Source organism: Puma concolor, chromosome B1 (assembly GCF_028749965.1).
Source record: "Puma concolor isolate L17-30 chromosome B1, mPumCon1.1.hap2, whole genome shotgun sequence".
In the NCBI taxonomy this organism is placed as follows: domain Eukaryota; kingdom Metazoa; phylum Chordata; class Mammalia; order Carnivora; family Felidae; genus Puma; species Puma concolor.
The window spans coordinates 93130560-93274738 of NC_141670.1; the positions used below are offsets into that span (position 1 = coordinate 93130560).

The window sequence follows — 144179 nt, forward strand, 5'->3', positions numbered from 1 at the left end:
AACCATTCAATGGTTTTGCGGAATTTATTAAAATTAAAAAAAAAACAAAACCTTTGCGAATGTTGTAACACATAGTATGGGACTGAATGTAATCAACTGTAGCATATTATAAACTTTTCCACAACTAGTTCTCTACTTTGACTCTAAGAAAAATTACTGCTACTATTTTCCTCATTGGAATTTGTGCTTTATATTTGAAAAGAATTCAAAAGAACAGTTACAAAGAAAAAAATATACTACTTGATGTAAGGTGTAACACTAGTTGCAATTTAGCATATTGCTTTTGAAAATAATAGGGTCAATCACTTCTTTTCAGTTTGTATGATAAAAATTGCACACCACCCAAATTAGGGCTAATGCATCACATATTCAGTGTAGCATTTGTTTCAATAGGCCATTTACTCAAATTTCAGTGGCCACTTTTAAAAATCAGAGTCTGTAATTTCTTAATCAAATACTATTGAATAAAGTTATTTGTGAATTTTTCACAGCTGTGAAATATCAAATATGACCAGAACTCCACAGTTAAAAATAAACAAAATTTATGAAATTAGTTTGATACTTAAGAACTCACATGCTGTATATATATTTTTATATGACTTATTTTTCCAAAGCAAAGCAAACTGAGACAACATACATAAAGAGGAATTATGGAATTGAAGCGATTGACAATTAAAATTAGGTTTCTATGGTTTCAAATGGCATGATTAATTCTAGAGAAATCTATGTTGAAAATAAAGAAGACCAGTCATGAGATGACTTTGACCTATTAACATAAGTTCCTGTGAATACAGTTTAAGTTATTTATAAATAAGAAAATCACAGAGCTCTTTCATATGTTTATATAAAGCGTTACCCTTAATTCACTCATAGGAAAGAAAAAAAGAAACTTACTATTACCCTAGAACTGTGAAAGGTACTTAGAATAAAGAATTGTATAAAAACTGGTTTCCTCATCTTAAAGTAACTGAGGATCCTGTGCAGCAGGCAGGTATTACAAGGTAGCCTTTGTACCTCTGAATCTGTCACTACCACACCCCGTCCTTCTCACTTCTATCCAGCCACTGATAGCCTGCCTTTATTTTTCAGATGCACAAAAGACTTTCCATCTCAGGTGCTTGTGCTGAAGTTTCTATCTGCCTGGGGTGCCCGATGTGACCAGCTATTTCCCAAACTAAGGTCTTAGGAATTCACTAATAGTTGCCAACTCTGTATGCTTATCTCCTGTCTTTTTGCCTAAAATTTTACGTGGAGGAAAAGATGATGCTTATTCCAAGCCAAGTATAATAAAAACTGTATGCTTTCTTAATTTCCTGTCTATTAGGGCATATATATTCCCCAGTTGTAATACAATGTAGGCAAAAATCTGTTGGACACTACACTGGGAAATCTGTTGTTTCTCTAAAAACATACAACAAATGTAACTACTCCTTCTTTCTTTCTGCTTTGAAAAGAGGTGGGATAGATGGAAATGAAGAAGCTATTGGGTAACCATGAGGCAGCAAGCAGGAGGAAGAAAGCAACAAGCTAACAATAAGTATGTTGCTGGTTGCATAACTGAACACTTAAACCACTGTAGCAAAGGACTACTTCTAGATTTCTCAATGGGAAAAAAAAAACTACCTATTTTTTTAATAAATTTGTTTTATTTTTTAAAGTGTATTTATTTATTTTGAGAGAGAGAGAGAGAGAGAGAGAGAGAGAGAGAGAGAGAGCCAGCCCAGGCAGGAGAGGGGGAGAGAGAGAGAGAAAGAGAGAGAGAGAGAGAGAGAGAGAGAGAGAGAGAGAATCCTAAGCAGGCTCCACACTATGTTTAACTGACTGAGCCACCCAGGTGCCCTTATAAATTTTTTTTAATTTTTTTTTTTTTTTTTTTTTTGAGAGAGAGAGCAGGGGAGGCGCAGAGAGAGAGGAGGAGAGAAAATCCCAAGCAGGCTCTACACTGACAGCACTGAGCCTGATGTGGGGCTCTACCTCACAAACCATGAGATCATGACCTGAGCCAAAATCAAGAGTGGGACACTTAACTGCCTCAGCCACCCAGGCACCGCAAAACTATCTATTTATTTTTATGCTACTATAGTTAAATGCCATTACTGACTGGTACAAAGCCCCAGTTCAAGTTCTCTGTTCAAACCATAGAGGATGTTCTCTAAAATTCCTTCCCCAACTAGTTATGTTTAAGTACCTGAACTTTTTTATTTACTTCCAAGCGTGTATAATAACATGTGATTTTCTCATTTATTTTATGTGTTCACTTGTTTGTTGTCTCTCTCCAACTCTGGATGGAATGGAATCTCCACGAAGGCAGGGACTTTGTCTTTTTGTGTACCTTTGTATTGTCAGCACTTGAACCTATTGGAGAGACAACACGGGGCAGGTGAAAACTGCCCGAATCTAGGAGACAGAGGAGAAATTGTGCACGTGCATGGAAAGGAGAAATATTCTAGGCAAGACAAACTAATTTGGGAAAAGACAAGGAAACTTGAAGTGGCAAGCAGTTCTTCCTGGGTGGAAGAGTGTGATTGAAAATAGTACAAGATGAGGTTGTAAAAGATGTCACGTGGGCAGATTATCCCTCACCTGCTCTAACATGGGGACTCTCTGATGGAATTGAGTCAACAAGGAATGCGATAGTTATGCCTTTCCAACAGGTGAGTTTGATGCCTTGTGTCTTAGGGAAGAAATGACGTTGCTACCAGTAAAAAAAAAAAAAAAAAAAGAAAAAATTCTGCCACAGTGAGTTATGCAAAGAAGCTTCAATCAGGTTGAATATACTGGGATGGAAGAGGACAGGCGTATTAAGGAGACTTGGAGCTAGAACCTATGTTTTGGTGATGAATTATAAGAAAAAGTTAGTTTCGTATCGGTATTTCAGAAGAAGGAACACATTAGGTATAACAATAAAATTGGTTTTATTCATCTTGATTTTGAAGTGCCTGTAGAACAGTAAGGTGCCAGGATGTAATGATAATCAATAGGCGGTAATTAACCTGGATTGGAACTAAGATAAACCATCATGTCTGAAGATGCATACAGGTATGAGTTTAAAAATGTGGACGTGGAGAGATACCTTTCAGGCAGAGCATGTAGAAAGAGACGATGGAAAGGCCAGAGGAGAACTTTGGAGAAAACCAATATTGGATGGAAAGGAGGAAGAAAAATGAGAGAAGTTATAGTTAAAAAAAAAAAAAAAAAAACCTAAGAAAATCAGAAAAGAGTAATTCTTCAGAATGCAATTAAAAGGACAGGTCGGTCGGGACGCCTGGGTGGCGCAGTCGGTTAAGCGTCCGACTTCAGCCAGGTCACGATCTTGCAGTCCGTGAGTTCGAGCCCCGTGTCGGGCTCTGGGCTGATGGCTCAGAGCCTGGAGCCTGTTTCCGATTCTGTGTCTCCCTCTCTCTCTGCCCCTCGCCCGTTCATGCTCTGTCTCTCTCTGTCCCAAAAATAAATAAACGTTGAAAAAAAAAATTAAAAAAAAGGACAGGTCGGCATCTGGTGAAAAAATATTTGAATCTCTCCTCTTGGAGCACTAGAAAACTCTCTGTTACATTTAAAGTTTTTCTGCCGATATGAGTATACATGCACAACTCTCTGCTCTTGTCAAAAGAGGAACAGAAAAAGAGGAAGGATCTCCATTAGTTGGACATCTCCTGACTGTGGTAAATGTGATAGGAGAACCAAATTCAATTTAATTTAGGAAATCGTGAAATGTGCTGCTTCTGGCACACACATGTTCTGCAGCATAGTATGCCTACGGGGTACAAATCAACAACACGACTAAAGATGACTACCTCGTGCACAATAAATAGAATACATCTTGTCAGTGGATATAATTCCATCAGGAGCAAACCATCCATCCTTAACTTACCAGTTCCAGTTATTTTTAAAATCCGAAATGACAACTGGTAATAAATGTTACTGAGTCGGGAACAGTAGCACTCACTATTCTCTCAATGAGAGAAAAGACTCCTCTATTTAATGAGGGATATTTCTGACTTACACTTACATGGTAACAGCTGAATGTGTGCCTCCATGTTACACGGCAACTCATGCACAAACGCTGATTTAGTTTTGTCATCTTTTTTTTTTTTTTTTTGTCCTTAAATTCTCTTAGCTACTAACTGTTTCTGCATTTATTCCCAGAACAGAATTCTCCAACATTTCTGAAAAGGGGTTTCTTGTTTTTGTATGTCTCTGGAATAACTGTGTTCTTTGGTATGTTTGAATTTTTGCCGAAAGTAAACTGCATTGAGAAAACTGCACGTCATGGGGTCGCTCACAAACAAAGTGCCCCTGAATGATCAGCACCTAAAGCAAGACCTGGAATTGTACCAGATCCTAATCCTTCCTTATGCCTGTTCAGATATTACTGAACAAACTATAACCATTACCCTGAATTCTAACATCATATATTATTTGGTCTTTTCTTGCACCCTATCTACACAGAATTTTACAACGTGTACTCTTTTGTGTCATATTTTATTAGCATAACATTATGTTTGTGACATGTATCACATTATTATATGTAATTATAGATTATTCATTCTCATTGCTATATAATATTTCATTGTATACCTATAACTAAAATTTATTTAGCCATCTATTTTTGTTAGCCATTTGAATAGTTTTAGTTTGCTTTCTGTTTTCTTTTATGAGAGTTACCTGTTTGTTTCTTTTTTTTTCCCCAGGTTTTGTTTTTTGTGTTAATTGTGTATTTGTATGTCTGAGTATATGTTTACTACAGATAGAGCGGGATCTTAAAATATGTTTATGTTCTTTAGCAAATATTGCCCATATTTCCATACTGTAAGAGAGTCCCCATTGCCCTGACTCTTGCCCCCAAATTTGTATTATCTGTTTTTCATTTTAGCCATTGCAGTGAATGTGTAATGTATCCCATTGTGGTCTTGATTTGCATTTGTCTGATGACCAACACAGCACCATTTGTATGTTCACTGCATTTTGGTTATTTGGATTTTTTCTTTTGTTAAATATCTGTTGAAATCTTTTACCCATATTTCCACTGGATTTATGTGTTTTCACTATAACTTTGTAAGAGTTCTTAACTTATTTAAAAGTCTTTTATTTGAATACATGTACTGTAAAATCTTCTCCGTTGTATGGGTTGTTTTTTCACTCTGTGTCGAGTGTCAATTGAAGGTAGACGTTCTTATTTTTAATGCAGTCCAAATTATTTTCACTTCTCATTAGGTCTGTTTAAAAAATCCTATCTACTTCAAAGTCACAAAGATACTGCATGATATTTTCTTCTACAATATGACATCAATCTACAATTGATTTTTATGTATGATGCAAAGGAAGGGTATGTAGGCATGTGTGTGGTATATATGTGTATGTATATATATATATATGTGTGTGTGTGTGTGTGTGTGTGTATTAGTTGTGCAACATAAATGGGTGAAATTCTAAAGCTGTGGATTATACAATTCTTTACTCTTAAATGTTAACCTTAACCCTCTGAAACTTTCTTACAATTTTAACAAGGAAAAAAAAATGTTGCAGTGAAAGCAGACCTTGCTATCCTAAAACCTACTACAGAGAGTTAATTACAATAGGACACAGCAAATCACAAACTAAATCTGTATCTTCATCAGAAAGATCCAGGAAAGGTATACTCACAGAGAAGAGTGGGCCCTGGATGAAAGGAGACAGAAAGACTGGAAGGCAGAGTAGAGAGCTATATAATAGAGATATATTTACATATATTTCACAGGAAATCCAGCATACTATATAATGTAAACATTTTAATATGTTTCCCCTACAAAAATCTTTGGTAATTTTCTAATAATATTCACTAAATGAAGAATATTAATTTTATCAATCTGCATTTGGCAGCTCTATTTCTTTCTTAAATCTTCGTACATATTCAGGTTGGCCTTGTATTATATATTCCATCATGTTTCATATTTGTTAGCCAAGAACATGTAGCCTAATGCAATGTCTGATAATAAAAAAAAAAGAGAGATGAAATGACAAATATAATACCAGATTTGCATAAAAGATTTCAGTAGTCTTCCTTATTAAACACATAATTTGGTCTACAATTCATTAGATGGCCCAGGATATTTTTATAGCAAGTAATGAAATATCAAAGTTGTATTGTTGAAATTCTGTGAGTCAAATGACATTGATGGCCTAAGTTATCTGTAATATACAAATACATAAAAGTCAAATAGATTCTCAAAAAAAAAAAAAAAATCTGCCTCTGAACAACCTGAGTTAACTATTAAAGGAATCAATGAATTTATCATTATCAGAGGTTTCTTTTGGCATTTTAAGTCCGTAGATCAATTACCATTGATATTTAACTCGCTTTGATGGGAAAATAAAGTCAGCATTTGTAGCCCATATAATTTAATAAAAATTTCATTGGGGTACTCGTGTTTTGCTTCATTTCAGATTTGATTTCAGACTTGAAGAATGGTTTGTCTACTATGGAGCTCACAGCAAACCTCAAACCAGAGAATATGCTCAAAAAACATATTCCATAGTTATTAGGAAATAATGCTACTGAGCACACTATCCTTGACTATACAGAAGATAGATTCTTCCTAGTGGCTGTATGCTTACATGTATATTGTAAACAAAATGATATGTTCATTCGTTTATATAGTTTAGAGAACTTTTTGCTCATTAAAGCTTCCTACTCTAAAGCAGTGGTGGTTTCTTGATAACGGCATTTTCCTGACTATGGCAGTGACAGAATTGACACACCTGCTGATCACGGACAAGACGGTGTTTCTCTTACAAACTTGCTCTTGCAATGTCATATTAAAAGGGGTTCCTAAATTCTCACCCAAAGATCTCTTTTCCTTAACTCTACTTAGGATTATGTGAGACACTTAACAATCTGTAATAAATTCCCTCCTGCTTAAAATAGCTAGAGAGGATTTCTTTCTTTCTAATGTACTTTGACCAATAGTATGTGGTACAAAAATTAAGTGTGATGTAAATTGGTTAACACAGTGACTGGGATATAGTTAATGTACAACAAATGTCAGTATCATGATTATTGAGGAGTCCTTAAATATGTATGAGTTATAAGGTATAGCTAACTAGTTGTAGATTAAACAAGCTTTTGAGCAAAGTTTAAAGGCAAAGAGAATTCCTGGGAATTTTAAGATACCTTTGGCTATCTTTTACAATCTTTCTTATTGTCAATTGCAATTTACTTTACAATAACCTGGGGATGTTTACCTTATTCTTATCTTCATAGATGAAAATTTTGATGCCATTCTGCCTCAGTTACAGTTCAGAGACTCTGTAAACCTCATTTGTGATTGCCTTTAAACAGAGTCTGGAACGTAAGATATCCTTGAAGACCAAATGAAGGAATACAACTCCTCTTTGATGTCCTCTAAGCTTATCTAAGTATTTATTTCTAGGAAAAAAGGATATTATTCTGCTCCATCTGAAATGAAGAGAAGGTGAAACCTTCAGACCAGATGAAGACAATTTGGACAAGCTTAGCCAGTTTGCATCATAGTATTTTTCATGATCATGGAATACTCGTGCAAGCAAAGGAACATTTGGATATGATGTTCTGAACTGCCAAAACTGCCTCACCCATCAATGAATCCCATGATCTTAGCCCAGGGCTGGTAGGGCAGCTCACTTGAAAATTATCCTTGTCACCATTAACACCATAGCAACCAAAAAAAATCTACCAATTACTGCCACTTTATAGTTTGTCCATGTAACAGCGTTTGGGGAAAGATATTACAAACTCAAATTTACCCAAGTAGGCTCTGAGAATCATTGAAATTACCCATTATTACACCAATAGAAAGTGGCAGAACCAAACATTGAACAGAGATTTTTCTAAAAGATCTCAGTGAGTGAATGAAAGAAACATCCTTCAGTATGAAATATCGTTCTCCCTCCCCCCGTGGCAATTCAGAGACGTTGCTACTACTTGCCTTCCCCAACTATCATTTTTATCAACTGAACACAATGCGGATTTACTGACCCCTCTACTCCTACAATTAAAGATATTGTGTCTCTTCAAGCTTCTCCTCTGCTTTAAAGAAAAAAAAAAACAAAAAACAACAACAAAAAAAACAGACCTACAGGAATTCCTTCTTGAAGCCATTTTTTTCTCTATGATTAAATGAAATAATTGTATTTATTAAAAAAATGACATTGTATTAAATAAATAAATGTCAAAAAATAAGATAAAACTGGGGCACTTGGGTGGCTCACTCAGTTGGATGGCTGACTACAGCTCAGGTCATGATCTCGTGGTCTGTGAGTTCGAGCCCCGCATTGGGCTCTGGGCTGATGGCTCAGAGCCTGGAGCCTGCTTCCGATTCTGTGTCTCCCTCTCTCTCTGCCCCTTCCCTGCTTGCTCTCTCTATGTCTCTCTAAAATAATAATAATAATAATAATAATAAACAATAAACAATTTAAAAAAAGATAAAACTAAAATGATAAAACAGATTCCATAAGAAAAAATGGCAAATATTTCATATATTTTGTTTTTGTAAACACTAAAATAAAACAAAAAAATAAAAATAGATAATGGACATTCTTTGAAAACTATTATATGTACAGTTGACAATTGACTTTTAAATAACGTGGAGGTAGAGGGACCGAACTCCTACACAATTGAAAATCCACATGCAACTTTTGACTCCCTAAAAACTTAACTACTAATAGCCTACTGTTGGCCAGAAACCTTACTGATAACACAAAAAGTTGATTAACACGTATTTTGTATGTTTTATGTTTTATATACTGCATTCGTATAATGAAGTAAGCTGGAGACCAAGAAATGTTAAGAAAATCATAAAGAATAAAAAACACATTTACAGTACTATGCTGTGTTTATTTTTAAAAATCCACGTATAAGTGGACCTGCTGTTCAAACCCAAGTTGTTCAGGGTCAACTGTAAATATAATTGTGTCTGTAAAATTAAAGGAAACAGTTATTCAAAGAACTCATATCATTTCGCTAAAGGCAATTAAGTCACACCATGGAGATACAGTTTCAAAGAGTTGGAAACCTATCCAGATATTCCTTCTGTTGCCAAAATAAACTTTCTCTGCTTTTATAACATTCTATGAAAAAAGTCACGTTACTTCTCAGATTAATGCAGATCATCACCTGAATTGAACTGCTTCATTCATAAAGGCTTTTAACTCAGAATAAATATTTAAAGTATACTAAATATTGGACAAAGTGCTAAACTCCTAGGATGATAAAAATTAATTCTTTATAGTTCCTGATATTGATATCATTACTGCTAAGCCAAACGCTGGAAATAGAAAAATCTTTCCCAAATAGTTTTGATGAACATGGTTAAGAAAACTCAAAATGCCTTTTATTTCAATGTTCTAAAAAGTCTAGGCTGTACTTCAATGACAATGTACAGATAAGATGGAAACTTATATATACAGCAATAATAATAATAACTATTCATAAACAATTTAAAATCTATGGCTGTTATATTAAACTGGTCACTTTTTCAACATATTGCTTTAATGTATAAACATTACATTAACAAAATTGGAGCACTTGGGTGGCTCAGTCGGGTGAGCACCTGATCTGATTTCGGCTTAGATCATGATCCAAGGATGGTAGGATTGAGCCCCACGTTGGGCTCCACGCTCAGCATGAAGCCTGCTTAAGATTCACGGGGCGCCTGGGTGGCGCAGTCGGTTAAGCGTCCGACTTCAGCCAGGTCACGATCTCGCGGTCCGTGAGTTCGAGCCCCGCGTCAGGCTCTGGGCTGATGGCTCAGAGCCTGGAGCCTGTTTCCGATTCTGTGTCTCCCTCTCTCTCTGCCCCTTTCCCGTTCATGCTCTGTCTCTCTCTGTCCCAAAAATAAATAAACGTTGAAAAAAAAAATTAAAAAAAAAAAAAAGATTCTCTCTCTCTCTCTCTCTCTCTCTCTCTCTCTCTCTCTCTCTCCCCCCCCCTGCCCCTTTCCCCCACTTGTGCTCTCTCTCTCAAATAATTTAATTAATTAATTAAAGTGGTCTTTACCATAATACAATATTTATAAAGAGCATACATACAGCTTATTACTAATAAGTGATAAAAGAGATAAACTAGTCACACATAGTATACTTTCCTTTGTTTTCTGTAATCTCTAAAACTAATCTCTATAAATAAATCATCCCCAATAAACTCTACATAGACTTACTCCATAATTTCTCACTTCATAACATATCTTTTTTTTTAAATGTTTATTTATTTTGAGAGAGAGACAGAGAGCGGGCAGGGGAGGGACAGAGAAAGAGGGAGAAACAGAATCTGAAGCAGGCTCCAGGCTATGAGCTGTCAGCACAGAGCCCAACATGGGGCCCAAACCCACGAACTGTGAGATCATGACCTGAGCCAAAATTGGATGCTTAACCAACTGAGCCACCCAGGTGCCCCACTTCATAACATATCTTACTTAGACAATGCTTGTAAATTGTCTTCCTCATTCTTAAGCATTTTGCATGTGACTCTCAGATATATCAAGATTATAAACAACATAATGGAAAAAGTCATTCTTTGATTTATTTTCAAGTTACTTCTAGGAGAAGTGGAACAGAATCAAGTAAAAGAAGGGTAGACATTTATCTAGAGCAAAGATGTCACAGAATAATCAGCATTTGAATGATTAAGGAGTGAAGAATGAATTGGGGTTCCTTAGAAAAAGTGACTGAGACTGTTCCACACAAAATGAATATCAAATGCCCAGGGCAAAGAGATTGAGGGAGGTTTGTTCAACTAAGAAATACAACTCAGGGTTCCTAGACTGAAAAATGTGACGCAAACTTAGGGAAAAGAAAGGTTGACTCACTGGTCAGAATATGCACTGAAGTTGTTTATGTTTTATCCAGTAAGTCAATGGTGTTAAAATATTTTAGAGGTAAAAATATTTTGAAATATTCTTTGGTATCTTAAACATAAAATAGACAAAAGGGAACTGCCAATAGTTTCTGGATAACTTGCTGTAGCTTTTTTTTTTTTTTTAATGTTTATTTATTTTTGAGAGAGACAGAGACAGAATGTGTTTGTGGGTTAGGGGCAGAGAGAGAAGGAGACACAGAAGCAGAAGCAGGCTCCAGGTATACCTCAGAGATACTGTGGGTTCAGTTCCAGACCATAGCAATAAAACCAATACTGAAATAAATCAGGTCGAGTGAATTTTTTTGTTTTCCCAGTTTATATAAAAAGTTATGTTTGCACTGTATTATAATCGATTAAGTGTATGATAGCTTTATGTCTAAACAGGTACCTACCTTAATTTAAGAATACTTTATCACTAAAAAATTACTCTCATCTGGGCTTTCAGCAAGCCACAATCTTTCTGTTGGTGGAGGGTCTTGCTTCGATGTTGATGGCTGCTGACTGAACAGGATGGTGCTTGCTGAAAGGTTGGCAATTCTGAAAATGTGGCAATTTCTGAAAATAAGACAACAGTGAGGTTTGCTGCATCTACTGATTCTTCCTTTCATGAATGATTTCTATTTGATAGCATTTTACCTGCAGAAACTTCTTCAAAATTGCAGTCAGTCCTCTCAAAGCTTGCTGTTGCTTTATCAGTGAAGTTTATACAGTATTCTAAATCCTTTGCTGTCGTTTCGACAACGTTCACATCATCTTCACCACTAGTGGTTTCCGTCAAGGAACCACTTTCTGATTCTAGTGCTTCTGCTATTTCCACGACACCTGCTCTTACTTTTCCCACCGAAGTCTCGAACTCCTCAACGTCATCTATGAGGGCTAGAATCCACTTCTTTCAAACTGTTGATATTGATATTTTGACCTCTTCCCATGAATCATTAGTGTTCCTTGTGGCATCTAGAATCCCTGTTTGAAGACTTTTTCGATTTACTTCATCCAGATCCATCAAAGGAATTGCTATCTCTGGCAGTTATGTCCTAATGAAATATATTTCTTAAATCATAAGACTTGAGAGTAGAAATTACTCCTTCGTCCATGAGCTATAGAATAGACGTTGTGTTGCATGAATCTTGTTATATACCTCTCCATCAGAGCTCTTGGATAATCAGACCCATTGTCAATGAGCAGTCATATTTTGAAAGGAATCTTTTTTTTTTTTCTGAGCAGTAGATTTCAACAGGGACTGAAAATATTCCATAAACCATCTTATAAAAAGATGTGCTGTCATCCAGGCTTTGTTATTCCATTGACAGAGCACAGGCAGAGTAGGTTTAGCATAATTCTGAAGGGCACTAGGATTTCCAGAATGATAAATGAGCATTGGCTTCCATTTAAGACACCATCTGCATTAACCCCTCGCAAGAGACTCACCTTATCCTTTAATGCTTTGAAACCAGGTATTGACTTCTCCCTTCTAGCTATGAAGGCCAAGGTGGTATCTTCTTCCAATAGAAGGATGTTTCATCTACACAGAAAATGTGTTGTTTAACTAGTCATCCTTCTTATTTATCTTATCTAGATCTTCTAGACAACTTGCTGTAGCTTCTCTATCAGCTGCTTACCTCGCACTTTTATGCTGTGGAGATAGCTTCTTTTCTTACACCTCATAAACCAATCTCTACTAGCTTCTACTGTTCTTCTGCAGCTTCCTCACCCCTCTCAGCCTTCATAGAGTTAAAAGAGTTAGGGCCTTGCTCTGGATTAGGCTTTGGTTAGAAGAAATGTTGTGGCTGGTTTGATCTTCTATTCAGACCGCTGAAACTTTCTCCATAATCAGCAATAAGGCTGTTTTGCTTTCTTATCATTCACGCGTTCATTGGAGAAGCACTTTTAATTTCCTTCAGGAACCTTTTCTTTGTATTCACATTCTGGGTAACCGTTTGGCACAGGAGGCTTAGCTTTTGGCCCATCTCCGCTTTCAATAGGCCTTCTCACTAAACTTAATCATTTTAGCTATGGTTTAACGTGAAAACCATGTGACTCTTCCTTTCACTTGAACACTCAGCGACTATTATAGGGTTAATAATTGGCCTAATTTCAGTATTTCAGGGAATAGGGAGAGGGAGGGGGTGGGGGAATTACCAGTGGGTAGGTCAGTGAGAACACATGTTTATTGACTCAATTTTCTGTTTTATCTGGGTACTGTCAATAGTGCCTCAAAATCGTAGCCTCAAAAATTACTGATCACACACACAGAAAAATCACTGATTACATATCACCGTGACAAATATAATAATAACAAAAATGTTTGGAGGGCACCTGGGTGGCTCAGTCAGTTAAGCGTCTGGCTCTTGATTTTTGCTCAGGTCATGATCTCGCAGTTCAAGAGATGGCGCCCTGCATTGGGCGCTGTGCTGACAGTAACAGAGCCTACTTGAGGTTCTCTTTCTTCCTCTCTCTCTCTCTCTCTGCCCCATCCTCATGCACTCTCTCTCCCAAAATAAATAGAAACTATAAAAAATTTGGAAATATTGGGAGAATTACTAAAATGTGACACAAAGACATGAAGTGAATAAAGGCCATAAGAAAAATGGGACCCCGAGACTTGATGGAGTCCTTTGCCACAAATCTTCAATTTATAAAAAATTTACTTATCTGTGAAGGGCAATAAAGCAACTTATGCCTGTCATTCCTTTAGTAAGAGGAGGTCTTGGCTCATTTAAGTTGGAAGTGAATCCAGAAAATCTGTTAAGTGTGAACAGAAGAGCTGAAAAGCAAGGATTCTCAGAGACTAAATAGTGTTTGGCTCTAGCTTTGGAGAGTACCTTGATCACTTTTGTGGCAGAGGTAAATCAGCAGTACCAGGACAAATTCTGTAGGGTCCACAGTGAGGCTTTAATTTTCTGGTGTGTTGAGTCTGAGAAATCGGCGTGAGAAACATGAGGGTTTGAGGTGCAGGGACATCTGAGTGGTTGAGCTAGGATATACAGAGAGAAAGTGAGAAACCACACATATATTAATCCAGATGTTGTGTAAGTGTGTATTTTTAAGTTAGGGTAGCTTGGACATGTTTACATACTGAGGGACAAACCTGAAATGTTACTGGAGAGGAGGAAAGAAAGGAAGAGATAATTGATGGAGCAAGATATCCAAAGAGCAAGCAAGAAGAAATGGGATTAAAATCGCAAGGGAATGGATCAACCTTAAATTTAAGACTTAGTCTTGTTTCTCACTTGGATCCTTGAATACACCCATGCATAGACCTTTCAGTTACCTGAGCCAAAGTACTCTTTTCCTCTTAAGCCAGTGTAGGTTGACATTCTGTCGCTTACAAGTCTTGACAAAGACAAACAGTGACAAAAATTTTCCTTTTAAGACGTAAAGATGGATGCAGATGATGTTGAGACTATGAGACGTTTAGAAGAAGTTACAGGATCCTTTCTGAAGGCCAAACTATTTCTCTAAATTGGGAGGCAAGCTCACCCCTGAAACGTATGGGTGAGACAGGCTTAGGGTTCAGGCTTGAGTAGAGTAGTGATGGGTTAACATTGAGCAGGGAAGGAATAGAAAATAGGATGAAATGAGATGGCATTGCAAAGCTTCGACTGTGTGATGCCTGATTCGCGGAAATTTAACTAACTATAGAAGGTATTGTCAGATTATCCAATTTGCTAAGAACCATTTTTCAGAAAAAAACCCACATTTTTATCAAATGTTATGTTAATTCTGATATCCCTTGGTTTTTGAATTGGAAATCTAGGTATCCTTACCCTATATCAACTATTCAAACTTGAAAATGTAGTTACATGATCTGGTATTCCTGATAATTGCACACATCAAACATTAACTAGACAAATCATATTAGAAAGGCTTCCCATTAGAAAGGCTTAAAAAAACTATCATTTCCTCCAATGCTTATATTAATTCCCCTCTCTCCGTTAAAGTGTGTTTTCGATTCCTTTTAATTAAGAATAAGTAATGAATACAATTTATCAGTGTCTTAAAAAGTTCCTTATGAGCCTTGATTTCATGCAAATCAATTACAAATAATTTGTTTTTAAACAAAAAACACTGTTTTTCACAGCATTTCTGAAGGATGATATACTTTTAGATCATCAGGTAAAATGTTTATTGCATTTTATATATTGTATAACATGCAGGTCTGTATTTATATGTGTGTGCATACATACGCACATACTTGGCTAAAAAGCATTAAACATGATTTTTTTAAGTTGTAAGACTCTTGTGAGACTTTTAACATGGCAAGGTGAATTATAAATCTTTCAGCATGCAATGTCTACTTGAAAATTCCTGGGGCTCCTGGGTGGCTCAGTGGGTTAAGCATCTGACTTTTGATTTTGGCTCAGGTCATGACCTTACAGGTTTGTAAGTTCAAGCCCCACATCCGGTTCCATGCTGACAGTGCAGGGCTTGCTTGGAATCTCTCTGCCATCATAAAAAATGAAAACCAAGATTCCTATACTTTTCCCTTTTCCCCCACTTTCAATGAAGCGAAACTGAAGTTCATGTAACACGTTTTGGGAAATTTTAGACAAGGAGATCTCTAAATCCCATTTCACTGCAGCATATTCTATGGAACTTTATTCTATACTATTTTGTTCATGTCCAGTATTGTGACCATGAAGTTCCTACCTCATTTTACACACACACACACACACACACACACACACACACACACACACACATGCATACAGAGTCTGTATGAATTGTAATTTAAAGATGTAGCAAAAGCATACAACCTACAATTTAAATCTGCTCATCTTTTTCCTCATTTCTAATACGTGTAATACACGCTTTGTTTAAACCACAAGGATATGTGGTTTAAATGTGAGAGAAATATATATATCTTGGTTTATATTTAAAATTTGGCACGTATCTATTTGGGGCATTTCTAATGAAACATAATATGCTTAATTGCCTCATTTTTTTTTTTTTCAACGTTTATTTATTTTTTGGGACAGAGAGAGACAGAGCATGAATGGGGGAGGGGCAGAGAGAGAGGGAGACACAGAATCGGAAACAGGCTCCAGGCTCTGAGCCATCAGCCCAGAGCCTGACGCGGGGCTCGAACTCACGGACCGCGAGATCGTGACCTGGCTGAAGTCGGACGCTTAACCGACTGCGCCACCCAGGCGCCCCTTAATTGCCTCATTTTATTTTTTCTTCTTTCCATATTATGTTTTAAAATTTTTTAAAATGTTTATTATTTTTGAGAGAGAAAGAGCAAGCAGGGGAGAGGCAGAAAGGGAGGGAGATACAGAATCTAAAGCAGGCTCTAGGCTCTGAGTTGCTAGCACAGAGCCCGATGCAGGGCTTGAACTCACAGACCATGAGATCATGACCTGATCTGAAGTCAGACACTTAACCAACTCAGCCACCCAGGTGCCCCATTCTTTCCATATCATTTAAGGTAGCTGATAGCAGGGGTCCATATGTCAGAAGTTACTTTTAAGTTTCAACACTCACTAGCCTTATAATTAAGAAATAATCAAGTTTACATGCTTCTCATAGTTTCATCATCTGTAAATTGATTAAAAATATCACTTTTTCATATAAATGTTGTGATGAATAGCACAGTACTTGTCACAGATGGAATATTTAAGAAATACTAGTTTTCATTATAACTTTAAAGGCATCATAGTTTTGACTTTAATGTGAGCCCTATAAGTTGACCTTGGTTTGTGCAACAATTTGGAATTGTAAAAAAATTCATGGTAGCGATAGTTTATCACCTTCATCAAGAAAAGATTATTTGTAACACCCACCAATATAACTTAGAATATAACTATTCTCCATCACTAATAACTAGAACCATTTTAGTAGGTCCTTCACGGGATTGACAGAGTTTTTTAGTTTGTTTTTTTTATGCTAACCCAGAACTTCCACTGAGCAAAAGGAGTTTCACATGAATTTATGGAATGAGTATGCCCCCCACCCTGATCATAAAAGATTCTCTCTAGGAAATGAAGATTGTTTTCTTCTTTAAAAAAAAATAGTGTTTATTTTTATTTTTATTTTTGAGGGAGACAGAGAGAGAGGGAAGGAGAGAGAGATTGAGGGAGCGGAAGAGGAGCAGAGAGAGGGGGAGACACAGAATCCGAAGCAGGCTCCAGGCTCTGAGCTGTCACCACAGAGCCTGATGCGGGGCTCGAACTCACAAACCGCGAGATCATAACCTGAGCCGAAGTAGGACGCCTAACGGACTGAGCCACCCAGGCACCCCGGGATTGTTTTTTTCTTAAATTTTTCCCAACTCAACTTTGATTCATGACCTTAATTTAGATATGAGAACTGATTTGAGTCTCCAGATTAACTTCAGAAATTTACCTAGGTCACATGATTTTCAGCAGTAGACCTAGCAGAATCCAGTTTGAAATAATTTCAGAGGTATCCTGCTGCTCCTTACACACTGTGTGTATTTTCTACAGTATCAAAGTTAAGAGTGGTACTAATCTAATATATACATTAAGTATATACATTAAGTTACATGTTATATATATATATATATATATATATATATATACACACACATATATATATTTTTAAATTATAGCGCCAAAGCTAATTAATGATTATGTTTTTCTCAACTACTGCTTGAGTTATCATTTCCTTTCATATATATTTTGCAGATTAATAAGTGGTAAGCTTTGCGAAATGCCAAACACAGTACAATTCCCTAGCTGTATTGAACGCATAAATACTCTATTCATCATCTACTCAATTCTGCTTGAATCAGTATTAGTATCAAAGCGTCTATTTTGTCCAAAGTTTTGCCCCCCTCTTGTTCTGATTTCAATTATACTTACTTAGTATCTCTGCACAAGCTAGAAACACCAGAGTTTAGGCGATTTTCATCTTCAATTTTAAGACATATTTCCCTTTGCTGACAAAACCGGATGAGATGAATATTTCATTCTTCTGTTTGGATTATAATTTCAAGAGAGAATGTGCCCTTTAAACAGAAAAAAAAAAAATCTTTATTCATGACCGATCCGAAGAACACTTCTAAGATGTACTTTTACTTAACGCAAAGCGGTTGGGATATTAAAAACGAGCAGTGCGTACTCTTTCAACATAAAGTCAGGGTTTTTAGATTCTCCTCGTAAATAAACACAGTGTTGATTTTCAGGTTTGGAACATAGAAAATGCACTGGTTTCCCTTTATGCTTTTGTCTTCCTGCTAGCTGTAAGGAAGAGTGTGGGCGCTTTAAATCTTCTTGACGTGTCTGTCACGGGCACAATAAACTCCCCTCCCGTGCAGAAGAGACCCTTGTCTGTCACTGGATCTCTACGGAGGTGCAGATTGCCAAGTGGGTTTTCCGTCGGCTTCCGAAAATGTAACCTCCTCATCTAGGCTGCCATCTCTAGTGTGACAGATTGGGTGGATGATTCCATCATCGCATCACGCTATGTTTTACCATGTGGGGCCAGATGTCATCTTTGGGGAGGAGAGTTAAAGCTTTTGTCAGAGAGTATTTCTCTTGTTTCACTTAACATCTACTCACCTTTTGGTATTGAAAGAATAAAAAATACAAACTGATAAGACTATCCCCAGGCAGAGTTTTCATGCTACCCAAAGCAGTCTTGGCGGTTATAAAGATCCTTCAATAATCTGTCAAAAACTGACATCACTGTGTAAAGAGCTGTTCATTTCTATATCTCATTTTGGATTGATGTACGTGCACTTTTATATCCTTCAGTTCGATATAACATTTGGCCTTTCATGTTCTCAGTTTAAGCTACAGGGAATTCAAAGCTATTTCAAAGCATAATTATATCAATCTGCATATAAAAGGCTCTATGTCCTACAGAGGGTTCGATGGAAAAGCAAACTCTTTCAAAGAAGAAAATTAGAAGTAATTCCCACAACTAAAATTCACAAAAGTTAATATATTTTTCATCTGATGAGAACAGTTTTATTTTTTTTTAAGCCAATAGAAGTTTAATCAAGAAAGTGATGGGGACTTTTGTGTGAGGTAGGGAGGAGAAGAGGAAGAAAGGAGAGCAGAAAATTGGAGAGGAAGGCAAAGAAACGATGCATGTACATTACACATATTGTTCGATTATACACATCACATCAGGAAACATCAAGAATTCATATTGCTGTGGCAGACAATAGGATTCTCACTTCCATATTGTATTAGTTATCTATTGCCGCATAACAATATATTCCAAATTCAAATTCGTATGATTCAAAATTCTTAGTGCACTTTAACTGGGTGTCTCTGACTAAGGTCTCTTCTGGGACTGCACTCCAGATGTTGGCAGAAGCTCTGGTCTCCTTTGAAGATGCCGCCTGGGGAAGGGAGTCTGCTTCAGGGCTCACTCATGTGTTTGTTGAGAGGCCTTGATCTCGCGCCGCGTGGGTCTCACCACAGAGCTGCCTCCAGATCTCTGCAAGCAATCCAAGAGAGAATGAGAGCGTGTATAAGAAGCTTCCCAAGATGGAAAACATAACCTTTTCATAACTTAACATCAGGACCACATTCTGTTTCATAGAAGTGGGCTCCGTATCTCAACAAGCTTCAAGGGAAGGGGGGTACTCAAGCGTTCAATACCAGGATATGGAAATCACGATGGGCCATTCCAGGGGCTGCCTACCCTGTGTATATACATCCATGTGAAGTAACTTTGGGCACTTTTTTATATTACGAAAGACTTTTCAAAATATGATCTTAGTAGTTTTCAAATGTTTCATAACTTGAAAATCACAAGTACAGTTGCTTCAATCTTTAAAGTGACCCTTTTTGGTCTTTTTTTTTTTTTTTTTTTTTTTTTTTTTATCATAGCATAAGGAAAATTTTTTTAAAAAACCTCCAAAACAAAATTCTGTAAATTCTGGAGCTAGCGAAATACTTAGCACCGAAGTTGTGGAGCATATGGTTATCCTAGTCCCAAACAGTAAAATGCGTCTGTCTGTGCCAGCTCTTCATTACCGGCTCATTAACACTCAGGTGTCAATTGCTGGTGGCAAAGGCAATACCCAAATGGCCTAGTTTCTGTCATGCACAGTGTAATTACATTGACCTCAAGTACTAAAGCTCGCAAGTTGCCTGATACGATTTGGACACTAATTTCAGGCACTATTCAAAGTAGAATAATATGGTGAATAAACCAACGTAATAAGAGAAAAGCACTATGAGGTTTCCAGTTATTTTTTTTCATATGTAACTGTAACCTTAAAGACAGTCGACTATTCTGTTACATACAACGACACATAGGACACGTTTAGCTTTAACATTATTGATCTAAAATTTTGTTAGATCTCGAGATAATGATAAAGTTGTTACAAGCCAAAAGTGAAAACTAAGTTGTTGTAATAGTCACGTTTGGGAAAATAGAAATTCCATATCATAGTTTATAATCTCATTTATTGACCTGTAATGGGAGCGTTATTTATATCTTACATTTAAATTATGAATTAACCCAATCAGTCAAGCGTCTGACTTCGACTCAGATAATGTTCTCATGGTTCATGAGTTCGAACCTCACGTTGAGCTCTGTGCTGACAGCTCAGAGCTGGAGCCTGCTTCGGAGTCTGTGTCTCCCTCTCTCTCTGCCCCTCCCCACTCTCACTCTCTCTCTCCCTCAAAAATAAATAAACATTAAAAAACTTTTAAATATTAATTTAAATGTGACCAAATGTAAAGCAAATCTATATAATCCTAGCAACCAATAAATATGTACTTCCAGCAACAATTACACCATCTCTTAATAATCTAAGAGCAGATTTCTTCATCACTTTCTGTTTAAGACTTTGCTATTATGTGCAAAGCTTATTTTTAAGGTTCCAGTTGAAAAGAGAGAGGGGATGAATTCATGCACGAAACTTAACATTTTATATATAAAACTTCACAGAAACGAAAAGAATATTTTATATGGAAAAATCTACAAGAACAATTAAAAGACAAAAAACAAAACAAAATAAAACAAAACACCCACCACCAACAACAACAGTGAGAAAACAACCGTAACAATATTTTGGAAGTTTGGAAGTGGACCACCAAAATGTTATCGACTTGCTAGTTTTGAAAATGTTTAATTTTGAGCTGAAAGGTAAAAGTTTAAAGAAAAAAAATCTGATTTATCCCACAGAATATTCCAAAGTCTCAGGAATTAATAGAACAAATTAGTTCTGAAGTGGGAGTGAATATAAAAATAAAAAGAAGGATCAAAAATGTCATTGAGAGGCAATTAGACTCCCAGGTTTCCCTCATCCACTGTGCATAAGTAGGTGATCAATTATCCCCTCTGGTTAGAAGACAGGAGATTTATTCTCGAAGGAGGTTAAAACAGAGGTGCCTACATCAGAAGACAGCAGGTACAGTTTAATGTGAGATCATCATACCCAGAAAACTTAGGATTTTGAGTATTCCAGACATCTTTCCCCAGTTAACTTTCAGAATGCATGTGCCCAGGCAGAAGACCCAAAAATACTTCCCTGAATATCTCTAGCCTAAGAAGAAAAATATACTGAACATATTTACACTGGGGTTTCCTTAACTAAATGATCCAGCAAGATCACCCTATAGACAAACATATTCAACAAGCTTTCCACACAAAACAGTTTTACCTTCAGCAATTTTGAATACTGTTTTATTTTAATAATTTATTGTCAAGTTAGCTAACATACAGCATAGTCTTGGCTTCAGGAGTAGATTCCCGTGAATCATCACTTATGTACAACACCCAGTGCTCATCCCAACAAGTGCCCTCCTCAATGCCCATCAACCACTTTCCTTTCTCCCCCAACACCCATCACCCTCAGTTTGTTCTCTGTATTTAAGAGTCTCTTATGTTTTGCCTCCCTCTCTGTTTGTAACTTATCTTCCCGCTCTTTTTTTTTTTTTTTAAGTTTATTTATTTTTGAGAAAGAGAGTGAGTGAGAGCAGGGGAGGGGCAGAGAGAGAGGGAGACAAAGGATCTGAAGCGGGCTCTGTGCTGACGGCAGAAAGCCCCATGGGGGGCTCAAACCCAAGGACTGTGAAATTATCACCAGAAGCTCAACAGACTGAGCCACCCAGGAGCCCCTAGAGTACTGTTCTTAATTATGGGTACACAGCTAAGTGTAAATGTCACCAGGCATCTGCAAAAAACCCCTACCATAATTCCTGGAAAGAGATATTATTCAGGGAAAATGAAATGCAATATAAACTATCATCACTATTTTCAGATGAATAAGAGAAAATATTGAATACATTAAAAGAGTTCAAAATACCTTAAAAAAGAATTTTGGGAAAACATGAAGAACTTTTAGACTTAAAATAATAATAAAATAATGAAGTTAAAAGCTCAATAGAAGGTTGGAAGATAAACATAAGAAAATCACTGACAAAGTAGATTAAAAAACTGTACAAAGTAGGGAAGAAAACATGAAGAATATTGGTAGGTCAGTAAAGGAGGTTCTATATTCAAATAAGAAAGGATAAAAAAGATGAAAAAAATGGAAGAAATGATGAAAGCAATAATTAAAAAAAAAAATCCAAAACTTGAGAGGCTTGGGTTTAAATATTGAAGAAACTTAATAAGTGTCTGCAATTCAGATGGAAACAGATCCACATCAAATTACATGATATTATGAAATTTCAGAACTTGATGACAAAGAGACCCTCCCATAAGAATCCCATAGGAACCTATGTTCATAAAAAGTTTAGTTTAGTTTTACTTTGGAAAATGTTCTACTTTAAAAAAAACAATATAGAAAACCTTTCAAAGAATCAAAGCTTAATATATGACAAATTTGGTTTGAATCTAGTGACCGAGACCTACATCCTTCAAGGGGTCTCAGGGATTTTGGTCCTCTGAAACAGCCTACTGTTCATTCTTGCAGTATGACCAAAATTAAGCCCAATCTATGTGTTGTCTTGACATCTGGCATAACCAGGAAGACTTGAAATAACCTAACTCCAAGTTTCTCTCTCCATTCTGCTCCCAAAGATAATATTCCCTAGCAGGACAACCCTACCGGCCAAAGGGCTCAGGTGAAGGTGGGTGTCAGTTCCCTACTAACTTGCAAAACAAGCCAATTCAAAAAGCCTATCCTATCTCATCAGAATCAGGGAGCACCTGACCCTCTTGATGCTACAAAGACCTGCCTCCATGACCCCTGGTTGTTCACTCTGTTCCTGAGTGCAGCCCTGTGAGGCCTTGTGCAGGATCCTTCCTGCCACCTTCCACCCCAGGATTGTGATTATATGAGATTAACAAATTGCTGTTGGTCTATTCTGTCCTATGTCAGGTGCTACATAGTCTCCAACTCCATTAATCTGGAGCAGAAATTTTCCCCTCACCAATGGAGTGATTAGGGGGCAAGTTAAACAACCCTAAACAAGATGATCCAACAATGATCAAGGAGACCCAGCCAGCTTGAATTAACTGCTCTTGGATAACTAAATGGTTTCATGATACAGGGAAGGCTGCCTGGGACTAAACTGCTTGTTACTGGTGGACTTGCACTTCGGCCTACTGGACCCTGTGTTGTCTTTAGCAGGTATTTCCCTCCCTTTCCACCCCAAAATGCTCTTGTTCTAAAGAAGAGAATTGTGGTTAATTCCCTATACCTCAGCATGATGTTTTGTCAGTTTTAGTCTACATTTGGCAGGTGTCTCTAGGACCTCTGCCTGTAAAAGCAGTGATAACACAGCACCATACCTGGTCTTCTGGTTCTTCAGCTCTACTTACCAAGGAATAAGCTAGAGCTCTCTGGTCACTGGATCTAACTTGGGAATCATTACTAGCTGCTTGGACAGCCATCTGGACATTACTGTGATTGCACACCATCAGAGGGATTCCAGGGATGGCTCATTATGTGGTTCGTGGAAAAGAAGGACATCACTACCCTACAGAAGATTAATCATGGGACCTAAGTCACTTAATAAGTCACTTAATAAGAGTCGTTCAGGCAATGGCAGCTACCTTGCCCATTTCCTGTGCTACTGTTTCCCGTGCTGCTATCCCAAGTATTTTCCTGATCTCCAAGTGTAGGTATACATGTCTGGCAACCCATGGACCAGGCACTGATGGAAAAAAAAGAAGAAGAAGAAGAAGAAGAAGAAGAAGAAGAAGAAGAGGAGGAGGAGGAAGGAGAAGAAGAAGGGGAAGGGGAAAGAGCATTGGGTACCAGTTCCTCCCCAAACAATGGAGGAGGTGACACAACTGCCGTCTCAATGAAAAGGCCCTAGCAGGGATGCCTGGGTGGCTCAGTTAGTTAAGCATATGACTTTGGCTCAGGTCATGATCTCACAGTTTGTGGCATTGGGGTCTGTGCTGATAGCTCAGAGCCTGGAGCCTGCTTTGGATTCTGTGTCTCCCTCACTTTCTGCCCCTCCCCTGTTTGTGATCTGTCTCTTTCAAAAATAAATAAACATTAAAAATTAAAAAAAATAAATAAATAAAAGTCCATAGACAATGTGCCTGGGCTTGTCTTAGTGCTGCTGGCTACTAGCATGCCAAAGGGCTAACTTTCTAATCATAGGGCTTGACTGCATGACTAGCACCATAGACAGGAGGATTTTACTAGAGGTGAACCCTGACCTTGGGAACATCGCTTAACCCTGGAAAAGGAAATAGCTGTCTATAGGAGTTGCTGGGCTGCCAGGTTTTTCTCCTCCCCTATGCAGAAGGTCTGCACCAGGTTGTAAGTTTCCTGTGGACTTCTGATAAAGGAAACTGCTCTCCTTGGCCTTGCACTATATACCATTAGAGTGGTAGTTCTTGGCCACACACTGAGCTCTTCTGAAAACAGTCTCTCACAGCCCCTGCACATCTATTCCTCCATACCAAGCTAACCATTATGCCTTGGGTCATGGAGCTAACATGCTCCATGCTTTGCATGGCTCACAAGCTTTGCACAGTTATCAAGCCTTCCGTTCTACAAGCTGGAGTCAAATCTGACCCTCTGACATATCCCATCTGCAGGGTGGTGTAGCCCCACCTCTCCTCAGTTCCTTGACACATGACATGGTGGTAGAGAAGATCAACCCTCTCCTAGACCCCTTAGCCACATGGAGAGCCCCTTAGGAGCAACCGAGTGAAAAATTAAAGGGAGTTTATATACTTTATGGGCCATATTGCCACTCTTCTCATATATGATGGAACTTGGTGGAATGTTTCTGGGTTTCATTCTTTATTCAGGATGTCCTTGTAAAACAACAGGATCTAAGTGTCAGCCATACATCAGGTAGTCATCTTAGCACCACATACCCCGGCCAGAAAATGGCTCCATACATACATATTCATAAACTCTTGGTGTATTACATAAGAATTGCTTCCTTTGAGGTAAAGCACTCTGGGAACCGCTTGTCTAACAGAGACCCAAAATATAAATCAAGGTAACGATGTCACTACCTGCACTAAAGCCACAATTCAAGGCTTTGCCGGTATACTCTTCATCCCCTTTGGAATTTCAGAGATTATTGATAGTGGCCAAGGCATTCATTTCACTTCTCAAAACAGACAATGTTGGACTCTTGAAGAAGACATTCAATACAACTTCCATGCCCTCTATAGACCTAATGGCCCCTTCAAAGAATTCCAAATAGAGCAAATAACCCCCCGTCATTGCCACAGATATGGTTTAGTCTCAATCCATGTGCCATGGGGACATGCAGTCCCTGTACTAATGCCACCAGCTTCCTTAATTTCCTTTACTGGTCATAAAGGGAAGACCTCTAAAGTTCATGTTTTCAAAGGTCACCTCACTATGTGGCCCTCTGTGTTGGGAGGGGGGGCGTAGCTGATGTATTAAATTAAAAAAATGCAGTTTATGATCTGCTGAATGAGGAGGCATAAGTCACCCATACAAGTTTGGCAGATAGCTCCCTTAGCATCTGAGCTCCCACTTTGGGGAAGTAAAACCCAGGATTATTTTGATCAATAACACAGTTTCAATACACTCACACAAAGGAAATAAAATCACAAGGTTTAGTAGTTACAAATCTCAGGGTGGGGGGGCAAAGAGCCAGGGAAAGGGCAGTCCCCTGTCCCAGGCCATGAGTAAGAAGACAGAGAGCAGGGTAGTAAGCACTTATAAGGTGGTTGAGGTGGAGATCACTAACTTTTTACTGGCTTGATTCTAAGTGGTTATTCTAAAAGGTGTCCTGGGAAAAGCAAAGCAGGAACTTTTGATGGGAATCCTAAGCTCAGGTCCTTATCTAAATGTCCAGACTCTGGGTCTATACAGGGTTATCATACTGTGGAATGCTTAGGCAGCAACTCAAAATAGTTCTTTTTCTCATCACACTGCCTCTTCCTCCAGGTCAAGTGCCTACTTCATGTGTTGGAGAGGTACTTCTCTTACCTAGAAATCTCAGTTCATCACCAGGATAAAAATTGATGTCAAGACATCGGGGAGTCAATTTGATATGAGGACTAAAATTAAAGCTCAATATTATGTGGTGCCTTGACATCTGGCCTATCTTAGAGTGCCTTGAATGGTCTAATCTTACCTCCCTCATTCCCCTCTGGAAAGGGAGATCCAAAGAGCCGAACAGCTCTGCTGGACAGGGGGACCAGGCCCAGTTCATTCTTAGGTAGTGAGGTTTCATTTCCCCACTAGCTCCACTGAATTCTCCCTGGTCACATCCTCCAGCAGGAACCAGAGAGAATCCCTCCCTCTTGATACCAAAAGAAAGCCTGCCTCTCACGGCCCCTGGTAGTGTCGCCCTGTGTTTCGTGTGATATCCTTCTTCCCCAGCCTGTGAAAATACATGACTCATAAATTGTTGTCAATTTCATCTGTCTGTCCAGTGTCAGATGTTGTATGTTCTCCATCCCCATAACCCTAGGATGGAAATCTCTCCCTCTCCAACAGGGTGAATAGTGGATGACTAAAACCACCCTTTACCTAACTTCTTTTTCTTTCAGTATTTCACTAAATTAGTTGAAGTTAGTTGACGATGATTTTATAAAGTCCAGTTATTCAGACCTATTCTTGGTGAAGCGGCAGTTGCTATATGGGATTTCTCTGGGAGATGTACTCATATTTGTTTGACTTTAGTTTTGCTTATTCACTGCCAACATAGCATGTTGTTAAGAGGAATAAAAATGCATATGTTAAAACAACATTTTATTCTAAATATAAACCATAAAAGGACAGTCAAAACTGTCTAGTTTCTTAGGCCACATTTCATGGTGCCTTATACATGTGAACCATCCTTAGAAATGAGCATGTGGCATAGGGGGAGCATTGAAATTTAAAAATATGAAGTGGAGTTCTAGATGCTATAACTTATTTTTATATTTTTTAAATATAGTTACTTCTAGGATTTCAAGTTAAAAGAAGACACAGGGACTAGAAATGCAGCCTGGCACAGGTGAAGAATTCAGTCAAGAGATAGGGTTCAGGCGTTAAGTTCATGGTTATGCTCTGCCATCATCTGGTCTATATTGGTCTCATTTTCTTCATAAGTAGGTTAAGGACCAGAATATTTTCAAAGACTTGCTCTTCGCTAAAAGCCTATTATTCTGTGGGGCCCACTTAAAAAGAAATAAAACACAGAAAATAACATTCATTGCTGATAGTAGTTGATGAATAAAGGTCAAGAACCATGAAGGTGTTTTGATTTAAAAAAAAAAAAAAATCTGCTGAAAATGTTAGTTGAACTTAGATGGAAAGGAAATATAAATAAATAGATTTTACGATTCTTATAACTTTATTTTTATTTATGTATCTTCCTCTTCATTATGTAGTATCATGCATGTGTCGCAAAAAGAGTGAGAGGGTTTTTGACTTAATCTGCATCCTTTTTAAATTAGTCAAGACCCCTTTTGGCATATACACTAGCCAAAGTTGCACAGGGGAAAAAAAGAAAACCTTTAAAAATATTTCTAATTTACATATTACATATGTATTACATATTACATATGTAATTATTTCTACATAAACATAATGAAAAAATTCAGGTTAAGAGACATAATTTAAATGATTCTAGTTATATTACTACATGGAGAATAAACTAGAATACAGTAGAGAGACTACTTTTGATATAAGGATAAAAATCTAAAATTTTATGGTATGTTTAAGTATAACTCAGTTCAATTTCCACTTGGATAGCAAGCATAGCAAAAAATTGAATGATAAAAGGAAATTAGCAAACCCTGCTACAAATAAGATTACCTTCCTCACAAAGCTTTTTCTTTCTTTTATGTTGCCTTATTTAAGTACAGCATGATCCACTCAGGTGCACACAAAACCCCCGTCGTAGTTACTTCTCCTTCTCCTTCATCAGTCAAGGAGCAAGTATAATCTGTTTTCTGAAATGTCTCCCAGTATGTGTCCTTCTTCTTCCATTTTTACTAGTCCAGACTGAAAGTTAATTGTGCTCACTTGCTTCTTAGCTAAAGATTTACAATAAATCTCTGTTATCCCAATTTCTTTTTTTTTTTTCTTTCTTTTTTTTTTTTTTTAATTTATTTTGAGAGAGAGAGAGAGAGCTGCATGAACAAGGAAGGGGCACAGGGAGAGAGAATCTAAGGCAGGGTCCATGCTCAGCACAGAGCCAGAGGTGGAGCTTAATCTTATGACGCTGGGATCATGACCTGAACCAAAATCAGGAGTCAGTCGCTTAACCCACTGGCCCCCCTTGCCCCCCCACTTTTTTCTTGTTTTTAATGTTATGAATCATCTCATAACATTAAATTAGTAATGCTTTTACATTATGTGCAGCATTTATTTTCATCTTTTCATTATTATTATATCTAATACTGGAATAGACTCTTCTAGAGTGCCAAAGGAAGTATTACATTTAAACTAAAACTGTGCTTCATATGTAAACTTTAAAAATACTAACAGGGGTGCCTGGGTGGCTCAGTCAGTTAAGCGTCCGACTTCGACTCCGGTCACGATCTCGCGGTCCCTGAGTTCGAGCCCCGCATCGGGCTCTGGGCTGATGGCTTGGAGCCTGGAGTCTGCTTCCGATTCTGTGTCTCCCTCTCTCTCTGCCCCTCCCCCGTTCATGCTCTGTCTCTCTCTCTCAAAATAAACATAATTTTTTTTTAAATAAAAATACTAATATACTTTGTTCACTTCACCCAACTGATGTGCGATTGAAAGCACTCTTCCCATCTCAGTAGCAATACTCTTGACTAATAATCACAGTGTTGTAAACTTGCCATGTAGCTTTATGAACTGTTATGCCAGTGTCACCTGATTCTGCATGATCTGTTCACAGTATTCCCAGTTTCTCCCCTGTACTGGTCCGTACAATTGCAAATGCATTTTCTTAAGATGATTGAGACACCTTTGAACCCAGTAATATTTGCACACATTGTCATGTAAATCCATACATCCTTGTCAGAGAAACAAGGCACACAAAGCAAGCATCTACAGAGGCATCCCAATGAGATAGCTTGGTATTCTTAGATTTTAAAATAAAATTTATATATCCTTTCTGTGTTTTACTCCTTTCTAGGTTATACCAGGTCACTTTACCTCATTCTTTATTGTATTTTAACTAGAAATACTCAACCATCTTTTATTTTCATTACTTTTCTCCTTGTTTTAACTTATATATGTATATGACCACATGAACTTTGAAAATCATAACTGCTTCTCAGTCTTTTAAAACTTACTGGAGAATGAAGGAAGACAATGGTTATATTCTCTTTCCTTCTTTTTGGCCTCACATTTCTTACTTTCTCTCTCTAATTCAACTTTACTTGGTACATTTTATTATAAACTGTGTTGTCTCTTTGTGGTCTTTGTCGCCCAGTATAAAATAAGGGTTCTTATCAGAGAGTGTCAAAAGAAATTGACTATTGATTGCCCACCAGTGGAAAAGCCCATGGTAGGGGCGCCTGGGTGGCTCAGTCGGTTGAGTGTCCGACTTTGGCCCAAGTCGTGATCTCGAGGTTCGTGAGTTCGAGCCCCGCATTGGTCTCTGTGCTGAAAGTTCAGAGCCTGGAGTCTGCTTTGGATTCTGTGTCTCCCTCTCTCTTGCCCCATCCCTGCTCATAGTCTCTCTCTCTCTCCCTCTCTCTCTCTCTCTGTCTCTCGAAAAATAAATAAACATTAGAAAAAAATTAAAACAAAAAAAAAATAAAACCAGAAAAGTCCATGGTAGCTTGTTGAAGATCAACCAGGTTTTCTGATAGTCTAAATATTAATTAATAAAGGGGCACAGAATGTGTGTGTTTGCATATAGGATGATTCCCTTCATGTATTCCTCCATGAGTCTCCTTTGTGTTGCTTAATACCTCTCTCCATCTCACACACACACACACACACACACACACACACACACACATCAATTTTGAGAAAAATGTATTGCCAGAAAACCTTGGAGTTGGCCATTCTCTCCATTGTTAATTAGGAAACACAACTAAGAATATAAACACTCTCACACTATGAGGATACAATTCAGTTTCAGGCTTATGCAATTCACCACACCAACGCTTGTTTTCTTCGCTTTTTTCATGATTAAAAGAAGAGTCACTCACAATGATAAAGGGAAAAAGAGGATGGTGACTGTGTTCCAAATTAGATAATTGCAACATTCATTAAATGTTTCTTACGCCCAGGCAGACTGGTTGAGCAATGACCCAATGATTAGCAACTGCTCTCAAAGAAAAGTAAATATGTAAGATGAAACAAAACAAAAACTGTCTTCAATTACACAATATTCTCAATAGAAGTTTTTACATGGATTGATACATTTCTTTTAAAATAGAAATGCTCCCTCTGAGACATTTAGTCACAGATTAATATGAACTGCTTTATTTGATAAGTTTAAAACCCTAGCTTTCAAAATAAGGAAATAAAAATTGTGATTGATTAACAGAGAAAAGCGGAAAATAAAATACTTTTGAACAACCCGAGGACAGCTCTAGAGAACCGGGTCTGCCGAGCTAAGAAATTACAAGTTCAACAAGTCTACAGTTAGAACCACCAGTGAAAAAATCCATTTGATAGAGCAGATACTAAGTACTGCAGATTTACAGGGCACCCCTTTAACTAATCCTGATGTAATCTTGATGTTTACAGGTCATGTTGTAGAAATGAAGAAAGACATTTCTAAGCTCGCCAGGTGCTTGCTTTCCAATAAGGACTATTTGAAAGGGGGAATTTCCCAACAAGTGAAGTCAGACCAACAAGCAGATCCCAGGCCCTCACCAGACCATGTCAGTTATCAGAAGGACAAACTGTTAATATTTATACTAACAGCCAGTATGTTTTGAGGGATGTTATGGAAACAAAGGGGTTTTCTTATGCTCTCTGAGACCCCAGTCAAAAACAGAGAAGTAAATGAACTATTCTTTTACTTTCTGAAATTGCTCTCATCAATATTGAGGCCCACACTGAAAAGACTGAACCTGAATCTCAAGGAAATGCCCTAGCTGACTTTCCTGCACAGACAGCAGCAACAGAATCTTAAAAGTTGTGGCTCAGGTGGTGGACTTTATTCTGCTTCGGCAAAAAATTAACCCTCATTGTCAGACTTTTTTGTCATCCTGATGTTCTTGGCACATAGTAATTGTCTGTTCCTGATTCAGAAAAAAATAATAATAATAATAATAATAATAAGATAGGCAAACAGTGGTTTAAATCAAACAGTTTTGGGCTATGGGAGACCCAAGATGGTAGTTTATCCTGGCTCCCTAGTAAACCCCAACTTTGGGTTTTTGCACTCCTTTATCTGCCATGGTGCGTTTAAGAGGACTCAAATTATGAATAGACATTGGTATAGCAACTTCTATACAATTGAGAAAACAGCTTACTACCAACATCTAACCTGTCAGATCCGTAACACTGGAAAAACTATTTTTGTCCCAAGAGGCCTCAGACTTAATCCTTCTGGTCCTTTTCAGCACTGGCAGCTGAACTTTATTCAACTATTTCTCATTTTATTTATGTTTCCACATGGTTTGGAGCCTCCCCCTGCCACAATGCTGATGCTCTCGCCATGGCAAAGAGATTATTAGAGACTGTGTTTCCCACTTGGGGCATACCTTCCACAATCTCCAGTGATCGAGGCACCCACCTCACTGGATAAATCATACGAGCCTTAATGAAGGCTTCTTGGAATGATTGCTGTCCCTATCATCCTCAGTCATCAGGCAAGGTCGAGAAAACTAATGGGATCCTCAAACTCAAAATCTCTAAACTTGTTGGAACTACTGGACTCCATTGACCTAAGGTATTGCCTCTGGCCTTGCTGACTGCTCTCAGATCCCTTTCGGGAAACAAACTAACTCTACATGAGATAGTCACCAGTAGACCAATGTCTATTGGTATACAACTTTCTGCTGATCCCTTGTTGTCACGATAGTATGACTCGTTACCAAAAGTATTTAATGTCTTATATTAATATATATTAATAAATATGTCAATAATGTCTTATTTAGTGTCTTATATACGATCATTATTTAACGTTTCTAAGTATCAACAGATTAAAGAAGACTTCCAAGTCTTGGGATCCAAGATCTCAATTCAAAAGATTCTGTTTGTTGGTCATTGTCTGAAGCCTAGTGACTGGGTATTCTGGAAACATCCACCTGAGCCCCACCGGAAAGAACATTACTGAGTCTTCTTGACCACTGACACTGCTGCAAATCTAGAAGACACTGAGTCTAAGGTACACATCTCACAGCTAAAGAAGGCTTTACCTGACATCTTGGCCTGTATAGACGCTGAAGACCCCCAAATCAAACTGACGAGGAATAGAAGCAGCTGCCATGAGTGTAGGCTCCTTCCACCCAGGACACCAGATCCACATTTCATACTTTAACTGAACATGAAAGCTTTTTTTTTTTTTTCCTTCTCTTTCTTTCCTTTACTCTGACATTGGTCTGGAAAGGTACACAACACCCCCATCCATATTTCCTACACCAATGCTAATGGGGGTGAACTCGTCAATCTTGGAAGTCTCTTACCAAGTTCCACTTTTATGATCAGAATATCCAGTGCCTTGTTTTTTTCCCTTTCTCCAATTATAGCTGTATTTAAGCAGTTAGACCCATATACCTATGTAAATCTTTGTACAATCCCACTCCCACATTGCCATGAACACCTGGATCAGATCTGCCCACTAAGAGATCTCTTCAGCAGCACCCATCTTTGCAAGGCCTTTTTATTTCAGACAATGAGATTTACTTTCTGAATGTGCTGAGAACTTCGTTGACCCCTGGGTTGAATGGGGTAAATGCATTAATCTCTGTAAACGAATCCATTAACAGAACCTCCTTAATGGGAATGGTTTGTGCCCTAATTGGCTTTGGCTTTGTCTATGATACTTTTCATTCTTCTTGGACCTGAATACCTAGTTATGGCTGGTACCTAACTGGGCCATGCCTCTTGGGTTATCCAACTGTGCCTCTAATTTTCCACAAACTAAGATACTTCGTGAATTGACTCCCCTGAATTCACACCATCCAATTAGAAAGAACCTCTCAGGAGCCACCCGTGACTCAGGATTTGCTGCCTTTGGCAGGGCCATACTTCCTTGGCCAGGAGTAAATGTAAATGAGAATATGATGGGAAACCTCTCCCTAATTCTTGACGATATTGTAGAATCTGATGCTAAAACAATAGCTACCCAAGAAAAATTTTTAGATGTTTCTGACCAAGGTAGTTCTTTCAACGTTTATTTATTTTTGGGACAGAGAGAGACAGAGGATGAACGGGGGAGGGGCAGAGAGAGAGGGAGACACAGAATCAGAAACAGGCTCCAGGCTCTGAGCCATCAGCCCAGAGCCTGACGCGGGGCTCGAACTCACGGAGCGCGAGATCGTGACCTGGCTGAAGTCGGACGCTTAACCGACTGCACCACCCAGGCGCCCCTGACCAAGGTAGTTCTTAAGGACAAGATAGCTCTTGATTATCTTTTTTTTTTAATTAAAAAAATTTTTTTATTTATTTTTGAGATAGACACAGAGCATGAGCAGGGGAGAGGCAGAGAGAGAGGGAGGGAGACAGACAGAATCTGAAGCAGGTTCCAGGCTCTGAGCTATCAGCACAGAGCCCGACACGGGGCTTGAACTCACAGACTGTGAGATCATGACCTGAACCGAAGTGGGACACCCAACCGACTGAGCCACCCAGGCGCCCCAGCCCTTGATTATCTTTAAGCTCAGCAAGAAGGTATCAGTGCTATGGCCAACACCAATGTGCTGCACCTGGATTAATACTTCTGTGGAAGTTGAAACCCGGTTATATAAGATCATTGAGCAAGCCACTTGGCTTAAAAAGGTGACTCTTTTAGGGGGGTCTTTCTTTGACTTTTTTGATTTTGATTGGTTTGGGTTTGGGGGACCATGGCTCCAAAGTGCACGCCACACATTAAAAACTATCCTGCCTATTATAATCATAATAATCTCCCTAGTGCATTGTATTCTCTCAAAAGCTTTAAATGTATGTTCACAGCTGCTAGCCACCAAGAAAATGATGTCCCCAAGACTGGGATTTCAAAAAAAGAAGCAAAGAGAATGATGAATCTAAGGACTATGAACCTGGAACAGTGACCTATGGAAACCACACAAAGAAACAACAAAAGCTGCGAATGGTAGCCGAGAGGGGTGCTAATGCCTTCAATTTTGATGACATATCTCAGTCAAGCTGACAGTCTGATCTCAAGGAAGGAATTGTTGAAAAGGAAACCACACATCCAAAATGGAGTTGCTTCTGCTAGGCCCGCATTGCCAAACAGGGGCTTTATTCCTAACCTAATTGTAGTTTCAACCTTCCCCAGAAATGCAATCTTTCTGGAATTCTCTGCTCAGCACCAGTGAAGTAATCCACATAATAAGTCCCTGTTAGCCCCCAAAGGGAGGCGATCTTGCCTATCTTGCCTGAAATAGTCCTTTATTTGGTTTATGATTCCCTTGTTCTGGATTTATGAAACCTTTCCCTTTCTGTGGCCCTTTGGAGCTCTTTTCTACTTGCTAGATGAGATGTCAGATTTCTGAATTGTTCGATAAAGCCAGTTAGAACTTTAAAATTTACTCAATTGAATTTTTGTTATTTAACACTGTCCAGATTCATTTTATGATATATCATATGTAAAAAAATATGATTCTGTCAATTATTCAGTAACTCCAACAAACATTTATTTGCATGGAAATAGAAAGTTATTCAAAAAGCACATTGGGGGTCAAGGGGAAAATATCAGGTAAATATATCCTAGTGCAATCATACATATATATTTTTCAATAGTAGGGATAGAGGGCTATTTGAGAGTTGCAAAGGGGGGCGAGGGAAACGACTGGAGCTCAGCAGCTGTGAGTTTTACTTCCTGGACTCCATACCACCAATAAATAGAGAGGCAAAGGTGAACTGAGCTGATGAGTAGATACCAAAGGCAAGTTAACTTTCATCTTGCAATTTTGCAATCAGCGCTGGTTAAATACAACTCAGAAGCAGACTAGAGTTTTAAGAAAGGAATGATTTCCATTTGTTGCCTGTATTCCATACTTTTGAGAATCAAGAATAGCGACAAAGTGATGAAAAGCAATATTAATAATTAAATACACCACTTAATGTGCGTTAGCATTGTGCTATGCGTTTCACACATGTCAGTTCACCTAATTCTCATAAGAATTTCACAGCTAAGTGTACTTCATATTTTACAAAAGTAAAGATCAAAATTCAGATGTGAGATAACTTTTTGAAAAGATCTCCCCTGACTTTCTATAGCATTAAAGAAATTTAAATTTGAAATAGTGATCATACGATGCGGTGCTTTTCAAACATTTGGGTAATGATTCACAGCGAGAAATATATTTCACATTGTGACCTATTTTACACATGTATCGGAAAAAAAATGTTTCACAAAGAACTATTTGTTTTTACCATGAGTGACGTGTTTTCATACTCTTCTACTCTACTTTTTTTTCCTATTCTATTTACTTCTAGTTTTATTTTTATGTTATCGTCTTAATACACTGAATTATTCTTGTGACCCACTATTGGGTATAGTGTTTTGACCACAAATTTGATTACTTAATTATTTGACTGTTGAATTATGTCACATTTTCCTATAGTTTCTTTGGTTCTCAAAGCAAACTAGAATTTTCATGAAGGCAGATATTACTATGCATTCCTACCTCTCCTCATTGTTGGACCTTAATAGAAGTGTGTAATTTAATAAAATTTAATTTTTATGTCTGAAAATTCATAATCGTGGGTACATAGAAGAGTCCATGATATGATTCCCAGAAAGGGTAAAAGTAAGGGACAGGAGGGACAGGTCTAGGGGAGCAAAGCAACTTGTAACTATCGCTGTTAACATTCTCTTGAGAATCATTCCTGTATATTTTTATTAGTTTTTTTCCCACCATAGGGCTGGCTTTATTAGACATAAAGAGCAAGAGAAATACCTAGTCCAATCCCTATCCCTTGTTGCTTCATAAAATGAGTTTCTGTCCAGGTATGTGTAGTTTGAACTCAAGAAAATTGGTTACGTAAACCACACATTAGGTTACAAAGCACACTTTTCTTTTACCTTTTAGTTATTTCAGAATATAAATTTCTGTAAGATTTGTCCAGATTATTATCATTATTAAAAAACTCTATACCTTAATTTATGTTTTCTTCTTGGAATATGATACCCATATGAATTTTATTTTTTTCTTATGTGTCCATTGATTTTAAATATGAAATAATTTGTGTCTAAAATTTTAGATAAAATATTTTCCTTTTATTGCTCGAAGGCACTCATATCCTGTGTCAAACATCTACATTATTCCTTGTGGGCCCTTGGTATTACTACAAATCAAAAAAACTTAAGAAGCAAATATAACAATAGGTGGAAAAATATATACATTTAAAATATTCATTGTGGGTATCATGAGAATCATATAGAATTAAATGCCTACTTTCAAAAGTGTAAATATCGCAAAATCCTTTAAACCTAGCATATGTTTCTTCGAATGAGACTCAGTTTTGAACAGATGTCCCCTTAGACCTGTTATATTAAGACTGAATTTACTAAATCAGCATTAGTTGTTTTTAAACTTAGGGCCATATTTTGCCACTGATTTTTATTCAAAGCTCCCACGGGCGTCAGTGGAAGATCCATGCATGGAAAAATGGCATAATATGTATCCTAGTTTTATTTATTTCATGTGTATACAGCAGTATAAAATAATATATTACATTTACACTCATTTTACTTATGTATTATTATAGCATTCACAGTAACAAACACTATAGTTAAGATTTAAACTCATCTTTTGTTATAATACCCTGTTTTCACTCACAGATAACTGTCTTGAAAATGTGTTTAGAGCTGAAATTCCCTGCTTACTTTCAGCTCTATGATGTACGGATGTATTGGAAGTCTGAGTTCTATCGTTCAGAAGTTTTTGAGTCTCATGCGAGATTTTAATATTTGCATCATTAATGCAAAAATTGCACGCAACTCAAAAACGTCTGAAGTGTAAAACTTCAAACTAAGCATGTGACAAGTTTTCAGGAAATAAAAGTCATTTTTCTAATTTTACAAATACTTAAAAAATAACAGTGGTTAGAAATACATGCATGCACACTAAAGGTATTAGAATTTTAGTCATATTATTGCCTGCAATACTCTGGCGGCACCCATCTCCCAGCATTCTCATAGAATGCTATAATCTAAAACCTATGCCAAGTTTTAGAAGAAACAAAAATATTCTATTGAACAGTAGCTTCACAAATTACTGTATAAGGATTTTGTTCGACCTAGCAGAGGGATAGTCCTTGAAGTGCTAACAATATATATAAAATAATTTTACTACTCCATGGCATAAAAAATATGGAATTTTGTCATTTTCTGTTTTTCCTTGTTAAAAAGGAACATAAAAAGGATGTTAAGTGCAAAGCCTTTACCACTACAAAATTAGAGTTTTGAAAAAGATAAAGAACCCAAGAAATTGCAATATGAAAAATATAAGATTTTCAGAAAAATTATCAAGTATACCAAGATTTTAAATGTTTTTGAGTTCCTCGGGTATTAAAAGCACACATAGAAATATGAGGGGGAGAAAGAAAACCACATGTAATGACAAATAACAGTGCTATGATCAGTCAGCACCGTAAGTAATTTTCTTTATGCTGCCTAACATTTGCAACATTCTGAGTCAGTAGTCGTATTAAATATTAATTTTACTCCAGTAAACTATTTTTGTAAAGTTAAAACGGCATAATTAATAGACAGTTATTAAAGTTTATGTTGAGAATTGTGAGGATGTTTTTTCTTCCTCTTATTGAAGAACTAAGAAGGTTTCTACAGTACAGGAGATCCGGCGGCAAATTATAACGCTATTAAGAAATGAAACAGGAGGAAATTAACAGGAAACGGGAGTAATTAAAATATTTAAATCCTCTACTATAGTACTTAATTTGCAATGTTTGATAAAGGCATTGCATTTAATATCTTCAAAAAACAAAATATACATATTTCTCAATAGTTCCCAAGAAAGATGATACACTTAGAGTGATACCATTATATCTGTAAAGTAATTATGATGTGATACTTAAATATTGATTTAAAATGATTTCACAAAATTATGTTTACAAGATAAGAATTAGAATTTTACACGTGGAGGAAATATTTCTAAAAATTGTCGTTTGACATACCTTTGAAACATTAAGACACTGTTTCCACAGGAAAATATTTTGACATTTTTACTACTTTAGAACGAACCGTGTTTATCAAGGAGTAAATGTCATGATCATTCGTTTCTGAAGTAATTTATTGATGAAATGTCATCTAATAATTTAGATAGTATTTTTTGATATGTATGAAATTCCGTAAGACTGGATATTAAGATGACTGGATTAAACAGAAAAACTATTCTAAAATTCCTTTTCATGGTAATCTAATACATGTTTTTTTGTAAACCTTTATTATTGATTGGTTGCATTTTTCTATTTTATAGTCCCCCTCTCATTGGTAGAAAACATCCTAGCCAATTAGCTAAAATTATATCATTACTCTCTGGTAACTTCTGATTTATTCTGGATACAATACATGATTAATAACTGTTTAGCATTTTAGCAAATTCTATCTTTCCCACAAATTGGGTAAAATTTTCTTGTTTTTGTTGTTTGTTTTTGTTGATTAATGATATAATTTAATAATTAGAATGTAAATTAGAATAACTGTTACTATGATATATAAAAAACGAATGCGTAAATATATGGCATAAGAAGTTTGTTCAAGGGAGATGATATACGATGACATAAAAGTCTAAATAATTAAAGAAACCTTCTTAACATTGAATGAATGAATACAAACATAATACATGAAATGAATATAACCTTACTTTTAATGCATGTGATAAGGCAGATGGATGTGTGTTTTCCGCCATAATTGGAAAATGATGAATGAAAGGTTTTAATTAAAGCAGTGATTCAACAAGAAAATCATTTTCTTGTTTAAAAAGCAATTACAACAAACATATTTTTCCAGCTAAATTATATAGAAACATATCCTTATTAAAATAGTCTATCATTCAAAATCTTAATGAAGTAGCGCCAAAAGTTTGAGAAAATGTTACTGCTGCACTTTTGTGAACGTATGTGCTTTTGTGTCATATGCGATGGATTGGTTTTACGTATTTTTAAAGGGTCCCCAAAAGACTGGAATATTACACATACTTCAACAGATAAAATGATTGGGATTATGACATATTAATCTCTGTCATTTGATAAGTCAAATGAGTGATGCCAAGATATCACTCAAATCTACATATCAAGGTCCTCTGAAAATATGTATGCATTTTATTGTTAAATCGAAGGAAAATGTTCCCATTTACATGACCATAAAACTAGGTGGGAAACATTTGTTATGTGTTAAGCTTTAGTCTGCTTTTTAATAACATAGCACAGCTCAAACTATCACTGAATCCAGAAGATCAGTTAGCAGTTAAGGTAAATGTGTCAAAATTGATCTGTAATTTGGATTGGGCAAACATTTAGAAATGTTGAAGGCTTTCTTAGGAGGGAGCTTTGAGAATTCTGCTTTTTCCTAAGATTGTCTCACATCCTCTGATTTTTCTCTCTTAATTTCTCTCTTAATTAAGCAATAAACAACAGCTGGTAAAAAGAAAACTATGTAAAAGAAAGGAAAATACATCTAAAGGAATTTAATAATTAACTTCGTGGACATGAAAATAAAAGGCAAGCTTAACTTTTCAAGGCTGACTCAAAGAATTTTCTCATTAATAAAACACTGACTATATTTAAGCTATAAAATCTTCACATGTAAGATAATACTGAAACAATAATGTACCATATTTCTATCTCCAAATTTATTTAACTTATTTTAAATTTAGAGATCACTTATATCTTATAGTTACTCTTTACCAGTTCAGATACTTATATATCTCTATATGTTCATATAGAGTTATAAATAGATTTTATATTCATGTGTTAGTAAGTCACAAAACTATGTAAAACTATGTAAAATAAAATTCTGTGTGAGTTATACGGTTGAGGACTTCTTAAAATAGTAATCTCAATTACGTATTTTACACCACAAAATGTACAGACACCCAGTGTTTGTTTTTGTTTTTTTTTCTAACAACAAATACAGGTGGATTTATAGATTCTTTATAAAAGCTTTAAATGATTCTAAATTCAAAGCCATAGAAATAGAATCGAAAGAATGTAGATTGTTAGATATTCTGATATTACATATTCAGTGCTCTTCTGATAACATCGACAGCTATATCTTTGGCATTGAAAATTCAGTACAAGTTCTTGACAAAATTGTGTAGCTTAGAGCTTCATTTTCTTTTAAACAAGGAAAAACAGGGTTGTATAAGATGAAAATTGGGAGGAAACTATTAATGATTATTCTTTTCTTAGTAAGTTTATCTTTGGGACCCTGAATTACCTTCACTTTACTATATGATGTGGACTGTATGAATCCATTTAAAAACCAACTGAGTTGTACCACATTTTAGGAAAATTATATAATATAATATATATATTTTATATTTATTTAGAAGCTTTGAAATAGTACAGTAAACACTTTGCAACACGGTGTATAAACTACAGAATGTCTTTGATATTTTGTGGGTCTTCAGAATACAACATTTTTTATAACCCACAGGTGAAAAGAACATAATCACAATCTGTCTTGTAAAGTTGGAATAGTTTGGGGAACACTTGATCACACAAAAAGAATATAAAACAGTCAAGTTTAAAACAGTGATATTGCATTTATAATGCACAAATTTCCTTTATCTTTATGACTGGCTTCTCGTGGTGAATATAAACATGTAAAGGGCTCAGTGACATTTGGAGAGAGAAAGATATATAGTGCTGTAAACAGGCACACACTGATCGGAGAGGCAAAAGCAGTTGCCTCTAAAGTTTCTACAGTTCTGCACATTTCAACTCATTTCTCAGGCCTGCTGAGAGCAATTAGGTCCTATAATTGGCCACGATGACTCCGCCGGCAATCTAGTACTCGGTTACACACAACTAACTGATGGCCAAGATAATGAAGTTGAAAAGTTGATGCTTTTGTTGGTCGACTTTGTGCAAATCATGCTGCTTCAGGTAAATCCTGTAGAATTGACTAGCATATCCTTTTCCGTGCTGTGAAAAAGAAAGAAAAATACTCTAAGAAAAGGAGCCTGCGTTTGGGAGTTTAGAATTGCACGTTACTGGAAAAGAAACAAATACAACTGGAAATAAGTCGTCTCCCTATACCAGATCCACGTCGTGTCAAAGTATTTCAGTGTTAGCCTTGGTTTCTAATTGTCAAGTCAATCCGTTGCGTGGGTTTCTAAAAATGTCAATTTTGGTATTTTAGAAAATGAGTTTTGTGTGGGAAAGGTATGTTTTATATATCAAGCACCAATTATGTGGAGATTAAACTTTTGAAGTTACATACAGAACAATCCCCACTTCGTTACTTATGCACGATCAGAGTATAGAAAAAAAAATGTGTGGCCTGTAAACATTCTAGAATGAGTCATTCGAATATCTACAAATAACTGGTTATATGTTTAATTGAAAAAATTCCAAATTATATATATTAAATCAACATATCATACAGAAACCTGTACTAGAAAATGTCGATGTAATTAAAAAGTTAAAAAATGCTTCACATTTTCTGGTTTTACTTTACTTCATCCTTTATATTATGTAAAAACCAAACCTTTTAATGTGTACAAAAATAATAATAGTAATAAATTTATTCCCTAAAAGGAATCCGTTTTCTTATAAAAGGGTGACAGGAAAAAAGATACTGAATTTGGTCCAGTCTTATAAAATGTACTGAATTATGAGGTAGAATTTCCAAATCCAATCATTTAGATTTTATGATTTTAAGTATTTTATTTATTTATAACGATAACGGATATTTCTTCCTACCTTTCTATAATCTTTATATTAGACAATGAGCACAATGAGAGCAGAAACTGCATTGTCTAGGTCAGCATCTGGCACGTAATAGATATATAATGAAAATGTGCGGAAAATAGTGTTCAATTGTGATAAAAAGCAATTCTGTTGTGTAAAATCGATTATAATAATATATATACATATATAAATTAAAATATAATTCAAAATTAAGAATTACACTAAATGGCATAACTGGATCGTCTCAATCTGGTAAATAGTTGGCTATTTTGTTTCTTTTGTTTGTTTTCTTTTAACACAAACCTAAGAACGTACTGATCAGAATAATTTTTCTTCTGTGGTATTTCCATTTATTTCAAGTAGATTATCTAGTTAATATATTTTTCTTAATTTATTTCTCCAGTTCTCACATTTATTTTTCCTCACAAATTCAGTTTCTGAACAAATCACCAAACATTTCTTCCCTAGGTCACCATTTAGCAGACACATCAACTAAAATTGGAAAAGTCAGGCACCATAATTGACAGAAATAAAGTGAAAATGAATATTTACATGTCCCTGCTGGTAACTCATATTGAGCAATCAAAATATATATATTTTTGTAATATAATATCATGAATTATAAAACAAGTTAGCTACAACCCAGGATTATATGGTAGTTATTATAACTTACCTGGTCATAATGCTATAGAGAATATTCTATTAAAGAAAATAGAAATTTTCCTCTTTTTAAGCAATCAAATCTTATTTTCCTGTGTTCTTGAATTCGAATTCCCTGTTTCATGCTAAACGTGAATATATATAGTTTAAATATATTTTGTTTATACCAATCAGAATTTAAAATGCCTCAGTAAATTACAATAACTAAGCACTATGGAAATTCAGGTTTGTAAAATGAATTTGAACAAATAATTGCAGGGGTCAAATAATTTACTGTCTAATCCAAATAATTGTGTGAGTAAAAGGAAGCACAGGACATAATCTTGTGCTTTTATGGATAACTCAGGACACACGAACATTCTGCAAATAATACCACTTTTCTCAAAATAAGGAGGGGATGGGGCGCCTGGGTGGCGCAGTCGGTTAAGCGTCCGACTTCAGCCAGGTCACGATCTCGCGGTCCGTGAGTTCGAGCCCCGCATCAGGCTCTGGGCTGATGGCTCAGAGCCTGTTTCCGATTCTGTGTCTCCCTCTCTCTCTGCCCCTCCCCCGTTCATGCTCTGTCTCTCTCTGTCCCACAAATAAATAAAAACGTTGAAAAAATTTAAAAAAAAAAAAAATAAGGAGGGGATACTACTTACAGGATGAAACTTTTTTTTTCTTAAACTACTGATTTATAAGAAACAACTTTCTAGTAGTTCGAGGACAGAACAAACTCGAGTGACTTATCCACAACCTATAGAGTAATTTATTATGTGTAAAAATTAATATACCGAAAAGCACATCGCAGTATAATGCAGAAATTAGTCAACCTAACACCTATTTAAATCAGTAAAATGTTTCTCATTAGGTTATAAAATACTTATGGAGAAACCCTTTAGTATGGATATTACATGTTTATTTCATGTAGTCAAAATACAAAAACAAATTGTTTTTACTGAAACAGTCCAGAATTTTAAGAACACAGAAGTTTAGCACACATTATACTTGATACCTTAAATCTCAACATAAATTTAAAATGCATAATTTAGTTACTGCTTAGGGTTACTTGTGTGCCGCTTTTATTTAAAGTGCGCCTATTTCAAGTAGTTGTATGAATAATATAACCGCCTTTTATTAAATTACCACCTCCCACCTATCTGTTAAGTCAGGAATGCAAATCTGAATAGGACAAGCGTAAAGGCTGAGGTTGAAGGTCAGAACCAAGTAGGATGGGAAGGAAAGATCTCCTCTATTTCAGCATCAAATTTCCCAAATGTGAAGTAGTGCCAGATAAACTAGAGAAAATGAAATATTATTACTAAAGTTATAGTCACATACATTTTGTTTCAAGCCTTTTAAGAGCTGATTTTGAATACTGAATATTCATTGTCCTTGGGGGCTGTCTGGGTTAATGTTGGACATGCAGCACACAAATATATATACATATATAAAAGCAATGTTATTACATTTTAGAGTCAGTGCCAAGGACAGTTATTCTGCAGTGTTAACTATTATGGGTATGCATTTGCTGAAACATTTCAGGCTAGAGAGAATGGGTCAAATACACTGAATCTCTATGCTTTATGATATATTCTACATATGTTTTAGAATTATGAAAGCGTACTTGAATTTTTTTTTTGCTTTTTCTCTTCACTTCACAAATGCATTTTTCCCCTAGTTATTCATCAGCATACATAAGGAGTTGGTCACTTGATACAGATGAAAGATTTTCTTTTCAGTCAAATCTAAAGTAAAGGCAAAGGACTGTTGGTATTCTTTTTCTATCAATTTATTCATTCACTTCATTTATTCTTCAAAGTGAGTCATAAAAATATTACATTTAAGACCTTTATATTATTTTCTGAACTATGGATGAAAAAATTACTCTTAATGGAAAAGAGATATTCAAATATCTCCTTTTTTATAATTTTGCATACATGTATGTATGCATATATTTAACATTATAGGTATGTATATATTTAACATATAGGTTTTAATGACACTTTTATGATACATATTTTTCTTTGTAATTTTTTTAAGTTTATTTATTTTTGACAGAAACAGAGTACGAGCATGACCTGGGAAGGGGCAGAGAGAGAGAGGGAGACACAGAATCCGAAGCAGGCTCCAGGCTCTGAGCTGTCAGCAGAGAGCCTGACGCGGGGCTCTAACTCACAAACCCTGAGATCATGACCTGGGCCGAAGTCGGATGCTCAACCGGCTGAGCCACCCAGGCGCCCCGATGCATATTTTTCTTTATATTGTGTCATCCTGTTATTGCCTTTGATCATCTGTAAAGTATATTAAACTTTGGGACATTTACAAATTCTGATTAATGATGTAAGAAGAATAACTATCAGCCTGTATGCTGCAGAAATAATTGTAAAAATAAAAGTGCTGATAACCTATTTATACCATGAATAATATTATAATTTGCCTGCCGAAAAATAATTTAGTGTAATATATTAAAATGAAAATAAAATAACTAGAATATTCACATTTCTATATTTGCATAACAGGAAGCAAGTTATCCTTTATACTTTATGACAGTATGAACCACAGAAGCTAAAGAAATATATAAACGTGTGAAGTGATCTAACCTACTTCTGTGACTGAAAGAAAGAACAGCCTTCAAATATCCCAAATGATTGAGACTCCACTGCAGTGAAAAACTTCCAGATACTGAGATCAGTAACCTACTCCAGAGCGCATTCAAAAGTTTAATGAGCCTCAAGGTCAGGACACTTCTTTATAAGTAAAGTGAAACTAGCAGAGACAAGTTAAAGCCCATTACCCCTTCTAGAAGTCAGAAACACCTGCCCTCTGTGTCCTGAGTAAAAGCATATCATAAACTGAAAGATCGTTTAAAAGGAAGTCTCCATTAGAGATCTGTCCAGCTGAATAATCAATTCATTTAACTTTCCTCTATCTTATTCCTGAGACATTTTTGAGGATTCTCTTTAAGAATGTATTTTTTTTTCTGTTTAACAGTAAAGTCCAGAAATAAGCATAGTAGAGGTTACTATTAAAAGTGGGTCACTGCTTGATTTGTCTTTTATCTTCCCACTTGAACAGTATTATATTTGTTTTTATATTTTAAGATATAATCGTACATTGTCCATATTGTAAATGTTTTTCTTTTCACAAAAAAATGACAAAAAGTTTTAAAATTTTAAGATCCATATAAGGCATAATTATTATGAATTACAAAAAGCTTGAAAGCCTTCTGTTATTATAATATATATTGTCTTTTGTCTAATAGTACTAGCTTAGTGCAGCATAATCTTGAGGTCTTACATTTATTTCGTAATATTCACACCATCCTCATGTTAAATTTCCTTTTTTCCTTTCATCAAACAGTATGCTCTTTATTTTAGGTTGACAGAGCTAAGAGATTATAGAATACATTTAGAAAACGAGAGTTCATCTGGAGAAAGTGGTTCCCATATGTAAACTTGATTAGTTTTTTAGAAAGAAAAATTTATAAAATGAGTGACTCAAACAAGCCTTCAGAACAATGCGAGAAATATGTATTAAATCCAAGTGTTTAGTTTAGTCTTTAGATTTATGTAATGCTTACAATGTAGTTTACAATTAATAAATGTTTATTAAAAGTTAAATTCATGGGTGTTCGCAGAGATAGGCAATTGGCAAGCGTAGTTTTGTGGTATAGAATTTTACACCAAGAATGAGCAAAATGGATCATTTCTGAGAGAAAACAAGCATGTTGAGCATATTCTTTTCAGAAATATTAAAAAGAAAACCATTGCCTGCCGTTTTCATCTTTCAAAATGGCATCACTTGGACCAAATTCCTCTACAGGAGCCTCATACCTAATCTATTTGCAGTTTCAACCTCTCCCTCCCAGAAATCCAGTGTTAATCGTCAGTCAGGAGAAACTTTTCTTTTTGATTAGCAATTAGGGACACAAGGGCCCTCTCTCTTCCCCAAAGGAAGATGAGGTAATTTGCATGATAAATCCCTTTCTTACCCCCGCTATGGGAAAGCAGCCTTGCCTGGAACAATCCTTTCCTTCCTTCCCTTCGTTTTGCTAATAACTTTCTTGCCCCACCTTTCTTCTATAAAAACCTTCCATTTTGTAAAATTCCTCAGGGGCCCCCTGTATTTGCCAGATCGGATGCTGTCCAATTGGTGAATCATTTAATAAAGCCAATTAGATCTTTAAAATTTACTCGGTTGGATTTCTGTTACTTAACAACAGTCACCATCTCCCCTAAAAATCCAAAGTAACCAATACTGCTATATTTCAGTTGTGGTAAAGACTATATACCAATTTGAGGCTATGGATTAAAAATGAATTAGGACTCATATTCTCACTAAGAATGGTTATGTACAAAGATACTTTATTTTATAAGCTGGAATGTGCTCCCAATATCAAGTAGAGGTTGATGTACTGTACAAAGCCCTGAATTTACTACCAGGGAAAATTTCAGAATTCATTGCTCAAAATTTATTTTCAAGCCAAACTTTATCGTTATTTAAAAGATTTAACAACCTTCAAAACAGGAGCTTCTATCTGTCCACAAGTACAGTCCACAACTATGACATATATCATGACCCTCACACAACTCTGTATGAGGACGAGTCTCCTGAAACATCATGGGTTCTTTCTAGATAGAGGATCCATGGGCTTTTAGAAATTTCTATATACCTGCGTGTGTTTATGTGCATATGGGTATGTGTTATTTAAAATGACCTTCTCACAAAGGTACATTTACAACTGGTTCACTAGAAAATATCTACCCTGTGGGTTACTGTGACCATGTCAACTATCACTACTATTTTTAACAGGAAAGCTGTACAATTATAGTAACTCAATTTTGTTTTTAAAATCTTTAATTCTAATTAGCTAAATTAATTAAGAGTGCTTTGAACTCTACAGCAAAAACCAGTGATCAAGTATCAGCTCCTTTAATTAGACAATACACTTTGATTATTATCATTATCTAAATTGATTCAAGCTAGATATCTAAAAACACAGTAATCATGCATAATTTTTCCATCTAAACACAAGAGTGGTCAGTATTCTAAATATCTGTTCTTGAAATATTAAAACCATTAAGCTTTTAAATTATTTATGAAAAAATAAAAACCCATATGACAAGGTATTGCATAAAAGTTACAGATTGAAGGAATCATCTAGAAATGTGGAAAATTATGCCTTAGAGGCTTAAGAAATTTTCCCTGAGAGGGGAAAAATAGTAGAAGGCGACAATACCTAGCACACATTGGCCACTCTGTCAGGCTCTCTTGATGAATAAAACCACCTTGCATCATTGGCATCTTAAAATCAAAGCTGGGGATTGAGTTAGTTTTTTAATACTTCCATCCCACATCAGCATATAGTTAGGCAATGGAACTCTAATATATATTGCCCTCTATGTTTATAATATCATCGAACACTTTTCTGGAATCCTTTATCATAATCCACTAAAATATGAACACTATGATTTGTTCCAGAGTTATTTGAAAACCACATTTTTTTTTATGTTGGTAATAAAGAAGTACCCTTGAAATATCTCTTGAAGACAAGCCACTCAGTTATCTTGCTTTAATAATGACAAAGGATGCTTTCATTTAAGTTACACAAATACCATTAGTTTATGTATCTAAAATTCTAAGAGGATATCCTTATACTCCTTTACAGAATAAATGGTTCTTCTTTTTTCTTTGACAATTATGAGCAACAACATTTACTGACATTTAGACGCTTGTATTTCAACTAGTTTTCTTCAAAACAACATTATAAGGAGATCAAATTAGTTATTTCCCTGTAAGGTCGCAATTAGCATTAATTTTCAAAGCAGAAGACATGAAAAATGCCTGAATGGGATCTGTCATTCCTACAGGTATAAGGGTCTTATGTACATAGACCTATCTGCAACAAACATCATTGTACCACAATATTAGATCAATTACTAGTGATGTGTGCACCTTTGTCTTTTATATGAAAACTAATCATAAATTCCAGCAATGAAAGATAGGAAAAACTTTAAAAATAAATACATAAAACCTTCATTTAAAAATATACAGCTATGTATCTAATTTATTAACCACTAATAACCTACTTAAGCCAAATACAATTTCAAAATAATGTAAGTAAAACCTTAGATAATTAAGCCATGAAAATAAATGCAAAATCTTCAGGATTGGGAAATAAAATACTGATGACACAATTCACACAAATTTATTTTCAAAAAAGACACACACGATACACACAGCTTAGAAATTATGTATAAAAATATGGCTGTATATTTAATATACTTAATGATCCGATTTCCCCTAACATAACTCAGTTGCTTCTATGTGTAAACAAAGAGCAGATTAAAAAGAGGAATTTGCAGGCTCAGATAGGGGTTGAAATGCTGACATACTGAGAAGTGAAAGCTGACCACTGTTTTTTCTGTATTCAGAAAACAACCCTCACACTCAACCATGTCAGAAACTCCAAGACTACGTATGGGCTTCCATAACGCCTTGAGCAGGATTGCCAGATAAAATACAGAATGCCCTTACATTTGAATTTCAAGTAAATAATGAATAATTTGTTAGTATACATAAGCTCCATGCAACATTTAGGTGTCATGTCATTTATTTGTTAAACCTGGCAGCCCTATCCTAAAGCATCTGTTTCATGACACCACAGGTGACACTAGTTACTACTGAGGTAAATGGTACAGTGTTTTCTAGAAAAACATGTTGCGTTACATTTTCTAATTATTTTATAACACTATAATTCCTAAATTTCATATGTATTTCAGTCTACAATGATTTACAATTAAGATAACAATTTTTTTTAATTTAAGATTGAAAATTCAAAGAAGAAAATAAATAAATAAAAATAATAAAATTCAAAAGATAGAGAAATGAAATGCAGTTATCTACAATATAAATTCATATGTAATGAATTTAATATCATACATGAAGGCAATCTTTATTGTCATTTAAATTATTTCTTTGTATCATGATTAAATTGTAACCTTGGTTTTGAATGAAATCTTTGTTTTTATGAGATGTGGATATAGCATATTAGATCACATCTTCTTTCTCTTTTTGCATAGTAACATAATTTTTAATCATTTATTCTAAAATCTAAGCCTATGTATACATTTTAATTTTAGTTATTTCCTAGAAACTCATTAAACCACCTCCCTCTTGCCCTTTCAATTTAACCTATCATCAGATAATTAAAGATTTGAAAACTGATACGCAGTGAACTATACTCACCTTTAAAATAATCGCAAACATGCGAATTGTTGAAACAAGATCACATTATGCTTGTTAAAGGTTAAAATAATTTTAGTTATGTACTAATTAAATGACAAGATTTGGATCCTTAAATAGTTGTTACATCTCATAACTTTACACTTTTGTTTAAATAGGATTAACCTTAATTACTGTAAATATTTAACCACATAATAAATAAAAGTAAAAGTCATGTTAGACACTTAGTCGTTATGAAAAATACCACAATAAATCTAGAAAATAATTCAAATTTTAAATAATCGATCTTTGCTGGGGCAGCAACAGATTCTGGTTAAATAGTATTGGCAGTGTATGTTTATATATAAGATATATATATCATTATTAAAACATGACAAATGTACAAACCTACCTACATATCTTACGATAAAGTTCTCACACAAAAAAATCAAAATTCTACCTTATGAAAAAAGAAGTATGAGATAGTCAGTTGCCACAAGGCCATAGAAAAAGAGTTGTCTAAGAAAACAATTTGAAAATAACTTTTGCAATAATGATGATGAGTAAAGATAACAAAGACTTAAAAACTGTTAGTTACACGGAAACCCCCCCAAACCTAAAGGAAAGTCAGTTAAATTGCCTGTAGCCATAGTTATCCTGTATTATTAACAAGTTCCTGCCCTTGCCCGTAATCATGTATTTAAAGTGGATCTCCTTTTATGTTCATATTTAATTATCTTATATTGACTTAATTTTTACAAATATGTTTGTAAATTATATACAACAAACCATTGAAACAATATATTAGTTAAAGGAGCAGTTGGTGATGGTGAAACATGAGGCTTAGGGAGTTTTTAAAGAAAAAGTAATCAATCAGAAAAAAAGAATAAAAAGACAAATACAGTTAAGGCCAGAATAAAAAAGACAAAGAAATTATGGAAGGTTAAAAATTGATGAAACCCAGGGGAGAGTATGTTAGGAGTAGAAATGGTTAGGTTTGGAGGATTGTTTGTTTGTTTTGGCATTAAGAGATTATTACAATTCTATTAATTTGCATAAGTCGGGAAGATGCCTAGATAACCAAACAGGAAAAAAAAAAGTTCTCTCTTAGTTTCAAGGTGTTTCATTTATTGATTCATTGATGTAGTCTACAAGCATTTATGGGTGTTTACTTTGCTGTAGACATCATTCTGGGATTTGAGACTCTAAAATGAATACACATGGATTCTGTTCCAAAAGAGTTAACGATTCAGTGGTAAAAACAATATTTTACAAGATATTTTAAAAATAACAATCATGTATAAAAATCTAGAAGAAGTTACAAGAAGAATGCATATCTCTTTTTGGACAGGCTTCATTATTAAAAGTAAAGTTAGGGACGCCTGGGTAGCTCAGTGGGTTAAGCATCCAGCTTTGGCTCAGGTCATGATCTCACGGTTCGTGGGTTCGAGCCCTGCACTGGGCTCTGTACTGACAGCACAGAGCCTGGAGCCTGCTTCGAATTCTGTGTCTCCCCCTCCCTCTTCCCTTCCTCTGCTCATGCTCTGTCTCTATCTCTCAAGAATAAATCAACTTAAAAAAAATTAAAAAATAAAAAGTAAAATGAGTTGAATCTTAATTGACGAGTATGAGATGGCCAAACAGATGTGGTGAGGAGTGGTTTTGTAGGTGAGAGAGCATTCCAAAAAGAGAATAGAATGTGTCAAATCACAAGAAGCTGACAATCACTGAATGACATACAGCAAAACTACAGGCAGGGTTTAAACATCAAAAGCTTATAAAGCTACTGAACATTATTGTGGTCACAACAGGGAGCTTCTCAAAAATTTTAGAGGACTATCGAAGTCAAATGTCTGTAAATATAAATTAATACTCTACTTAACAGTAGAAGCCAGATGGAAAAACAGAGGGATCTTCATTAATTTTGGTGAACTAAGCACACAGGACCGGGCTTGGAGAATGCAAAAGAAAGTATACCTGCGTCTCCTCACAGAGCCCAGCAGAGAGGTTTATACTTTACCTATCTGGAAATAATTTGCATTCCACCCTAAATCTCCCAAATGTAATAAATTATTTTGCAATCAAATGACTGCCTGGGTGTTTTGGAGCTGATAATTCAATATTAAAGATAATTATGAAAGACAAAAATTGGTGAAAGGACCTGCTCAAAGAAGTGATTCTGTCCCAAATCTCAAGCCTCGGGTAGTGTCAGCAGCAATAAAACTAGGCGCCTAGAGAAAAGCGTGGGATGTTTTTCACACACATTTTAACAAAGAAAAATTAAGGCAGATGATGCTCATAGCCTAACATTAAATTTACTTTATAACCATGAAACCGAAATTTTGTAAATAAAATATGGCTCCTGAGTTTATTCTTTCAAAGAGACACTCACAGGTAAAGCTCACCCTAAGAACATCTGGGTCCGCAATTCACAGAAATAGTGAAGACACAGGAACAATTTTAATTGTTGCATTTAAAATAATATATTTTAAGTGATTTAAGGTCACGTGCATTTGATCAAATCTTTCCTATCCAAAATTAACCCCTGTCATATCTCTGCCTACTAGAATTTTCAGTTATCACCTTACCTTGTATCTACTTTTCACTTCCAAGAATCTTGATACAAAAAGTACAGATTTTTTACAGTCTCACAATTACCTGTGACACTGTGTAAAAAATTTCATACTTTTGATATATATTTTGCTTTTGATACATAATTTTTCATCTTTTTCCATTTGATTGAACTGTCCTGTCAAGGGTGTTCCTAGCTGGTTATTAGTTTTTCAACCAAAATGTATTCCCTTTCCTTCAGTAGTTGTATATAAGAGGGATGCAACCTTTTCCCAAACATTCAGTCAGAAGATTTTACAACCATCCTTGATAACTATTTTCTTTATCTTTTATTGCTACATTTAGAATTCTAATACTTCCCTTTTTTTTTTTTTTTTTTTTTTTTTAATTTCTCTTAAGGTAAACTTCAGTTGTCATTCTCCTCCGGGGTCTTACTGCTACGAAGCTTGACGACTGGAATATACTCTGCTGATAAAACAAAATGCAAAACAATACCGTACAATACATCCTTCCTGACTTCTCTCTGAATAGTGTCCAATTTCTTAAGCCTGGGATTCAAGTAGTGAATTGGTTACAAGTAAATGCTTACTCTAGAATCAGGTGTTCTCAAATAAAAAGCCTAGCTCTCAGACCATGGACAAGTTACTGGACATCCCTTTTTCTTAATTTTATCATCTGTAAATGGAGACAGAAAACTTATTTCATTTGCTTATTGAGTAAGGCTTCAATCACTAGTTCATCACTAGTGCTGGGCTGACAAGTTCTTAACAACTCTTAGCTACTATCATTATTAGCATTATTATTCAAAACACGTCTTCATCCATCCTAAACATAACTTTCAAACTTTAACTTCCACTATTCCCTCTGGATTTATCTTATAGATTTGGCAACTCAGAATACTCACTTCTTCATATTTATTTGCTGTCTAGTTCCACATTTTTGTTCATTCAACTTTGTCCTCCTAGAATGCCATTTTTTCTTTATCAGTTAAAATCATTCAGATAGTGCTCCAATAATGGCCCCAAAGTGGAGCTCTATAAATCCTTCCTTGGTTATACTCTAAGAGATCTTCTCCAAAGATAGCCAAAGACATTTATTACAATAAAGTAACCATCTTATTTATCTGTTAATGAGATAAGAAACTTAAAGTACAATCACCGAAAAACTGCATTTTGAGAAGAGAGAAATGCTTAATTGCCGTTGACATTGCAATTTCATTCACAGATATGTAAATGAAACAAAGAATTAAATCTGCTTTAAAATTTCATTTTTGCCAGAGTTGGGCAAAAGTACTATTAAATGGAGGAAATTTCATCATTTTATTAAAAAAATGAGATATTTTTGTTTGCATATGAGGCATGAACATAAAAAGACATGAGAAAATATAATGCTGGATTGTAATCGGGCACTAAAATTTAGTTGTTAGGTCTCTTGTTATTCAGGCAAAATAGCAATGTACATATAAGGCAGTATATATGGGATATGTACAGGAAGGCAGAGGACAGAAAACAGAGAAACATAAAATCACGAGAGTTACGTAAGACAGCCCGACGAATAAACCATAAACAGAAAGTAAAGTTTGGATAGTCTTTTAAGAATTTCTCCAAACAAGGCTAGGTAAGATCATTTGTTAGTCTTATGTTATTTTTAAAAGACAAAGTTACAAAAATATAAATATAATGCTGGGTGAGAGAATTCGGTTTATCAGATAATAGGATTTTAGGGCAGAAAAAGAGGCAGGGAAATATTGGAGTTCCTGCATGTCAAATACTGACGGCAGGCAGAGTCTTTGGGATATCTTCTAGAAAGACTCTATTTTCACATAGTAGCAGACTGTTCTCATTTACTTTGTGTGATGATTTGGGGGCATCTGTGTCATCTACACAGAGATATCAGAACTTTTTGGAGTAACAATGTCCTAAGGCCAGAATTTACTCTAATGGGCTAGTATAATTGTCGAAATGCAGATTATGTCAAATTAGATACGGGCATCTATTTGTACCACTTAAAATTTGGAGGGGGGGGCGGGGAGCCCCAAGAAACGTAAGGTTTCTTTTTTCAAATATAATATGCTGCTTCTTACACCGAAATAAGAATCTGTTGTCTCAAAAGTGTATTCTTTGTCAAACTATTTTAACTGCTTGTTGTACATGATCAAGTATATTTACTCACTGTAAATACACAAGTTAAGTAAAATAATGAGAATATAATTTTTTTTAAATTATAATCATGCTCTGTGACTAACATCACCACAAAATGAATACAACCCAGTCTTTAGTGGGCATCATACCTTTGGTTCTATTCAATCTGTCTCATTGGTTTTACAGATGAAAAAGAAAAATACGGATGCTGTCCTTTGAAAACATATGTATTATGTGGAAGAATATATACTGCAGATGTAACATAGTGATATATCGTGAAAAGAACATTTGGAGTCTGATTTTTCTCTGGGAGTAAAAGAAAGCATAATTAGTTCTATTTAAGCCAGAATTTTAATTTTCTCCATACTCAGGCTGATGTCATTGTTCCAATTTTAACTGAATATATGGTTGCCTTGAACACTTAATGAGTGCTTCCTTTGGGCCAGGCACTCCCTGCTTTAGATATGATAAATAATTTAATCTCTACAATGAGCTTTCGAGGATCTATGTCACAGATGAGGAAAATGAGTTACAGGAAGGTTAAATGAATTCTAGAGGTCACACAGCTAGTAACTGGCTGGATGAGTATTAGAACCCCGGGTAGATTGGCCCTGTAACCAGAGCTCTTAATTATACCACATCACATCTCTGATATGAGGACAGACAGAAAGACCTACTCTTGTAATTATGTAGTAGACTATGAGTCCAAAGCAAGTATGCACATACCTTAAGAACAAAATCAGAAAGTGATATTTGCTGGAGTTAAAAATTCCATGTTCCCATATAGACAAAATGGGAAAAAAATTAGTGATGCTTAGGAAAACCTACCTGAAAATAATAAGACTAGAGTATTTTCCAAGTATTTGCTAAGACCACAATCCAACTAGGTAAGTAGGCTGTGTTTCATGTACATTTTAAAGGAAATTGAGAACTTTTCACTAGTGTTGGAAAATGCCAAGTTTTGGTTATTCATTTTTGTTTTTTTCAAAATTATCTCAAAAGAGGGCTGGTAGTTAGCATGAAGTATAGCGTGGGAGGATATCAATAATTAAAAATGCTTTTGCGTATTTCTGGAATGGTGCAGAGCAGGTGAAACTGAGATGACCTGATCTGAGTATGTTGATCTGTGCTCTAGGGCAAACAAAACTGAAAATCACTGTGCCTAGAACATAGCTGGTGCTCAACGGTAAGTTTTCTTGAATGTGTGTCATACTGTTTTTGTCAGTAGCTTGGGAAGATCTGCCTAAAACAGCTGGTTAAAAACTTTTTTACAGTTCTAAACTGCCACGGCACTACTTTATAATAAATAATAGTATTACAAATAGTAGGACCTATTGGCATCCTCTGACATTAGAAAGTAATTGAAATATGAAAAACTTTGAAAGATTAATGAGGGTATAGAATTAAAATTAACTTCAAAGAAATATAATATGCCCTTCATAAACTACATTAAATGGTTTTATTTAAGAGGAAGATAACATTTCCCCATATTAGATATATCAGCACACTTTCTCTATTAGCATTATGAAAATATAATTTCTATGAAGAATTCCTACAAAGCAAGCAATTGAAGTTCTCAAGGATTATGTCCCTAGATCCCAGGCTCAATTTTAAATGTGAGAGATGAAAATTAAATTATTTAATGTCAAGTATTTCCTAAAAATAATTCTAAGTAAGCCTGAATTAAAAAAAAATAAGTTTCTTAGTAATTTTAATGAGTCAATATTTTATTTTTATAATTTGAGAAATAATTGTCTTCATTCCTTATATAATTTAAAAAATATCATTTTCCCAAATCCTTAGCTTAATTTAAGTTCAAAGGAGTTAGAATTCACTCGAATCCATCAACAAAAGCCATTTCTACATTGTCTAATACCAAACAATCCCTTTGTCTCTATAAAATTAAGTATATTTATATAATCATAAAATATGAATGTATCTAATTCAAAAATTATTTCATGACCCTTGATTGATAAAAAGAGCTATCCCCTTCCAGCACTGGTTGTATATTTACGAAATCAGTGCCTTTATTGTGTCTTATTTCATCTTTTCATGCCTACAAAATGGGCACTCAGTAGTAGCTAGTACTGTTATTAAATTTAGACTTAATGTTTAGCTAATACAATTTACCGTTACACTGTTCTTTTCATTTTCTATTCTTTTTTTAAATTATTTTTAATGTTTATTTATTTTTGAGAGAGAAAGAGAGAGACACAGTATGAGCAGGGGAGGAGCAAAGAGAGAGAGAGACACAGAATCTGAAGCAGGCTCCAGGCTCCCCATTGTCAGTGGGGCTTGAACTCAAAAACCATAAGATCATGACCTGAGCAGGAAGGAGTCAGACGCCTAACCAACTGAGCCACCCAGGTGCCCCTCATTTTATTTTCTTAAGTGCAGAATTAACTCCTGCTTTCATGTTACCAAGCTAACGCTCCATTTACTTTCCAAAATAAAACCCAAAATGTAATGATCACATATAGTCAGCTTGCTATATCTTCCAATATAATTAAGAAAGCTTGTATGACTACTAGGTTTAAGGAGTAGGCAACTTGACTGTGAATCATTATTAACGGCTGTTTCATTTTTTGTTTAATTGTGAGCCATTTCACAGTAACTGACACCAGGGATTTCCTTAAAATTCAGCAGAAGATAATATGATACCAAAAGGGGAAAATTCTTATTATAAGAGAAATAAGTCAGCTTGATAAAGTTTCAATATTTGACAAAGTAAGCTATTTAAAATCTATAGTCATGTGTCTTCCTTTTATAAATTGTTATCATATATAATGTGAAGCTTCACATTTTTTAAGTTGCAATGCATACTTTTAATATACACAATCTATGTTATGTATTTCATATAAACAATAGTTAAATAATTATTCAATAATTTAATAAACATTTTACACTTAGCTTTTGCCCTCTACACATTTCCCCAAACTTCCTTCTAAAACTATGATTTCTCAATTTCTGTTCTTGGATAGTCAATCATCAATTGCAATTCATTGTGTGAGAGGGAATCAAAGGCTTTAAGAAACCAATTTTTTTCCCTTTCAGAATCTCTAAGAAAGAATAAGAAGTCATCTATATAGAAACAGGAAGGGAAGGAAATAGATAAAAACCTAGGCTTCCTCAATTGCTTTTCCTTTGTCCTCCAGTAAAATTGAGCCTCATCCCTTTCACTCCTTCACCAGCCCCAATGCCGGGAAAAGTGTTTTGCAGGAAGTACATCACAGGGCTAGAAAGTGCCATTCTACCAAATCACAGTTGACATATGCCTACGTTTGTAGTTTGTAAAGCTTTCTAGGTAAAGTGTTTCCATATCTCTCAGGAGAAAATACCAATGTCAGGGTCAGGATATTTCCCATAATGTGCAATTTACATCTCTCAGGATGCAATATAGATCCATTTTCTCTTTTCTGCTCTCAATAAAGACAGATTAACCGATCACTATCTTATCTGTGTAGTATTTGTTTAAGCACTTAACATTTGTTAAGTCACCTCTCCCCTTTCTTCTCAATTCACAGTCCCTCAATCCTTTTAAACTCTAATCAGATATGCTATTTTCCAAAATGTTAATCTCTTTATTTTATTAACTCTCCCTTCAGCATCATGGGTGCCAGTTTGCCACAGTCCTCTAACCTAGACTCAAAGAAATGTGAAATACTGACATTACGATTTTTCTACTCTCTTGTTTTAATCTGGTATTCAAATCAATATATTTAAATATTTGTTTCTATAAAACACCTCTAAGTTAACAGATTATGTTTCAATCAAAAATAAAGATATAAAGACAGGTACCAAGCATTTCTGAAAGACTAGATATGACAAGAATTCCAAAAAATAGCAAGATAAATCATGTTCAAGGAGAATACATGTTAACTGGTCTTTTTAGCTTACACATTTTAGGCTCTGCTGATTGCTTTCCCTGTATTAACAGAGAGAATAACTGGCTATTACATTTTAGTGAAACAAATACATTATACTATTCCACTTATTCAAATTATATAAAACTGAAAACCCAGAAAAACTAAATTTGGTTAGGGGCTAGCATAGTGGCACCCCATGGGGTGGTCATAGCTGGAAGAAGACAGAATACAGGACTTTTTTAGGTACTTGTAATGTTTTGGCTACTCGACCCAGTTAATGTGGCCACTGATTACACACGTGAGCTCATTTTGTAAAAACTGGAGTTATACATCTGTGATTTTTGTATTTTTCTATATGCATATTATACTTTAATAAAAAGTTTAAAAATAAAAATGAGTTGCCATGTATGGAACTTATTTCAAGCATGAATCAAATTAATTGTAAGTGTAAATAATATTTATGAGAAAATTATGGAGATAGGAACAGTAATTAGACAATCAATGATAGTAAAAACTTTCTTGTTGAAGAGGAATAGGTTCTTGTGGTGATGTTAAAAATAAACTTCATCTTTAATAAACATACGCTGAAATAGTAATGGATTAAGCAGTCAGAACCCTGGATTTGCTCTCAAAATGTGAGGAAAAAGACAGTATGTTAGCATTTGGATGAAATAAATTTGGCCAAAACCTGATAATTGTTTAGGCTGGAGAACATGGAGAGTTTAGTACTATTCTCTCTATCTTATATGCTTGAAATTACCCATCATTTTTTAAAATGTTTAAAAGTAAAATTTAGTGGAACTCTACGAGCTCCGAGCAGTATTGTTTTCTGTTACCATAGTTCTCCTAAAAAACGTTTGAGGTAAATCAAGAATCAAGATACATCTACCAAAACAAAACTAGGTTTCATGCTCTCCAGTGTAATCATCTGAGGAGTATTTCTCTGGCAAACAGAACTTCAACCCACACCATTAGTAACTGGCAAGGGGACGAGTTCTTGTATAAGGTTTATCAACAGTGGGGAAAACAAGTACCATCGTTTTATACTAATTTTACAGGTTAGCCTCCAGATTTTCTATACATTTTCTAAGAATAAAATGATAGCAACTGTCAAACTAGAACATCAACCTTCCTTTCTATGGACCTATTCCTAAAACTATTTTGATTAAACCTACAAGTGAGATATTTCATCTTATGTGCACCATCAGGTATATACCATCAAGACAACATGTATGCTTATTCTACTGTTGCCGTTGTTGACTCGAACTTTCTACCATGTGTTGTACTTTGAGACAAAACCCAATGATATGTTCAGTGAGCTATGAGACAGACCCTTCCCCATAGCCACTTCTTTATCCTGGGTGATTCAAAATTTAACTCAAGAAATATACATTTGATACTGGCTTTATTTATGTATTTCTCCTAGGCCTGGGTCTTTTCATCTTCTTTAAGGCACTTATTTGAAGATTTTAACAAAAGCACATTTACAACTATGCTTTTTATGGAATAATGCAGTCATTGGCCAACTTTCAGCTGAAATATAGTGACTGGCATAAATATAAACCTTAGGACACTTGATAACAAACGAAGTCACTTTTCTAGGAAGTATAAAATATATGATTAAATATCCAGCACAGGTAACTTGGAATCTGGTACAGGATTCTGGCTGATAGCAACATTAAAAGAGGAAAAAAAGTCCTATTCATTACAATATTTTTGCAAACACTAAAAATAATGTTTTCCTCGTAATACAGACACCTATTTCCTCTACAGGTCAATTTTGCTTTAATGTGCAATGTGAACTGGTCCTCAAAAAGTACAACAAGCACCTTAAAAAATAAAGAAACGGACCAAAACCGATTGCCACTTATCTGTTTCTCAAAAAGTGCCAAATTCTCATGTTTAACAGCTTCTGATACTGAAGTAGCCATTAGCTAAATAATCATGCTCTGTTCTTTCTCTGGTAACTGATAGATATAATTAAAAATTAAATTAAATTAAAGACATAATGCTTCTATATGGGATGTCTATATGCATAAATGCATCCACATAACAGAATCATGACTACAGAACACAGAAAAAGGATTTACAATCACTTGTTAAGCTCATTGTTGAGCTCAATGACTTAAAAGCTGTCAGTGGTAGTTTTTGTTTCGTTTTGTTTTGGTTTGGTTTGTTTTGTTTTGGTTTGGTTTTGGGTTTTTTGTCATTGATTATTTAATAACACTCTACTGGCCAGATTATAAAAAATTTGTTGAAATGAAGTTCACATATACTCTTTTCAATCCTCACAGTTAAAAGAAATGTATCTCCAGGAGAAAGAATACAGTATGTGCCTAGGTATAAGGTAGAAATATAATTTCATGCAATGTATCAGTTAACGAATCAGAAATAAACCCCTGAGTTTTATCTGTGAAAATTTCTAGCTTATAATTTGTTTTCATCCCTGTCCTTTTGTATGTAATTACATTTTCGGGATTCAGTGTTTCCAAATCATCTATACTGTCCCCACCTAAACTGATGTAGGTGATTAGGGGCCACTAATGCAGTAATTAGGAAGTCTTATGAACCTTGATACAAAACTTCCAGGATTTTATTACACTTTGGGAAACATTAAATTGACTCACATTATGTTAAGTTCAGTCTTGATTTGAGAGTATTATTTAATCTTAAACCCTAAACCTCAGAGTACAAAACAGTTTCCAAGCTCTATTATCTAAATGACACTATCTGATTCCTATTAAAAGGACTTCAGAAGACGCAGACTCACCCAAAAAAAGTCTGGCACATTGAGTATTGAATAATGTTTAATGATATTTATAAGCAATCGAATTTATATAATCCAGACTTCTTTACAATATCTTTATAACTCAATGCATTTAAATTTTGACCCACACATCTTCAGTATGATGAGGCAGGAAAAAATCCCAGGTAGATAATCCTTTTCATTGAATAATTCTATTTATATTTTAATTGATAATCTTCCTTTGTTAGGCTCACATGGCAGACAAATGCTTATATGGATTTATTTCCAATGTACAAAATAAGAAAGAGGATGGAAATGATCTGTAATATAAAATCAGGTATATAAATAATATTAATATGCTAAATGTTTGCTCGATAAAATGCAAAGTATGCACCAAATAAACTGCTTTAAATAACTGATGGACACTCACACATGGAGTGTAAAATACTGAATAAAGATATAAATTACTTTTAGCAATTTTTTTCTATATACCCTTAAATATATATTTTATTGAAGTATATATCTGTGAATTCAAAAACAGAATTAATAACATGCAAATAAGTAATTCCTACATGGGAATTATATAAGAAAAACAAGTGATGATACCAGAGGAAAATTTGGATCTATTAACTTTACAAAGAAATGAAAGATGGGACCGAAACCATGAGAGCTGTTAGTAAATAAAATATGTCCAAAAAGCTTATCTCAATGACCTGGTAAGAAAGGGGAGTACTTAGAATTGTAAGAGAACTAACAGGTATGAAACAAATTTAACACTTTTTTAGGATATAAGTTCTTAGAATGAATCAAAGGGAAGCCTCAAAGCATAGAAAAACTCCACCTATATACATAACAAAGCACCTTGGTTGGGGGCATTTCAATATTTTGAATGAGTTCACGATCTACTTCCCCTTATAAAAACTTGGAGGTAATAGCACCAGAGAAATACAACTAATTTAAAACATATTTTAAAAATTAGAAGAGAAGAAAGTTTGCCTGGAGATTAAAAACAACTGCAGACGTGTGTGTAAATGAAAAGTATAATGAGAGCATTAAAGATTATTTGGATACTTTAAAAACACTCATTCAGCCAGTCATTCATTTTTCATCACATAATTATTTAGCATTTATAATATGCATAGCCGGGTAATGAGTCTCAATACGCCAAGAGAGTATTGGATACTAACTAGTTCCAATGCACCCAAAGGCACACATTTTAAATGACATGTGATAAGTCACAGAGAAGCACTGATGTCTGAATAAGTAAAAACAAATTGCCTACAGAAATTGCCATATGTATAGATGTACAAATGAACTGTTCACCTCAGAAGATTTTTACAGCTTCCGATGTAAATCATATTAATTGAGGTAGACCATTACTTAACGAAGGAAGAAATAAGATAATATTATAATATCTCATTTATCTGGAGGTACAGGAAAGTTCCAGGCAGCTGCTGCATCAGCTAACTGGAGTAATGATACCAGTTGTGAACAGATGATCATTTTTCAAAGAAGTAAAATATCATAAAATTCAGTGAACATTAAATCTAACAATAGATATGCAGAGAATATGAACTGGGATTGAGTTATCATTTGTTTCCTGTTCACGGAGTTGAGGTGCGTAAATTATGTTGATTATGAAAGATCAATTCTTAATCACTAAACAAAGGAATTTAATGAAAAATAGAACGACTGGTGTGATTCAAAGACTAGAGATGTGTCACAAAGGGATAAACTAAAAAAGTGAGAAAGTTAGGCTCACAAATCTAGAGCTATTCTTATAGAGAAGAGTGAGAGGAGCAAAAGTCTCAGAAATAGGATATTATAGAAAAGTAACACAACCTGGAGACAAAGGGAACAGAAATTAACATAAGTACTAGGAAAAAAATAATCCTGAAAAAGATGTGCATCTATTTAGTGATGTATGGAGCTAGGAGACAGGAATGTTAAAAAGGCCACATACAAGAATGCTTATTTGTGGACTTTAATATTTGAAAAAGTGATGCTATGTTTATGACATTATAGGATATACAAATCCCAGAGAAAACACTATATGAAGATATGTAAATATGAGGGTGCTGTGTGCCAGTAAGAGAAGTTGTTTATTTTGAATCCTATGTACACTCTTACCACACTATTGAGTTCAACAGATTAAGAAAACTCACAGAAGGCAGATTGAGATAATGAAGGGATTGAAAGAAATGTGACTAAACAAAACATGCTCTACAATTTTAATCAACTGAAAACTTGAAGTGCACCATAGAAATAACATCGATGCCCAAAAGAATTTTCTCAAAATGACGTTTACTGAAAAGAAGACTACGTAAAGTGTCAGCAATTTTTCAAATGGAATGTTTCAAAAGTTCTGACACCTTTTCTTGTGTTAAGAGCAAACTGAATTGAAGTTTGAAGGGGATTCAAAAAGTAGGCAAAATTAAAATTAGGTCAGGAGACAGCTCGTAATTTTTTGGCATGCATGGACTGGTCTAAATGACGTGTAATACGAAGGCAACATGGACCATGACACTTCAGTAAATCGTTCTTTACAGTTCTAGAAACCTAGAATATTTCATGAATACAGTATTTAAAAATTAATTATGTCATTGTATTTCTTCATTTCATTCAACATAATTTATTATCTCATGACCCTTCAAATTAATGAAAAAAAGATTTTCACAAATATATTTTAGATGAAATTTCATTGGTTATTGTCTTTTGACTGTTGCCAATTCTTAGGCACTGATTATATTTATCAACAAGAAATCAAATTTCCAAATAATGAATCCTGAAATCCTGAAATCCTTTGTTTCATTTAGGCTTATTTGAACCGAAAGATATGTCTCATCCACTGACAAAATCAATCGTTAAGTGATGATGTTCAAAATGTGTAGCCAAAATCATAAGCAAGAATGATTGCAAAAATAACATAATTGTTTTAACTACTGGGTTTTTCTAAATTACCTTGATAATACAGCTTTTATCAACTATTCTGGAACTTAAACTATTTTTATGCTCCTTATTTGCTGATATTATTCAGAATGTGTCATTTGAAAGACTGATTTTATATAAGGTGTCTATAATACTAAAGAATTTCATGAATTCTTCACTATAAAATGTGATGTTATTTTTAAAGTCCAGGTAATATTTTTTGTGTTTCATTTTAATAAGTGTTCAAAACAATGATTAACTTTTATTAAAAGTTAAAGGGATACTTTAGAATTTCTTATTATTCTAAAAAAGATAAAGCCAAGCTAAAATTCATCGGCATTTTAAGATAAATCTAAACACTGAGTTTTGAATATGACCATATTCTACATATTTACATTTATTTCTTCAGTCCTTCAGTGTATCCCTTTGGTTTTTACCAGAGTTTTAACAAACTACAATATCGTAACAAAAATAAGAGCAAACAAGCTCATAAGGTGTTCATGACTAACGAGTATTAATAGAAACTTTCAAAATCGCTCCTGATTTAAAAACGAACTTTCATTTCATTAAATGCATCACGTATATTCTTCACAGATCTTTTCTTACACATTGGAAAAAAAAAAGAAAAAATATAGCTGTATGTAAGCATTTCTTTAAAAAAAGAAACACAGAAACTACTTTCTTTAACATGTGCATACACGTACTTTTATGTAAAAGTTGGTTTCTTGCAAGTTTAAATTTTAAATTTTGCAATCACAAGTATAGAAACGGGAAGTCCTTGGGCACAGACAATGATCTCATTTGTATTATTAAGCATATTAGCATTTCCTCATCATTTTATAAATGGCAGTGGTAGCTTCATTAGGCTTTATTTTTAGAGCTCTACAAAAATAACCAAATATACAGTTGTTTTTCTCAACATCAAAATGTACGTTATGTTTACTAAAGAACTAAATGCATGTTTAGCAAAATAACACTCTATCTCAATAATTATTTAAACATTCTGATTCAAAATAAGTTATAGATGTCAAAATTTTAATTTAGTTACGTAAGGGACATGCTTTCAATTTAGAAGATGAGAATACTTCCATTCCTGATGATAAATAATACAAATATGAATGACTACCACCATGTGAATTTGGAGGGCAAAATGATCAGGCATGGTTTTGATTTATAGTTTATACTATTAAATTAACCATAAAATTGACTATGTCTATTAATATCGGGCTCATGATGTAATTTTAAGTTAATATTAAACACTAAAAGTTGAAGTCATACAAATAGCTAAGGAGAGTATAAGTAAAAACAACAAAATACTTATATTTTTGCTTCTTTTTCACCTAGGGCACACTTCATCCCAAACCCTAAATTTTGAGTGGTGTGAGCTGGCTAAAACAGAAAAAAAATAGTTTTTTAGAACTAATTTATTCTACCATATCTGAGTAATATGGAAAAAAATCTTAATTTTCTTAATTAAATGATACATGAATTCTTTGATTTCTAGCAACACACATAATAACTATTTTAGGTTATTTTAAATCACTAATGTGTGTAGATGTGTGAGCTAAACTTTAGGACTTTAGCATCCAAATTTCATCAGTTATGATGTTGGACATTTCAATACTTTCTAAGTATATGTGGTCTCCTTGCATTTTATAACGCCAAAAAATAAAGCAAAATAAATATCAATAGTTTATAGACAGGAGTAGTTATTTGGTTCTGAAATGATATGGGGTAATGGTATTTCCAAGAAATCTGAAAAGTTGAATTGAATCCTTCATAAAACAGTTTAATCGGTGTTGCCATCACAATGTATGTTTCCAATGGCAGATCCATGCCTTTATCAATGGCTAGAGTAGTAGTCTTGTCCTCGGTGTATTCAATTCATGCCTTTCATATTTACATTCATGAGTTAAAATATATGTTCTTCTAGTTTGTCTTTCCTTTAGGTATTTTTTTTCTATTTCCCTCCCATTCCTGAAGTCATGAAAGTAATGATACACCTGCAAACTGTTTTATTTTTGTTTCTAGCTTATGATCCCATGATTTTCTTTTTTTTTTTTTTTTTTTTTGTACTAGGGGATGAAAGTAAGAAAACACCATGTACGTTAGATTTGCAATACAAAATAAAAGTCATCTTTTGATTGAGTCTTTGTGAGTTTCATCCTTATCAAGTATTAGTTTATGTGGTTTGACCAAACTATTGAATTGTCAGTGGTATTTACCGATTAACTAAAAGAAAAAAAGATTCCTATGTAGCAGAGAATAATAGGATAATTTCATTACCAAGACCCTCAAAGAAATATACTACAGAATCTCTAAGCATTTTTATTTTCACTGTGGTTGTATAAAAAAATCCACTTAGAGAATATGGTCCCAATATTGAAAGAGAGGAGTACAATTTTGAGCATCTCCATTGTTAGAAGAATGTATTATTTTAAGTAAATGAAGAATATTGCTTTATTCGTATGTTTCCATCACATAGTTCCTCTGATTCTGACCATATGAACATATTACTAAATCACGTTGAATGGTCAAAGTGATAGCTGCGCTGATTTCTTAATTTAGCCTAAAATGTTTAATGTCACTGTGGGAAAAGGATGATTATGTTAAAATGCTGGCATCAATAAAAAAATGAGATCTCCCAGTGACTCAAGTGTCAAGAGATGTTTTTCCATCTTAATTAAGCCCTTCAAAACACATGGAAATCAAGTAAGCAAGCGAGCAATATTCAAAGGAAATATGAAATGCATTTGAAAAATGTTTTCAACATCAAAAGTTATGTTTGATTGTTGCCAACAACCATGTCCTAACACAGAAACCTGTCTTCCTGTTAAGATATTCATTTTTCCATAGTAAAGGACTGCCTGCATCCAAGAGTCACTTTTATCTTTGTTTCTGAAAAACAACCTGAGCTCTATTTTCACTAAGAAGAATGGCATGTTGAACTTTATTCCCTCAAAGGGAATACTTTGATAAAGGCTTTTATGTAATACTTACTCAAATATGGTGGTTTGTAAGGCGCTCGTGTATTAGACAGCAGTCCATCCAGCTCCTTCCTCTCCAGGGTGCTGTGAAGGGCCTTCTCTTTGCCAAAGGTGGAGAAAGACCTCTCCGCCCCAGGCTGGGCTTCTGGAGTTTCAAACACCTCAGTGTCTGGAACAGAGTCCATGCCAGGAACATGCAGATTGCTGCGATAATCCGCAGCCTGGCGTCCATCCGCAGGGACAAAAGAAGGCATCCAGCACCGATCTGAATGGCCCAGCGCTTTACATTCCTCAGTACAGTTGGAGAAGAGATCCATGCCTGTAAACAAAAGGGAAACTATGGATCCAGGTTTCACTAATGTGAAAGATTACAGGTAGCATAAAGAGTGCTGGGTGAATGCGTTTTAACAAATTTTTCTTGCCTTAACCTCATAGGCATCAAAAATGTCTCTGTACTATTGTGCAAAGGGTTAGACTCTTCTAGCAAAGAGGACCTTAAGGTAGATAGATCTTTCTAAAATTCTCAGAGTTGGGAAAAAGCTGTGGGGAAAAAAAAAAAAAAAAAAAAAACCTAGGGAATGGTGAGTAGAAAAAGAATGAATATTTTTAAAAATCTCTGGTGAAATTCATAATAGAGAAAAATGTAAGTATAAAGCTTTTATAATCCATAATCTCTAATGATGATAAGGCATCCAACATGTTTATTTTTCCCTTAGAGACAAAAACATCAGAAATACGTAAAGCACAAATGATGATATTTAGATTAAGAAATCTAGACATTAAACAGAAAGTGAAATCCAAGAGAAATACGGCACACATATTGATAAACCAATAAATAACAAGAATGAAACAACATTTTGTGAGTGGCCAAGAGCATGCTTTCTTAGCATCTCAGAAAATGACCCTAAAAGGTATAGCTCAATGACATTCTGGTAGCCCATATTACTACTTATTATCGCCACTGCAGACAAACCCAGAACAAATGACTATAATTAGTGAAACCAAGGTAATCAAGTGTAATGTGAGTCAGCTGCAGATACTATTGACAAATACCTTATTACTTGTTTCACACTGGAAACACTTGTCCTAGTGAACACAGAACTGTTTCCTTACTAATCCTAGGATACTAAGATTTCAAATGACACCTTCAAGTTTCATCGTCTCCCACAGATTGACAAGACTATTAAATATTATCTGGTTGTGACTCAAGAAAGCTCAGTTTCTTAGGCAAAGCATAATAATTTTGAGCATTATAGAATACTATTTGACATTCATTTTGGTAACTACCCCTATTCAGAAAAACAAGTACATAAACCATAATCACATTTTAATATTTTTCTAAACATACTAACACATTTATTGTGCATGTTTTTAAACAGGATCAATTTAAAATAACTCAAGTATGATTATTCTGCAGAAAAGAAGCTCTCAAATGCATGAGCAGTCTGGAAAAACGATGAATTTCTTTTTTAATCAACAGAGTCATATTTATTTAATGAACCCATCTGATTGTTTCTTCTTACAAATATCAGGAGTGATTTTGAACTCTTGAGTTTTGGTTTTTAAATTCCTAATGGCCTTTTGTCACAAACTGCTTTACGTGTTTGTGTGTGTATATATTAACATCTGTATATATAAAGTATAGAAAATAATTTTTTTCAGAGTATTAATCTTCTAGATTGTCCACAAGTATTTTGGAGATAAGAACAGTTAATTATGTAAATTATGTTTAAAGAAATAAAATGAATCTTCTTATCATATATTAATCTCACTTTATGACTTTTTTATTTTAAATTAAACTATGTATAATGCCGAGTCTGGCTTCGATTATAGTGTTCCATTGATAATTGTCATGCATAAGCCTTGAAATAAATTACTGATCAGTGAACTGTTGAGGAACTTAAACGTGAGCTGAAACCTGGATGAGGAACCAGGTTAAGAAAGCATGTAAAATATGTCAGTGTTTTTTTGACACCAGGGTAGCTGAGGTTTTTTTTTTTTTTTTTTTTTTTTTTCCCTATTTCTTCACAGAGATATTTAGAAAGAAAAAGAAAAAAGGAAAGAAATTGATACACATTGACATCCTAGGTTGGTAGAAGCTATAGAACCAAAGAGATTTATATTTTGAATACTGTACTAGAAACACTCCCTATTTGAAATATGATAGAGCAAAAAAAAATTTTTTTTTGATAGATGGAATTACTGTTCAAAGTAAAATGATTGTGAGCAATTATTTATTTTAAAATTAAATCCAAATCATAATTAAGTTTGAAGTTGGTGGAATTAATACAAATATTAGGATAATACTACATTATTAAACCATAATAAAAATGGGTATTAATGCAAAATTTGGAATACAGTTTTTTCTCACACGACCGATGAATATCATTTTAAATATACGTGATACCATTAACAATCTTTCCCATCTTTTCGAGCAGCTATACTCTCAAGTACTCTCCTAATTTTAAATGTGATCATCTGTCTTATAGAAAAATTTTAATAAAATAGTCTCTCAACATTATTAAGATGTTGTATGTGTTAGGAGGTACTTTTAGTAGAACTTGTTTAATTAAATAGTTTATACTCAGTTGCGCCCATTTTCTTTTCTTGAAGTGTCTGGTTTTCTGGTCTTCAGCTTCTTTAATTATTAGAAACTAGGGGCGCCTGGGTGGCGCAGTCGGTTAAGCGTCCGGCTTCAGCCAGGTCACGATCTCGCGGTCCGTGAGTTCGAGCCCCGCGTCAGGCTCTGGGCTGATGGCTCAGAGCCTGGAGCCTGTTTCCGATTCTGTGTCTCCCTCTCTCTCTGCCCCTCCCCCGTTCATGCTCTGTCTCTCTCTGTCCCAAAAATAAATAAAAACGTTGAAAAAAAAAATAAATAAATAAATAATTATTAGAAACTAGTTAAAATTCTCTCAGACGATGTAATCAAGTTCTCACGAGTCAAGAACCCGTACAAAAATGATATCATGTGCACAACAAGAAAAATGAGAAATAGGATGAAGTTTTATGCTGGAAGAACAATTTTACCTGACAGAGAAAACACTTGTAAATGATGTTCTTACTGAATTCATGAACTAGTCTTTTAAAAGCGCGATTCCCACAGTAATACCACACAGCTATATGTAACCAGAATGAAAGATAAGGTGCTACAAATTGTGCATGAACATACTCCACCAGTTTTACTGACAAAACAAGTGTACCAGTTTCTCAGGAGGAAAATGTCAGACTCAGAAGCAAAATTAAAAAATAGTAACATAAAAACTACATCAATACATGTCAAATCATTTGTCTTTTAGATACATGATTTGAGAACCAAGTAAATATACCTGTTACTTCCTTACTTGAGGGAGTCACTGAAAGACTAACTATTCTTTTCTTTTTTTTTTCTTTTTTTACCTTCTTTCATTTATCGCCAGTCCCATTAAATATACTGTTTAATGGCCAAATAAGCAGAAGTATGTTTAAGTTCTGTTGTGATAAATGACTACATGATATACAGGAATGCCAGGTCTTCCGGGACAGGTGATGTATTAAAATGTATGCTTTTCACATTGCCCTTGGAATTTTTTAATAGCTCAAAGTGAAGGCCCCAGAGAAAATAAATTTAAGGTGATTTTGATATTTTCTCATTCGAATGCCCCTAAGTATAGAACCTGTGAGATTTGTTTAGCAGAAAAATACAGGCCAAACCTCAGTTTTGAAGTTTTGGTAATTTCTAAGAATCATCTCAACATATATATATATATATATATATATATATATATATATACACACATATATATACACACACACACACACACATATGTATACATACACATATACACATATATGTATATACATGTATATATGTATATACATATATACACATATACATACATATATATACACATATACACACATACATATACATTACTTGAAATTTCTTCTCCTAGTTATTTATTTTTCCCACTTCTCAGAAATAATCTGTTCTAAAAGGCATGACAGCTGACGTGATAGACTGCTTGTTATGCAAAGATATATTTAGACAAATTTTAAAATACATATTTTTGAACTGGCAAGTAACTTGTTCTTTATAGTCAGAGGCAGTGCTATTACCATTGAGAACAAATCATGATTTCAAAAATATTACAATTGTATTCAGTTTGTGGTGTTTTCTGATGAATGTAACAATATAAAGTTATGTGTGCATTTCTTTCTCATGCACCAAGACTTCATAAAAATGCTTAATTTTTCGTAACACGATAAATTAATTTTAAAGAAAATCAATACTTAATTTTTTGAAGAAATTTCCAGTCTTCCTTTAACCACTTACCAACAACAAAAAAATGGAGAGATATTAATTATAACCGCAAAAATTGGCATAAGTTTTAGGAAAAGATAGCTTGGACGCAGATATTTATTAACATGATTCACTCATGAAAAAATCAAAACATGTGCATCAAAATTTCTCCTCATTTATCAATCTTCCAGTGTGTTGATATTTTTCTCCATTTTCTCTAATATTTTGTCATATGCGTTTTTCCAATTATAAATCTCTCTGTAGCATCAAGTGGCAGTTCAGATTTTCACCAGTAACACGAATAAGCTTTTGCAAACAATCATATAAATTCACTTTATTTACAAATCCAGATGCTAATCTGCCAGTATCTACATTCTGAGTGGAGCTGGGAAAGGGAAATTTGTATTGATGATAAATCAAAAATTGTCTTGTTGGTCTTGTAAGAATGGTGCAATCGCTGAATATGTTTCATGGTATACTTTACAAGTTTGGAAATACTGGCAACTCCAGTCACTTTGTTTTTTTAACATGTAGCCAAATTTTGACCGCATATCCTGCATCGATCTCAATAATTAAAATTAACACACCTAGTCTAAGTTTCCTTGTAACTGAAGATCAAATGTACAAGGAAGAGAGGTTTGACAATTTTCAGGTAAACTATAACACGTAACATTAACAGAATCATTTATTAGGTTGTCCTTTTCAATATATTTTTTAAGAGGACACAGATATTAGAAATAAATTGATAAGTCTAATAGTGTGCATATCACAAATATTTAATAAGCGAGGCAAAAAATTCTTATAACTAAATATATCTCCTTAGATGTGCCTGTAATAATGTTAAAATGTTTAAGAATATGCAACTAAAATTTTTGTATCAGTATTCCAAATCAGAAAAAGATATCTTAATCTTATGATATAATAAACAAAATTGAAACCATATTTCTTTTAAGTACACTTTGACTTATTTGTGGCTATTTAAGCTGTGATTCATCAGATTTTCCTCTTGTGATGGTTTATGCATACATTTACCACATCTCCCTGGACTTCTGCCATATCTAACCAATACATCAATAGCACACTGAAAAAAACGGAAAGCACCTTGACAAGGCTATAGAAAGAAAATGCCACAGAGCAGTGGTCAAGCCGAAGAATTTCACACATGGAGCCAGGTGCAGTAGAAAACTGAAAAAGCTTATGTGATTCTCTGTGCAGCTGCCTCCGTGTTTAAAGCCCTTCTATGAACAAGATTGGTGACTCCAAATGGCTTAGAAAGGAGAAAAGCAAGGGGGGGGGGGGTGGAGAAAGAACAAAAAAGAAAACTATTCATAGTAGAATAAATAGAAGGCATATCGAAATAAATAAATACAAAATAATGCTAACAGAAAAAGAAATCAGGGATAAATAAAGAGTTAGCAAGTTTAAACAGGTGAAGCACTGAGCTACATAGTGTATATAATGAAATATGGAAGAAGGTACACACTGAAGTAGAGATTTCAGAGTCTGTATCTTTCTAATGTTATTTTTCCATGGCAATCTGGTGTTCTTCCCCTAAAAACTAGCTCAGTGAGATTTGCTGATGTGTATGAATTTTTTTTTCATATCCTAAACCTGGATATAGACGTGCTATGAATAATATTTCCTAAATATTACACAACTAGAAGATCATTAGCACCTGGCATTACAAGAAAATAAAACAGATGTACTTATTTCCCTGAAATGGGCTTAACTTTTAGGAAATATTGTAGCCACTTGGTGTGAAGTTTATAGGACACAACATCAGTAGGGACTGGAAAAAGTCATTAAGTAGATGGATTTCAATTCTCTGCACTTAGGGTTTCATACTTAAAAAAAAGAAAACACTTCAAAATCATTCTTACCATAAAATTAGACATATTAAATCTGATTGCAATTCAGCACACAAAGGTGAGATTACTTCTTAATACAAGCGTGTCATTACAATTCTAAAAGAGCAATTATCGCACTCAGTATGTTGTGCCTGCCTTGTAACTGCCAAGGAAATACAAAAGTAAATTGTTAATTCTGTGATACTTTTCGTGTTTAAGAATGTAAAGACACAGGCAAATTTTACCACTGATAAAGAAAAATACAAACTGCCTTGCTTTTTGGAAATTTTTCCAGTACACAATGTAGCATTTTAATTTTCCTTGTAATGCTTTGACATCTCAAATAATTTGAAAGAAACATTACCGAAATGGCAACAGTGAGTGCCTGTGAAATAAAACAGCTACTGGGAAGACGCATTGATAAGAATATATTCCCATCCATCTTCCAAATTTAGCACTTTTTGCAGATGTTTATTCGTTTCTCTTTCTTTGGTTAGGTTATTATGGCTCATTATGTCTGAGGGACTAAACTAATTGAAATGTTCATTGAGATTGCAGTGCTACAGAAAAACAACAACAACAACAACAACAACAACAAAACAAAGCAGAGGGTGGGGGAGTGGGAAAAGAATAAAATGCACCCAAGGAAACATGCACCAGATACTCTGTTTTAATATTAAACATTTTGTTTTAAAAGTTTAAAAAAGGCTAACTTAAATTAGAAACCCTGGAAAAAGAACAGGAATGAGCAATTCTACATGTACAGCTTTTTAAAGATAACAATAAATCATATGTCATATATAGGCCAAAAATGAAAGGGACTTTGTACTCAAATATAAACTTCTGGCAAGATCTGGTTTGTTGTCAGGTTCCCAGACACTAAATAGATGCTCTGTTCACTTAGCGTGAAGGCCCGCAAGGGGCAGGGACCTCCGGGGATTCTTGGCAGTTCTCAAGTCTCATTAGGTCTGCATATTAATGACTTGCAGCAATATAAAGAGACCCTTGAGCAGCCTTTCCCCCCCTCCTCCTGCCTGTGTTTCCCAAGGCTAAGTCAGCCTCAGACACAGCACACATTGGCCAAGTGGGAGGCTTGCAGTAACCACTGCTGCCAGGCGACCGTGGGGTGTGGGCTGCCCTTTGACACACTGCCTCAGCACGGTTTAGAGGTCCACCGAGTGTGTTAAGGAATGTGTGCTCTCTAGGACCAATATTACCTTGAGAATCAGGACTCTCTCACTCTAGGGTTACATCGTTAACCAAAATGGAGCTCAAAAGCATGTGACCAGAGTTGAATCCAGAGATGGCCCAATGATGGACATTTTTACAAGTCACAAAAGTTAATTCATTCGCCTTTCCATTTCTTTTCTCATGTCAGCAAACCACAAACCTCAAAAAAGAAAAATTAAAAAAAAAAAAAAAAACAAAAAACAATCACCCTACCCTTCTTGGTTGAAAGGCCAACGAGGTGGAAAATCCAACCTCATTTAATCCAACCTCAAATATGAAATCATTTTCATCATTGTAAGGTACATATTTTATCTTTAAAGTGTCTTCTTTAAGTATTAGTAAGCAGAGTTATTGGCATCCTATAAAACTTAACAGTTAAATTTATATAGACAAAAGTAAAGCAAATAAACAATGTAAAACATCTGTGTCACATTGCAACCCCATCAGTGACTATCATTAAGCTCGTATACAAATACACACAGGGTTCAACTTTTGACAGGTCATGGGCCTTATTGAAAATATGAGGAAATCTAGGATGCTCGAGAAAATACACATTATCAAATGTTTCCTAATGTCCTGAAGCCTAAGAACCCAGCATTGGAAACCCTGCTTTCAGGCTATTCATGACTTTTCATCACCATTCCTTCTACCATTCAATACTCAGTGGCTTACAAAATGCACGGCTCTCAAAAGCAAGAAATTTGGATTCTAGTTCCCAATCATCCAATTATTCTCTTGTGACTTTGTACAGTTCAATCAATTTCATTCATCTTCAGCTACCTCATCCATAAACAAGTCTAATAATACCTTAATTGACCAAAGACTGAGGACTGGACCAGGTGAGAAATCTATAGCTCTTTGTATGCAATACAATTGCACTAAAGAACATTACATAAGGAAGAAATAGCTCATATTCTAACGTATTTCACAATACATCTCTAGCTTTACCTCTCTGAAGGAACATCAAATTTTTATAATCCTCTTTGAATATACACTTATCAACATAACATGACACCATTTTTTCTGTGGATTTACCAACATTAAACCTACAGAAAATTACCTAGGACATCATTCTTTCTAGATTTATTTAAAACAACAACAACAACAAAACCATAAAAGTCAGCATTGCTCTTTGAACACACTTACCAGCTGACTGGCCGCGGTTGGTGGCATCGTGATCACTATCTCCTTGTTCACTGTCTCCATGACCACTGTCCTTAGAGCTTACTATGTCAGCTTCCTGGAATGCAGAACTAGAAGTACAAAAACGTGAATATTAGAATAAAAAAGGTGAAGAAACACAGAAAACATTCTTCTGCCACCACATGGTCAACAATGGTGCTGCAGATTCATAGACCTCTCAGTTGCCTTTATTTCTGCATAAAGCTGGTTTTCATCACCTTAAACTTAGCTCTTTAAAACTGAGCAAAGCAGGTGGTTGAGCCCTTAAGGTGTATCTAGTTTAGCCATTTTCTATGATTAGAGTTATGTATATGTTTATATGATTTTCATAAAAGAGAGTATCCACCTGGAACAGTTAGGGAGACTATCAGAAGCAGCGTAGGCGTGTAAATTGATAAGATATTCAAATATATTCAGTAAGTTGTATATAAATGAAATATGCCCAGATTTTAATGTATTGTCTAGGAACCCCAACATAATCAGCATGTATGTTCTGCCTTAACTGGAAATGCTTTATACATTTTATATTTTAATATTGAATAATACCCCTAATTCCTAATTTTAGTAGGTTGTAAATTGTCCACACACCAAGGTAGGAAAAAAAAAAAAAAAAAAAGAGTCCATACCTGTTAACTCGGCGAGGTCTGTCAACTAGATAGCTGAGCTCTGCTCGCTGGTGTTTAGTCTAGAAAAAAAATAAATAAATCAAGAGCATTTGAATGTAAGGGTCTAACTAACAGTCCTTTTTTTGAGGTAAGGAACTGAGTCTAGTTTAAGTAATTGTGTGCATTTTTATGAATTTTCAAGCTATTCTAAGACTTCACCCTAGTGAATGCTGGGTAAGGGGTGGGGGGATATGCAGAGACACTCAATCTAGACTTTCAGTAAAGGTTAAAAAAAAAAAAATCCAAAAATAAAAAGCCAATTTTAAACGTGTGTATGTGTGTTTTTAAGGAGAGAATGCAAATGACCTCATAGCTAGGGCTCATAAACTATTGTCCCTAATAGAGTCAACCTAGGTAAACTCTACAGTCTTTCTTTCAGTGGCCTAAAACAGTGTTTAGGTGCATACTGGTTGACACAAGAAAAACAGCACGCTCAATAAGCAAAAAGTTTGGATATTTTATGGAATTATTTTGTTGTTTATTTTCAAAATGTGCTTAAGATACAAATGAACTGTACAAATATTCATGAAAGTCAATTAATAATATCTAAGACTCAAATAAAATAACCTGCCAAGAAAGGAATTCATAAAGCCCCCCCCCCCCATTCTTTTCCCCCTCCAAACGCCCTCTGCATTCTCCTCCCCCCATCTCCGGCATCCACACACCTTTTCCGGTCCAAACTTTCTAGTACATAAATCAACCCTGTTCTCCCCCTCCCTCCCACCTTCCAACTTTGCCACTTCTCCATCTTTTAAATAGAAATCGGAATTGACAAGCCAAATTCTTTGAGGAAGAAAGCCAACAGTGGTGATTTATCAAGAACAGTGGCAAGAGGTGATTATTAGTTAAGAGATATATTTAAGGTAACAATTGCTTGAGCCTTTCTTTAGTTTACGCTTACAGGGGTTTGTGCCAAAGTAACTTCATTCAAATTCACACTGTGTGGGCCTTGGGTTTCAAGAGCGTTTGTAAATGCTGTCCAGAGCAGAACTGAAGGCTTTTCTGCAACCCGAGTTCAGGGGACAAGGATCTGATAAGTTATTCGCTAAAACATGCATTCGAGTTTAGACGACTGTGCAAAGTTAAACAATCTATAGCTTACTTTTACACGCGACTGAAAGCATCGATAAACAAAGCAAACAGCATTAACTTTATTAACGCCTGGGACAAACGCAAAGAGAAAAAGACCTTTGCCGGTGCCAGAAAGTCCCTCCATCACATTTCCCTCGGTCCCCCTCCTACTTTTCCCTTTACCCTCAGAAAACTGAGAAGGGAAAGGACTGAGAAGGGGTTAGGATTTTAAAGGAACGATGCCCGAGGGAAGAAGGAAGGTCCAAGGTGGCAAAGCACCAAGGGGAGGAAATGAAAGTAAATGTGGAGGGGTGGAGCGCAGAAAATTAGGGACAACACGAAGTTTAGGTTACATACGAAGGGGTGGGATAGCCGCCCCCGCCCAATTCCTGCCCCCACAAAGATACAAAGAAGTTAATATCCTAAATATAAATACAGAGTGCACCAGAGATACAAGGGCCGGGCTAGAGGAGGCTTTCAGATGGAGGAGATGAGAGATGGTGGTCCTTTCGCTTCAGCCTTACCTCGTTGGACAAAATGCTTCCGTTGGAGATGATGTCGGGCTGCTGGTCTGTGTAGCCGGTGACGATGGCCCCGCAGGGGTTGTGCTCAGTGTCCGTACTCCGCGATGGGCTGCAGGGCTTAAGGAACATCAGGTCGGTCTTGGCGGACTCAGGAGTCAGGCAGACCTGGTAGCAGTAATTCTGGTTGTGGTGGTGGGAGCCAAAGCCCCCGGACTCCTCCACCGGCACTTGGGCCGGGTTACTGGGTACGTTGGAGCTTTGCACAAGCATGATGTCCGACTTGCTGAGTTTTTTCTTGCGCGCCCGGGCTTGGCGGCCGCAGCAGGTCGAGCCCCCACCGCCACAGCAGCAGCAGCAGAGGCAGCAGTCACTGGCCAGACAGGTGTAGATGTTCAGCTTCTTCTCTTTTTGGCAACGCACGGCAAGCACGATCATGGCTAGCAGGAATATGAAAGACACCGAGCCCAGCGCAATGATGAGGATGAGGGTGAGGTCCAGCGAGGTCTCCGCGCCGCCGGAGCGGCTGGGGCGCTGATGCTCCCCTGACCCCCCGCTACCGCCCCCGCCCCCTCCCTGGGGCTCCACGGCTCCATCCACCAGCTGCACCACCAGTGTGGCAGTGGAGGACAGGGGCGGCTGCCCGTGGTCGCGCACCTCGATCACCAGCTCGTAAGGCCGCTGGGGGTCGCGCTTGGCCGGCACCCGGCGCGCGGTGCGGAGTTCCCCGGTGCGCCAGTCCATGCGGAAGAGGTTCATTTCGTTGCCTCGCACAATGCTGTAGGTGAGCCGGGCGTTCTCGCCGTCGTCTGCGTCCACTGCGGCCACGCGGGTCAGCAGGTAGCCTGGCTCCGCCGACCTGGGCAGCACCTCCCGCGCTGGAGTCCCGTTGCGCCCAGGCAGGGGCGCCACGATGGCAGGGGCGTTGTCGTTCTGGTCCACGATGAGGATGTTGACGGTGGCGTTGCCGGCCAGAGCCTGGGGGCTGCCGGCGTCCCGAGCTTCCACCTGGAAGCTGAAGTCCTTGAGCTGCTCGTAATCGAAGGAGCGCAGGGCGTACAAGTAGCCGTTCTCAGAGTTGATGGACACGTAAGTGAAGACGCTCATGCCCTGGATCTGGCACTCGAGGATAGAGTAGGCTAGCTGGGCGTTGGCGCCCTCGTCGCGGTCTGTGGCGCTTACCGCGTAGATATAGGCGCCGGGCACGTTGTTCTCGGTCACATACACGTCGTAGACCGGCTGGCTAAACCGCGGTGCGTTGTCGTTCACATCTGACACTTGCACCTGGATCGACTTACTGGTGGAGAGCGCCGGCTCGCCCCGGTCCCGAGCCACAACGGTCAGGGTGTAGGAGTCCCCGGCCTCTCGGTCCAGGGGGGCTTCGGTCACGATCGTATAGTAGTTCTTGAAGGAAGACTTGAGGCGGAACGGCACATCCCCCAGCAGCTCGCACTGCACCTGCCCATTCTCCTCGGAGTCGCGGTCGGTCACGCTGAACAGGGCCACCACGGTCCCGGGCGCCGCGCCCTCGCTCACCGCCTCCTTCACCGTGCTGAAGCTGATCTCCGGAGCGTTGTCGTTAGCATCCAGTACTCGCACAAGCACCTTGCAGTGCGCGGGCACCGCGTTGGGGCCCAGGTCCTTGGCTTGTACGTACACTTGGTACACCGGGCTCTCTTCATAGTCTAGCTCTCCGCTCACCTCCAGCCGGCCAGTGCGCGGGGAGAGTCCAAAGAGCTCCCGCGCCCGGGGCGAAATGTGGCTGCTGAAGGAATACACGACTTCGCCATTCTGGCCCTCATCTGGGTCTGTGGCGTTGAGCTGGATTACGAGCGTGCCCGGCGGCGAGTTCTCTGGTAGAGACACAGTGTAGACGGGTTGGTCGAAGGCGGGGACGTTGTCGTTGGAGTCCAGCACTCGGATGGTGAGTAGGGCAGTGCCGGTGCGCTGCTGTTGGGGGGGCAGGCCCCCTCCCCCGCCGCCTCCCCCTCCTTCTCCTCCTCCTCCCCCTCCTCCCCCGTCCACCGCGGTCAGCACGTAGCGGTGCACCGCTTGCTGCTCTCGGTCCAGCGGCTTCTCTAGCACCAGCTCGGCGAATCGGTTGCCATCCCCCTGGGTCTGCACGTCCAGGGAGAAGTAGCTGTTGGGGGTGATTTCGTAGTCGCGCAAGGAGTTGGTGCCCACGTCTGGGTCGAATGCGCTCTCCAGCGGGAAGCGGGTGCCCGGCGTGGCGCTCTCAGAGATCTCCACAGTCAGGTCCGGCTCCGGGAAGGAGGGGGGGTTGTCATTGATGTCCAGCACTTCGATCTCCACACGGAAGAGCTCGAGGGGGTTCTCCAGGAAGACCTCCAGGTGCAGGACGCAGGACGGGCTCTGCTTGCAGATTTGCTCGCGGTCGATCTTCTCGTTCACGTACAGCACCCCGGTCTCCAGGTTGAGGTCCAAGTAAGGGGTCCGCGAGTTGGGCACCGTTTGAAACCTGCGAGCTGAAAGTTTTGTAATGTCCAAGCCCAGATCTTCAGCGATATTCCCCACGAAAGTGCCATGTTCCTGCTCCTCCTGCACTGTGTAGTGAAGCTGGGAAAAGACTCCTTCCACCATCCAGAGCAAGGCAAAGAATAATAGCACAATCATCTCCAAAGGGAAAGGAAGCAGCTTCCCGCAGCCAGTCAGCCACCCAATCACCTCCCCCACCACCACAGAAAAAAAAAAAAAATCTAAAAAAAAAAACCAAAAAACAAATAAAAGTGCGCTGTGTGGGGGGCTCCTGTGGCTTTCTGTCCTGAAAAATCTTATTCCTCTTGCTTCATTTTAGGGCTTCCCCCAACTCAGCCTCATTTTTCAATCTTAGCGCAGGAAGGGTGACAGGCGTCCCCTTTCCTCATCGGTAATCTTCCCACTGACCAATTAATAAAATAATAATACAATAGTCAGCGTCCTTTATTCCGACAGTCTTGGCGCAACGCGGCGCTGGCAAATCCCAAGGAGGAAATTTCGATATTTCAAGACTGTCCTCGGTTTGTCTTCTTGCTGATGGGAGGAGAAGGAGGAGGAGGAAAAGAAGGAGGGGGAGGAGGAGGAGGAGGAGGTGGTGGTGGTGGCGGTGGTGGTGATGGTGATGGTGGAGGAAGATGAGGAGGAGGAAGATGAAGAGGAAGAGGAGAAGGAAGAGGAGACGCTGCTGGCACCGCTGAACATGCCTCAATGTCAACGGCTGGCAAATGCAAAAGGGCTTAAAAACAGCAAGAGAATTTTTTGCCGGAAAAACATAGAACGGCTCTGCAGCATAAAACTTTCATTCTCTTCATTTCTCCGGATGGATGTTCTTCTTGGCATTTTCTCCTCTTTCGTTTTATTTGTATTTTTTGGCTCTCATAGTTTTGTCTTTCTCTGTCCTCATCTCCAGCATCATTTGCCTCTCTAGAAGTGTGATGAGCGGCTTCTTTCCTGCTGTTTTCTTCCCAAGCCTCTTTCCCTCTAACCTGTCTCTCTTCCTTCCAGTCTTTCCCTCCTCCTGCTTTAGTCCTAGAGACTGTGATCTCGGCTGGCAGTTTCTGAGCTCCGAGCGCTCCGCTTTTCTGTTTTTGCGCAGCGCCCTCATTCTGCCAACCAATCGCTGAGGAGCACCACCCACCGAGCCACCGCTAACTGGCAGATCTGGCTGTCAATCATGAGCGTCACTCGGCAGCCGGGAGGGGCGGGATGGAACCCGCGTTCGGGCGGGCTGCCGGGGTGAGTGTGAGTGTGAGAGTGAGAACAGCCCGGCAGGTCCCGAGGCGCTGGCTGGGGACTCTGCCGCGGAAAGTTCCCAGTCCCCAGCCGCAGGTAATGGAGAGGGAATAGAGAGGTTCCCCTGTTTGCATCAGCAAATGCGAAAACATAATAGCAACAGCAGCGGTATCCTCTCCCAGGAGCGGGGTTTCCAATGACGCTAACATTCTTTTTCCTTTAAGGTGTTTTCCTTTACTACCGATCGTGGAAATAAATCACCGAGAAGGGGAAAAGTTGCAGAGGGGCCGCTAACTGACAGGGGTTACCTAACGAAGGGGCTCTGGCCGAGACTGCCTGTACGATTTTAAAAAAGGGATATAACATGGGTTGTGTCAAACTAAGCGGGAGGGTCTATCGGGGCTGGATGCAGCGGAGTGAGGCAGTTGGGGCGTGGGGCGGAGGTGGGTCCTGAAAAGCCGAGGAATTCACGCCGGGAGATGTGGGCTGGCAGCTACTGTAGATGTGCAGACGCGTTAGACGTGCCTCTGCCCTTCTTCAGTGTATATCCGTAACATTCTTACCAAACAGATTATCTCCCCTGGGGACCTAGTTAGGGCTACGAGCGCTTTGATCAATGACTGAGGAATTCCATTTGAGCACTACCTGCAAGCACGCCAGCCTAACGCCCGACTCTCTGGCAACCGAGCGCCGCTGGGCGCTGTAAGGCGCCCCGGATATCCCTGCGCCTCGCCCTGCCAAGTGCTTCGCTGCGGCGGCGCGCACGGGCTATTTTCTGCTTTTTGTGACATTTGGAGATCCCCTTCCCCGCCCCCATTATAGACCCGGGCAGCGATTCTTGCCCAGTTTGGGGCAAGACCGCTAGGTGAAAACGGCGGGGCTGCTGAGAACATGCGCAGGGGTGGGGGTGGGTAGGCGGGCAGGGGCTGAGCACATGCGGGGCCCGAGTCTGTGCCTCTGCGGTTATCAGCGAAGGCGCTCGCACACTGACGGCGCTCGCATCCATCCTCCCCCATGCCGGAGCTCAGGTCTGTGAAAGCCCCAGCGGAGTCCCGAACCCCCCACCCGGATCTCGAAGGATGCGCTTGACGAACTCTGAGGGCCCACTGCCGTGGCGCGGGGGCAAAGCAGAGCATGCATGCATCCACTTCTTGTGAAGTTAAAATACAGCGCGAACTCTTGTTAGAGAGTGGAATGAATGTCCATTCTCCGAGAAAAAAGATTTTTTAAAGCATGTTTTTATACTAATTAATGGGCTGTACGGGGGTTGTTTATTCACTAAAGCTGCCCCAGTTTAGTCGTCTTATGCCACAATATGGGACGATCCCTCGCGGCTTCCTGGTAATGAATGACCCGAGGGTAACACCAACACAACCTTCGAGAAAAGGCGGACCATTTCCCCAAGCCCGAGGTACGTTTTCATCTCTTCGTGATAGGGAATTAAGCAGAGCAAGTGTCCACGGGCGTGATTGCAGACGGAGGCATGCCTCTGTGAGTCCCGAGAGTGCGTGTCTACTGCCCTGCCCCCCCCCCATCCGCCACCACCCCCCCCTCCGCCCCGGGCTCTTTCATGGAGATGGGTCGTGCCTTTGAGCGGTTGGGAGGAAAGGATGCCAGCAAAAATGGCTAATCCTTTTTCAGCTGCAGTAAATTGACTACTGGCCATAGCCAAGAGAAAACCGCTGCAGTTAAAATGATTTTAGCATCACGTCTACTGCTGAGAATGGAATGGCAGTTTATAAAAACGACCTGTGGATCAATGAAAAGGAGATTATAGTATATCTGAATATTAATAACGGCATTGCATCTGTACTTTCCACCCTTCCCCCCTTTTTCTTTAGATCTGCAGGACTGAAATGAAATATTTTGAGCTCTTCTAGCTGACTCATCAGAATCCTGGAGCATTTTTTAAAATGACGGTAATTTTCTAATGTTTTCATTTATACATATGGAAACACTTGTGTGTGCGCGCGCGTGTGCACGCGTGTTTGCGTGTGAGAGACATGTGGCTGAATGACAATGCAGATCTGAAACTGTTTGGGGAAGAGGGTTTGTGTTTTCAAAACGTAGATGAAGTTTGGGCGGACTTGAGGCGTTCTCTGAGAGCCAAAGAGCTTCCAGAGGTGGAGATGAGAACGTGGAGAGATGGCCAGATTTGCCTGTAAATAATCACTACATCCACTGTAACACTTGAGCTGCTTTTTTTTTTTTTTTCTTTCTTTCTTTCTTTTTTTTTTTTTTTTTTTTTTTTTTGGAGCTGTTGTGTTTGAGCCGGGAACTCTCTCGCAAACGTGGGTTACAGGCGTCTCCTAGCGGCGAAAGCAGCATAGGGCAAGCCAGAGAATTTTGCTTTGGAGCTCCCATTCCGCAGGGTTCGCCTGTTGGGGGCTCTGCAGGATTTCTTGGGTCACAGAGGCCTGTGTCCGCGCAGGCGACGCCGGCCCGGGCCCTCTAGAGGTCTCGCCTCTCGAACTTCTAGTCTCTAAGGCTCCCCTGGACACTCAGGGTGACAGCGGGGTCTTCTGCTAGGGGGAACAGACCCGAGCCCGGCCTTGTCTTCCTTCTAGGTAGCTCCAGCCAAAGACAACTGCCAGAGCATTTTGTTCCGAACAAGATTCAGATACTGGCATTAATAGCCTTTTCCGCTTCTTTATCCTGGAACCATAAAACAGCCCCACCCCGTCACCCACAAAACAACAGCCTTTTAAAAATGCCTCTTAATTCCTTTTTCTTTTACGTGTCCTTCGGTGGACCCCAGAATTTAGTGAAGCCATTATTAAGTAAATAAGAGCCTCGGTGGTGGGGTTCACGACCTCTTTGAAGTGCGGAACATCGTGTAATAAACCGCATCCCTCTATCCCCCTTCCCCCATTACTGGACCCGGAAGGGAGCAGTGATACCTATGGAGCACCTCCCTACCCCTACCTCCAACACCTTCTCCAGGGGAGCCAACCGTCTGGGCTAAAACAAATTGCATCCTAAATCAGAGTGGGAAAGCAGTAATTATTATTTCGAGAGGTGTATCAAAATCAATTTTCATAAAAGTCCTGGTTGGTGTATGAGAGTGATAATGCACATTCGTGTGTTTCATTGGCCTCTAAGTGCAGCAGAAATTGGGGGGTGCAAAGGATCCCACAAATGCTTTTTATATACATAGTTAGAAACTTTGAAACTAGGTAACAGGGTTGCTTTCTTTCTTACCCTTTTGTGGAAAAAGCGGGAGGGAAACAAGTTTGTTAACCAGCGGTTGGATAAATGAGTGTTTGCAGTGATTTAACTTGACTTGAAAGCAATTTGTTTCTAAATCCTCTTATTATTGCAGTGTGCCCAGAGCTTTGAGAGAAGATTTTTTTTAAAGAAATGAAAGAAAAAAAATTTAAATTGTCAATAAGAAGTCTTTCAAACACCAGACCTGGCCAGGATTGAGGTAGATGGTTCCTGGCATTTGCCATTCGCAGCAAGGAGAGTGCAGAGAGCAATCACAAAGGACCTGGACTGCGTTGCATCTCTTATGGCTATGAAATAGGTTTATTTGTGGAAGTGCAACCTAACTTTAGAGGTGGAAAGTTTTGGAGCCAAAGCCAGGGACGCTGATATTTTTGTTCATCTAGTTATAGAGACAATGTTGACTAAGTTTCTAGAAAAGATTGATAGCATATTGTACACATTTAGGTAACTCCTTAGTTACTGTGTTGTAATGCTCTCAACTCAACAGAGAACAAACTAATACATATTTTGGGGACTGGGAATACTAGATATTCCATTAAAGCATTACTTGATATTCAAAGTAGAAATGTTCTTCTCCATTTTGTTTAACCTCGTTAATATTGGTACGGCTTCACATTTCAGTGTCTTTTCAGTTATCAGTCAGGGCCAGCATTTTGTTAAACTCTAAACAGTGAATTAAAAGCACTGATGAGCTGAAGCAGCCCTCTAATGCAAAATGACAAATTGCACTTAAGCAATACATGAAGAAGAAAATGATTTATGGATTTTTACAATGGTCTGAGCAAATGAAAGCAACATGAATTATACATCCTAATGCTCACGATATCATTTTCTAATAATACTGTTTCAGTTCAGATACTACACTCTCATCCTTTCTATAAGAGATATTGATCAATAAGAGGTCCAGGAATATTTTTAAATTAGGCAATGGTGTCCGATATGGGTTCCAGATAGATATTTTTTCCCCGAGTGTGGGTGGTGAACATTTAACATACTAACATTCTGGTCAGTTCCTTCACATACTGTATCACTGAGTGATAAATAGTCTTTGGGAAACTAATGTTTTGTTCCACACCTTCTTTCAGAATGCAAATAAATAGATCTAATTTAGAATGACAATCCTTATTATGTCATGACCTCTTTCTCTGAAAATCAAAGTGTGTAATCTCATCTTACCTTTTTCTGTCATTGCTTTGGATATTGAAAAATCTGATTTCTCAAAAATGTCTCTTATCTTCTTCATCTTTGTTTCATCCTATTTTTCCAGAACATTGTTTACTTCCTTAGTGTGTTAAAGACACACCTGAATTAGTAAAAAGGTCATATGCCTTAGTTTTATTTTGGCCTTAGTAGACAGAATAGTTCTTTTGGCCATCTTAAATTACAGGAAAAAAAAAATCAATCAGATAAAATTTTATGTGATGCTTGTTTTTTGAATCTGGAAAAAAAAAATCTAGTTACCTCTATGTTATGATGGGTGACTGCTCCCAGCACTTTTATTTAACCATTTGTGTCTTATGTAAGTATTTTAGCGTGTGGGTAGAATTTTAAGAGACGATAGTATCTTTGCTGTATTACACATTTAACCTCAGGAAACTTCTAATTACCCAGAGGCCTCTACAGTCACATTGTTAGGACTAATCTTAATTGTCCAGGTAGAAAAAGAAAAAGAAGAAGAAAAAAATGAATCACAGCTTCTGCTTTTGATAGCATTCATATCACTTACTGAAAGTTTCCTGAAATCAATGATATTATTAGGATTGTGAGTAAGAACTACAAGACATCACATTTAAAAAGCAAGCTGTTTTGCTAACATGAATGCCGTGTGGGTTTTACTGATGGGGTCCAGAGGTAGAAATGAAGGTTTGAACATTTAGATCGGTTCAGAACAATTTCAAAAATTAATTGCAAGCCCTGATTAAGTTTGTCTGAGTAAGAAAAAAGGTATCTAGAATTCTGTGTTTTTTCTTCACCAGTGTGTTTGCTTCTTATCTGACAGTGATACAGTCAGCATAATGCTAGTGTTTATTTGGCAAGTATAAATTGTTTTCTTAAGGGGAAGCCCCTTGAGTTTATAAATACAGAATGAGATTATCCAAATTTTGATAATCCACAAGCATCCATATTGATAATCCACAAACCACAGCATTATTTTCTGAAGAGTTTGAAAATGTTATTGGAGACAGTCACCATGCAAAGAATATCAAACATAACTTGAGAATTATGTTAGTAATTAGTAATTGGAATTATAATAGTAAACAGAACAAATAGATACTTCAATGAAAAAATTATCTATCTCAGTTTGACTGGCTAGTTAGTATAATTTTTTGTGTTAGAAACTTGATTTTCATGATGCCTCATTTAAATGGGCCTGGGAACACTATACTGTAATATTCTTTATTTTATTACAGTTTTGATTTTTTTTAAGTGAAACTGGATAATTAACTTTAAAGAGCCAATGTATTCCAAACATTCTTACGTAAGTTAGCATAACCTCCCATATCTAAAGGTATTATCATTTCAATATCATAGGTAAAGATAGTAAGGATGTTCAGAATTTAAGTAACTCACCAAATCAATACAAAACTCAAATCCAGACCTCTTGATGCTAATGTTGAAGCTCATCTTTCTACAACACGATGTTTCTCTAGTTCGAGTTAGATTTACTTAAAAAGTAAAAAAAAAAAAAAAAAAAAAAAAAAAAGAACTAATTTAGAAGTGGGGTTCATTCAGATTTTGTACTGACAAGAATACAGCTTTCATCATAGTCAAATGGCTAGTACATCATTGAGTTGAGCCATGGAAATGTATTTAAGGAGGTGTTTTGTGTGTGTGCATGTGGGGCGGGGGCACAGGGCATTGTCAGGAAACCGAAACTTGAATATGTTTCGTTTTTTTTTTTTTTACTAGAGTGAATAGACTATAAGCAGCCATCTCTTTCTCATGCAGTCCAGCCTGAAATGGAAATTGTAGGTTTTAATGATTGAAAATGGAAATTGATAGAACACACGTGCCCAAGAGAAATGCATCTCCGGTTCCTTCAGTCCTGAAAGATAGGATGTTGATCAGCGGTCCCAGAAGCATTGCCTTGATTTCTCAGAGTTTGTTAAAAGCTGGGGGGGGGGGGGGGGGGGGAGGGGGGAGTGTAATCACTTTATACAGTGCAAATATCTGTGTTTATTTTGTATATATTTCTGGTCTTTAAAAGGGAAATTCTGTTTCAACTATCATTTGATACTAACTTCTTCAATGTTGCTCAGAAAAGATTGTTTTAATTTGAAATTTCAAAGTTAAACAAATTTATTTGACCATCTTGTGCCGGCAGAAAATGGAAAGAAACAACTTTAAAATGCTCTTCAACGCAGAAAGAAATAATCAAAGGAAGATGATTTGGAATCTTACATACCTACTGCAAGTAAAATATGTATTATTATTTTGATAATAAGTACTGACAGAGGAACAATATTGCGTTTCTTTTAGAAGGGTACTTGGTAATTCAGGGTATGTGTATTGGATGCCCTACAGGGTAGGTTCTATATGTGACTCATTTCTAAAGGCACCCAACTATGGCAGACAATGATACAGTAAATTATGAAGAACATAAACTTGAGAATTAAGCCAAATTGGGCTCAAATCCCTGCTTCTCAAAATATGTGAACTTGGGCACACTACTTAACTTCTTTGAAACTCTGTCAAAGTGTGTCAAACATGCTGAACATCTGTTAAAATATGATGATATATTGACCTTGTTGAGTCATTGTGAGGCTTACCTGAAATGTTATATGTAAAATTCTTGGCCTGTAGTAGACTCTCAGTCAGTGTTAAATATTTTGATAGCCAGATGTTTTGAATGAGGTATCCTGAAATAAGATAATTATGGAGAATAATTGGCATTGATTTTCCTAGTGGTTTTATTTCCTTCATGAAACACAAACTAAAGAATTTACTTTGAGGTGCAAAAACAGTTTAACATTGTTCCTATTTTACGGAAATTATAATATAATTTTGAAGAATTGGATGCAAATAATGAATGAAGAAGACTAAACTAACAAAATTTTAATTAGGCACCAAGACATAAAAATCAATAATGACCTTTATTTCATGATCATGTTTTATATTGAAACTTTTATTTACTTTTTTCCAGATAAGTTTACATTTTCTATAAGCTTTAATTTATATGATAATACTATATGTAGATAGATTTTTAAAATCATCTTGATAAGAACATGGCTCTTTCGTTGCAAAAATATTTTTCTTCTATATTCGTCGCAATTTTAGGATTAAAGTACTCTTATTTGATAGATTCGCTTATCTTTCTTCCAGTTCCTTGATGTAAAGCCTTAATACCTTCTACTCTATCCATGCCGTTGAGTACTAGAATTCTCAAAATTAAAAACAAATTAGTGAAAATCAGTGACTGAAAATAGAATGAGTTTATTAGAATGACCAATTCTGAGTGTCAAGCCTCAATTGTATTTAACTTTCTCTTTAGCATTCTCCTCCTTGCAATTTCTCTGCCTAGTTTTGCTGTTAGTATTCTCTTCAGTAGCTTCTTATAAGTTTAGAAGCAAAAGCATGCACTGGTGCTGTTATGATAGGAGCACAGCCATAGGAATACTGAAATAATAGGAAAAAAAAATGTAGGGGGAGCCTGGGTGGCTCAGTCGGTTAAACATCTGGCTTGGGCTCAGGTCATGATCCCGCGGTTGGTGGGTTTGAGCCCCGCATTGAGCTGTGTGTGCTGACAGGTCAGAGCCTGGAGCCTGCTTCAGATTCTGTGTCTCCCTCTCTCTCTCTGCCCCTCCCCTGCTCACGTTCTATCTCTGTCTCTCTCTCAAAAATAAACATTAAAAAAAATTAAAAAAGCAAAAAATTTAAATCATGGGTATATTTTTTTAAGGATTCACGCTCAATGTGATAAATAAAGAATATACATTAACAGGTCTGAACACTGAACAGTATGAAAATAAACCTGTTAAAACATATAATGACTATAAATGTTGAGTGCACGGAGAATAAAGAAAAGACTAGAATAACACCAATTAGGTAAGCAAAAATTTCTAGAAAAGGGCAGTTTTGTTACTGTTTTAAAGACAACAGTGATATGGGTTAGTAGAAAGACCTATCTGAAGTGAGAAGGACTTGCACAGTGAGGAAGTGAAGGCAGTGACAGCATAAAGCTTTTCTTACAGAGATCATCAAACAGCAAATTAATCTTTTCAATTACGGGCAACATCCTGGCTTTGGACTCAGTTTATCCTGGCTTTGGACTCAATCTCATTGGAGATTGGCTTAAATCTCCAATGTCAGGAGGCCTTAATTTTATTTCATTAGATTTTCCCCTCCCCATCACCACGTGCAAGAACTTGACCAAATTTAAGGTCAGCAGAGAAGGGTGAGATCCTCATTCAGCATTCATACCTGAATAATGCTTTGGGTAAGATTTGGGCCAATAGCCAACTTTAGCCTTAGAATTATGATAAAACCTAATATTATTGCTTGTTCATTAGCATATATATTTGAGGACCTTGGCCGCTGTTGCTAATCTAATGATGAAGTGCTGATTGCTGATTTTCGCCAACCATTTTTTAACCTTGCCTAGTCAGACTACCTAAGTATCGAATTTACCAAGAACATATTGTCATTCTGCTGAACAGGATAAGAGAGAGTACTGTTTAAGCCCAAGGAACCTAACAAACGTTCAGCTGAATGGTCACATTTTTGATGAAATTGTTGGCTGCATAACCAGTACTTAATAAAGATGTGCTGGCTAAACACATGAATGCTTGACCTTTTCACTTTCTGCTATTATTCATTTTAAAAGATATTTCTAAGATACTTCACTCAATTCCACAATATATGTTTTTAATAATCTGTATTTGAAAAAGGTCTTTTCAAGTAGATTATTGCTAAGAAACCTAATACAGAAAGCCCATGGTACGAGTGTGTTAAAAACACTTTATCTCTTACTTTCCACTAACGAAATGCATGTCTTCTCTCTCCAATTGCTATCATTATGATTTTCTTTGTTGTCTAATGTTAATCTTATTTTCTATTTACTGCATTGACTGTATGAATATGAATAGAGTAAGCAAAAAAGCCAATATTCTGGATTGTTTTATTTCTTTTATAAGGTCATGATGATAAGGTAAGAAGGAGTCCTCCGTGATTAGAATGTTAGATGTTAAGGGTAAACAGAGAGGGAGATGGGAGAACATTTGCTGCCTTAGGTAGAATCGGGAGATACTATAATTTAGAAGAGTATTTCAGGGTTAATTTAAAAAGAAATGTTGATTAACTTTGTGGACTCAAAGCAATATACTGAATTTCAAGCCAGAGGGGACACTGTCTTGCTCCTAGCTTCTCATTTCTTCAATCTCCTGAAATGGAATTATGTCACTTCAAAAAAAAAAAAAAGGCTATTAGTTGCATATATATATATATATATATATATATATATATATATATATATATGCATTTCCATATTCCCCAGCTTCTTCATTCCATATTTGACACTTATATTATGGTTTAGATATTATGGAGTTTGGATATAATTCTGTAATTAGGCTCACAACTATTTTGCACATGCAAGATTAAGAGTAATCCTGTGAGGTTTTTCACAGGCTAATAAAGTCAGGATTAGTTGACCAGAGTGAAAGGATTTAAGTATAAAGGTAAAGTACACACGGTAGGAAAAAAAAAAAAAAAAAAAAAAAGGTATAGTAGTTAAAACTATGTTTTTTGGTATAAGAAAATAAAAACATATCAGTGAAACAGGGCAGATGACACAACTTCAGGTGATGTAGAAGTTTGCTTGGTTTAAAATGGAGAAATTTTGTGTCTGTTGTGAAAAGAAAGGTTTAGTTTTTCATCTTTCATGATATACAAAGATGAATTCCCACTGGATCTGAGCATTAATTAAAAAAATATAAAACCATGGGCTAACTAGATCTATGATAGCATCTGTGGAAAAAAAAAAAGGAGGTAAATGGAGGAAAGTGCAAATACCAGAAATTTAGTTTATTCAGGAATAGCAGAAGAATTGCACAGGGAAGGCAAAAGGTAGGAACCTTTTGAAAAGTCTGAGCGCCTGGGGAGGCTGCATTTATCTGGGAGGAGCCCAGAGAGCAGGGAGTCCAGCCAGAGTCCAAGCAGTGAGTTTATTGGCTTAAGGGGGTGGGGGGGGGGGGGATAGATTCTTTGCAGATATTCCTTGGCTGGAAGAGAAGTTTCGGTCTTCTGTAAATAGGGGATTTACGGGGGCAGCCTTCTAGTTCTTCAGTTGTGTGTCCCTTAGAGTGCATGGGTGAGATGCTCTGTTTCAGATGCTCTGTTTCAGAGGCTCCATTGGTGCTTTCAACTGGAATCCTTTCACACGTGGAACATTTACATCACTCCAGGTTCTTGTTACAGGGCTTACCATTGTGCTGTTCAGGTCCACTCCTGAAGGCAAGTAAGAGAATTTCCCAAACAAATATGTGAGAGACAGCAGAAACTTTGCTCTTCCCACGAAGTGAGGCACTCAAATGGTGAGCAGGAGCCCTCTCCTGAGACCTGCTCATTCACTCCTAGGAGCCCCTGTTGACTGAAACCACTGATGGTGGCAACAGATGGAGGTTCTGGAAGGGGAAATATATGTTGTAATTATATGGACCTCTCTTAATTGCAGTATGAGGTGTTTTGTTTTTTTTTTTAAGTTTGTTTATTTATCTATTTAGAAAGAGAGCTAGCATGTGCACACCCAGAGAGAGGAGGGAGAGGCTCAGTCAGCGCAGAGCCCCACATGGGACCTCAACTCATGAACCCTGGGATCATGACCTGAGCAGAGATCAACAGTCTGCCTTTAACTGACTGAACCAAGTGCCCCTACATGGTGAGTTCCTTTTGACATTGATGTGGGAAGACGGGAATTAAGATTGTTACCCTTTCAATAATTTCCTCATTAACAGTATTTTAAAACTTCCCAATTTTTAGTGTTGATATCCCAGAAACCCTAAGAGGCTTGTTTCAGTTAGAAAGTCCTGAGATAATAACCCGTTTTTCACATTCCGAGTGGAGAGTATTTCTAACCTGCATAAAGAGCTTTGACAATGCCTTCTGATTGGAAAACTAAGTTACTAGTTGTTTTATGGTTCTTACTGAAATTCATATTAATATTTGTCTAAAAGGTTTTTGGCTTTTCAGTTATTTATGTTTTAGTATAGCATTCCTTATTTGAGTAACTATTTTTCTAGAATTAAATGTATAAAATAATATTTATCTCTGAAAGGCAAAAAAAATGAGTAAATATCAACCAAGAGCATGTGATTTATTTATCTTAAAAATCTATTGATCTTCGTCATAATTCTTTTTAATAGCACACCCAAATTAATCTGGGATGGGAAAATTCATTTACAATTTTAAAATAAATGCCCGTTTAAAAAATTCCCTTCTTCCTCACCCTTAAAATTAGTAGTTTGGATTTAGCTGGTTTTCTCATAATTTATGTAACATTTTTATGTTTAAAATAAGGACATGCACGAGAGCATGAGATCTGATTCATAGATTGGAGAGTCTAACAAGAACAATTTATTTCTGTGCACTTACATTTTATATATGAAGAATTTTAGGTGTAAAGGCAGCAATGTTACTGACTTTATAGTTTTATTCCAATTTTAATAATTGTGGGTAAAATGGATTAAAAAGTAAAGGTCACAGCATTTAAGAATATCTTTTTAATATGGTGCTGTTCTCTTAAATTGCTGATGATCACACAGTCCCTGCTGATTTATATTGTGTTCAGCAACATTTGCAAATTTTCTTTTTTTTTTTTTTTTTTTTTTTTTTTTATCTGAGAAGAATGTGTTATATTTCAGTGAATTATAGGTGGCAGTATACACAGCTAAATTCCATGTTTTATTGCAGGTAGATAGAAGATATCTCAGTTGGTTAGCAATTTCATATTTAAGCTTATTGCAATTTTAACTCCCATTCTAAACTCCCCCTTCCTCTTTGTTATTAATATAAGAACATCAAATAAACTCTCACAAATAAGAGAATGCTCTTGGAAAGTATTGTAAATCTCAGGTTTATTCTGACAGATACAAAGTATTTTTTGTAATGTTATTAAAGATACGTTACAAAGAGTGTAATAGTCACTGACCAGTTGACTTAATATTAACATCAGAATTTTAAAGCTTAAAGCCTTCTTAGAATTACATATCAAGCCAGTGACAAGAGAATTTTTTATTCTGTCTCTACCTCTTCTGTTTTAAAAGTTACAAGCAAATGTGTTTTGACTGCTAAGTTGTAAAAATTCAATACTTTCTTGATTTACTATCTTGAGGTGTGATATCTATCTTTGAGAATAAGTACAAAATTGCTATTCTTTATGCCTCATATCCACTCCAAAAGCATTATATCCATGAGTATAATAAAATTATACATGATATAGAGAAAGAGAAAACTTTAAATTGATGATCAATAGCCAGAGTGTGTCGTCTCATGGAGAATAAGAACCTTAGGCAGTAAAGTGGTCTATTGACACCATGCCTTCCAGAACTTTTCACAAGTGAATCCAGAGGTTTTAGGAAGGTTACTGAGAGACACGTGGGGTTGGAAGATGGGGCAGAGAGAGTGGAGGTGAGAGCCAAAGAGGCAAGCAGGTCAAACTCTGGTGCCCTGCAATTTTCCTGTTGTTTTGTTTTACCTATTGAACTTTGTAAACTAACCTCTTTCCCTTCTAAACTAAAATCATCTTATCTAATTCAAAATCCTCATGTTTAGAGCAGGTAATTGAGAATGCAGTAGATTCAGACACTTGCTAAGGGTCAAGTCAATAATTAGCAGTGTAGGGCTGACATTATGAATACTAACCACTGTACTGCTAACCAAGTAAGCGGTATTTACTTTGTATATGTGTTTTCTCCAGAGTCTTTTTTTTTTTTTTTTACGTTCATTTATTTATTTTGAGAGAGAGACAGAGAAAGAGGGAGAGAGAATCCCAAGCAGGTCTGGATCCCAGGAATTGCAAGAACATGACCTGAGTCCAATGCTTAAGCGACTGAGCCACCCACACGCCCCTCCAGTGTGGCTTTTTATGTCTGTTTGCTGACTTGCTTTGTTTGTCACTTTGCCACCATAACTTGTTTATTCATTTTAATGCAGCCAATTACTTTGCAAATTTTGGCCTATATAGTAGCTTGTAACTTTCAAATAGATATGCTTGCTTGCAAATGTTCATGTTAATGCTGGGCAATTGTTTTAGGATCATTTGGTTCTCTCAAGCTGATATTTAAGCATTATTAATTCTAATAAGAAATAAGTAGACTTAGAGAAATTCAGAGAGAAACTGTTCATTTTTTTTTCTCTTTCAAGGTCAGTAAGATAAGTTCTCAAAACCTGAATGTTTCTTAAGTACTTGCCAACGGATTTTATTGTTTTTTGATAAGATGTAGTTCTCTATCATTTGGAAGTATGAATATCCTTAAGCATTTGGAGTTTAAAATAGGCATAAACCTGTAGAAACACAAGAAGACATCAGCTAATAAAAACGTTGAAAAACAAAAATTTAAAAAAAAATAAAAAAAAAAAAAAGAAGACATCAGCTAAATGTATTGAGCTAAGTTCATTTGAAAAATAAATTGAAGCCATGAAAATGTTGGGAGACCAACCCCAAATCTCCTGTTTGGGTCAGAGAAATGCAATAGGCCCCAGGTTGTAGCCTCTTTATTTTTAAATAATTTACTCTTGAATAGCTTTTGAATCAAATAGCATGTTAAGAATGGGCATCTTTTCACCTGAAAGAAATATGCTTGGAGCTACCGTATTCCTATGGAGTATGTCTAAGAATTTTTCCATTGTTATATTAGTTGTGATCTTAATCTTTCCCACTACTGATGCATATGTTTAATAAAAAGGTAAACAAACATCAATGGATATTGCAGTATGAGTGCAGCTGACTTATTTTGCATGTGTGGTTAGAGCGTAGGAAAAAATCATTTATTTAGGTTGTGCTTGCGTGGTCCTATGTGATAATCCGGATTTCAAGTTTATGAACTCAAGTTTATTAAATATAGCCCCCCCCCCAGTAGTTAATAACTTGTAATGCTTCATGTAACTTCAACTTGAAATTAAAAAAAATGGGAAGAAATTTTGGTTGACTAATTCATTTATTTATTCAGGAAATACATATTCAACATCTGTGCCAAGCAAGGTGTTTAGGATACAATAGCGAACAAAACAGACAAATGTTCTTGTCTTCATTTAAGTGTGTGTAAGTACAGACAACAACAAATGAACGTATTAAATAAATAAGTCATCTAGCTTTTCAGAAGGTGAAAAGTGCTATGGAGAATAGGCAACGTTGAATAGGTTAAGAGGATCTTTTAATTTAAATTTAGTACCTCTGAAATTTGTGAGGGTTATGGAATTCAGAGATGAAATACAGAGGGTTATTAGTAAATGACTATGGTTGTTTTGCCATGGGAAGAGAAAACAAACACAACTTAAGCTGTTCTTTTTAAAGATTTCCTTCAGGAGTTGCTTTAAAGTAGATTTCTCATTAGCCATTAAATTGAATGTTTTCCCACTAGGCAATTTGCCCCAAACACTAAATTAGTGGAGACCCACTAAAATAACTTTGTCATTCTAATAGCAATAAGGCTTTTAAAGTAAAGGTGTAAAGGGAAGTCTGGATATAGAGTAGGTTCCTTTTTTCTTTTTTTTTTTTTTTCTCTTGGCAGAAACATAAGGTAGGATTTAAGAACATGTCAGTGGAGGCAAAACTGTGGTTTAAGATGTTGAGTCCCCAGCAGGAGACATTTGAAGAATTTCTTGGTTACATTAACAAAACCCTTATCTTCCATGGGGAATAGCTAAACAATAATAAAAATACAGGCAAAAAAGAAAATGTAGTTATTGTCACTTGAGCAAGTAAGTTTCACATGAACACTGATGACAAAAAGCTTTGTCAAAGTTGACTGCTCTAAGAGTCCACCTTCATTGCCCTTTGCAAAAATACCATTCTTACACAAGCAGTGGTCTTAGAACAAGTAATGTCTTCTGTGAATGCAAAATCAGTGATTACAAAATGCTCACTCTTGTTTTATCCTCTGAAAGATTTTCTCCTGCTTAATTTTCCTAGTTTTATTTTAGAAGAATGTGTATCTCCCAAGCTTATTTATTTTCTGCTAATGTCATATATTTATTTACTCACTTGTTTAAAAATGTGCAATGAAGTCTTCTATGTTTGGGACATTGTGCTACAAGTGCATACAAAACCTTTTTCTGGTTAAAGAAATTCCTGTGAAAGGTGGTAGGTGATATGCCTAGTCTGAGTGCCTGATTTAAGAGCCATTGGTTAGTACTTTCTAGTTTACAGCTGTATGACATACAGCTGTGAGTCAACCATTTGATGGCAGGGAAGATGTGCACAGAAGTATCACTAGATTTGGAAGCAGAGAACCAGAAATCTGGGTGAATTCAAGTAAGTGCTACATATGTGATGGTGTACACAATGAAGACAAAGAGAAAAAGTTAAATGTTGTTTAATAAGAATAAGAGACATTTTTAATACATTTCAAAATGATTTCAATACAGTGGCCCACATTTATAGAAAGTTAATAACAAATTACATTAATGATAATGATCCTTTATATATTTAAGAAGTTTATGAAGTCCTTGATTAGCTATTTTTTTTTTTTAAAATGTTTAATTATTTATTTTGATAGAGAGAGAGAAAGAGAGGGAGAGAGAGGAGAGAGACAATACCAAGCAGGTTCCATGCTGCCAGTGCAGAGCCTGACACAGGGCTCAAACTCATGAACCGTGAGATCATGACCTGAGCTGAAAAGTCAGACACTTAACTGACTGAACCACCAGGAGCCCCTTTGATTAGCTATTTTTCCAGTTCTTTTGTAAAGAAAATTATTTTGTGTGGATTATTTTATTTTTATAATTTGATGAATAAATTACGCCATTATAGATTGCATTTAATCTATTTTTTGAAAAAGATGTTCCATAAATATTTAGCTTAGTGATTTGCCATACCTGTTTTGCTGCAAACCTATTATTCTATAAAGACTCTCCTATATTTTATGGATTTACAGTGCAATTAGTGAATGTATTTATAACCCTAAATGTTAAAAGAATCATGTTTAGATCATTCTTTCATTTACATACAAGGAGCTCAGTCCAGTATACCATATCTTATACATACTAACTTGTGGATATCTTGTTTCCAACAATTTCATCATGTGAAATTGGAAATGTGCACTTTAGTTTCTATAGAATGACTGTTACATTTCACATAGTATCTTTCTGTGAGAAATGTGAGTAATTAAGAAGCATGAAGCTTCCTATTTAATTAGCCTACTTGTATCCACAGAAGAATGTTTAGTTGTAAAAAGTCAGAGGGAGCTTGCCTTTAGTTAATTGAATCAGGGGATGTTTTACCTTTTACATTTCCCCCCATTCATTTTATTTAGTTTTATTCACTCTAAATGACTCACTGAAAAATTCCAGACTGTATACTTTTGTCTCAGTAATATTTTGTTGAAGGCTCTCTATGGTCAAATCTAGGGTCAATCTCAATCATATTTTGTGACCAAAAAGGCATGAATATGTTTTTATGATAAAGAAGTATTCAAATATGAAAATAGAGTTCATCGATCTTTAAGAGTAAGGGATTTAATGTTTTGACATCTAATGAATAGTTCAGAATGCAGTTTGATTGCTGCTTAATCTTTCTTTCGAGTGGATATTGCTAAACCACAGGTGTGGAGAACTTGGCTTACATATAGATCCTTCTATCCCCAGATAATTGTAGTATTTACGGAGATGAACTTTATCTGTTTCAGCTTAATATTTCTTTGAAAGGGCAGTCCTAATTTAGAAGCAAGTGAATCTAAAGGCATCATGCTTTTAATTACTTTTTAAAAAGAACCTGATTCTTTCCCCTTTGAATACCCTAAATTAGATTAAACTTTTCGGGGAGAAACAAAGCACAGGGAGTTGTCAGTAGAAAAGTGTTTTGAAGCCAAATATAAGTTACCACTCCTTTTACGGAATGAAGGAAACTAAGGAAAACAGCAGCTGCCACTTCAGCTCAGTAACTCCAGTAGCTCCGAGTGAAACCACTTGGAGACTGCTGAGTAGAAATAGTTTAAAGGTCTATTGTAAAAAACAATAATTTTATGCATTAATTAGACTTGTCAGAAACCGCTTTGATTTTGCCAAAGTGAATAACCTTTTATTCCCTGGTTATAGTGAAGTCCTTAAGCTCATTTGATTTCCTGTGCCCCACTCGATTTCACTTTAAGGTTTCACTTTTGCAAATGCATTATACCAGGCCAATCTCATTAATGTTTTCATTTCCCTCTCGCTTTAATAAAAAAGCAAAGAATAACTTTTCTTAAAATGAACATAAGACGGGGTGGGGGGGTGTAAATTGCAGAATTGAAGGCAGGAGTAATAGAGTGAGTAGCATTTTGTTTGCGTGTTTCCTACCTCAACCTCAGACAGATGATGAAGACTGGTTCCTTTTTTCTTAGGAGTGATTTTTTTATGTTGCACCATATTGGATTTTTATGGAGATTGTTTTCAGTTTTGCTACTTTTTAGTTGAGGTTGATTCAAAGGCAGAATTTATGCCAGCATTTGGGATTTTGCTGTCTAGCATCTATCATATGTTAATTCACATTCGATTACTGTAGAATTTCTGAAAATTTCAGTGTAGTATTGGACTTTTTTGATACAGTGGAAAAGAGTACGCTAAACAAATAAATAGCGTAAAAAATTACATAGGAAAAGTATACATACTTGGAGATCAAGCAGTTTTCAAAGTTTTAAATATAGCTGAAAATTTTCAAAGCATTATTTTTCAATCATTTTGACATGACAGTTTCAACTTGCTTATTAATTATAGTATTGATGTTCCTAAGAAACATTGCCTTGTTTTAGGTTTTAACATATTTCAAGTTACAGTTTCTTAAAAATAACTAATTTTTAATTTAAGTTTTTTAATGTTTCTTTTTTTCTTTATTTATTTTGAGAGAGAGAGAGAGAGAAGTGAGCAGGGGAGGGGAAGAGAGGGAGACTGAGAATTCCAAGCAGCCTCTGTGCTGTCAGCACAGAACCCGAAGTGGGGCTCGATCCCAGGAACCATGAGATCATGACCTGAGTCAAAATCAAGATTTGTATACATTTTAACTAAATAGTTCAGTGTATAAAATACAGAGATCTTCTGTTCCCACCCTCCCCGTCTCCCCATCCAAAGTACCCAGTCACTGAAGGCAAGTATTTGAACGTTAAAAGCTTTTTTTTTGATAGTTTTAGTTACGTATCTAAACGTCTCATTGATATTTAGATTTCTTGACCTCTCAATTTTAGGCTGCTTCTAGCTATTAATGTCCCAGAGTAGAAGCTCTTTTAACAATCTGGGTATACATATAAAAACACGCTCCTACGGCTTCCATTATCCCACTAGAGTCTTATTATAATTTTTGGTTAAAACATTACTTGGTGTTTACATTATTACAAGTATGTAAATGTTTTTATATCTGAGTTAAATGCCATACACTAGGAAAATAATTGCTTTCTTCTGCAACTGTTTTTTTTTTTTTTTTTCTGGAGTTGATGATAAATTATGTCTTTAATTTGTATGTACCTATGATTCCAAATTCTCCAGATACACTATGAAATTCTCTCAGTACATACACATCAGATAATCTTCTAGATTTTTTTTTTTTTTCACTGCCAGCTTCTTATTTTATTCTGCAGCTTCTGAGCTGTAGGTCAGTGATACCGCTATCAATCCAGGACTTCCCTCACCATCATCCCAATATTTCCTGTGTGTAGCTCTTGTGTTCGGTTTATTTTTATTCTCCTTCCGGGTTATCACTTAATTTTAGGTGAATATGTTCTCCAGAAACATATGAGAAAGGGATCTTGGGAGTTAACATTTTTGAGAGCCTACAATTCTAAAAAGCATTATGGAACACTGTATTTGACTGAAAATATAATTCTAGTTTAAAAATGTATATTTTTCCAAATGTTGAAGATTCCATTTCTTCCCCCTTCCAGAGTTGCTCTTGAAAAATCTTACTGACATTCTGATTCTAAATCTAGCTCTTTGTGATGGGGCCTATTGTGCTTATTTATGTCTCCAGAAGATTTTGGGATTTTCTCTTTATCTTTGGTATTCTGACATTTTAAGATGATACAACCTGTGTGTTGCTCCACACAAAATTCGACATTTCATTGGGCTCAGGACTCACTAGACCATTTTGCATTGTAAAATGTGTGTGTGTGTGTGTGTGCTTAAAAATACATATATTTATATATATTCATACATATATATATATATATTTATACACACACATACAAACTTTCAGTTTGGGGAAATATTTTGATAGTATTTCTTAAATTTATTTTCTTCTATTTTGTCGTTCTCCTGTAATGCCCCCGATTTCGAATCCGAGAGACCACCAAGGAGCCGATACGGATGCAAACGCAGGAGGGTTTATTTGCAAGCTCAAGCTTGGGCCCAAGTATACCCGACACAGCGGAGCAGGGACTTGGACCCCTAGGTTAAGAGTCGTAGCAGTTTTATAGGGGCCAGTGGCCAATGAGATTGTAACACACACAGAAAGTTGCATAGTCATGCCAGTCCACACGTAGGTGGCCAATTGAATTACAATTTACCCTATAGTAACTGTTTGAACTAGCTTATCACTCTGGTCAGAATTGGCACGCAAGTTTGGCGGGCAAAAGGCGGGGTTTACTTTCTTTGGCGGTTAGGGGTTCCGCATTCCTATATGAGCCGGTTTCCAGTAAGGGTGTGCTCAGCGGCTTGACTAGGGTGGGGGAGTGTCTTAAGCAATAAGCAGGTCATGTGGGGGTTATACACGAGATGGTGGGGGTAGCACAAAATGGAGTTAGTCTTGCTCTGCTTGTCCAGGGGTAGGGGATTTTTGTTAAATTCCTTGGGTCCCACACTCCTTTTTCTTGAAACTTAATTAAATTGGTGCCTTAATTTTATTACATTTTCCTATTATCCATGTCTTTGTGATTTTTTTCCTGCTGTCTAAACTTTTTTTTCAATTTGGTCTTCCAAGTCGTCACCTGGGTATTTTCATTTCTGTTATCATATATTTAATTTATAAGACGTGTTTTACTCTGAATGTACCTTTTTAGTATCTGAAAAAATATTTTCTTTTGAATTTTTTTCAATGTTTTATTTGTTTGAGAATGAGCAGGGGACATGCAGAGGAGGAGGGGACAGGGGATCTGAAGTGGGCTCTGCACTGAGAGCACAGGACCTGATTTGGGGCTGGAACTCACAAACCGAGTTCACGACCTGAGCTGAAGTCGGACGCTCAACTGACTGAGCCACCCAGGCACCCCTCTTTTGAATTATTATCCTTCACCTTTATTTATTCTCTTTCTTCTCTGATCCTATTTTCTGTTTATTGAATTTGTTCACTGTTTTTCATTTACAGTATTCTTTTTCGTGTGATGGCCATTGACCATCCATTCAGTTTTAAAAACAGAACTAAAATGTTGCTTTAAATGATCGGAATAAAAGAGTTCATTACATGCTCAGCGTACAAGGGTCAGTTTGAGAATGGTACCTGTCCCTTGCAGTAGGGAGAGCCATTTAATCAGGGATTTTTAAATATCAATGTTGAGGGATCATTTATCCTCAACTAATCTGCATAAAACAGAATCTTCTAATCTCTTCCAGATAAATATGAAATGGGCTGGGGAATGCAACTTTTGACTATGCGGACTTTCATGTTAAACCTTTTGGTTTTTGGGGGGTACCTCACCTTCACCTCTGTCACCTTTGGTGACCCAGAGACAAAAGCCTTTTTCTTTTTAGGTTTATTTATTTTGAGAAAAAGAGAGAGAGAGAGAGAGAGAGTACAAGCATGGAAGGGGCAGAGAGAGGGAGAGACAGAATCCCAAGCAGGCTCTGCACTGTCAATGCAGAGCCAGACGCAGGGCTCAAACTCAGCGAACCGTGAGATCATCACCTGAGCCCAGATCAAGAACCAGACACCAACTGAGCCACCCAAGCACCCCAATAAAGTATTTTGTGTTTACCATCTCCATAAAGTTAATGCGTGTTAAGAAGAGGTAGGGGTACTTTTAGGACTGGTGGGAAGGTTAGAAAGATCTGAGAAGTGATCTAGTCCATCTTTTGACAAATCTCCCTGTTTTCAGTTTTACCCTATATGCTTTACTACTGGTAAATTCAATTCCTGAAAAATTCAGTGGCCTTTTGAAGTGGGACATGACTTTCTTCCTGTGAGGGCACTTCAGCATTGGCTTTCTTTGCTGTCCTATGTCAGTTATCATGTATCCACCTTCTTCACCTTTGCCAAAAGAATTTCCTGACGTTTCTCATCTGCTGTTTCTTCTCTTTCTCTTATGTATATGCATTTTTTTTATTCATTTACTTGTCACTTTATTTTTTATTTATTTTTAAATGTTTATTTATTTATTTTGAGAGGGAGGAAGGGAGAGAGAGAATCTCAAGCCGGCCCCACACTGTCAGCACAGAGCCAACACGGAGCTCAATTCCAACAACTGTGAGATCACGACCTGAGCCGAAATCGAGAGTCAGACTCTTAACCCACTGAGCTACCTAGGCGTCCCTTTTTACTTGTCACTTTAATAGTTTTAAGAGGCAACAGAGGAAAAACCATGTTCAGCCGGAAGTCACATAATATAACTTCAATTTGTATAACTGGCAGTTCAGAATTTTTATTATTTTATTTTAGTGAATTCACACTAATGACTGGTTACATTAGATGAGTGGCAAAATGTTCTCGTGAAAAATTATTACCCGCTGACTACAGTATTCACATCTGATCTTTTCTCTGCTAGAATAAAGATGATTTAAAAATACATATATTTAGGGGCGCCTGGGTGGCGCAGTCGGTTAAGCGACCGACTTCAGCCAGGTCACGATCTCGCGGTCCGTGAGTTCGAGCCCCACGTCAGGCTCTGGGCTGATGGCTCAGAGCCTGGAGCCTGTTTCCGATTCTGTGTCTCCCTCTCTCTCTGCCCCTCCCCCGTTCATGCTCTGTCTCTCTCTGTCCCAAAAATAAACGTTGAAAAAAAAATACATATATTTATATACTGATTGAATTCCTTCATCAGTAAAAGTGCATCACTGATCATACCAGAGCGTTCAATTGATTTTCTATAGTACTCGGTTTCAAATGTTAAAAATGTATGGATGGGATGTCCTATCGTAGTATTGGTATCTGTGTTTAGCCTGTTGATAGAATAATTGCCACTGTTGTTGTAAAATGCAATGTTGTTGCATTTTAGGCCTTGCTAATGCTTATAAAAATATTATTGGCCGATATCATAAAATGTCCTACTCAAATGTATAGAATTCAGTAAGCATACTGACATGTCACATTAAATTTCCGTAATTGAGGTAGAGATAAGAACATACTATTGAAATAGGGGCAAACTCAAAAATGAGATGACGTCAAGTCAATTCAAGGTGGTATCATTGACTATTCTGTGTTACAAATAAGAGGAAGCTTCCTAGGAAATGTAGGTTTTGAATAAGGGGGCAGATACTGGTACGATTAATTGAGGCATGATGTATACAGGAAAGACGTTTGTGGGAGACAGATGTTTTGGTTTCAGATGGATTAGCCTTGAGGATCTTTTGAAATGTTAAATAATCTGTAATGTAGGATGGGAACTCATCAGAAAGGTCTGGTGTAAATATATAGAATTGATCCAGTTAGCTAAGCTACAGCGAACAGGAATATGCCCACATCACAGGTGCGTAAACAAGACAGAGAATTATTCCACTCTTGTGGAAGAAGCATAGTGGAAGGCAACTAGGGCTGAGGTGAGCACTAAAACTTCATCGAGACTTATTTCAGATCTCCATTCTGCCATTTGAAAGTGTGGCACTCCTTCTACTCCAAAGTCTCTGGTGTAAACGCTTCATCACAGTGGTGTCTCCAGTAGCAAAATGTAAGAAGGCAGAGCTCCTCCCTTTAAAGAGACTTAGCCAGACTTTCACCCCATTCTGCTTATATCTCTTTTATGAGAATTTAGTCATATCTCACCAAACTACCAGGAAGCCCTGAATATTATATTTTATTCTGTATGGTAACATGGAAGGCTAAAAAAAAATTGGTGTTTTATATTTAAATAGAAATAAGGGAATGGTAAATGGAGTATGCATGTCGCAGTCCTGTATTAAGTCACTGGCATATAGATTGCATTTTGAAATGTGGATATGTATGAATCACTGCGTGTATATTAAAAACCTTATTTTGGGGGCGCCTGGGTGGCGCAGTCGGTTAAGCGACCGACTTCAGCCAGGTCACGATCTCGCGGTCCGTGAGTTCGAGCCCCGCGTCGGGCTCTGGGCTGATGGCTCGGAGCCTGGAGCCTGTTTCCGATTCTGTGTCTCCCTCTCTCTCTGCCCCTCCCCCGTTCATGCTCTGTCTCTCTCTGTCCCAAAAATAAATAAACGTTGAAAAAAAAAAATAAAAAAAAATAAAAACCTTATTTTGAAGTCGGATTTCTGTGGATTGAGCAACGAATGGCAGATGAGGAACTAAAGAGAAACAGACAAATCCTTCAGAAGGCTTGGATGAAAGACGAGGGAGAGAGGACAGTAGTCCAAACATTTAGGATTTGTGGAGAATGAAGTGAACTCAGAATGTGGTGAATCAAGAATGCAGGGTGTGGTAAGGCTGATGACCAATTAATATGTATTAAGTGATGCTATGTATTGGTGCTGTATTGAATGCTTTTATATGCACCAACTCCTTGCATCTATCATCCCCATTTTATAAGCAAATAAGCTTAGGCCCGAAAGATTAAATGACTTAAATTGAGACCCAGAGTTGCTAAATACTAGCGCTAAGAATTTTTACACTTAAGGGACCCTTTGTCCATTCATAATTACAATCTACCTATTTCTTCTTACTTAAACAGGATCTCTCCTCTTAACGACCATCCGATTTAATTACCTTTGTTTTTAGTTAGGAAGTTAAAGAGCTCAGGTGAATGGACAATCTTAGTCAGAAAGGACAATGCATGAGCAAGCTTTTGGTGGAAAAAGCCTTCCTAATGATGACAAATTTCAAAACAATTTTACCAGGAACCTAGATTAGGTGCCAAAGGTACATGTTCTAGTTGTGTTTCCAAAGCAGAAACTGATCATCACATTTTAAATTAAATTAATGCTCAATCCTCTTTGAACTATAAATACTGCCTTAAAAGAGTGAATTAGTATTTGTGTTTTACATTTCATTATTTTTTTATTTTTGTTTGATCTCTCATCATTTAAAATTTTCACTCCAGCACAACTTAATAACTATGATAATGTTATAATTACAGTTAATTTTGTTTATGTGAAAATGATACCATGGATGTCTATGTAGTCGGTGACAACATTTTCAGATGATTTTATTCTTTAGAACCATGCTTTACACTAGAGGTTCAAATAAGTGCACAGAATAGGAAAAGGGTGTGCTTTCTCCTTGGAGAAGGGCCGATAGTTTATTTCCTAAAAAGTTTTCATTTAAGTGGACTTTTCAAAGTTGCTGAAGAATGTGATTCTTTGAATATATTATGTCTGTTTCTCTGGTATCATTTCTTATTGACTAACAGTGAAAGATGGATGTACACTAGGAGAATGTATTTAAACCCAATTATAAGTAATTTAATAGAGAGCAGAGCTGTGTTACTAGAAAAGCTCCTTTACTTCATGTGGTTAAGCCTCTGCTGGGACCAGTTGCTAGGTGTTTCTGAAATGAGACTAAGGCAAGCTAATTTAATTTTACAGTATTATTAAAACTAGTCAATTCATTCATCTCTCATATGATGGCGTTTTCTGAAGAAAAGTCCATTATTTGTGGTGCATTGTGAAGAGAGGATATAAATGTGTATAATTATCCGGGCCCTTAACATGTACCAGTGTACTGAGGTCTTTTTAATGCTTTTGTTTTCCCTTTATTGCAACCTTTTCAGATGGATAATGTTATTCTCATTTGACAGATGATAAAACTGAGGTTAAAGAAACATTATGAATCGTTCAAGGGTTGTAAATGATTGATTCAGAATTGTCACCAAGGCCAATTCCATAACACGAAATGGAAAGGACTCGGTGTACAATATTCCTATAGCATGCGTTTATCAGATCCTTCAGAATGCTGTAACAAATTGTCACCCACTTAGTGGCTTCAAATGACAGAAATTTGTTCTCTCAAAGGTGTGGAGGCCAGAAGTCCAAAATCAAGGTGTTGGCTTCCCACAAAGACTCTAGGGATGAATTCTACTTTGCCTTTGCCAGCTTCTGTGGGCTCACGGTTTTCTTTGGCCTACACCCATGTAACTCCAGTTTCCTCCTCCATTTTTTCATGGCTGCCTTCCTTGTATCTCTGTGTCTCCTCCTCTTTTCTGTGTCTTGCAAGGAAATTTGTTATTGGATTTAGGACCCACCTTAATCCAGGATGATCTCTAGGGATTCTGATCTTAACTCCATTTGCAAAAACCCTTATTCCAAATATGGTCACATTCTGAAGTTCCAGGTAGACCTACCTTTTTAGGAGATCACTTTTCAACCCAGTACAATGGACATGGCCACAATTTTAAAAACATTTAAAAATTGTAAGATGGGGTGCCTGGGTGGCCCGTCGGTGAAGCGTCAGACTTCAGCTCAGGTCATGTTCGCACAGTTCGTGGGTTCGAGCCCTGCATTGGGCTCTGTGCTGACAGCTCAGAGCCTGGAGCCTGCTTCGAATTCTGTGTCTCCCTCTCTCTCTGTCCCTCCCCCACTCACACTCTGTCTCTCGCTCTCAAAAAATAAATAAAACATTAAAAAAAAACTTAAACATTGTAAAACATAGCAAAAGGACAGAAAAAAATATAATGCATCATATACAATATAATTAATAATAATAAAGTGATCACCTGAGTAGCCACCACCCACAATAAGACATAGAACTTTCCCAGCAATCTGAAAATATACTGTTTCCTTTAATGATTATCTCCCCATCTCTGTTCATTAGAACTGTTTTGATTTTATGGCAATAATTTCCTTACTTTTTAAAAAAAAAAGGTTTGCTATTCATGTAGCAAAATAATAGTTTTATACATGTTTGAATTTTATATGAATGAAACATGACTACATATTTTATTTTGTGTTCTGCTCTTCAAAAATTTTTTAAAATGTTTATTTATTATTGAGAGACAGAGAGAGCCAGAGCATGAGCCGGGGAGGGGCAGAGAGAGAGGGAGACACAGAATCCGAAGCAGGCTCCAGGCTCTGAGCTGTTAGCACAGAGCCCGACGCTGGGCTCAAACTCACAAACCGCGAGATCATGACGTGAGCCGAAGTCGGACACTTAACCAACTGAGCCACCCAGGCGCCCCAAGTGTTCTGCTCTTTTAAAACAATACTGCATTTATAGGAATCATATATATCATTGAGGGTGGCTATAGTTAATTTACTTTCTTTACAACTTATACATTTTATTTTTGTTGCATATGTTAAATTCTCTTTTTTGGGCTATCACAAACACTATTGTTATGAACATTTTTATTATATTTATCCTCATATAGTTGCACAATTTTATGTGAGATATATGCTTAGTAGATGATAACATATTTTCTTTTTTATTTATTTTTTATTTTTATAGAGAGAGAGTGTGCTGGGGGAGGGGCAGAGGGAGAAAGAGAATCTTAAGCAGGCTCCATACTCAGCACAGAACCCAACGCAGGGCTCCATACGACCACTGTGGGATCATGACCTGAGCTGAAATCAAGAGTCAGAAGCTGAGCCAACTGAGCCACCCAGGCACCCCTGAGAACATATTTTCAAAGCAATTGTAGCAATTTACCTATCAGCAGTTTATGTGGGTTCCTATTGCTCATAATAACCCATGGCATCAGCTGAAATTTTAGTTATCTGATAATTTCATAAGTGTGCAGCCAAATTCCATGACAGTTTTCACATAAACATCCCTAGTTACCAATGAGTATCATAAATTTACTGGATTTGTACTTTTGTGAACTGACAGTCATTTCTTTTTCCCATTTCCAATTTGTCTTTCCTTATTATTTCTTTTTTCTTATAATTCTGGATAGGAGCCCATTTTTATTACATGTAATGTAAATATTTTTCTACCATATAATAGTTGTTTTTGTTCTCTTTTAGTGTATGTTTTCAACGTTTTTTTTTTTTTTAATTTTTTTTTATTTTTTTTTATTTTTTTTTTTATTTATTTTTGGGACAGAGAGAGACAGAGCATGAACGGGGGAGAGGCAGAGAGAGAGGGAGACACAGAATCGGAAACAGGCTCCAGGCTCTGAGCCATCAGCCCAGAGCCCGACGCGGGGCTCGAACTCACGGACCGCAAGATCGTGACCTGGCTGAAGTCGGACGCTTAACCGACTGCGCCACCCAGGCGCCCCTCTTTTAGTGTATGTTTTGATGAACAGAAGTTCTTTTTTAATGTAGTCATTTGAATCCATCTTTTTCTTTATGATTAGGGCTTTAAACTTTTTTTTTTCTATTATTTTCTACCAATGTTTCTGTTTGCAATCCTTTTTTGTTTGTTTGTTTGTTTGTTTCTTTAAACAACCAAATCCTTTTCTGACTGACATATTCTTTTTTAGACATGGTATATTTCGACTTTAAACAAGCCTTGCTTATCAGAAGCAATTCTTTCGTTTTCAGGTGTGTTGTACATTTAGTTTGTTGATTTTTCTAGGCTAACTTAGAGGCCAGTCTTAATTTGCTCATTTTACTCTTCTTGGGGAATTTGTTTACAGTGGGCCTTAGCTATCCGGTAAGTATGGATAAAAGTGGGTTGGCTTTAAAATTGGTTTTACTCTGCTTTTTGTATAAAGAATCTCCCCAACTGATTTCAGTGTCGGTCATACTTCATATTAGGTATCTGACTACATGGAAAATTTACCTTTACCAAATATTTGACATGTGATATTTCAATTATATATCATAAAAGGTATTAATATATATAATAATTAGCATATTATTGATGGAGATTACGAGATTGAGTGACGACATTAACTAATATACTCAAGGACAAATGAGGAAGTTACAAATTAAAAATATGTACTCAAGCTTCATTTTTTTCAGACTCCTTCGATGTCTCTCTTTATTTATTTATTTTTATTTATTTATTTATTTATTTTTTCAACGTTTATTTATTTTTGGGACAGAGAGAGACAGAGCATGAACGGGGGAGGGGCAGAGAGAGAGGGAGACACAGAATTGGAAACAGGCTCCAGGCTCTGAGCCATCAGCCCAGAGCCCGACGCGGGGCTCGAACTCACGGACCGCGAGATCGTGACCTGGCTGAAGTCGGACGCTTAACCGACTGCGCCACCCAGGCGCCCCTCGATGTCTCTCTTTAAATGCAATTTCAAAATTTAAAGTTACAGATTCACGTATTTTAAAATTTTTTTTTTCAACGTTTATTTATTTTTGGGACAGAGAGAGACAAAGCATGAACGGGGGAGGGGCAGAGAGAGAGGGAGACACAGAATCGGAAACAGGCTCCAGGCTCTGAGCCATCAGCCCAGAGCCCGACGCGGGGCTCGAACTCACGGACCGCGAGATCGTGACCTGGCTGAAGTCGGACGCCCAACCGACTGCGCCACCCAGGCGCCCCAGATTCACGTATTTTAAATGACATCACCAATTTAAAAATAAGTGAAAGAACCCTGCTCTAATTTAAACTACTTCCAAATTTCTCCCTATGAGCATTCTTGCCTTATCCATATTCAAATAAAATTATTTACATTTATAATCCTTTTGAATGTTATTCCTGTTGTTTTTCATGTTAGTTAATGTAATGTATTTTCTTTTTCTTTGAGGAATTTTGGGGTGAGTCATAGGGAGTCTTTCGAGGACAATTTGCTTAGCAAATAAACTTTCTCCCTTGTTTAATACTTTTTAGCAAGTATTTTAGATAAGAGAAAAAAAGGCAAGATGGTCAAGGCCAGAAAAAAGATCTAGTTAGAGAAGTTCACTTACCATTTGTCTGCAGTAGATTTTTGACTACGGTTGCTGTTTGGAAAGTTTATTCCTAAGAAGATATTTATTTACAGTTAAGTTATTACAGTTTTAGAATACATAAGTTTTATTTGCTTTAAAACCTTGAAAATCATATTTATAGATTTGTAAGGGGATGAGTTCCAACCTTATATCTCAGGAATTATTCTTCAAAAACAGATTCAGTAATTCTAAATGCTTCTACTAATTCCAAACCAATGGTGAAGGCTACATGTCTGAAGTTATGGGATAGGCAAGGGAAGTGGTAAAATGAAGTGGGAATATCTCTCTTTTGAATCTATTAACACAAAGAGATGAAAATATAATAATTAACTGATAAATGTTGAGAAAAAATTTAAAGTGTAGTATCTAGTTTAATCGAGTATCTTCAGATAAATGTGCTCAATTTGTGAGATTTTCTAATCCCCATTTGTCTTCTAGCAATAAGGCTATGCATAATTTATTGTGTAATTAATTCTTAGAAATCATCATATTATTCATACAATGCTGAATTCTAATGATAATTTCGTTATTTAAAATAAGACTGAACCTAGACCAGTATTAGCCACTAAATGGTAAGCTGTCTTCTGCCCATGATCCTACCTATGGTTGCTTTTTAGTATGATTTCTCATTTTGAAAAATCTTTTGTAGTTCCTAGGTTTGAAATCTTAGAATATATATACTTCTTTCAAAAATTACTTGTACTTTGTAATTATAATTACATCTCTTTCAGAAAAAGAACAATAGAAAAGTTGGCTATTATATGCTAGTCTCTCAGATGGATTATATTCTATCATGCTGCTGTTGTCTAAATACAAATACATTGTATTACTAGTTGATATAGATTGAAATCTGAGTAATCTATATTATCATTCTACTGGGTGTTAGGGTTTCCCCTTAAAATCATGCTTTTCAATTTCCTTTGAGTCTCTTTGGTTCAATCTCCTGCTGTTGTAATCATTAGAAGTCCATAGAAAGTGTAATTTCTCAAAATATAGACAGCTTTATTCAGAACATGAGCCCTCAGGAATTTCTTTTCATTTTTACTTAGCTTGGGATATATAGATGCACCTTTGACTTTAATGTACTTATTATAGAGCCTGAACGCAGAGTATGCTCTCTTCCGCTTTCAGATACAGGTGGCAAGAATTCTTGGTCTGCCAAGGAATTTTATTTGCTCCTAAAGTCTCACTGTCCCATTATATGACTTTGTTAGATTAAGATTTTAATAATGCAAATAAGGGTCAAGCCTTCTTTGTTGATGAAATATTAAATCACTCTTTGGTCTTCTTACATCTGACAGTTACTTTCTACTTCATCTTTAAAAGCGGAAGTGTGAGAGCTTTTCACCCAGTGGAGTAGCTGGAATTTATTCATATGAGTTCAGACCCATTGAAACCTGCCAACCGTATAAAAACAGTTGCCAATATGGGAGAAGTCTTCCTTGTGTTGTGAGAGAAAGGGTTTCACTGTTTAGATGTGAGCTTAAAAGAAAAATGTATCCCTCCATTTAAAAAAAAAAAGCATGTGCCTGCTTGTCCCAGATGGCTTTCTACAGGAATTAGGAACAAAGATTTATTTGATAACAACTTAAATCTTAAATTACTTTTCAACTTATATGTGTATGTGCTTACAAACATATTTTAAATGAACATATATATATACGTGTATGTGCATATATGTGTATACACACATGTAGATATATATCTAATGTTAGAAACAGTCTTAATTTAATGTCAACTTTAAATTGGATACAGAATTTATTTGGACTTGTTTTTTGACCAACTAGGCAAGCAAGCGATTTTTTTTTTTTTTAATAATTTATGGATTTGTTTTTTGGACTGTGACTGATACTTTGGCATGTGGATTTAAAAACTATTCAAAGTGATCTGAATTTTTATCAGTGAATGTTTCTTGACATTAGTATGTTTTTTCTTTACTACCTGTGTTCTTTTGTTAGTCGTGTTGTTATTCTAATCACCTGTAGCAGCAAACATGGGGTCACAGTTAAAAACATCAAAATCCTGGCTCACAGCTTCCCTGCCCAAGACGCTGGGAGTTGGCGAAGCCAAGACTCAGCAGGCATGACTGAAAAGGGAAGTCCCAATGGTGCTAGAATGGTGCTGCAGTGGCAGAAGATAGCTCATGGGTGAGGTCTGGAAGAATGATAGGAAGGACATCCATCATTTGCTCCAAAGTATGAAAGTCGAATCCTGGGGAGAATCATGACAATCCTGATCCCTGAGCCATTACAGAAGCAGACTCTGGATGAGCTGAAATGCACATGCTTCAGCATAGTTTGATAAAAGGCCAGTCTTCCTGCTTCTCCACACTCCCCTCTCCTTTGTTTTCTGAGGCCGTTTGTTGCTATTATTTCATCCTTTCCCTGTGCTGTAGGAGTTATGGTACTTTTACTGGAAGAGACCTCTAAAGTCTCAAAACCCAACAGAAAAGGAATGGGGAAGCTATTTTTTCCATTGATAGAGGAAGGACACCAAAATGTTGGTGAAGAGGGGTTTGAGATGTTGAAAGATGTGAATTGTTTACACACTCACTTTGGTAAGACAAGAAGAGAACACTTAGGAGATCCTAACATCCCTACTGCCCATGAATGGCAGGAGTGAGCTCGAGAGGGCTTCCTAGAAATCTCCATCCTGAACATAAATCATGATGGATATTCTCTCTCTCTTAACCTTTTTTGAGATGCAGACATAAAACAAAACAAAACAAAACAAACCTCAAAATCCTGTTTATTTTGTCTCTTCAATGTTTCCCAATCATTTATTCCCCCTCCATTCATCCTATCACCACTCTCATTTGGGTCCTCAGTCGCTAACATTCAGTTTTTTGCAGTTTCTGTCTATTTTACTTTTCCATTTCTCTCTATCCAATTCATTCTAAACATTACCTTCACTATTATTTTTCAAAAATATAGCTTTTATCCCATTATTTTCCCTGCTACAAATTTTCCATAGATCTTTGATTTTGGAATAAGTTTCAAATGCCTTAGAAACTTCTCAGCTCAAGACAGTAGCCACAGCCACGTGCAGGCCTTCACATTTAAATGTAAACTTAATTAAATGTAAGTAAAAGAAATTAAGTTCATCAATCACAGCTTCATTTCATGCACGCAAAAGCCACTGTGGCTACTGACTACTGAATTGGTTAGCATTTAGAATATTTAGAATATTCTATTCTAATATTTAGAGTTATCTACTTGATTTAGAATATTTCTGTCCTCACAGAAATTGTTATTGAACAACTCTGTCTTAGAATGTTGTACAAACCCTTCCATAACATGTTCTAGCTTACCTTTCAGCCTTATTTTCTTCTACAGTGTCAACACACCTCAATGATCCAGTCATATGGGTCTACTTATTGTTGAAAGCATCAACCATCCAATCTATAAACTTTCACTGAGGTCCTTTGGTATACTAGCCATCATTATATTGGCAGCACTACTATGAATTAAAACAAGACAAAAAAAAGTCTTCTCTCATGGAGTTTATATTAGTGGGGAAATTATAAACATCCAAAATATTAAAAATGTAAAATATGCCATGATAAGGGGCACGAGGAAGAAAAATAAAAATGGTAGTGTTCAGTGAACAATAGGTGAGTGTTTACATGGGGTGTTCAGGTAAGGTCTTTTTGTTGAAGGGTATTTCAGCCAACCCTGAATGAAGTGAGGAAATGAATCATGTAGCTCTCTGGGAAAGTATAAGTCTTTCATTCTATTACCTTCAAGATTTTGCCCCTCTTATGTTTGTGGGAATATCATTTATAAAGGACACATCATCATTAACTGGTAGCCTTTATCTTGCTCTAAAGATTTTTGGTCTCAAGTCAGGATGTAATTGGGATCATAGACTGCTAAAACAAGAGGCAACTATAGAAATCATGAAATATGGCCCTTTGTAGCAACATGGATGGAACTGGAGAGTGTTATGCTAAGTGAAATAAGCCATACAGAGAAAGACAGATACCATATGTTTTCACTCTTAGGTGGATCCTGAGAAACTTAACAGAAACCCATGGGGGAGGGGAAGGAAAAAAAAAAAAAAAAGGAGGTTAGAGTGGGAGACAGCCAAAGCGTAAGAGACTCTTAAAAACTGAGAACAAACTGAGGGTTGATGGGGGATGGGAGGGAGGGGAGGGTGGGTGATGGGTATTGAGGAGGGCACCTTTTTGGATGAGCACTGGGTGTTGTATGGAGTCCAATTTGACAATAAACTTCATATATTGAAAAAATAAAAAAGAAAAGAAAAGAAATCATCTAATCTATTTCCTAATCCTAAGGGGGAGGTAGCTAAGATTCAGATAGGCCTAATTGATTTGTTTTAAGTGGCAAAGAGAAATAATGGTAAAATGTTGATTAGAACCTAGTCTCCTGGCCTCTACTGTTGTCTTATTTAGGACTGAGTTTTCTAAATAATGAGATCAAAATGAGGAAGACCTCTTGAACCTTATAAGAATCTTTTTCTTTAAATATTTATATTATTTTGGCTTCCTTCAGAATTTTGTTGATATTGATGTTTCAAATGAACCATTTGTTTTTCTTTTTACACTGCAAATCTAATTGTTCAGACACATATTTGTAATTATTTCTACGTTTAGTTGTCTTTTAAACTTTAGCTTACCACTGCTGTAAAATATTTTTTAGCATTGTAAACATGACACATACACATATGTATGTGTTTCTGTACAAGGTAGATGTATATGTATACATCTCTTTGCCATCAATTATATGTGATATTTTTGTGTTCACACAGTGTATACATAAAAAAACAGAAACCTCCTTTTGTGTGGTCCCAACTAGCATAATTTGAATTGATTTAAGGCCTTATTTTCCAAATGAAATCCTGAGGAATTGCTCTGAGAATTCACATAGAGGGTGGGCTAGTACTTAATTTTCTAGAACATTTTTAAGGAATTAGAAACCTTAAACTCATCTTTGGTTGGTAAGGGCTAAGTCTCCTCTTCTTGCAGAATGCAAGTTCCTGGCACATTATTCAAGGTTGATAGTTTAGTAGTGTAATTTTATTATACTCACTATATTGTCAATTAATAGTAAGCTCATAAGGTGCCTCTTCATTTAATTATTTTGAAAACAGTATATTTCAGCACTGAAACTACAGCTACTGAGAATGTGTATTGAGTTACGTGCTTAAGAGAATGCCATCACCAATATACCAACACAGGTCATTCTTGATTTTGCTCCCCCATCACAAGAAGAACAATTGACAGCTATTCAAGAACAAGATATCATTGAGAGAATTCTAGAACATGGCAGTGAGGCCGAAGCGTATCCTTGCACTTTAGAGACCAAGGCAAACTACATTAGAAGGGTAATGGAAACAGCCACACGTTGACCACATTTGCCCCTTCCCCAGGATACCAGAACACCATACAAATAGTTTTCCCTTGAGCCTCTGTTTATTCCAGTAGGAAAAGACAACAAGGAGGTCAACCAGCCTTCCGCAGCATTGTAGGTTGCTTTGTGGGAGCCCTCATTCTGCTCTTGCATCATGGAGATTGCAAGGGAATCTGCAGGGCCATCTCTGAGAATCTTCTCTATTGCTATAGAGAAGGTGGGGAGGGGCTTACAACAACCAGCACATAGATCTTGGCAGACTGAGCTCATACCTGTAGTGTCCAAGTAGTAATCCCAGATAACACATCTGTTCATTTGCAGAACCTAGTCAGGGGTGCCCTCTGACCAGAGACCTTGTGGGGGGTGCAGATCTGCCTGATTCAGGTCATCAAAGGAGGCATTTGCTAGCCTAGAGCCCAAGATGCTTACAGTCAAGCAAGGTGATGATGAGCTGTAGCTCAACCCACTACAGAGAATGCCTTCTAGGCCCATACGACCAGTAGGCTTGATGACAACTCATGAAGCTGTTCAGCCCAGTGGCACTTGAGCTGACAGGCAGACAAGAAGAATTGTTTCCTAGAGCAAAACTTGTACCCAATGTTGCAGCTTCCTGTGCTATTAATAGGCAGGAGAATTAATGCATAGAAGGCTGAGCGTTGCTCCTGGCCCCAACCAAACAGAAAGCCTGTTTGGGTGAGTAGCTTGGAATGGCTCCTTCCCCTCCCATCTAGACAAGGAGGCTGATATATAGTCCCACCTGCTGTGGAGAATGTCTTCAGCCCCTTCTGGCCAGAAGAACAGGCAAAAACACCTGAGAGCTATGCAGTTCGGTGTTCAAGCCAAGAGAAATACAGACTGAGCCAGTAGTTTGTAGAGCAAAGCCAGTGGCCTTTTATAAACAGGGACATTGAGGTGCAGGTCAGCTTAACTTTAGACAACAAAGAGTTTCACCAGTTTTAGAGCTATTTTGCCTGCACCTTGTTAGGGAATCTAGTTCATAGCCCTGCTTATTGTTAAATATAGCCTTCAGTCTGTCCAAAGAGAGCACTTAGTAAGAGCACACAGGAAGCTGCATTGCTAATTCAACAGTGGGACTCTGTACAGGGGTCCTTGAACAGAGAGTGTTGCCTGTCTTCTCCTCTCTGCAGAACAAAACTTGTGGCCTCATCTGACCAAAGAACTCAGTGCACATTCAGCCCTGATTTGGGCCCATCCCAAAGCAAGCTGTACAGGCTGTAGGCCCTGGTTTGCTATCTTAGCAAGGAAGCTAATCCATAACCCTATCTACTACTAAATATAGTACTCAGTCCCAAATATATACTAAGTCTGATGAGAGTATTCACAAATGTAGAGTCTATCCTACAGCCTCACTTGGGTAGTGAGTAGTGTTAATCTAACTATTCTGTCAGTGAGACCGCCCCCCCCCCCCATTCCTGTCTTCAGAACTCAAACAGTTGCCTAGCTTCAAAACAGCCCATGACAGCAGGCCTCAGATGCCCAAGGGCATTATCAGCAGACATACTCAGAAACCTAAAATGAACTGACTGGTGAAGAATGGCCTCTGCCAAAGCAAACCCGTAAAGTCTGGAAGAGGAGTCCCATTACTTAAGGGCACAAATACCAATGGAGGGGATCAGGGATCACACAAAATCAAGTAAATATACCACCAAACTAAATGAATAAAGCTTCACTAACTGAACCTCAAGAAATGGAGATCTATGAACTGTCAAAGAATATATAAATTAAGAAATTTAGAAAACAATGCCTGAACAAAATAAGAAGTTTGACAAGGAAATAGCAACCATCAAAAACAAAAACAAAAAAGAAATCCTAGAGTTGAAAAATATGATAATTGAACTGTAGAATTCAATAGTGAGTTTTCAAAGTAGACTTCTGTCATGCAGAAGAAAGAATCAGCAACCTGGAAAATAGGATATTGGAAATTAACTAGTCAAAGAAACACAAAGAAAACAAGAAGGAAAAAGAGGGAAGACAGCCTACAGGACTTGAGGGCACCATGAAAATAAATAATATTTACACTATGGGAATTCCAGAAGAAGAGAAAGTAAGGAACAGAAAGTATATTTAAAACAATAATGGTTAAAACTTTGGTAGTAATTACACAACAGAACACAAGGAAATAGTCAAAGTGTACTGATACTAAGAGACATCAAAACACAAAGAAGAACACAGGACCAGAAATAGGGAACAATGGGTCTACATAACAACCAGAAAACAACAACATACCAATAGGTAAGTCCTTACCTGTCAATAATCACTTTAAACTTAAATCAATTAAATTCTCCAATCAAAAGACATAGAATGGTTAAATAGGCTAAAAAAAATATATCAAAGTCCAATAATATGCTGTCTATAAGAGACTCACTTTAATGTTAAAACACTCATAGACTGAGAGTAAAGGGATGGAAAAAGACATTTCAACCAAATGGTAACCAAAAAAAAGGCAATATACCTGTACTTATGTAAGTATATTTATATAAGAAAACTATAAACTATACTTATATCAGACAAAACAGATTTCAAACAAAATGGTAAAAAGAGGCAAAGAAGGTCATTATATAATAAAAGGTTCAGTACATCAAGAAGATCTAACAGTTGTAATATTTATGCACCCAAAATTAGAGCACTTAAATATGTAAAACAAAAACTAACAGAAGTAAAAGGAGAAATAAAGAGTAATGGAATAATAATGAGGGACCTTGATACCCATTCTCAACAATGGCTAGATCATTCAGACAGAATCGATAAGGAAACAGTAGACTTGAACACTATAGACCAAATGGACCTCACAGACATATACAGAACATTTTGTCCAACAACAGCAAAATGCACATCATTCTCAAGTGCACATGAAACATTTTCCAAGACAGACCACATATTAGGCCACACAACAATTTTTATAAAATTCAATAAGATTGAAATTATACCCCAAGTATCTTCTCTGAACACAGTGGCATAAATCTAGAAATGAATGGCGAGAGAAGAACTGGAAAATTCATGAACACATTGAAATTAACACTCTCTGAACAACCGATGGATCAAAGAATAAAAGGGACATAGTTTCTTGAGACCAATGAAAATGGAAGCCCCACATAGCAGAACTTATGGAAAGAAGCAAAAACAATTCTAAGAGGGAAATTTATAGGAATAAATGCCTACATCAAGAGTCAAGAGCAGCTAAGATGGCAGAGTAGTAGGAGGACCTTCGGCTCGCCCTTCCCTTGAGGGATATTTATCCCTATGTAAGTATCAAATCATTCCGAATACCCAAAAAATTGATCTGAGGACTGACAGAACAAACTGCACAACTAGAGGGAGAGAGAAGGTCATGTCATGGAAGGTAAGAGGCACAGAGATGGGGAAAAATGGATCTTAGGTGCCATGGAGAAGAGCAAGCCCTGGTCAGGGAGAGAGGCAATGAGAAAGAGTGAGAGAAAGAGAATAGAGAGAAGGACACAGGAAATTGCACAAGGAAAACACTTTCCTGAAGCCATTGGCCGGGTAAAGGGGAGAGGCTGATTTTTGTGAGTTTTTACAACCAGTGGAGCTCAAAGTTTTAGAGGTCTGATGCATGGCTGGTATAGAGCTCTGAGGGCACTGCAGTGTTCCTGTAGAGAAAGCAAACAGGTAACCCCAGGGGGTGGGGCACAGGCGGCATTGTCTCAGGATCACTTGGGATGCAGTGGGAGAGACAGTTCCCCCTTTCTGGAACACATCTGACAGAGGTAGTATTGCCTCTCTGGGGACAAAGGAGCCTACAGGGACCATTTCTCTCTCCCACCCCTCATCACAGGCACAGAGACACCTGCTGAGGACAGCTAAACTGGACACTGGCTCTTTAGTGTGCTTTGCTCCAACCCCCACGTTCCTGCTGTCTAGTGTGACTGCCCTTCTAGGTCAAACCTGCATCAATCCCAGCATGGTGAGTCACTCCCCGAGAAGACCAGCACACTCCCGTCACACCAGGTCCCTAAAGTTTGAAGTTACAAAAGATAGCAGGCTTGGGTGGGAGAGAGCCCAAAGTGCACGGTGCTGTTCCAGGCAGGCAAGCAACCTGGACACAGACACAGACATTATGAAAACAGCAATCTGAAGAACACCTAGGACACACGAAGGGCATTTGTTTGCTCTTCTAGGAGGGCTTTCCTGACAGCAGCAAGCACAAATCCCTGTCTCCAGGCACAAAGGGGCTGGCTGGTGCCATTTCCCTACCCCATCCCTTGGCATAAACTAACTTCAGTAAACAGCACTGTGCCAACACTGGCTGCCTAATCTGCTTACACCAAGCCCCACCCCCACAGTGCTCTGCTGGTACTACTTTTCTTATGCAAGTGTGCCTGAGAACCACTACCCCAGGCCCCTCTCCCAGAAGAGCAGCACACACACCCTCCCCCCTCCCATGCACCATGGCTACTGACCATACTGACCAAAGAGTTCTACAAAGCTTCAGCTCTAGTGGAAATAGCATCAGGTCTCTTTTACTTTTTTTAACGTTTATTCATTTTTTGAGAGACAGAGAAAGAGCAAGAGTCGGGGAGGGGCAGAGAGAGAGGGAGACACAGAATACGAAGCAAGTTGCAGGCTCTGAGCTGAAAGCACAGGGCGTGATGTGGGGCTCGAACTCACAAACGGTGAGATCCTGACCTGAGCCGAAGTCGGACGCTTAACTGACTGAGCCACCCAGGCGCCCCGCATCGGGTCTCTTTTAAAAAGCAGACAAGAACACACCTCGTTAAAACCTACATCCTCTGGCCAAAGTTTAAACACTCCCCACTGCAGGCAAGGAGAAACTCTGCAGAGGATTGACCTGAGGGACAGAGCAGCCATAACATAGCAGCAGAGTGCATACAGCATACAACAGAGACACTTCCTGAAGCTCCAGGCCCTGGACAAATATATGGTCTGTTTTTCATAAAGCCATACTCTCGGGGGCAGGAAACATAACAGGTTTTCCTAACACAGAGAAGAAGAGAGACACCTAGACAAAAAGCAGAGACAGAGGAATTCATCTCAAAAGAAAGAGTAAGAAAAGGTCATGAACAGGGATCTAACCACAACAGACATAAGAAATATGCATGATTTTTTAAGTTTATTTATTTATTTTGAGAGAGAAAGAGTGCAAGTGAGGGAGGGGCAAAGAGAGAAGGGGAGAGAGAGAATCCCAAGCAGGGATTGATCTCATGACTGTGAGATCACAACCTGAGCCAAAATCAAGAGTCGGTTGCTTGGGGTGCCTGGGTTGCTCTGTCAGTTAAGCTTAATAACATTCATACCATAAGAGTCCCAGAAGAAGAGGGAGAGAGGGGGGCAGAGGTTTATTTGAGGAAATTATAGCTGAAAACTTTCTTAATCTGGGGAAGGAAACAGACTTCCAAATCCAAGAATCACAGAGAACTCCCCTCAAAATCAACAAAAGCAGGTCCACACCAAGACGTATAACAGTTAAATTTGCAAAATATAGAGATAAAGAAAAAATCTTAAAAGCAATAAGACAAAAGAAGTCCCTAAGGGAAGACAAATAAGATTAGCAGCAAATCTCTCCACAAAACTTGGCAGGGCAGAAGGGAGTGGCATGATATATTCACCATGCTGAATGGGAAAAATCTGTAGCCAAGAATATTCTATCCAGCAAGACTGCCATTCAGAATAGAAGGAGAGATAAAGAGTTTCCCAGACAAACAAAAACTAAAGGAGTTCATGACCACTAAACCAGCCCTGCAAGAAATATTAAAGGGGACTCATTGTGTGGGAAATAAAGACCAAAAGTTACAAATACTAGAAAGAAATAGAGAAAATCTCTAGAAACAATGATAAAACAAGTAATAACACAGCACTAACTTCACATCTATTACTAATTACTCTGACTATAAATGGACTAAATGCTCCAATCAAAAGACATAGAGTGTCAGCATGGATAAAAAAACAAGACCTATTCATATGCTGAATCTCTGAGAGACTCATTTTAGAATATGCTGCAGATTGGAAGTGAGGGAATAGAAACAATTACCAGGAAAATGGATATGAAAAGAAAATGAACATGAAAAAGGACATGAAAAGGAGTAGCAATACTGATATCAGATAAACTAGTTTGTAAACCAAAGACAGTAATAAGAGATGAAGTAAGGCAGTATATCATAATAAAGGAGTCTATCAAGATCTATCAATTATAAATATTAATGCCCCCAACTTGAAAACACTCAAATATATAAAACAATTAATACAAAACATGGGGCGCCTGGGTGGCTTAGTTGGTTAAATACCTGACTCGATTTTGGCTCAGGTCATGATCTCACAGTTCGTAGGTTCAAGCCCTGAATCAGGCTTTGCGCCAACAGTGAGAAGTCTGCTTGGGATTCTTTCTCTTCCTCTCTTTCTCTTCCCTTCCCCTGCTCATGTGCTCACTGTCTGTCAAGAATAAGTTAATTAATTAAAAAAAAAAAAAACACATAAAGGTACTGATTGATAATAATACAATAATAGTAGGGGACTTTAACATACCAGTTACAACAATGGACAGATCATCTAAGCAGAAAATCAATAGGGAAACAATGGCTTTGAATGACACACTGGACCAGATGGACTCAAGAGATATATTCAGAAGATTTCATCCTATAGCAACAGAATATACATTCTTTTCTATTGCACATGGGACATTCTCAAGAATAGATGACATACTAGGCCACATATCAGACTTCAACATGTATAAAAATATTGAGATCATACCATGCATATTTTCAGACCACAACATTATGAAACTTGAGGCCAACCACAGGAAAAATTTGGGAAAGAACACAAATACATGGAGGTTAAAGAACATCCTACTAATGAATTGATGGGTGACCAGGAAATTAAAGAAGAAATGTAAAAATACATGGAAATAAATGACAGTGAAATCACGATGGTCAAAAACTTTTGGAGTGTAGTAGAAGTGGTCATAAGAGGGAAGAATATAGCAAAACAGGACTACCTTAAGAAGCAAGGAAAACTCAAATTTTCAAACTAATCTTACACCTAAAGGAGCTAGAAAAAGAACAGCAAAAAAAAGCCGAAAGCCAGCAGAAAAAGGGAAATAATAAAGATGAGAGCAGAAATAAATGATAGACAAAAAAACAAAAACAAAAACAAAAAGAAGTAAAATAGATGTATGAAACCAAAGAACCAGCTCTTTGAACAACTTAATAAAATTGATAAACCTCTAGCCAAGCTTATCAAAAAGGAAAGAGAAAGGACCCAAATAAATAATATCACTAATGAGAGAAATCACAACCACCCCACAGAAATACAAACAATTATAAGGGAATATTAGGAAATATTATATGACAACAAAATGGGCAATCTGGAAGAAATAGATAAATTCCTAGAGATATATAAACTACCAAAACCAAAACAAGAAAAAATAGAAAACTTGAACAGACCAACAGTCCACAAAGGAATTGAATCAGTAATCAAAAATCTCCCAACAAAAGACCAGGGCCAGATGGCTTCATGGGAGAATTCTACCAGGCATTTTTTTAAAAAATATAATTTATTGTCAAATTGGTTTCCATATGACGCCCAGTGCTCATCCCAACAGGTGCCCTCCTCAATGCCCATCACCCACTTTTCCCTCTCCCCCACCCCCATCAACCCAATGTTTGTTCACAGTATTTAAGAGTCTCTTATGGTTTGCCTCCTTCCCTCTCTGTAACTTTTTTCCCCCCTTCCTCTCCCCCCGGTCTTCTGTTAAGTTTCTCAGGATCCACATATGAGTGAAAACATATGGTATCTGTCTTTCTCCGCCTGACTTATTTCACTTAGCATAACACACTCCAGTTCCATTCCATCCACATTGCTACAAATGGCCAGATTTTATCCTTTCTCATTGCCAAGTAGTATTCCATTGTATACATAAACCACATCTTCTTTATCCATTCATCAGTTAATGGACATTTAGGCTCTTTCCATAATTTGGCTATTGTTGAAAGTGCTGCTATAAACATTGGGGTACAAGTGCCCCTATGCATCAGTACTCCTGTATCCCTTGGGTAAATTCCTAGCAGTGCTATTGCTGGGTCATAGTCTACCAGACATTTAAAGAAATGTTAATACCTATTCTTCTCAAATTATTTGAAAAAGAACAGGAATGGAAGGAAAACTTCCAAACTCACTCTGCTAGGCCAGCATTATCCTGATTCCAAAACCAGACAAAGACTCCACCAAAAAGGGAACTATAGGCCAATATCCCTGATGAACATGGATGCAAAAATTCCCAACAAAGTACTAGCAAATCAAAACCAACAGTGCATTAAAAGAATCATTCACCACTATTGTGGTTCAATATTCACAAATCAATCAACATGATACACAACATTAATAAAAGAGAACCATATAATCCTCTGAAAAGATGGAAAAAAAAAAAAAGCATTTCTATTTGGTACATGTTGCGACCGGCACAACAAACACTGAGATCAGGGTCCTGAGGGTAGGGGAATGCAAGAAAAAAGAGAGAGAAGAAAGTTTGGGAACAGGAGGGTCCCCTGGGCTGATGGCCCAAGTGATGGCTTTATTGTTGCTGAACACAATCTTTTATATCCAGACTCTTATGGGTCAGGCCATTCTAAGAATAAACAGGTTTCACATAATCGCTGCCAACCAAAACATTTAGTTCTGTGTTTCTTGTGCATTTTCTAGACGGGTCACAACAAGACCTTGTTGATAAGATTGCTAGCAAAACACAATTCCCATGTTTGTTTCTATCTGCCAGGGGGTAGAAAAAGGGAGGTAGCATTACTGCCAACACCTGCAGACCACAGGCTTCAGGAATTAACTTTCTCAGCCTTGACAAGGCTTTCGTATGCCCTTGAAAGTGGGGGAATGGGAGGGGGGACCACCGGGTTGGCTAAGTCAACAGGGAATGTTGCTCGACCTGGTCTCAGCCTGGCACCGGGGCCCGGCCCCCCACAGGTACAGCATCCATTCTTGATAAAATCCCTCAGAAAGATAGGAAAGAGGGAACATACCTCAACATCATAAAGGATGTATATGAAAAACCAACAGCTAATATCATCCTCGATGGACAAACCAAGATCTTTTTATCTACAGTAAAGAACATGACAGGGATGTCCACTCTCACCACTGTTATTTAACATAGTACTGGAAGCTCTAGTCTCAGCAGACATCAAAAAGAAATAAAATGTTTCCAAATTGGAAAGGAAGAAATTAAACTTTCACTAATTGCAGAGGACATGATACTTTATGTAGAAAACCCCAAAGAGTCAACAAAAAATGGCTAGAATAGGGGCACCTGGGTGGTTCACTCGGTTAAGCGTCTGACTTCAGCTCAGGTCATGATCTCACGGTTTGTGAGTTTGAGCCCTGCATTGGGCTCTGTGCTGACAGCTCAGAGCCTGGAGCCTGCTTCGGATTCTGTGTCTCCCTCTCTGCCCTTCCCCCACTTGTGCTCTGTCTCTGTCTATATATCAAAAATAAAATGTAAAGAAAAATTTTAAAAAATGGCTAGAATTGATGTATGAATTCAGCAAAGTTTCAGGATACAAAATCAATGTTGCAACAAAAAACATAAGATACCTAGAAATAAACCTAACCAAAGAAGTAAAAGTTCTATACTCTGAAAAGTATAAAACACTTATGAAAGAAATTGAAGATAACACAAATAAATGGAAAAAACAAAAGCCCCAAATACCCAAAACAATCTTGAACAAGAAAACAAAGCTAGAAGTATCATAATTCCAGACTTTAAGCTGTGTTGCAAAGCTGTAATCATCAAGACAATATGGTACTGGCACAGAAACAGACACATAGATTAATGGAACAGAATAGAAAACCCATAAATGTAACCACAACTCCATAGTCAACTAATCTTCAACAAAGGAGGAAAGAATTTCCAATGGAAAAAAGACAGTCTCTTGAAGAAATGACATTGGGAAAACTGGACAGCAACATGCAGAATAATGAAACTGGACCATTTTCTTACACCATACACAAAAGTAAATTCCAAATGGATGAAAGCCCTAATTTGAGACAGGAAACCATCAAAATCCTTTGACATTGGCTGTAGCAACTTCTTACTAGATATGTCTCCTGAGGCAAAGGAAACAAAAGCAAAAATAAATTATTGGGACTTCATCATGATAAAAAAATCTTAGCACAGCAAGGGAAACAATCAACAAAACTAAAAGGCAGCCTATGGAATGGGAGAAGATAATTGCAAATGGCATATCTGATAAACGGTTTGCATTCAATATCTATAAAAAAACTTATAAAACTCAACACTCAAGAAAAAAATAATGCAACTCAAAAATGGGCAGAAGACATGAATAGACATTTTTCCAAAGAAGATGTACAGATGGCCAACAGACATATGAAAAGATGCTCAACATCACTCATCATCAGGGAAATACAGATCAAAACCACGATAAGAAACTATGTCATACCTGTCAGAATGACTAAAATTAACAATGCAGGAAACAATAGATGAGCATGTGGAGAAAGGGGAAAACTTTTATACTGCTGGTGGGAATGCAAAATGGTGCAGACACTGTGTAAAACAGTATGGAATTTCCTCAGAAAGTTAAAAACAGAGCCAGCAATTGCACTAGTAAGTATTTACACAAAGGATACAAATATAATGATTTAAAAGGATACATGCCCCCTGATGTTTTTAGTAGCATTATCAACAATAGCCAAACTATGGAAAGAGACCAAATGTCCGTTGACTGATTAATGGATAAAGAAAATGTGGTACACATAACAATGGAATATTACTCAGCCATCAAACAAATGAAATGTTGCATTTTTAATGAGGTGGACAAAGCTAGAGAGTATTTGCTAAGAGAAATGAGTCAGTCACAGAAAGACAAATACCATGTGATTTCACTCCTATGTGGAATTTTCACTCGTATGTGGAAATAAAACACATGAACGGGGGGAAAAAGAGAAAGGCAAACCACAAAACAGTCTCTTAACCAAACAGAACAAACAGGGTTGCTGGAGGGGAGGTGGGCAGGGTGAAAATGGGTGATGGGTATTAAGGAGGGAACCCATATGAGCACTATGTGTTGTATGTAAGTGATGAATCACTAAATTCTACACTGAAACTAATATTACACTCTACGTTAACTAAGTGGAAGTTAAATACAACCTTGAAACTTAAAGTAAATTTAAAAAAAAATAAAAATAATTATAAAAAAGAGGCAGAGCAGTCCCAAATAAACAGTCTAACCATACATCTTAAGGAACTAGAAAAATTAAAAACAATGTGACATGAAAGTTATCAGGATGAAGGAAATAATAAATATTAGAGCACAAATAAATGAAATAGAAACAGAAAAACAAAAGTTTAACCAAACTAAAAGTTGTAACTTAAAAAAGATGAACAAAATTGACAAAACCTTAATTAGATAACAAGGAAAAGAGAGAAAGGACTTAAATCTGCAAAATTGTAATTGAAAAAACATTACAATTGATACCATAGAAATTCAGAGGATCATAAAAGACTTCTATGAACAACTATATGTCAACATATTGAATAACCTAGAAGAATTGGGGAAAAAATCTTAAAAACATACAACTTACCATGACTCCATCAAGAAGAAATAGAAAATCTGAGTAAGCCAATTACTACTGAGGATATGGGCTCAGGAAACAAATATCTCCCAATGAAATAAAGCACAGGGCCAAATTATTTTCTGTGGTGAATTTTACCAAACATTTAAAGAATTAACACTAATCCTCTTGAAGCCTTCCAAAAATATCAAAGAGGAAGGAACACTCACTCCCAAATTGATTTTACAAGGTCAGCATTACCCTGGTATTAAATACAGAAAAGGATGCTACTAAGAAAGAGAACCATAGACCAATATCTCTGATGAGTAGAGATGCAAAAATTTTCAATAAAATACTAGCAAACAGAATTAGTAGCTTGTTAAAAAGATTATTCACCAGGATCAAGTGTGATTTATCCCTTACATGCAAAGATGGTTCAACATATGCAAATGACTGTGATATATTGCGCTCATACAGTGAAAGAAGAAAATAATATGATCACCTCAACAGATGCAGAAAAAGCACTTGACACAATTCAACATTCATTTATGATAAAAACTTGTAACAAATTAGGCATACAAGGAACATATCTCAACATAAAGAAGGCCTTATATGACAAGCCCACGGCTAACATCATACTCACTGGTAAAAGGATGAAAGCTTTTCATTTAAAATGAGGAACAAGAAATGTGTGTCCACTTTCACTCTTCCTGTTCAACATAGTATTAGAAGTCTTATCCAGAACAGTCAGACAGGAAAAATAAATAAAATGTATTAAAATTGGAAAGGGATGAATAAAATTGTCTCTATTTGCAGAAAACACAACTTTATGTGTAGAAAATCTGAAAGATCCAGCTAAAATCTGTTGGCTCTAATCGGTGAATTCAGTAATTTGTAGGATACAAAACTAACACGCAAAAATACGTAACATTTTTATACCCTAGCAAAAAATTTCCAAAAAAATAAATCAATCAATCCCATTTACAGTAAGCATCAAACACTTTCTTGTGAGAGAAATAGAGTGATAAAGGCTTTATTATTACGAGAAAAAGAATATTTTGACCTTGTGGACCCCTTGAAAATTGTTGGAATCACTAGGAGTCCTTTGGCCACACGTCAAGAACACTTTAAGAACAAATGCTATTGTAGAATATTATTCTGCTCATTCGATTTATGTTTATCTCTAAATTCCACATCTCTTAAAACCAGTTGCTTGTGGATTTTTATATTCCAGTCCTACAGTAATGGATTGCTCATAGTACTGAGATCTAGTTTGGTATTAGGGATGTCTCTAACTTTGCATGTATTATTCTCACTGCTGAGGAAGCTTTTACTCATCTTGCAAGTGTTTTTCGGATAATCAGTCACCTTCTCTGCAACACATAAATCATTCCTATTATCTTGCTTGTTATGTACTTCATACATACTTTTATTATTTTATAGTCATGCAGGTGTTACTTGCAGTCTAAAAGCCAAGATGTGTGCAAAATACCACTTTATTTCCTTTCTAATTTACTTTACTTTGACTTTTTAACTTTCTAACTTCACAGGAAATTCCATCTTCAACATGGTAGCTTCTCCTTCCCTGACCTCATGTTCCTCCATACTCTGAGAGCCTACTTGTTACCCAGTGACTGGAAATCAGGATTTGGTGACTATGATGGACATGCTGACAGTCCCAATGCCATCACATATGGTAGAAATCTACTTGCTTGCCAAGTTTTAGCTGCTCCCATGCCATGCTTTTCGTGACAAAATGTCTTCTGAGTCTGATGACCAACGAACAGTGACAATGGTTACTTGTTTCTCTACTCCCATGCAGCCATTCTTTTTGGAGGCTATAGGGCACTGTCCCATCACACTTGTATCTCTAGCTCCGGCCCCCACCAACCGAAGGCAAACAGTAGTTTACAGGAAACCCCAACTTGCCTCATGCTTTTGCAAGATTCTTTTTGATTTATGATTGACCCCATTATGCTCAGTGGATCTTGGATTTACAAAAGAAGGGTTAAGAATTCTGGCAGGCTATCATTCTTTTCCTTCCAGTTATATACTTGCCCTGAGTACATGAAGCTTGGCATTTTCTACTTTCTTAAAGGGGAGGCAGAAAAAAGAAGAAAATCTGGGAGATGGAAAAGACAACACTAACTCATCAAACAATATAGTATCTATCCTTACATGTATTAGACATGATTATTTTATTAAGTTTTATCTTTGCACCCCACTCCCAAACACACATACACACATGTATGCACACACAATCCATGATGTTGATGTGAATGCCTTGACATAGGTAGTTTCTAGTGCCACACACAATGACCAGCATATTGTAGAATTTCTAAATATTTGTTAAAGCAATCTAAAAAAATATACATAACTAAGGTCTTTACTGATATATTTTATCTTAATTCTCTTTGAAGAAGAATCTAAACTATGCCTTCTTGTTCTTTACTATTATAATTGAGGAATTAAAAGCTAAAGACCACGCAAAAAAAAAAAAATACTGATACCTTTCATTAAGGATTTAAACATACTAAAACAAGTTCTGGGTGTAACCAGAGCATTTACTGACTATCAATGCCAGGCAGAGCTCTAGATTGAGGCATTGGGGAGGAAATACACAATAAGTAGACAATGTGTTTTCTGACCCAGAATTGTTTATAAATTAAAATTTCCTTTAGTGTTGTAAAATTATAGCCATCTGGTAGGTACACTTTGGTATGCACACTAATTCATTTGTCCGCAGGAATTTCTTATAGCACTAAATGAAATGATGTTTTAAAATCGCTAGTATAGGGGCGCCTGGGTGGCGCAGTCGGTTAAGCGTCCGACTTCAGCCAGGTCACGATCTCGCGCTCCGTGAGTTCGAGCCCCGCGTCAGGCTCTGGGCTGATGGCTCAGAGCCTGGAGCCTGTTTCCGATGCTGTGTCTCCCTCTCTCTCTGCCCCTCCCCCGTTCATGCTCTGTTTCTCTCTGTCCCAAAAATAAATAAAAAACGTTGAAAAAAAAATAAAATAAAATAAAATCGCTAGTACACTATGTCATAGTTGTCATAGGTGATGCCCAGGAAATGGAAGCTATTTACTTTGCTTTATTTCCCTCTGACTATAGACCTGTGGGTCTATAGCACAGCTATTATGCAGCTTTGAGAAGTACCAGTTTTCCCTGCTGCCAGTAAATTCTTTTTGCACCAAGAAGAAATCTGGACTTCTCGCTGAATTAATGTGCATAACAAAATAACTATTATACAAGCAGAAAAAGGGAGGGACAAAATGATTCTGTAATGTCTTAGAAATGTACTTCACAGGAGACAGTGGGAAGAAATCTGAATTGCCCAGTACTTTTTAAGGTTTTTTTTTTATGACTTATTTGTCTGTGTTTTATGCGTGCTCAATATCTGCTATGTCTGGATAAGCTCACAGTATGTGTTCACATGACACATAATGCTCAGTTTCTTGAAATAATAGTCATAAGATCTCTTCCAGCATAAAACTTAGTCCTCATCATATAATGAAAGAATTTCCATAACTTTAAAAAAATATTTATTTATTTTGAAAGGAAGAGACACAGAGAGAGAGAGAGCTTAAGGAGGGGAGGGGCAGATAGAAAAGGAGAGAGAGAATCTTAGGCAGGGTCCAAGCTCAGTGCAGAGCCCAATGTGGGGCTCGGTCCCATGACCATGAAATCATGACCTGAGCTGAAATCAGGAATTGGATGCTTAACTGACTGAGCCACCCAAGTGCCCCAAATTGCCCTAACTTTTTAATAAGCATTTTAGGAAGAATGATTTAGGGTAAATTTAAAATTTATTATAAAACTTCTATAGATATTTGATGGATTTGCAGACTGGGAATGTGTTTGGATAATTTTTTCAAAACAAAAATCTAATAATGTAAAATCTTTAACATCAGTCTTCCTTGTGTTGACGCTTAAAAATGCAGGATGTGACCTCTGTATCTTAATCTTGGCTCTCCATTGGCCACTGTGAGCAAATTTTTATATTTTCTGATACCCCAGTTTCACATATAAGACTGGAACTAGAATTAGGAACTTGTCATAGGTTTATTGTGATTAATAAATGAATAATTCATATAAGATGACAAAAGAGTATCTAGCACATTGTCAGTCTTCATTAAATATTAAGTATAATAATAAACTAACTTCTAATCTCTGTCTCAGAACCTATATTTGTATATTTCATGAAATATTATTTAAGTTTTAAGAATTACTTTCATCTTGCATCTAAAATATGCTGCTGCTAGGGTGCCTGGATGCCTGAGTCAGTTAAGCATCTGGTTCTTGATTTCAGCTCAGGTCATGATCTCACAGTTTCATGAGTTCAAGCCCCACATCAGGCTCTGCACTGAGCACAGGGAGCCTTCTTGAGATTCTCTCTTTCTCTCTCTCTCTGCTCCTCCCCCACTCATTCTCTCTCTCTCTCTCTCCCTCAAAATAAATAAACTTAAAAAATATGCTGAGCAATTATAATATATTTGGATGATGGATTATCTCATGGGATGGAACTATTCCTTATTTATTTCCTACTCCTTGATTTCAGGAATTAAAGTTTGAATTTAGAAAAGAAGTTAATATTCCTAATTGTAAATGCCATCTTTATAGTGTAGTTTAATCATAAACATGATTTATTTGACATCTTGTTAACAGTCTCTTTCACTTACGATAAAATAAATCCCTGTAGTATTGTTTGAATTATTACATTAGTTATATGTTAAAAATCTCCTTTCTCTGAACTTGGTATTAATATACTTTTCATTCTTAGGAGGTTATAGGAAGTAGGTAAGCTTTTCCTCTGTTTTCTTTACTCAGCTCCAAGGTATGTACAGCGATGAATATCACTGAAATTCTGAGATTTATCTCACTTTTACACTCACTGTTAACTTGCCTAACTTACTTAGTTCATGTAAGCTTGTGTGCAGATCCACTTTGACAAGTAATTTGGAAGGTTGTCATGTTTGACAGAAAAACTTCTGTGATCATGGATTTTCTACTCTATTAATATTGTCAACTGGACTCTTTTCTGACATTTTAAAATAAACGTGAGCCATATTTATTATTATTCAAAAGACAGATCACGCAACTACTTTGAATGAAAAATATTTCACTGACTAGTGAGAATTTTTTAAGACATAAATGTTACATTCAGAAATTCCAGTTAAATAATCATTAAAATTCCAATTATTAAAAAAAATCCTATTATTTAGTGTAATTGGGGCTTTTTTTTGTACATACTTAAATTTCACTGCTGTGTTACACTTTCTTCAGCCAAATGAAAAAAGCAATACTCTTTTAAAACTTCAATCTAGACAATGGCTGTTTTGTGCGTTTCCATTTTAAATAAGCAGGGGAGCCTGGGTGGTGCAGTCGGTTAAGCGTCCGACTTCAGCCAGGTCACGATCTCACTGTCCGTGAGTTCGAGCCCCGCGTCAGGCTCTGGGCTGATGGCTCAGAGCCTGGAGCCTGTTTCCGATTCTGTGTCTCCCTCTCTCTCTGCCCCTCGCCCGTTCATGCTCTGTCTCTCTCTGTCCCAAAAATAAATAAAACGTTGAAAAAAAAAATAATTAAAAAAAAATAAGCAAATAATTTCTCGAAAGGTTGCAATGTAAAAACACTATGGGGAAAATTCACTCTTATACCACCCCCTCTTTGAAAAAAAAAAAAGAGGAATCTCTTGAGTTTTTAGGTTACCCAAATACAAAGCAGAAGTTTCTTCTAAAATGAAAGATTCTATCAAAGTGGTTCCAGGAAGCTAAGCCTATTTGCAAGAAAATGAGAGCAGCACTCCAGTAATTCAATCAGCATACCATAGTAGCTAAGATAAAGATTTTTTTTAGCCAGATGGCATGGGTTTATAATTCTGTCTCTACTACCTGTGACCTTGATAAGGTTATATGCTTCAGTTTCCTTAACTATAAAATGGGGATAAAAAAATCCTACTATCTCATCAGGTTACTATATGGGACAAGTGGATGTGTTTTTACTTTTTATTTTTAAAACACTTTGAATTGTGTCTGGCATGCACCATAAACACAGCCTCAGGTGAGCTTCCCTGTTTGGCACTACTCAATGCATATTGTCATATATTATGAAAAAAAAATAAAAAAGGTACTGTATGAATGACTTCTCTGGGAGGGGACAACTGGAAGATTGTGTTTGGCGACTCCTGGACTTTGTTGATACTAATATGAATAGTTTTGCTGTAATAAACTATATCTGTGAGTATAATGCCATTTATGAGTTCTGTTGGTTCTTCTGTTGAATTATTCAGCCTAAGAGTGTTCTTGGGATCCCCTCAAACTTAAAATCCATGTCAGAAATGAGGGTGATTTTGAGGACTCCTGAACTTTGCTTGTCCATTCACAAATATCTTCACACTCTATGGTTATCCTGAAAGTTTCATGCATACTTCTCCTTTAGGCCTACCTATTCTGTTTTCATACCTTTCTTTTCCAATTATATGTCCAGCAGCCACCCTCAGCTCTTCCCCATGAGTACGAATGTCAGTATATCTCAAAACTTCTTTTCTTCTAGGAAGAGTGGACAGCCAGATATACTGCCTGAAAGTGTATCACTCACCACTGATCCTCAGTAATTGAGTAATTCTATGGCCATCCACATTCCTCTAACCAGGTCTGCATTTTTCATCTCCTGTTAACTGGTCACAGGGAAACCCCACTGAGGCCACGGCTGTGGGTTTAGGAAGAGTTGGAGAGCAGCATGAATAGTCATCATTCTGAGCCACCAGCTCATGCAATTTAAATGCTTGGTGCTTTTGGACCTGGTCTCATACATAGCATTTCCATTTAATGATGGAGTAGATATAAACTAGTTCATGATGGGCAATTCACGCTGCATATTTACTTGATGTTCTTTAATTAGACATTCGGTATTTGCCAGAACCCAGTAAATTGCCAGGAGTTGCTTCTCAACAGTAGAATAGTTTTTGACAGAAGTAGGCACAGCTTTCCTCCCGAACTAATGAGTCTTTCATGTAATTCTCCTATTGAAATTTATCAGATACTCCATATACCATTGCCATTGTCCGTGTACATGTCCAACATTGCTTTGATAATAATCTGCAGTTATTTTCTGAGATCTATCAGGCTTTCCCACTGTCAAACAGAAAAGGTAAAAATGGGTAGGATAGGAATCACCAGCCCTTCAACTCTTAAATATTCAAATAGTAGTAAAAATCCTCAGTTTCCTTACAGATGTAGTATTGCTTTTTATCTTCTATTTGTAAAAAGGGGAAAGGCAGTTCCAAGAGGTTTTCTTTTTTCTTTCCTTTTTTTTTTTTTTTTAAGCTTTTATTACCCTATTAGTGGGAGGTCAATGTAAGAATTCTAACTTTGCATTCAGGGACTGAAAAAATAACCACAGGATTGGTTGTGGATCAATAGTATCCATGGGAGACATATATCATAATTCTGTCATTTGACCTCCCATTCTGTCAGTTGGGTCTCAGATGTACTTGTGTTCTGAACTTCAGTGTTAATTCATCCTATACTTAGATTTGGAGATTTGGGTATTTATCTGTATCCAGTTATAAGGCATCAAATAAATGGCTGTATATCCCCCTGGAGAACGCTTGTACACATGTTCATTTAACATACCTATGAGTACCATTGCAGGGATCTTCCACAAAGCCTCTCCATTCATTAGTCAAAGGACTCATCATCTATGAATTGACTTAAGGCCATAAATTGACTTAAGTCTGTTCTACTATGGTAATTTTTTACCCACTGAACTGATTTTTTTTTTCTTTATTAATGTCAAGCACATACAGGTTGCTTATTTATTGCATTCTAGGGATATCATAAGAAAATGCCAACTGCTTCAGTTTCCTGCAAGTTTCCTGCAATACTCTGATTACTACCCTTTCCTTGTGGTTTTATATTAGTTCCATATGCCTTCTTCATCTGGCCAATACTATACTGGGATTCCATTTTTCCCATTAGAAACAGTGAACCCAATTTTCTTGGAGTATCCCTCACAGGACAGCTGCCATAATTTCTTCATAGATAGTGTTGCCTCCCTCATCAATATATTTATTAATGCCTCCAAAAAAGAAAACTCCCAATTATTATTTGTTTTTTCTTCTTTCATGATCATCAGTAATTGTGCTATTTATTGGTTTGTTTGTTAACACCCCCATCCTTCTAATATGTAAGATTTCTGGATTAATAAGGTAAGCCTTATTTATCTTATTCTTTGGTAATTTTGTAGTGCCTAAAATAGGTCCTACTATCAGAGACACTTAATAAATCATTACTGAATGAATGAATGAATGAATGAATGAATGAATGAATCAGTGAAACAATGACTATATCTGCATGCTTCTTTTTTTTTTTTTTTAATTTTTTTTTTCAACGTTTATTTATTTTTGGGACAGAGAGAGACAGAGCATGAACGGGGGAGGGGCAGAGAGAGAGGGAGACACAGAATCAGAAACAGGCTCCAGGCTCCGAGCCATCAGCCCAGAGCCTGACGCGGGGCTCGAACTCAGGGACCATGAGATCGTGACCTGGCTGAAGTCGGCCGCTTAACCGACTGCACCACCCAGGCGCCCCTATATCTGCATGCTTCTATGTGAATGTTAATATGGGATAGATTTCCAGAAATTTGAATTGCTTTGTCTAAATTTATGGACATTTTAATTTTATGAAGTACCATCTAATTGTCCTACAAATGGATTTTGCTAATGGACATTTTCATCAAATATGTATGAGAATACTCATTTCCATAAATTCTTCCTAATACTTGGCCTTAGTTTTATTGTCAGTCCATATGTGAAAAAAATCCTATTGATTTAATTTGCATTTCTTTGATGACTGGTACATTCAAGTATTTCATATAAAATACATACGTATTTAATATATATGTATATATATTATATATGTAAAATATATATGGTTCTGTTTATATATACTGGCCCTTTATATTACTTTATGTGTAAAGAGCTTGTTCATACACTTTGTTTATTTTCCATTGAATTTTAAAAAACTGTTTATTTGAAGAAGGTCATTTTGTTCTGTAGGTTCTGTTGGTTATATATGGATTTGGCAAACTTTATGAATTGTGTTAATTATATAATTTTTTCTATAATTTCATTTGTATTTTTTATATAACCTATCTTTTCATCTGTGAGTAAAGCCTAGGTTTTTCTCCCCAGTTCTTAAACATTATTTATTTTTCTTGCCTACTGCAAAAGCTTTAACTCCTATACACTTCTAATAAGAAATGAGAATTATCTTGTCCTTTGTCTCAAAGAAAATGTCTCAATTATATTTTTGTCTGGAAGTTGTTTATTTATTTTGCATGCTTTTATTAAATTTAGGGAGTTAATTTATTATTGTATTTTCCAAGAGTTTTCTTTTTAAGAAATCTTGGATGGATGTTTAGTTTTACCAGCATATCTTTTGAGGGGACCATATAATTTTTCCCCATTAATATGCTGATGCGGTGTTTTGTATTGATTTTTAAAAAAGATAACACCACACTTTTATTGCAAAAATAAATCCAATTTTGTCATGTTTCTTTTGCCTTTTATTAAAAGCTTGATTGATTCTGTTTGTCTATGTTTTGTTTAAAAATTTTGCACCTAAATTTAACCATGAGTTTTTATGTAATCTTCCTTTCTTGTACTTTTTTTTGATTATGCCTTTTTTAAATTTTAGAAAAAAACCCTCTTTTTCTAAAGCAATTTAACTTTTTAATAAAATTGAGAGTGCGGTACAGGGATTTATCATGTATTTCTTGCCCCCACAGATTAATAGCTTCCTCCTCCATCAACATCATTCATCAAAATTTTAAATCCAGAATGAAAGTACATTGGCACATCATAATTACTCAACTCCCATACTTTACATTAAGGGTCACTCCTGGTGGTGTACATTCTATGGGTCTGGAAAAACACATAATGGCATATGCTATAATATCATTAAATTTCACTGCCCTAAAAAGCCTCTGTGCTCCATTTATTCGTCCTTTCCTCCCTCCCAATCCTGGCAAATACTAATCTTTTATTGTCTCCATAGTCTCCATAGTTTTGCCTTTTTCCAGAATGTTGTACAGTTGGAATCATACACTATGTAGGCTTTTCAGATTGGCTTCTTTTTTTTTTTTTTTTAATTTTTATTTATTTTTGAGAGAGAGAGAGAGAGGGAGAAGGGATACAGAGAGAGAGGGATACAGAGGATCTGAAGTGGGCTCCATGCTGACAGCAAAGAGCCTGATGAGGGACTTGGACTCACAAACCATGAGATCATGACTTGAGCTGAAATAAGGAGTCGGACACTTACTCCACTGAGCCACCTAGATGCCCCCAGATTGACTTCTTTCACTTAGTAATATGTATTTAAGTTTACTCCATGTCTTTCATGGCTTCATGGCTAATTTCTTTATAGAGATAAATAATATTGCATTGTCTGGATAAACCATAGTTTATCCATTTACCTAATGAATAACATCTTCATTGCTTCCATTATTTTACAATTATGAATAAAGCTGCTATAAACATCTATGTGCAAGTTTTTGAGTAGACATACACTTTCAGCTCCTTTGGAGAAATACTCAGGAGTGCAGTTGCTGGATCATATGGTTAAGAGTGTGTCTAGTTTTGTAAGAAACTGCCAAACTGTCTACCAAAGTGGTTATACCATTATGCATTCCCTCCAGCAATGTGTGAAAGTTCCTGTTTCTCCACATCCTTTTCAGAATGTTGTCGATGTTCCAGATTTATTACCACCCTAATATGTGTGTAGTGGTACCTTGTTTTAATTTGATTTTCCCTGATGGCAAATGATGTGGAGCGTTTTTTCACATGTTAATGCTATCTGTATATCTTCTGTTAGGATTTGTTGTTTTGTTTTTTTTTAATTGGGTTTTTAATTGGATTATTTTTTTTTTTTTAATTTTTGAGTTTTAAGAATCTTTACATATTTTGGATAGAAATTCTTTATCAGTTGTGTCTTCTACAAGTCTTCCAGTCTGTGTCTTCTCTTCTATTATTTTGATAATGTCTTTCAAAGAGCAAAAGTCTTTAATTATAATGAAGTCCAGATTATCAACTCTTTCTTTCATGGGTTGTTCCTTTGTATCTAAAAAAGACATGGCTATACCCAGGATCATCTAGGTTTTCTCATATCTAGGAATTTTATAGTTTTGCATTTTACCCTTAGATCCACTTTGAGTTAATTTTTGTGAAGGGTGTAAGGTCAATATTTATTTATTTATTTATTTATTTATTTATTTGGCACATGGATGTTCACTTGTTCCAGTACTATTTGTTGAAGAGGGTGTCTTTGTTACATTTTATTATATTTTATTCTTTGTCAAATGTCAGTGACTATATTTATGGAAGTCTATTTCTGGGCTCCCTGTTCTGTTCCATTTGATTTATTTATCTATTCTTTAATCCACTCCACACTGCCTTAATTACTGTAGTTTTATATCTCTTGAAATCAGGAAGCATCAGTCTTCCAAATTTGTTCTTCTCTTTCAATATTGAGTATTCCAGGTTTTTTTGCCTTTTCATATTGTATTGAATCTATAGATCAAATGGGAAAGAACTGACATCCTGAGTCTTATTGAGGCTTCCTATTCATGAACAAAGAATATTTCTCCATTTATTTAGCTCCTCAATTTCTTTCACCACAGTTTTGTAGTTTTCTTCCTATAGATCCTGTATAAATTTTGTTAGATTTGTACCAAAGTATTTGTTTTTGATTGCTAATATGTTATTATGTTTCTCATTGCAAATTCCACTTGTTTATTATAGATATATAGGACAGCAATTGACTTTTGTGTATTGATCTTGCACCCTGCAAACCTGCTATAATTACTTATTAGTTCTAAGAGCGTTGTTTTTTAAATTAATTCTTTGGATTTTCTATATAGGCGATCATATCTTCTAAATAAACAGTTTTATGTCTTCCTTCTGAATCTACACACCTTTCATTCTTTTTTTCTGCCTTATTACATTAGTAAGGACTTTCAGTATGATGTTGAAAAGGAGTGGTGAGAGGAGACATCTTTTTTAAATTACTGATCACACTGAGAAAGCTTCAAGTTTCTCACCATTAGGTATGGTAGGTTTTTGTACGTACTCTGTCAAATTGAAAGAGTTCCCCTCTATTTTTAAATTACTGAGAGTTTTTATCACAAATGTGTGCTAGATTTTCTCAAATATTTTTTTCCACATCTATTGATATGATCACATGATTTTTCTTTCTTTTTTGTCTGTTAATGTGATGGATTATATTAATTATTTTTTGAAGGTTGAACCAGCCTTGCATACCTGGGGTAAACCTACTTGATCATGGTGTATAAATCCTTTTACACATTGTTTGGTTCAATTTGCTAGTATTCTGTTGAGGATGCTTGCCACTGTTGCTGGATAAAGTAGTCTACAGATGTTAATCCTATCCAGTTGATTGATGGTGTTGTTGAGGTCAACTGTGTTCTTACTAATTTTCTGTCTATTCTGTTTCTGATAGAGTAGTATTAAAGTCTCCAACTATGATGGTGGATTTAGCAGTTTCTCCTGGCAGTTATGTAGATTTTGCCTCATGGAGCTTGATGCTCTGTTGTTAGGTGCATTCAGATTTAAGTCTTTTTGGAGAATTGGCTTCGTTATCATTATGTAATGCCCTTCTTTGTCTTTGTTAATTTTCCTTAACTTTTAGTCTGCCTTGTCTGAAATTAATATTGCTACTCCTCTTTCTTTTGATTACCATTAGCATGGTGTATATTTCTCCAACTATTTACTTTTAATTCATATGCCTTTATATTTAAACTGGTTTTCTTTTTTCTTATTTAAAAAAAAAATAACGTTTATTCATTTTTGAGAGACAGAGAGAGACACAGTGCAAGCAGGGAAGGAAAAGAGAGAGAGAGAAAGACATAGAATCTGAAACAGGCTCCAGGCTCCAAGCTGTCAGCACAGAGCCCGACACGGGGCTCGAACCCACAGACCGCGAGATCATGACCTGAGCTGAATTGGCTGCTTAACCAATTGAGCCACCCAGGTGCCCCTAACAAAGTGGTTTTCCTTCAGATAACATAGAGTTGGGTAATATTTTTTGATCCACTCTGACAATCTCTGTCTTTTAATTGGTGCATTTATACTATTGACATTCAAAGTGATTATTGATATAGTTGAATTAATATCTGTCATATTCATTACTATTTACTATTTGTTGCCCTTGTCCTTTGTTTCTCTGTGTGTCTCTTATTCTTTTACTGCCTTTTCTGATTTTAAGTATTTTATTTTTTAATTTTCTTAAGCATTTTATACAACTTTCTCTTTTCTTTACTGTCCTAAAGTTTGCAATGTACATTTATATCTAATCCAAATTTACTTTCAAATAATAATACTTCACTTTATGATAACATGAGTATCTTATATTAACAAAATTGTATTTTTCCTTCTGTCTCTTATATCATTACTGTTACTCATTTCACTTATATATAATCTTACATAAGAATATATACACATTTATAAGCATATATAATTGAACACATTGTTGCTATTATTAATTTGAACAAACATTTCTATTAGATCAATTAAAAAAATAAATAAAGGTTTTATTTTACCTTCACTTATGCCTTCTTTGGTACTCTTCCTTTGTCATAAATAAATAAATTAAAGTTTCTGGCCTATATCATTTTCCTTCTCTTTAAATAATTTAATATTTCTTGAATGGCATGTCTCCTTGCAAAAAATTTCCTCAATTTTTGTTTGAGAACTGTTATGCCCAGAATTCATGATCCCCAAATACCGCCAGGGAGCCAAGTCCGATGTAAAAGCAAAAGAGACTTTATTCCAGCTAGCTCGAGCTCAATCCCCTACCTGCACCCACGCAGCAGTGAGATACCGGGGAGAGAGAGCGAGTTTCAAAAGGAGAAAGGTTTTATTGGGGCCTAGGGGCAGTTGGTGAGGTAATGGCTTGGCCTCAGCCGATTGGCTGGGGAAGGGTCCAAGTCCTGTTAGGCAGGTGAGCGGAGGTTGCTCAAGGGGAGGAGGTGTGGTCAAGGTGAAGGACACAGAACAAGACGGAGTAGGCCGGCGTAGGCCCGCCCTTTCAAGAACATCTTTATTTCTCCTTCATTTTTCAAGGATAATTTCACAAGGTATAGAATTCAAGGCTGTTAACACTTTTTCACTCACAATTTAAATATTTTACTCCACTCTATTTTTGCTTGGATGGTTTCTGAGAAGTGGAGTATAATTCTTTTTTTTTTTTTTTTTTTTTTTTTTCCTTATAGGTAAGAATTTTTTTCCTATTTTTTTCAGTGTTCTTTTCTTTATCTTTGATTTTTTTTGTAATTTGAAAATTATATTCCTGATGAGTTTTTTTGGGTAATGGTGGGGGTTTTGGGGTCTGGAGCCAACGACAAAGAAAGAATTCTTGAAGACATATTTAGTGCAAAAAGGTGATTTTATTGAAGAATGGAGACAGGACTTGTGGGCAGGAAGAGCTGCCCAGTGACCATGAGGAGAGACTGGTTATATATTATGGGGTTGGGGAAGGTAAAGTCCAGGGGAATTTTCTAGTGAGATTTTCACATGCTAAAGAAGACTCACAGGATACTGGAGGCTTAGCAATTGTCAAACTAAGGTGGTTTTCCCTCTAGCAAAGCATTAACATTAAGACAGTAAGGAGTTCCTGTAGAAACATTTTACTTTGCCTGCCTCAAGTATTTGTCAATGGGCTGCAGATTATAAGGAAATTTAGTTTTATCTGCCATTTCCTTCTGACTTTGTTTCCCACACTACTATAGAGGGGTGATGGAGACCTAGGTCCTGCAGGACTCTGAGCTCTATCAGTTAACCATTGGTTTTTCCCCTTTCCTTTGTTTTTGGGCAGGCAGGAGTGCCTGAGGAATATCACACATATCCCACCTGGGAGTTGGGCGAGAAGGGTTGTGTTTGTGGCCTGTCGGTTTGCCTTATGCTCTCTCATCAATTCCTACGTGGAGATTTTGGCATTTATCATGTTTGGTGTTCTCTGAACTTTCTGGATATAGGGTTTGATGCCTGACATTAATTTGGAGAAATCTTCAGTCATTATTGTTTCAAATATTTCTTCTGTTCCTTTTTCTCCTTTCCTTCTGTTATTCCCATTATGTATATGTTACACATTTTGTAGTTGTTCTACAGTCCTTATGTTTTCTGTTCTGTGTTATGCCCAGAATTCGTGATCCCCAAAGACCACCAGGGAGCCGAGTCCCATGCAAAAGCAAAGAGCCTTTATTCGAGCTAGCTCGAGCTCAATCCCTTACCTGCACCTATGAAGCGGTGAGATACTGGGGAGAGAGTTTCAAAAGGACAAAGGTTTTATTGGGGCCTAGGAGCAGTTGGTGAGGTAATGGCTCTGGCCTCGGCTGATTGGCTGGGGAAGGGTTGGAGTCCGGTTGCGCAGGTCGCTGGTCGTGTTTTGAAAGGGAAGTTTGAACGGTGAGCGGGAGGTTACTCAAGGGGAGGAGGCGTGGTCAAGGTGAAGGACACAGAACAAGACGGAGTCGGCCAGCTTAGGCCAGCCATTTCATTCTTCGTTTTTAGTCTTTTCAGTCTTTGTTTTTCAGGTTTAGAGAGTTCTATTGATACTGTTGGAGAAGTAAATAAAGTACGCCAAAAATGGCCAATGGGGGTAAAACAAACTCTAGGTTAGAGACCCGTCCTCTGTTTTCTTCTTCCTTTGTTTGCTGTGTGCCCAAAAACCCCCACAGATATGGAGGCTGTCAGCTATAAATTACCCTCCCCACTTGCATTCTGGGCTCAGACCTTTGGAGAAACAGTCTCCTCTGAGCCCACTGGTGTTAAATAAGTCTCCAATCCACCAAGATCTCCAAGTGCCACTTGGTTTTTCCGCCAGTGTTTGAGCCTGGTTCCATAACAATACCAGGCAATTTTTCCTCACCTGTGTCCAATCTACTGAAAAGTCCCATCAAAGGCAAGCTTCATTTCTGTTACAAGGTTTTTATTTTTTTTACTAGAAACATTTTTTTAAATGTTTTTATTCATTTTTGAGAGAGAGAGAGACAATGCGTGGGCAGGGTAGGGGCAGAGAGAGAGGGAGACACAGAATCTGAAGCAGGCTCCAGGCTCTGAGCTGTCAGCACCCGAC

The 144179-nt window shown here is 36.6% G+C and overlaps 1 protein-coding gene and 1 long non-coding RNA gene across 4 annotated transcripts; one reads left to right on the top strand and one right to left on the bottom strand.

The window, feature by feature from the left end:
- Positions 1–18781: 18781 nt before the first annotated feature.
- PCDH10 (protocadherin 10) lies at positions 18782–80804 on the bottom strand. Of its 3 annotated transcripts, none has more exons than XM_025922014.2 (5): positions 78083–80803; positions 76449–76507; positions 75787–75893; positions 67298–67603; positions 18782–19282 (listed from the first exon to the last, which is right to left on the bottom strand). In XM_025922014.2, the coding sequence occupies exons 1-5, from the start codon at positions 80711–80713 to the stop codon at positions 19215–19217; spliced, it is 3171 nt and encodes a 1056-aa protein (XP_025777799.1). In that variant the 5' UTR covers positions 80714–80803; the 3' UTR covers positions 18782–19214. The 3 variants fall into 3 exon arrangements, with proteins under 3 accessions (XP_025777799.1, XP_086560353.1, XP_025777800.1); XM_086704227.1 differs by lacking the exon at positions 18782–19282 and adding an exon at positions 36917–41411 and having other exon boundaries at positions 78083–80802; XM_025922015.2 differs by lacking the exon at positions 18782–19282 and adding an exon at positions 61413–61689 and having other exon boundaries at positions 78083–80804.
- A 2017-nt stretch (positions 80805–82821) lies between these two features.
- On the top strand, positions 82822–88156 carry LOC147581762 (uncharacterized). The gene is made up of 3 exons (XR_015249748.1): positions 82822–83219; positions 83650–83727; positions 87947–88156. It is a non-coding gene; the product is annotated as an uncharacterized LOC147581762 (long non-coding RNA).
- The last annotated feature ends 56023 nt before the right edge of the window (positions 88157–144179 follow it).

Bases quoted from the DNA above. Each gene is read 5' to 3' on its own strand.
- PCDH10 (XM_025922014.2), bottom strand. From the start codon at position 80,713: ATGATTGTGCTATTATTCTTTGCCTTGCTCTGGATGGTGGAAGGAGTC. The intron at 75,894-76,448 runs GTATGGACTCTT...TTGTACTTCTAG, and splicing joins AGACCTCGCCGAGTTAACAG to TTCTGCATTCCAGGAAGCTG. The intron at 19,283-67,297 runs GTAAGTATTACA...GATTGCTTGCAG, and splicing joins TTACAAACCACCATATTTGA to AGATCTGGAGGCAGCTCTGT.